Source organism: Ursus americanus, chromosome 8 (assembly GCF_024610735.1).
Source record: "Ursus americanus isolate L20-20 chromosome 8, mUrsAme1.1.p, whole genome shotgun sequence".
Taxonomy (NCBI): domain Eukaryota; kingdom Metazoa; phylum Chordata; class Mammalia; order Carnivora; family Ursidae; genus Ursus; species Ursus americanus.
Window position 1 is genome coordinate 82,666,634 of NC_142134.1, and position 136,820 is coordinate 82,803,453.

The 136,820-nt window shown below is 59.2% G+C and overlaps 4 protein-coding genes across 18 annotated transcripts; 3 read left to right on the plus strand and 1 right to left on the minus strand.

Annotated features, from left to right (window-relative positions):
- Positions 1 to 20,775: 20,775 nt before the first annotated feature.
- On the minus strand, positions 20,776 to 32,549 carry TACC3 (transforming acidic coiled-coil containing protein 3). The gene is made up of 16 exons (XM_045774843.2): positions 32,417 to 32,549; positions 30,418 to 30,580; positions 30,130 to 30,272; positions 28,333 to 29,280; positions 27,518 to 27,593; positions 27,189 to 27,324; positions 25,438 to 25,490; positions 25,009 to 25,112; positions 24,581 to 24,668; positions 24,321 to 24,425; positions 23,528 to 23,604; positions 23,406 to 23,449; positions 22,686 to 22,846; positions 21,522 to 21,628; positions 21,285 to 21,405; positions 20,776 to 20,989 (listed from the first exon to the last, which is right to left on the minus strand). The coding sequence occupies exons 2-16, from the start codon at positions 30,577 to 30,579 to the stop codon at positions 20,924 to 20,926; spliced, it is 2,391 nt and encodes a 796-aa protein (XP_045630799.2). The 5' UTR covers position 30,580; positions 32,417 to 32,549; the 3' UTR covers positions 20,776 to 20,923.
- Positions 32,550 to 32,657: 108 nt separating this feature from the next.
- On the plus strand, positions 32,658 to 38,211 carry TMEM129 (transmembrane protein 129, E3 ubiquitin ligase). The gene is made up of 4 exons (XM_045774850.2): positions 32,658 to 33,296; positions 35,232 to 35,706; positions 36,391 to 36,550; positions 36,665 to 38,211. The coding sequence occupies exons 1-4, from the start codon at positions 33,092 to 33,094 to the stop codon at positions 36,911 to 36,913; spliced, it is 1,089 nt and encodes a 362-aa protein (XP_045630806.1). The 5' UTR covers positions 32,658 to 33,091; the 3' UTR covers positions 36,914 to 38,211.
- Positions 38,212 to 39,122: 911 nt separating this feature from the next.
- Positions 39,123 to 62,497, plus strand: SLBP (stem-loop histone mRNA binding protein). Of its 14 annotated transcripts, none has more exons than XM_087864357.1 (10): positions 39,125 to 39,284; positions 39,399 to 39,515; positions 42,690 to 42,794; positions 45,095 to 45,154; positions 45,390 to 45,584; positions 46,233 to 46,382; positions 47,465 to 47,546; positions 54,879 to 54,902; positions 60,375 to 60,457; positions 62,238 to 62,490. In XM_087864357.1, exons 1-10 carry the CDS (start codon positions 39,220 to 39,222, stop codon positions 62,323 to 62,325), a joined length of 969 nt encoding a protein of 322 aa, XP_087720483.1. In that variant the 5' UTR covers positions 39,125 to 39,219; the 3' UTR covers positions 62,326 to 62,490. The 14 variants fall into 14 exon arrangements, with proteins under 14 accessions (XP_087720487.1, XP_087720483.1, XP_087720489.1 ...); XM_087864363.1 differs by having other exon boundaries at positions 54,860 to 54,902; positions 62,238 to 62,486; XM_087864359.1 differs by having other exon boundaries at positions 45,447 to 45,584; positions 62,238 to 62,482.
- Positions 62,498 to 67,678: 5,181 nt separating this feature from the next.
- On the plus strand, positions 67,679 to 97,945 carry FAM53A (family with sequence similarity 53 member A). Of its 2 annotated transcripts, none has more exons than XM_045774851.2 (5): positions 67,679 to 67,892; positions 78,137 to 78,375; positions 87,524 to 87,578; positions 89,401 to 90,092; positions 97,187 to 97,945. In XM_045774851.2, the coding sequence occupies exons 2-5, from the start codon at positions 78,298 to 78,300 to the stop codon at positions 97,493 to 97,495; spliced, it is 1,134 nt and encodes a 377-aa protein (XP_045630807.2). In that variant the 5' UTR covers positions 67,679 to 67,892; positions 78,137 to 78,297; the 3' UTR covers positions 97,496 to 97,945. The 2 variants fall into 2 exon arrangements, with proteins under 2 accessions (XP_045630807.2, XP_087720482.1); XM_087864356.1 differs by lacking the exon at positions 67,679 to 67,892 and adding an exon at positions 68,144 to 78,036.
- Positions 97,946 to 136,820: the final 38,875 nt, after the last annotated feature.

The following is a 136,820-nucleotide window of genomic DNA, read 5'->3' on the forward strand; positions in this document are numbered from 1 at the left end:
CCTGGGTGGCAGGCTGGGAGCAGGATAATCCCGGGGGGCACAGACACCTCTCAGGCCCTTCACCCTGGCACCATGGGGGAGGGGGGCTGACACCCTAACCCAGCCTGGGTTCTGCCCACCGTGTCAAGGAGGAGCCCCAGGGCAGGCTGAGGGGACAGGAGGCTGAGTCCAAGGGCCTGGAATCTCAGCCCTCCCCCAGGATTGACCCAGACCCCAGCCCTTCCCCGGGGCCTGTGCTGCCCTGCTTGGTGCCCTCCCTCCTGCATCCATGTGCCACTCTGCTTCTGGAGTGGCTCCTGCGGCTTCCGGGTCAAAGTGCAAGTGCCCGCTCTGCCCACGAGACCAGAACCCCGGGTGCCCTGGGGCTCCCGGGTTCCTGCCTCCCCTGTGGCTCCTTCCACTCCAGGCACTGGGCCCCCGGATACCCCGTACTTCAGGGCCACTCAGGCCTGCCTCCTTCTTGTCCTTCAGGTCTCAACCCAAGAGTGCCCTCCTCGCGGTGCCCTCCCTGCCTGATGCCTCTGAACTCACCTCACTACCTAAATCCCAATATTGGTCTGTCTCCAGTCCAGAGGCCAACCCCACCCCCCGGCCGGTCTTGCTCGCAGGACCTCCCACTGGGTTGCTGGGTAGATGTGAGTTATTGGTGCCCCAAGGGGTTGACATCAGTCATTTCTGACCCCTGGGGATCCCATTCTTCAGCCGGGGAGCCTGCATTTCTGAATTCACACGGGGAGTCAGGACTGTGGGCTCTGCTGAAGCAGAAGAGCCCTCTGGCCGGATAAGGACGTGGGGGCAGATGGGCTCTGGGTCCAGAGGGGCTCGCCACCCTGACCGCCAGGCCCCATCTTCATCTGTGGCAACTGCAAAGTTCCCGGGGCACAGGCCAAAGCCAATTGCGCCTACAGCAGAGAAGCCAGATGACCATCTGCCCCAAGCAAGCCCTTGCTTGCCTGATTTGGTACCTGAGGTCTTGCTCCTCGGCACCTACCCTGCCGGGGACTCGGATGGGGGAAAATAAGCGCAGCCACGTCCTAGGGCAGCGGTGCAGAGAGGAAGGAGGCGGGCCTCGGGCTGCAGTGCCCACTGTGGTTCACGGGGTTGGGGTGCTCTGGGGAGGAGGTGGGCACAGAGGTGGTCGGTAGAGTACGTCGCTCAGGGGGAGCCCCTGCAGGGGCAAGCTTGGGGACAGGGCTGGGGGCCACCAGGGGCTTCCTTTGGGGGTCGATATGTGGCAAGAACCCTCACTCGCAGCCCCCTGAATTTCCACCCAGTCACCATGCCAGGGTCTGTGGGACACTAGAGCCTACCTCCTGGCTGTGGGAGGAATTGTGATAAGGCCCCTGGTTTCCATTCACTTCCACTTTGATTGTCTAAATATTATCCTAGGCAGTTCCTAAAGCCCCCCCTCCACCTCCTGTGACACTGAGGCTGGGATAGCCAGGAGTCGATGGAAGCCTTGGCAGGGGGCTGCACCTAAGGGCTGGCCTGGGGCTCCGGCCCCCACGGCAGAGCGGCCCTGACCCCAGGAGGGGCCAGTACAGGGCCTGGGTCTTCATGTCAACTCCTTCTCTGCTCCCCAGTTTGTCCATCACCCAGCCCAGACATGGGAGGGAAGATGCAGCTCTTGGAGATGGAGGTGGCTCACCCAGGAGCCCCGCTCGGGGGTGGACACAGGCTGGCTGGGGGGAGGGGCGGTGTCTGGAGGGGCCCAGGCAATGCGTGGGGGACCCGGGTGGGCCACCCAGAGAGCCTGCAGCACGGCCCGCCAGTGACAGTGGAGGAGCGAGCCCCGGCCCCCCTGGCTGGAGCTGGTCCCTCCCGACGGGGGCTTTTTTCCGAGGCCCCGGGGTGCGGCTGGAGCCCCCCCCCCCCCGCCCGGTGCCCGGCCCTGCTGTTGGCGCCTCCCAGCCGGGCGGCCGCAACCCCGATGTTGCCTTAATAAAACAAAGTTTTTCTTTCGTGCGCGGCCTCCAGTGGTGAAAGGGCCGATTTACGGCCCGCGCCCCGCCCGCGCCCCGCCCGCGCTGCGGTGGCGCTGGCCTCGGCCGGTAATTTATAGCTTCAGCTTCGCGCGCTCGCGCGGCCGCCGCATGACTGGGGCCATTTATCCCGGGCCCCCCTGGCTGGCCGCGGAGGACGGCCTTTCCCCGGCGCTCACAGGCGCCATTCACAGCCCCGCCGCCGCGCTCCCGCCCCGGCCACGTTCCTTATTAAGACTTTTGGAAACGCTGAGGAACCCCGTGGGCGAAAACAAGCCAGGCTGTTTGTGCCCGGGGCCGCCGCCCCTACCTCGGCTGTCCGTCCGCAGGTGAGCAGACGGCGGCCACTGCAGGGGGCGGTGACTTTGGTCCTCTCCGCTCGCTGGGACTTCAGTCACCTCCAGGGAGGGCGGGCTGCTCAGAGGAGCCTGGACACGGGCAAGTCACAGTAACATCGTCCGACCTCGAGGCTCCGGGCGGAGGGCTGCTCGCCCAAGGCCAGGACATGGCTTCATTCGGGGGACGCTGGTGCAGTGGCCTTCCCAGGACCCCTACCCAGGAAGGAAGGCGCCCTAGGGGCGCCTGGGTAGCGCAGTCGTTAAGCGTCTGCCTTCGGCTCAGGGCGTGATCCCGTCGTTCCGGGATCGTTCCGGGATCGAGTCCCACATCGGGCTCCTCGGCTGGGAGCCTGCTTCTTCCTCTCCCACTCCCCCTGCTTGTGTTCCCTCTCGCTGGCTGTCTCTCTGTCACATAAATAAATAAAATCTTTAAAAAAAAAAAAAAAAAAAAGGAAGGAAGGAAGGCGCCCATAAGAGGCCATGGGGGCCTTGAGCCCCTGTGAAGCACCATGTCCCGAGGGCGGGTGCGCCGTGTGGACAGAGCCCTCGGTTCCCAGGGCAGACCTGCGCTCTGACCGCACCAGGGGCTGGGGGGCTGCCGCCGCCAGGTGTGGACACACTGCGCGCCTGAGCGTCAGCACCTACCACGTGCACCCACCTGGTGATGCTTCTGGGCCCAGGCCCAGTTCTGCACTAGTACACATAGGCCCACGGGCACACACGTGTGGCGCGTGCACAGAGGGACACCCATAAACATGTGAACGTGCCGTCTACTCCGTGTCTGCACTTGGACGCAGCCAGTGGGCAAGTTGACCAGGTGGCCTGAACCTGATGGGGTCGCAACTTGCTCCTGACCCCCATTCACTGCCCAGCTTGAGCACTGGCGGCTCTGTGCCTGACCTGCTCTCAGGCCCGATCCCTGAGTCCTCTTTGAGTCTGTCCACCTTCCAACCACCTGGACACCCCACTGGACCTCTGCCTCCCCGCTGGCTGGCCTCACCCACACTCTGTGGGCCATCCCAGGTGGCCCTCGCCAGTCTCCCTGTGTCTACTTGGCCCCACTGTGTGTTCAGAGGAGGGGTCCTGGGGAGACGTGGGTGGTGAGCTGTGTTTCAGAGCTGAGGTCCAGGAGTGGAGCTGACCCTGCCGAGGGGTCCTGGCCTCTGCCTCCCCCCCTGCTCGGTGCCCCATCCTGAGCCCAGCGGGAGAAGCTGACCCTACGGCAGAGGCTGAAACCACGTCCCTCTCCCTGTGCTGGGGTCGGTGACCCGGAGCGTGGCGCTGGTGCAGGATGGAATGCACAGGCTCAGGCCGCTGCAGTGGGTCGCCCTCCACAAGTAGCTAGCTCCTGGGCGGGGCCGTGCCCTGTCTGGTGCTCCCCGAGATGCCTCCTCCCACTGCTGCCGGCCTCCCTGGGGGGTGCTCACTCCCGGCCTCCACCCTTGGTGCTCTCTATGGATTGTCCCCTGTGGCTGAACACTTCAGTCTGTGCCTGCCCTTCTGCTCTGGGTCCCCGGACACGTGGCCCTCCCTCAAAGTGAGTCTCAGGGCTCCCAGGGGCCTGCCAAGGTCACATGGCAAGTCCAAGGCCACAGCTGATGACAGGCCGAGGCCCAGTTCTGCACCGTGCGGCAGGGGTGGGAGGTGGTTTGTGAGGGATGGGGTGGGGGGGTTCAAAAGTCTGAGAACCTCAGGGGCTGGGAGCAGGAGGGGCTGAATGTGAGGGCAGGGCAGCGGGCAGAGTGCTGGGGCACCTTCCCCTTGGGGCCTGAGCGAGGAAGTGAGCAGGTGGCTGTCACCTCCACCGTCTCTGCCACAGCTCGGTGGCCCAAAAGCGGCTCCACGCTCCCCTCTGTGCAAGGAAGAGCTCTGTGAAGGAACTGGGGGCGGGGGGGGGGGGGAGGCAGAGTCCTTGGGTTCCCACGCTGTAGGTGGCACCCTGTGGGGGTTCAGCTCCTGGTCTGAGGTCAGATGCCAGAGCCTTGCAAGTGCAGAGGAGAAGTGGTGACGGACCCACGTTCCCGGCTTGCGTCCCACTGCTGCACAGGCCCAGTCTCGACCAGCGTCTCTGGCACTGGGGACCCCGGCCCCTGGCCCTGTTTCTTCAGAGACAAGATTTTCCGTCTGTTCTCCATCTTAAAGGGTCAGTGATGGGGGCCTGGTTGGGGGTGGGTGGCCCCAGGGCAAGGGCCCGACAGGGTTAATGAGCTGCCTCCACTCCCACCGTTATAGTCCAGTCATTAAAACCCCATCTCCTGCCTGTGTCCCAGCCCTCCCGGGGCCTCCCGGGCCTTTGTCTCACTTTCTAAGGCTCTGACAGGATCGGCTGGGTGGGGGCCCAGGAAGAGAAGGGGGCCTGCCGTGTACAAAGCCCCCGGCCCCCAGCCCTGGCGCCTCCTCTGCCAGGATGCCAGCCCGGAGCCACTCCCAGGATGCCCTCCTCCGGGGGCTGGCACGGGCCAGGCTGGGCAGGCATCCCCCCAGCCCGGCCTGGGATGGATCTGCCCCAGCCGCACCCCACGGCCACCCCTGCGCTGTTCCCAGGCCCTGTGGCAAGGAGCCCCCAGCCCTCCTCGCATTTGCCCTTGCTTGGCTGCAGGTTGCTAGGAGCTGGCGGCGGGCGGGGGGGGGGGGGGGCGTGCAGCCTGCGGCTGGGCTGGGTGGAGGATCTGGGCAGGGAGGCGAGCGCCCAGCGACAAAGCCCGCCTGTGATTAAGTCATCTGCCCGATGGCACCACGCATGCCCCCCCAGCCAACGGAGGGACACTCCTGCCCACACTTCATGGACACCGCAGCCCAGCCAGCCTCCTGTCCTGGGGCCAGGCTCGCTGTCCCCCCTCTGCCGTGGTCAGGGCTGTCCGCCTCCACCCACCTTACCCTTCTGGGCAGCCTCTAGTTCGGCCACTGACCTGCAGGTGACCACAGCCAAGGCCCCTTTGCCTCAGTGTACCTATCTGTTCTCCAGGCTGGCTGAGCATCTGAAGGCCCTAGTGCCAGGGCTGCTGACCCTACAGCCCGAGGAGTCTGAGCCTCTTCCCAGTCCCCCACCCTGATGCCCCGTGGCTGTTCCTGCTGTGGGCGCCCATCGGAGCTGGAGGTGCTGCCATGGGGCCCCAGGAAATGGCCAGAGGGTGGGAAGGTGGGCCACCTTGCTTAAGGAAAGGAAGTAGGGAGGTCCTCATGCCCCAGCTACCTCTCCTGCCATCCCCAGTGTCCCCCCCACAAGTCCCCTAGGGACATCTCTCCTCCTTGGGGCCTCCTGGGTGGGCTGGTTTTTCCGTGTCCCACCTCCAGGGGAAACTGTGTCAGCTCCCTCACTGACCCCTCAGCTAGGGACCTGCTGCTCCACTGGGCATTAATAAGGCCCTGGCCCAGTCGCAGACAAGTCAAATGGGGAAGGCCCTGGGGGCAGGGGCAGCTCCAGGACCCCTCAGTCATCTCACCCCTAAAGTGGGTGGAGAAGGCTGGGGCCTCAGGGAGGGGCAACGGGTGCGTGCCAGTGGTGGTGGCCTCCGGGGCCAGGCCTGCCCCGGATGGGTGGGATCCCTGCCCAGGCTGAGCCAGGCTGCAGATGGGGTTTCAGGATGGGGCGGGGACTTCCTGGGATTTGTTGTTAATCAGGTCCTGGGGCGGGCAAGTTTATCTGTGTCTCAGTCACACACTATCTCGGTGCATGGGGAAGGGGGCATGGTGGCATTCTGGCTGAGGTGGGGGCCCCAGGGTGGAGCACAGCTGATGAATGGGAGTGGGCACCAAGAGTCTCGATGTGGCCTGCCCTTCTTCCTCAGGCTTTACCCTCCCGAGGGGTGAAAGGGCTGGTGTGCTCCGTAGCCAGGAGGGTGGTGGTCAGCTCCCTGGGGAGCCCACCCAGGGTCCCAGGTACCCCTTCTCCCCAGGGAACTGCTCTGTGGCCTGGGGGACATGGTGGGAGCAAATGAGTTGTCCAGAGAGCGTGTGAGTAAGGAGGGGCCTTCCTGCCCCCCTCCCCCATGCTCATGAAGGGCTGGGATTCACCTGGACCCCGGGATCTGCCAGGACCTCACTTCCTGTCCTGGGGGCTCACTGCTCACTCTGCTCTCCTGGGGACAGTAGCCAAGTCTCAGTACGGGCAGAGGACAGTGCTCTGGGTCCATCCTTGGTTTAAACTCCAATTGCTCCAGCTCCGTCTCAGCTGGGCCCAGGACCTGGGGTTCCAAGCAGTGACCCCGCCAGGCGTCCATTATGCAGTCCCCGGGGTGCCCCGGGTCATGAGAATTTACAGCTCCAGCTACCCTCCACCTGATGCAGCTCTGAGTGTGGCTCTGGGGGGCCAGGGCCATTGACCCCCATGGACTGAGAGCCGGTGGGGGCCTGGTCTCCATGTTTTCAGGTGGGAAAGGGGTCAAGACCTTGGGCCAGGGCCATGTCTGCCCAGGGGACATGGCATTGAGGCAGAGCCACCCCCCCCCCCGCCGCTGGCGGTGAGAGGGCCTGTCATGACTCCCGAGCCTGATGGCCACCTCCCGCTGCCCGCAGACCTCAAGTTGAGGGGGAGCATGGGCTGGCCCAGGGGGCGGCATTTCCCGGTCCTCACGGCCTCACGGAGCTGGTTCTACTGGCCTAGTGCCAGAGCCTGGGAGGACCCAGAGCCGCGGGGGCTGACGCCTGAGGGCAGGGAGATTTCCCAAACCAGCAAGCTGGAGGTCCATGTCAGGTTAGAATCTTTCCTTCACTGCCAGGCATGAAAAGCAGCTCTGGGTGGTGGGCTCTAGCTCGGGGCTGGTGGGGACCCTTCAGGCTCCCCCTGTAGCCGGAGTCTGGCCAGGCAGCCATGGCAGAGCCAGAGAAGGCTGAAGCAGGTAGGTCGTGATGAGGATGTCAGCCCGGGCCCGCCAATCTCCTGGGGCGGCTGTAACAGGATGGGAGGGAGGTGTGCCTCCATCATGCCTGCTCAGGCCTGTCCAGGCTTGGCCTTCCCAGAACCCTAGGCTGCAGCCCTGGAGGGGTGAGGGGTGGGGGTGTCTGCGCCACCTCTCCCCCATTCCAGCTCCAGCCTTTGGTGCAGCCCCTACCCTTCCGGGTGGAGGCTGACCCAGGCTACAAGGGCCCTGGATGGAGAGGCAGACCCTTCCCTCACCCGCAGACCCAGCTGTCCCAAGGGCAGACCCAGCTGTCCCAAGGTAGCCCTTGGCTTCTCCCTTCGCGTCCTAGACTCCTGGTATACAGCAGGCACTTATCAGGTCTGTCATGGGGCTATCTTTTTTTTTTTTAAAGATTTTATCTATTTATTTGACAGAGAGAGAGAGACAGCCAGCGAGAGAGGGAATACAAGCAGGGGGAGTGGGAGAGGGAGAAGCAGGCTCCCAGTGGAGCAGGGAGCCCGATGTGGGGCTCAATCTCTGGTCCCTGGGATCAGGCCCTGAGCCGAAGGCAGACGCTTAACTACTGAGCCACCCAGGAGCCCCTGTCATGGGACTATCTTTTGCACCATTTCCCGGTCATGCCTTCGGCCCTGCTCTTGGCCTCCTGCCCCACCTCCCTCAGGACCTGCCTCTTGCCATCTGCCCTGCTAAAAAGCCTCTGTACCCCCACCCACCTCCCAGCACAAGGCACCCACTTACCTCAGCTTGGGTGCCCATCCCAGTCAGCTTCCCTGGCAGGCCCCTCGCTGTCGGTATGGGAGCTCCTGAGAGCGCAGCCTTGCCCCATCAGCGCCTGGGACCACGCGCCTGGTCAGTAAACGTTTGTTGGACGCATGGATGGATCAGCGACTGGTCCAGTGGCCAGGTGGGAGAGGCAGAGTGATGGCATGGCCGCCAGAGGAGCGCACACAGCTAGCTGTCTGGAGAGCCAGTAGGGCCGCGGGCAGTATGCAGCCTGCATGGGCTGCATGTACACTGCAGGGTGAAGAGAGGGGGAGGGCTGCGGGCCATACAGGGCTCTGATCTGTGGGAGAGGGTATATGGAGGGTGGAGGGGTAGTGAAGGGGTGAGTATATGGAGGGTGGGTGGGAGGGTGGTGGTTTGTGTATGTGCAGGGTGGAGGTGGGGGGTTGGTGGAGGGGTTAGTATGTGCAGCATTGGGGGAGGGGTGGTGCAGGGGTATGTGCAGGGGGGTGGGGGTGGTGGAGGGGTGAGTATGTGCAGGGTGGAGGGGGAGGGGTGGTGGAGGAGTGAGTATATGCAGCGTTGGGGGAGGGGTGGTGCAGGGGTATGTGCAGGGGGGTGGGGGTGGTGGAGGGGTGAGTATGTGCAGGGTGGAGGGGGAGGGGTGGTGCAGGGTTGAGTATATGCAAGGGGAGGGGGGAGGGGTGGTGCAGGGTTGAGTATGTGCAGGACAGAGAATGGAAATGGAAGTCAGCGTCAGCCAGAATCCTGGGAGTTGGCGCCCTGAGAGCGTGGATTTTTGAGCTGCTCAGGAATTGGTGACAGTCCCACGGGGAGGCGGCCTCGGTCTGCTCCATGCTGGGCATAGAATAGCATGCCCTGGGGGGGCCGGCTCTGGCCCAGGGGCCTCAGGTTGGGAGGTGGCTGCTGGCTTTAGCCATGTGGGGGCCCCGGGGAAGCGCCAGGAAGCCAGACTCCCACCAGCATTGGCCAGGGTCCGGGGAGGCATGCCTATGCCTCCCCCTGCTCAGGGCAGAGCTGAGGGTTGCTCGTGGGTGGGGAGGGGTGAGTCATCAGCCTTGGGAAGCCCGGGTGAGGGAGCACCCACGATGCCTCAGTGGGCCTTTGGAGCACCTTCACTGTTCCCCGCGGAGGTGAGGCCGCAGGATGACATCACGTCTGCTGCGGGTGCCCCGGGGCCTGGCAGCCGGCACAGAAGGTAGGGGTGCTCTGCCCAGCACTGGGCCAGGTCCTCACCTTGACCCTGCCAGCCCCAGTTCACTCGGGGTCACCCTGGGGTCATCGAGTGGGCGGGGCCCTGGGAGGGAAAGGCCATCTGCCACCATCCTTGGGCGGCCTCACTGGGTCTTGGCTGCGGCAGCACGGCTAGGGGCCAAGCCTATCTCTCCGCTCTCCGCCCCCCAAGGCCCTTGGTGGGGACTTTCGAGGAGTCAGGCCACGCTGGCTGTGACCGAAGGTGGGGTGTCATGGTGGAGCCTCCCTGGAGAACAGGGCCAGGAGACGCAAGGGCAGTCGCCTGGGGTGCTGGGGTCCCGCAGGACACAGCCACCCCTCCACATCTTCCTGGACACACGGGAGGGACCCTCTGCCCAGTGCTCATTTTACAGGCGGGGCACTGAGGCCAGGCGGCAGTGGGCTAGGGACAGCCGGCGGTGCTGACTCAGCTCCTGACCTGGTGCACTGGTGCTCCCAGCCCAGGCCAGCGTCTGCAGAGCCAGCCTGCAGGGTGAGGGCATCCCCACCATGGACCCTGCAGCTGCCCTCCCCAAACCCTCCTAACTGCCGTCATGCCTCCTGGGCCCACCCACCTCCACTACTGGGGTGGGGGGCCTTAGGCCGGCGCATAGGCATGACTGGGATCTCTGCCCCCGCGAGGCCCCTCGCTGTGCTGCCCGTCCTCTGATTACTGTGCAAGGGCCTGGGGCCTGTGGCTGTCCTGCCTACTCAAGCCTGGCTGGTCTGGGGTGAGGGGTGCAGCGGGGCAGCAGAACGGGGTGTGGGGGTTGCTGGGCAGACACCGGCCACCATCTCCACCTGTAGGGCCAGGGAGGTTGAGTGGGAAATCTTGTTAGCTGGCAGCCTTCCGAAGCCTCCTCGCTGACCGCCTAGAGACCTTCCTCGTCCACCTGTGCGTGCCCTGCCCCCTGGGGCTGGGTCTCCTTGAGCAGGTAGGACCAGGGCCTCCAGCTGGCCCCCAGGTCTCTCGCAGCTGAGAAGGATGCTGCTCTCCTGCTTCATCCCTGCCTGGAGGGAGCTGCAGGGGCAGGTGGGAGCTCTAGGTCATCCCAGCCAGCAGCCGGGACACAGAAGCCCTGGGACAGAGCCCTACCCACTGGGAGCCAGGATGGAGTTGCATTCCACCGTCCGCAAGGGCTCGGCCCATCCCTGTGGAGATGGCCTTCCCTGGGCGGTGTGGTCCAGGCCCTCTGCTGACCACTGGTCTTCAGCTGGCCCCTGCTCTGGGGCCTGGGCCTGCCCACTCCAGGGGAGCCCCCTGCCTGGAAGGGGCCCCGGACCAGGGTACCAACTCTGCCTCAGGCTATGCGGCCCAGCAGGCCTGAGCCTCAGTTTCCCCATCTGTGGATGGAAATCATGAGCTCTAAGAGCTGCTCCCCTCTGGGCAGTGAGCTGGGCAGGGAGCCCTGCGCCGCAGCAGCCGCGGTCACCCTGGAGGGCCCGGCCCGTCCTCCCTTCTTCCCCCCACCCCAGGCCTAGTGCAGAGCAGCCATCACTGGGGTCCCCATCTGGAAACGATTGTGCTTGTGGCCCTCAAAGATATAATTAAAATATATTGGGTTTTTATGCTCTTTCCTTGGCTGGGGCGGAATCCGGGCTGGTTATGAAACAGGATCGTGCTGATGCTGGGCACGGGAGCATCTGACCCCAGCCCGGGCTCCAGCAGGGGGGCCTCGGAGGCCTGGGCCCACTGCCCCCTTGTCTCTGAGTGATCTTGTTCTGGGGGCATCTCCGGCCTGCCGTCCTGAGGGAGGCAGTGAGACTGCCCAGCTTCATCCCGCTCCTCCTCCCCGGGAGCTCCTCCCTTCCCTCTCCGGGTTCCTTGCCCTCCAGGCCTTGCCTCCCCCAGGAAGCCTCCCTAGCTGGCAGCCATATTGTGGAATGGGATCCCCCCCCCCCCCACCGCCAAGTCCCCAGATAGCCCCTTCGGAGATTCGAGGGTCATCCCGGCCTGGAGTGCCCAGGATGGGTTTGGGGCTTGAGGGGGCCTTGGGTGGGTGCCTGCCTATTTGAGGCCAGCCCCTCCCCCAGCCCAGGCACCTTCGCCAAACCGCGGGCTCCAGGAGCTGACGAGAACCGCCCGCTGAAGCCTCGGGAACTGGCAGCCCAAGGGGCAGGGCACTGGGCGGGCCACCTCCTCCTTCAGAAAGCCCTCAGGCTGCAGTGCTGGACTGCTCGACCCACCCTGGGCTCAGGTTCCCCCAAGGGACCCGAGGTAGCCACAGGCCCTGTTCCCCTTCTGGCCCCCAGCCGGCCGGCTTCTCCCTGGCCTGGAGCTGGCATTGGCGGCTGGGGGCAGGGGCGGGGGCCACCCTGGGAATGTGGGAAGAGTCCTGCTCAAAGCGGCTGCTGTCCGGTCACTGTGCTGGGCTCTAGCATCCCAGCCCCTCTGGGAGGGGGAGTGGACAGAGAGGGCCCTGTGGAGCCATGCCTCCCACGGAGCGCTCCCCAGCAGCCTGGCTCAGGGACCTTTAGCGCAGGGCCCCAGCCTCCACCCTGCCTATCCAGCCTCAGAATGGGTGACCGGCCTGGCCTGCTGGCCCCGTCAGGACGAAGCCCTGGGGGCTGGGGGTGCGTGCTTCACGCTGCAGGGAGAGCCCCTGGGCATGGCCAGGACACGCCGCCTCCAGCAGTTTCGGGCTGGGGGCAGCCTGCCCAGCCCTGCTGTGGCCACATCGCCCCATGCCCTACCTCAGAGAGCCCCAGTCACTCGGGAGATCCCTCGCCCAGGGCCCTGGTGGCTGCTGACCCTTGGGGCCCCTACCAGGTCTCCTCCAAGTGTCCCCACTGCCTCCCCAGATCTCCCACAGGCCAGTCTCTACAGTTAACTGTCCTGGTCATCCACCCACTGAGAACCCCCTCTCCCCACACGGGGCCCTCCCTGAGGCCTGCTGCTTCTCTGGAGGTGGGTCCCAAGGCCAGGGCACCAGCCTCCCCTCTCCACACTCCCCACCCAGGTCCCCAAGCTGTGGGATCATCCCTGAGACTCCAGGCTGCTGGGGGAGCCCAGGGTCTGTGAGCAGAAGTTCTTGGAAGGGCACATTAGAACCCTGGGAGATTTCTGGGGAGAGGCTCTTCCGAGAAGCACCCCCCCCCCCCGCCGCAGCCCCCGGCAGGTAAGGCCCAGGCCAAGTTTGCCAAGCAGGGCTCCACGACAGAGTGGTCCCAGGTGGACAGGCTGAGGCAGGAGATGACACAGCTGGTGTGACCAGCAGAATGGTGTGGCCTCACTGCTTACTGTCCTGTCTCCTCCTGCAGGTGCAGGCCAGGGGCCCAGGTCTTAGAATCTGGGGCCCCTAGTGTAAAGATGAGGTTCAGAGCCTGGCCATGAGAAAGGTGACTGCTAGAGAGAAAAGCCTCAGCCTGAGGCCCCAGAACCCTGTGCCCTGGTCTCTGCCTCCCTCTACTTCCTCCTTTGCCCAAGCTAAGTCCCTGTCCAGAGTCCTTGCCTACTAGCCTCCCCCTGGGCTGGTGTCCAGCGAGGCCCAGGGCACCTCCTCCAGGAAGCTGGCCTTGCCCAGCTGTCCCTGGCAGGAGGGAGGGGCATGTCAGGCTGGGCCCGGTGGGGCACTGTGGGCCAGACAAGCCTGGGCTCAGGGCTTGGGCACATTCCTGCTTTCTGAGCATGTGGGGAGGGGGTTCCCAGAAGCGTCAAGAAGACCTGGCCAGTGGCCCGCGGGAGAGCCCCAGCACTTCCTGCTTGGAGGGAGGAGCCCAGGAGAAACTGAGAAAGGAAACATGTCAACAACAACCATGCTTGCCCGCCCTCCCCTCCCAGGGATCCTGACCAGACAAGGCCCAGCCCTGGGGGTCCTAAGCCCTGGGGTCTCGAGCCCTGGCCCAGCTGGTGCTCTGTCCCTGCCTTCTCTGGTGCTCCTGTCCACTATGCCTGCCAGCCGCCCGGCTGTTCTTGGCCGTCAGGGCCCCTGCCCTGGGTTGTCACCGTCCATGGGAGGACACGGAGGCTCGGGAACCCCTGGGCTATTCCAGGAAGCCGATGGTCAGGGCAGGGTGGGGAGTGGCCCAGATGGCTGTGGGACCTCGTCAAGTCACGTCGCCTGTGGGGTGGGGTACCGCTGCGGCCCGCCCTGCCGAGGGGGAGAGAAGTGAGATCATGCTCCTGGCAGGCGAGCCGGCACCTGGCGTGTAGGGCGCGCTCCCGGAGGGAAGCGGCAGCACGGTGGGCACGTCAGGGCGGGCACAGATCCGGCCCGTGCCTGCCTGGCCCAGGTGGCCCTGGGGCTGGGTGGGGCCTTCCCAGGGGACACAGTGACCCCCTAGGCAGGTGAGAGGCTGGGCGTGTAGGCACTGACCAGCATTAAGCCTCTTCTTGGAGAGCGGCCCTCTGCTGGCAATGCCCACTCCCTGTCCAGAGCCCAGCTCAGGAGCCCCCTCCTCCAGGAAGCCCCTCAACGGTGGGCTGGCCCAGAGTGCTGTACCCCACGAAGAGAAATGGCGAGCAGCATGGCAGGGTCCCGAGACCTGGGCCTTGTCAGCAGCATGGAGTGACCAGGGCCTGGACGCCAAGCCCACTGCTCTGGAGGCAGGCTGTAGGGTCGGCTCCCTTTGCTGTCCTCCACAGTGACAGGAGCCCCAGAGCCTGCCCGCCGGCAGCGTGCTGCCACCTCCAGGACTGGATGCTCACGGGGACCCTTGGAAGCCCAGAGACCCAGGCTACTGGGGTGGAAGGACCACTCACCTGGGAGCAACCCTGGCCTACAGCTTGGGGGGCCCACCTTCCGTGGACAAGGCCGGGTGTGGAGGCATGAGCCTCAAAGCTGAGGAGGCATGCACACTGAGCTGGGTGACGGAGGGCCTGAGCCCGGAGGGCATGTCTTGGTGCGGACAGGCGGGTGGGGGCAGGGAGGCCTGGTGGATCCCGCCCTGTCTCTGCTCTGTGGGTGAGCTGCCCGAGGCCTGGACGCAGGGACGCGGGGACACTGGGCTGGCCTGGCCATGTGTTTCTGATTGTTCGAGGCCTCCCCAGCGTGGTGCTTGTGCAAGAGGGGCCCCCACCTCGGGCCTGCCCAGTGTCCAGGCGGCTTTGGCAGTTTGGCCTGGTACAGGGTGACACCCACCAGCCCCAGCCCTTCTGAGGGGAATGGGTCTGGACCCTGGTGGGAGGCCACCTTCCAAGTTCAGAGGAGCCTGAGGGTCGCTGGCCCACAACCTCTGTGTAGCCCAGGGAGGGCGAGGGCCCTGCCTGGGTTCCGAAGAGCAGGGGACGGAGCCAGGCCAGCCGAATCTTTGGCCTCCCAGGACAGATGCTGCCCCACCCACCTGCCCACTGGTGAGTGGCCGGGGATGGGGGCTGCCTGCACGTCGTGGGGATGTGAGGTCTTGGCAGTGTTCAGGGGCCAGCCCTCCCTGGTCCCCCCCCCCATGCTCCCTGCTGCTCTGGGTCCCTGGAGTTTCTGGCTGGCACGGGAGGGGAGTGTGTACCCCAGCCCAGGAAGCTTAATGGGAGTGGCTTAACGTCCATGGTGTGTAGGGGGTGGGGCAGGGGAGGCCTTGAAGCCACAGTTGGAACTTACTGGCTGGAGGGGGTGCCTGGGACCCCCCCCCACTCCCAGGTCCACTCTGCCTCTCACTCCCCCGCTCTCTGCCCCCTCGCCCAAAGCACTGCCACCTCCTGGCACGTTCTGAGTCTGCTCGCTTATTCCTGCACTCTCTGTCCCTCACCCCGCCCTCCGCCAGAAGGTGGGCTCCGTCGGGCTGGGAGCGGTGGTTGGAACAGAGAAGCCCCTGCACGTGTTTGTTACGTGTGTGGATGGTGTGTGAGCACAGTATCTTAGGGTCTGAGGCCCCACCTCCTCTTGGGGGCTGATAGGGGTCTGGGTGGGGGTCTACCCACAGCTGCCGGCCCCTGCACCCACACCCCCAGCACCCGCCACCGCCTTCTGGTCAGCCCTGCCATCAGGACTTGCAGCCACGGGCCCCTGAGAGGGCCAGGCGTGGCCTCAGCAGTTGGCTCTGAGCCAGGGTGTGAGGGGCAGGGAGGATGGGCTCTGGGCAGTCCTGAGGTCGGGGGACACCCCAGGCAGAAGCCCTGCGGCCTGTCAGGCTCCCCTGCACATCACAGGGCCCGAGGCACTGCCTGCCGCGGACGCTCATGGTTCAGCCCCAGGCCCTGTCCTTGGCTGCTCCCCAGGCCCCACCCGCTGATCACCCTGCCAGCTGGGCACGCCAGGAAGAGGCTGCCCTCTGGCGGGACCCTTTGGGCCGGCTGTAACCCCAGCTCTCTCCCGCCGTGGGCAGGAACAGCCCCCAACACCATCCCACAGGCCCCCCAGGACGCTGCCCACACAGCAGGCCCCACCAGAACAGCCCCCGAGGCAGGCCCGGTCCCCTCCCACGAGTGCACAGTCAGTGGGTGGACAGCAGGCCTAGGCCAGAGTCGCACAGGCGCCCACCCCTCTGCAGCCCAGCTCAGAGCCCCCTTGGTGGGGAAGCTGAGTGTGTCACAGGTTGCCTGGTCAAGAGAAGCATGAGCGCCCTTGCTCACAGCCCTTCCTGCCCCACCTCTACCTCTGCAGAGCGGACACCTGAGTCCCTAGGACCTCAGCCCAAGGTGGGCCTGGTGTGTGCCTGTGGGGGGTGTGGGGGGACAGGCAGCAAGCGGACCGGGAGGGGGACACAGGCCAGAGCAGTCAGGTCAGATGTCACCGCCTCTGGGAAATCGGCCCCCAACATGCTGGGCACAGCCCCTCCGTCACTCCGTCCCTCCCTCACATGCCCACTCACTCGTTCAGGCATCCTGTCTTCCCACCCACTGTCTGCAGGAGGCATAGTACCCTCAGCTCATGCCCTGTCCTGGAGCAAGGGGGCCTGGGGGAGCTCTTAGTGTCCACATGCTCATCCATTCATGTGGCCAGTCTACGGACACCAGCGACCTGTGCAGCCTGGAGCTCAGGGCCAGGCTGGGGGCAAGGGGTGTTTCTCTGAGTCCGGCCCACTCCTAAAGTATTATTGAGGTGGGGGCCATGAGCCCAGCACACCCTGTGTCCTGGGGCATGGCTGGTGGTGCACGGGGCCAGGGTGCACCCCCTCCTTCCGCCCCCAGGAACACTGCTGGACGGGGACTGGGCCAGGGAGGGAAGGGGCAGGGCCCTGCCATAGGCCTCTGCTGGCAGTGCCATCTCAGGCTTGCCCAGACCCTCAGCGGATGACGGGCTGGCCGCTTACCTGCTCTGGGCCGGGCGTGCCTCACCCCCTTACAGTGGCCGGGCCTGTCCTCCAGAGTTTGTGGGGTAGGTTGGCACATGGGGTCTACAGGGCAGAAGGTAGGTGTGGGGGGAGCAGTGGTGTCCCCGACGGCTGGAGGTGGGCCCCTGATGCCCCAGGGTGGGGGTCCAGGAGATCCATCGTGGAGGCTGGGCCGGACCACTGCACATGGTCACTGCTCAGCTGGAGAAGGCTCAGGCTAGCCCAATGGCACCCCCTGCAGGCCGCCAGGCCCAAAATGGCTTCCTCGTAGCCTTAACAGCCTTGGTCAGAGAGGGTGAGGGCAGCACTGGGCTCCTGGGGTCTGGGGTCCTGGGAAGAGGGGCCTCTAGGAACCAGGGCCAGGGTGCGTGGGGCTGTCCCCACACGTGCAACCCCCTATAGGCATGCTCTACATCTCATGGAGACACCCCACACCCCAGCAGGGCTCCAAAGACAGCCTCTGTGAGTCAGGACCCCCCTCTCAGGCCTCAGGCAGCCCCACTGGCCGTGGTGGCAGCCGTCTGCTCCCCAGCCTGCTCCTGTTCTCAAGTGGTGTGGTGGCTTGCTGGCCTCCACCCCGCCAGGACCTCCCCGCGAGGGTGCAGGTGACAGGAGCCTGAGGGGCCAATGAGGGAGCTGGGTGTGCACGTCCAGGCCACACGCAGCATAAACGCTGTCTGGTCTTCCCAGAGGGCAGAGTGGCACAGATGGGGTGGTCAGCCCCAGAAAGGACCTTTTGGGCACCCGCTTGGCCATGCGGAAATCCTCCTTCCCTTCCGAGGCACCAAGGACAGTTTGGGGTTCAGCCTGGGCTGGGGGAAGCAGTGAGTGGAGGCAGCACATGTCGGGAGCAGGGGGGCATGGCTGGAGAGAACTTCAGTGACCTGTGGGTGGGTGGGTGGGTGGTGGTGGGGCACCTAGGGTGGCCGGTCCCCCTGCACCCCCCTCCTGCTTCTCCCTCACATGACCGGCAGCCCCTGGCCAGGGACCCTCTCAGTGGGGTGTGGATGGCTGCAGCTCCAGGGAGGACAGGTGGGGTGGTGGGTGGGCCTTGGGCTGGGCAGTCCCAGTCACGGTGAGTGTCTCAGTCACTCGGCAGCCATCACAAAACCCACGGACCAGGCCTTCAACGACAGACTGTTATTTCTCACGGTTGGAGGCTGGAAGTCTGAGATCGCGGTGGCGGCCTGCAGACGGCCACCTTCTCGCGGTGTCCTCGCTTGGAGGCCAGCGACCTCTCCCCGCCCCTCCTCTTCTGTGAGGACACAGATCCCATCTCGGGGCCCCGCCCTCGTGACCTCCCTCTCCTAGTCCCTCGTCTGAGGTCCCCCTCCTGATGCCATCCCGCCGGGGTTAGGGCTTCCACGGAGGAGTTTGGGGGACGCAAACAATCCATTTGTAAGAGAGGGAGTCTCTGCAGGCTTGGGGGGGGCCCTCCCCTCCTGTGCCCTAGGAAGGTGGGGGCCGTCCTGTGTGTGGGAAGCAGCCCTGGATGCCCCGTCCGCGAGGCCTGTGTGGCCACGGCTGCTGCCCTGCTGATACCACTTCTCTCCTGCTCAGCAGTGGGGCTTGCAGGCAGTGCCCCAGGACAGCCCCTGTGTCCCCATGCCCCCATCCTGGCAGGAGGCCCCAGGGCGCTGCTGGTATCCCAAGCAGGGAATGCGGGGGTGCGGAAGTTCAGCCCCACTGCTGCGTGCCTGCCTTGGCCATGTTTACCCGGGGAAGCCCAGTGCCAGGCCTGCCCGGCCTTGCAGCCCCGAGTTAACTCAGGCTCCAGTATAAACACCCATTCAGCTGCACAAGGCCCCTTTGTCCTGAAGAGAGGTTCCTGGCCCAGGATGCTGCCCCGCGGCCTGTGTCCTCAGCATGGCCAGCTGCTCCAAGTGGCCTTCTCTGGACAGACTCCTGGCCTGGCTCGGGGAGGCCCCCGCGGGGGACCAGGCCCTGGCGGCGGGCAGACAGCTGAGCTGGGTGAGAAGGTTGCCACTGCAGACCCTTCAGAGCAGCCCAGACTACGAAGAGAAGCGGGAGTCCCGCAGGCTCACGGCACCTGCCCTCGGCCAGATGGGCCTGTGGGCGGGTGAGGCCACGGGTGAGGCCATGGATGAGGCCACGGGTGAGCAGCAGCTCTGAGCCCCAGCAGCTGGAGAGCCTGCTGGCTGCAGGTCTGCCCGGCCCTGTCTGCTCGGGCCCCGGTTCCCCTGCCATCCCCATCCCCTGCGCCCTGCCGGCCTCTTCCCTGCCAGTGACCTTTGGCTCTTGGGTGGGGGTGAGCTGCGGAGCACCTGTCCGAGAGTGCGATGGGGATTTCTGCGCAGGGGAGGGGTGAGGTGGGGGCGGTAGATGGGGTGCCAGTGAAGGAAGGTTTGGGGTAGGGTGGGGGGGGGACTGTATGGCGAGAGTAAGAGCCCGAGTCATTCTGGGGAAGGAGTCAGCATGGCAACAGGGACCCAGAGCCCTGCTTCCAAGGGGCAGGACCTGGGGCTGGGCAGGCGTGGGTGGTGTCGCGCTCCTTGCCCGCACCCTCTGCCGGCAGGTGCCCAGGGCCTGGTGCAGCAGGCGACACTCCAACCCGGGACAGCCAGGCCTGCACTTAGGGAGGTGCCTTCTAGGGGCCAAGTGCCCCTAAACCGGACCCCACGCAGGAGAATGGGCGGGGGGGCGGGGCCAGTGGCACCGAGAGATCACAGGCCTCGGGAGCAGAGCAGGCCGTGGGTCAGTGAGGGCGGTCAGGCCTGCCTGCCAGGGAGCAGCGAGGGATGGCCTCTGCGTGGGAGGGACACTTCTGTGTAGGCCTTGTTTCCAGGGGGCCTGGGCAGGGCTAGTGAGGGTGGTTCCTAAACTCCAGGGCCCCCAGACACACCTGGTTTGGGGGTGTCCAGGAGGCCCCTCGAAGTGGCTTTATAGCAGAGAGCTGATGGCTGGAGGGCAGCATCCCGGAGACCCTGCCCGGGGCTTGGGCTCCACCGCTGGGCCTGGGAGAGGGGCAAGAGCACAGGAACGCCCTGGCGGCCATCTAGAGAAGAGGCCCGATAGGAGGTGCCCCCGGGATGGGAGACACTGTGGGACAGGAGACAGGAGGGTCATGAAGGCAGCAGGGGACAGGCTGGAGGTCTGGAGCCTGGGTGGCCCCTCGGTTCCTGCTCCCAGGCTGGCCCTTGTCCCGGCACCAGTCACATTCCTTCAAATGCTCTGAGAATAGACATGCCCTCCACGTATGGGGTCCTGGATGCCCTGTTGGCTGGTCCCACAGTCACCTCCCACTCTGCCCCCTGTGCCCGTGGCTGGCAGAGCCCTCTGGTGGTAGCTGGTAGGGCACTGCTGCTCACCCCTAGGTCTGTCCTGAAGGACAGTTGCCAGCTTGGGTCCCAGCTGAGTGTGGCAGCATTGGGGTGCTCAGAGGTCTCCTAACTGGGCAGGCCGTGGCTTGGGGTTCCATGCTGGGTCCCCCCGCTCCCTTTTGCTGGCCATTTCTCCTTAGGCCTGGACGCCAGCCTCTCCTTCCCCCTGTCCAGGTGCTTTTTTCCTCGCCCGTGCCCTTTGCCTGCTGCCTGAGGACAGTGAGTTCTGAGCCTGGCAGCGCCACAGGCATCACCTGGGAACGGGCTCCAAGTGTGGGGTCTCAGCCTGGCCGGACCAATTGCGTCAGGCACTGAAAAGTTCCACGTCGCCTGGATGAACCCAGGGGTCACACTGTGAGGACAAGCCTCCAGGGCACTAGGTCCTGTATCAGAGCCTTGGAGACCAGTGTCCAGGGGCCGGAGTCCCCTGGTGTCCCTGTGGGCCTCGCTTCTGCCTAGTTCAGAAAACAGCTGTCCCAGAGGTTCACCTTCGCCCTGCAAGTGCTCCCTCCTGGTCCGCACCCCCAGTACCATGCGGTTAGTGAGCAGATGGAGGGAAGGACCGAGCTCGGCAGGCCCGAGGGTCCAGCAAGTGTGTATGGCAGGCCCCTCCTCCGGCTGTGTTCCCAACAGCCACTGAGGGGTCGCCGACAGAGCACCCGCTGTGAGAGCCCTGACTGCGGAGACGCCCGCTCTGGTCAGGCTGCCGCGGAGAGACACCCAGTGCAGGCATCGGACCGCTTCGAGGAGCTCCATCTCAGAGTCGGCCCGGGCAGCTGTGGGGTCTGGCTGGGGAACCCCGCTGCCAGCGGATCGCGTGAGGCCCACACCATCCTCAAGGACGGTTCGACACCACCGTAGGTGTTCGTTCGCCGCGGCCACGCGGGGACCACAGACCCTCCAAGGGACACAGGCCAACTCCCCCAGCCGGGGACCGCGTGGCCGTGGAAGGCAGGGCTGGCGCCCCCTGGGCGACCACGAGGTGCAAGGGTCACAGCAGCGGTGGCCAGGTCAGCCTCTGGCCGAAGCCAGAAACCCGCACTGCAGTCACAACCAGAGCAACCTGAACACTCGAACCAAAGGAAAACTTTATTTACTCTTCTTTTTAAAGGAGTCTAGTTTAAAAACAAGAGGTCAAGAGAGGAGAAAGAACACGAAACCTTCCACAGACAGACACACAGACAGACACACAGAAGGGGTGGGGGGCCGTTGTGTCAGATCTTCTCCATCTTGGAGATGAGGTCATCACAGATTCGGGTCAGTTCCTCATTTTCCTTAGTCTGAAGGAGAAAAGTCAAATCTCTGTTTTTCTGAATATTTTATTTTTAAGTAATCTCTACATCCCACGTGGGGCTCGAACTCACAACCCCGAGATCAAAGAGTCTCATGCTCTTCCGACTGAGCCGGCCGGGGGCCCCGAATCCCCGGGTATTGCGCAATTCTCAGAAGTGGCAGCCCGGGAGCAGGCCACGGGCCCTCCTACAAGGTACTGTCCGACAGCACCTGCTACAGGGCAGGTCCCTGGCGGGGGGGCTCCTCCCCTCCCCCCAGGCACCGGGGGTCCTGTGTACCCACCTTTTGCTCGACTGTCTTCTCCAGTGAATGGATGCGCATCTGTTCCTTCCTCAGGCTGGCCTGGAAGGCCAAGGCCTCCGCTTGGGCCTTGCTGCGCACCTGGGCGATCTCCTCGCTGGCCCTGGGGACACAGGACGGGGCAGAGAGGTCAGGGACTGGGGCGTCTCCCTCCCCAGGCTTGCTAGACGTTGCTCCCCCCGTTCCCAGGAGCGCTGGGTCCCTCCCACCCACACTCACAGCTGGAGCTTCTCCTCCGCGTGGGCCTTCAGGGCCTGGTACCGCTGGCCTTCCTTCTCAATCCTCGCTATGTACTCCTCCACGCACTTCTTCAGCGATTCTTCATTCTTTGAAGAACGAGCAGACGTGAACTGCTAGCAGTATGCCACTGTCGGAGCCCACCAGGCCTGGCTTTTCCGTCAGGTGTGGATGGGTCTACCACCAGAGGTCTCCGGGATGTTAACAGAACAGCAGCTCCAATGAAGAAGCCACATGGACACAGCTGTAGGCCTCAGCACCATCCCCCCCACCCTGGGTGCCCGAACGGCCCCCTGGCCCCTCACGGCTGCTGCGGCCCCCAGGCTTCTGGCAGGCGTGGTTGACCTCGGGAGAGCACCCGTGGTCACACGACCATGCCATCAACCCGAGGGCTGCGCAGGCACAGCCTTGCAGCAGAGTCCTGCGTCTGGCTTCAGGCCCTGACAAAGCCGACAGCGGAGAGGCAGGGGTGTAGGGAGGGGCGTGGGCAGGGGGAAGGCTGGAGGCTGAGGCCCCTTGAGCCCTTGCCCCTCACAGCAACAGGCCCCACCTTTCAGCTTTGCCCTTTTGCTTCCGTCTTCCACACATCAGGTGGCATCTTCTGGGCCCCCTGCCCCCACCCAAGCTCGTCTCAGCAACTGTGTGTGTGGTCGCTGCGTGCCACGAGTGTGCCTCCCAATGCCCTCTGGGAAGGGACCAACTCTTTCGGGCAACTCCCCTTGCAGAGGAACAAAGGGTCGGCCGCATGGGGAGCCCTGCCTGGCTGCATGCCCAGAATGTACCCACCCACGCCAGGCAGCCCTGAGGTCTGAGTGGCCCAGGCCCTCCTCCAGAAGGCAGCCACTAGCTCCTCGACGCCCACTGCAAGCCTAGGCACCTGCTTGGCCTGCCGTGGCTCCATCTCCTGTCTGGGCCCCACGGCCCCTCTGCTCACGTCCCTGGACAAACAGTAACCTCCCCCGACCACGGGCCCGGCAGCGAGGGGAAGGTGCATCCAGGTGCCACTTGCGTTATCTTCCTGGCGAGCAAGCAGCTTCTGGCCCTCAGCAAGGTGAGGACACGGCGCAGGCTGGCTCCGTGGCTGACCACAACCCCCTGGGGACCCCATGCGGGAGGACAGGCATTGGCCCGCTCAGCACCACCTACCATGCGGTAGCCCTCGATCACCTCCTTCTGTTTCTCAAACCGCTTGAAGAGGTCAGAGAAAGACTTTTCCATGGAGCTCAGGTCTGCAGTCAGTTGGTCTTTTTCCTTCAGAACCTTCTGGATCTCCGCTTTTGCAAGTTCCTTCTGTTTCTGGGCCTCCTCTTGAGAAGAGAAAGCAGCGCTTGGGATCAGAGCATCCTGCATGCTGGCCTCCCAGACGACAGCACCCGGGAGGCAGGAGATGCACAGTGATGGAGAAGAGGAGGCAGCCCCCTGGGTCCCGCTAAGGGCCGGGCGATGGGGCCCCCGTCCAATGTGATCTTCCAGAACAGAGCCTGGGGGGGCCCCAGAGCCAGCCCCGGGTGGGGGGACAGGAACCTAGGGCCCCACAGGGACACGAGGCCCGGTCCGCAGGGCAGGGGCCTCCGGGAGCTTGAGGCTTTGCCCAGGGTGAGGACTGGTACTCACTCCGAGCCCTGCCTGACATGGCCAGCACCAACACCCAGAGGCCACACTGGACGTGTAGACCCCTGGAGGTGCGGGGGCCAGACCCTGGATACAGTGACCAGGGGAGGGTCCCCGGATGCCCACCCAGGGTCTGGCCAATTCTGGGGCCAACAAGCATCAGCCCCACAGCACCAGCAGGCCCCGACTGCCAGATGCTCCCTCACCGGCCTCGGCTGCTCCACCACAGAGAAGCCCGTGGCCGCCAGCACTCACCCATCGCCTGGTACACGATCCCCTCAAACCCGTCCATTATCTTCCTGTGGGGAGAACGGAGGTGCCCGTGACCACCTGCGGCAGGCAAACCCGAGTCGCCCGGAGCACGCCGCAGGCCTTACCCCATTTCCAGGTTCTTGGCGTGGAGCGCCTCACACCTGCTCCTCAGCAACGTGTTCTCCTCACGTACGGCCTCCACCTGCACAAACCACATGGCACGCAGGCGCTGGGTGCCCCTCACGCCTGGGGTCTCTGGGGCAACGTGCGAGTCGGGGGAATGGCCGTGAGGAGCCCCGGTCCGGCCAAGGACCTGTGCCTCCCTGGCGGTGGTGGGGCCAGCGGGGGCCCAGGAAGAGCACATGGGTGCCTGGGGCGTCATCTGTCAGATACTACGGGTTCCCCTGGTGGACAGGCACGCACAGGGGTCCCGCTGGCCCCAGGAACCACGTCTACATGCAGGTGGGTGGGGGAACTGCCATAGGCAAGGTGGGGAGAGCGGCCCGCAGAGGAGGGGGGCCTGACTATGTGAGCTCCTGGGCCAGCTCTGAGCAGGACAGGTGGCCATGGGGCACTGAGACCAAGGCAGGACTTAGCAGCCGGTGGAGGCAGCCCAGGTCCAGCACACAGGCCTCCCAAGAGGGGCTGGGCCAAACACTGCCCGGGGGATGGTGTTCCTGCTTTATGACCCCTGGGGTGGCTGGAGCAGTGCCCGTGGAGGATGCCCGAGCCCCTCGGTGTGTAAGCAGCTTCTCTGTGAGATGCTGGCTGGAAACACTGGGCTAGGAAACCAGTAAGTGGAAGTCTACATTCTCCCTGCAGCCACACGAGGAAAGCTGGTGCTCAGAGCCGGCTACCCCAGCAGCCGTGGGCACTGCACCATGCTGGAAACCCAACCTCTCCGCACCCCGTCCTCACCGCTGTGTCCATGTCCTTCTGGCTATACTGCAGCACGTCCACGATGGACCCCACGGGCAGTGGTGGAGCCCCAGGCCCAAAGACACAGGGACGGGGGTCTAGCACCTGTGGGGTGACAAGCCCTCAGAGACCAGGTACTTCCAGTGCGGCACAGTGAGCCCCCCTGGCCCCCTGTGCCAAGGAGTGGCTCTGCACCCCCCAGAATGAAGTCAGGCCCATAACCAGACGTGTCTTTGCATCACAAGGGAAGGAACACTTACGGGAGGGTCTGGGACTCCTAGGAAGTCAAGTTCCACTAGCTTCGCCTCGGGCAGGCTTCCTGAGGAAGGCTCGGCCACGTCCTGCGCACTGATACCACAAAACAGAAGGTAAATGCACCCATTTCCCCCAAAGGCCAGAGGAGAACAGTCTCTGTTACAACTGCTCAACTCCGCCTTGTGGCTCTGTCACTGTGGCACGAGCCGCCACCCAGCCACGTGTGCCCACAGAGCCTTCCTTAGAAGGACAGGCAAGGGCCGGATCTGACCCACAGTCACTCCTGTACCTGAAAGGCTCTAGAGAGCTCCACCGAAGTCTACTTTTCCAAGGCGGAGTCATGAGTATCCCCGTTTAGTCTAGAAATCTCTGGTCGATGGCCACCGCCAGCCTGCCCGCCTGCACTAAGCTCCACAATCAGAGGGAGACATACCTGCTGGTCTGCAGAGCCACAGGCAGCGGTCTCTGAGGGCTGTCCTTCAGGAGCGGGTCAAACTTGAGGTACAAGGACTGCTTCCTTAGGGCTGACCCCTTAAACTGAAGGGGTGGATGAGTCAGCCGGTTCACCGTCCTCCCCAACGGGCGGTGGCCCTGAGGGCTGGCCCGGGAGACCCCAGCATAGAGCAGTGGCTCTCCAGCTCCCCTCTGCATGGGAGCTCGAGATGGGCACCACGCGGCCACAGGTGCGGCTGGGGAAGGGGCCCTGGGAGCCCCAGATGCCCGTCACAGCACAGACACCACTGGTGCGCGAGTAGGACCATCATGATTTTGGAGGTGGGATGCTGGCTTGGGCTGTTCTAGAATGAGCTCCCTTGGAGAAGCGTACTTTGAAAAAGACTGCCATGATGGCGCAGGTACTCACCGAGGAACTCCCGAATTGCTCCAGATAATCCACCTCGGCTCCTGTGCCTAGAACTGAGAGGGAGAGTGTCCGCGCTGTCGTTGACCCGCATGCGGTGGACGGCAGCCCCTGCTTCTGGCCCCGCGGCACTCAGGCAGGGCCAACCAGGGGCCAACAATTCTGTACCTTAGAGCAGGGGTTTTAGCCTCACACTAATGACACCAGGGGCCAGGTCACCTTGTGGTGCTGTCCTGTGAGCTGCTGGGAGCGGAGCAGCAGCTCTCCAGGCACAACCACCCAAAGTGTCCTAAGGGAACAGATCGCCGGGCTAAGAGTGACTGTTCAAAACGACTCTAGACAGTCCTTGAACTCCAGACAATATCAAGTTTACTTAAGAAGACCTAAGGGTAGCTCACATCATGTACAAAAATTAGCTGAAAATGAATCAAAAACCCAAACATAAGAACTATTAAGGTTTTAGAAAATGTAACGGAAAATCCTTGTGGTATCGCATTTGACAAGAATTTCTTAGACTTCACACCAAAAGCACAAAAAACAAAAGAAAGAACTTTGGGGTTAACACCTGTGCTTCAAAAGACACCACCGGGAGAGAGAAAGCCCGGGACGATTCCTTCCATGTAAGAAATCCTTACCTAAAGGACAGACTGGAAACCCTTACAACTCAGCAATAAAAGGGCAATTAGAATCAAACAGCAGGACAGAGGACCCGAGCAGACATTCTGCAGGTGTGAAAGGTGCATGAAAGGACTCTTGTCACCAGGGAGACGCAGATCAGAATCCACGGAGGGGGCGCCCCCCGCCGCCCCTGCCACGGCTGGAGGCTGGAATCGAAGTCACAGAGGCCCCCAGGGGGCTGCTAGGCCGTGGAGAGAGCGGGAGCCTCAAACACAGCTGTCGTGGGATCGTGGGATCGTGGGATCGTGACGTGGTGCAGCCGCTTTGGAGAGCAAGCTGGCGGTTCCTCAGTGTCACCCAGAGTTACCGCGTGACCCTGAACTCCCCTTCTAGGTTTATGCCCAAGACAAACGGAACACTCACGTCCATACAGACACATGCACACAAATGTTCGTGGCAGTCTTAGCGAGCAAACCCAGACATCCATCAGCTGGTGAACGGAAACACCAGTTGTGGTCCATCTGCACGGTGGCACGCTCGCTACTCGGCCGGGAAAGGAACGAAGCAGCGACACGCACTACAAGGTGGAGGACCCTTGAAAACCTGACGTTCAGTGAGAGAAACCAGACCCGAGACCCCCACGTGACTCCGGGGTCCCTGGGATCATCCCGCCACCAACCCTGTGCTCCGTATCTGGTCTCCTCTCTGCTTGTGGATTAAGTAAGCGAGATCCAGACCCCGTCAAATTGCCTTCTCTCTCTTAAGGCAATCCACCCTAGAGTCTTCCTGAAAGCCCCTCAGAGTCCGGACAACCCCCCACCCCTGTGCTGAGGGTCAGAGCTGCGTGTTCTCCACCTGGACTCGCCATTCCAACAGGATTTCTCCACCAATCAACAAGGTCCCTGCAGCCTGTGTGTTTGCACAGAGCCACTTTCCGGCGTCTGATTTCCGGTCCTAGAAACCCTTTACATCAGGGGTACATCCTGAAAGTGTCCAGAAGCCTGTGTGTGTGCCGCTTCATGTCAGGGAACAAAGCTGCCTGTTGAACAGTCTCCCGAAAAACGCCGCTGAACACGGGGACTCACAGGACATCAACCTGTCGGCGGGGACAGACAAGTGACCCAGGGACAACGTACCCTCAGCTGGGTCTCGGAAGTGCTCCTCCTCTGGCTCTGAGGCAGGCTCTGGGCCCCGTGGAGGAGTGGGGCGCGCTGGCTCTTCGCCCGGGCCACTTGTGGGAGCGGACAGAACTGCACAGTCTGCAGCTTCTTCCTGGAAGAAAGGCAGCTCAGTCTGGGCATCTCGTGAGGTTGAAGGTCCTGTGTGGGACCTGTGCCTCACCTAGTCTTGTCAAGATGGGGTGGGGGGAGCTGGGGTGCCGCGCCGTGTCCCACCCGGTCTCCACTGGCCGCCCTCTGCCCGCGTGCGTGCAGGACGCCAGCATGGGGTGAGCTCGCGCCCATACCTCGCCTGCTGCGCCCGGGGTCCTGGCAGCGGTCTGCCCTACAGGCGTGTCATCCGTGGAGGCTGAAGACACCTGCCTGAAGAGACAGGATCAGCAGGGCCTGCGCCCCAGCACTGAGCATTCTCCTGCCCTGTGAACGCTCACCCGGAAGGTCAGGGGCTGTGCTGGAGTCCCCAGCCCACCCACCTCAACTGCCCAAGAATCACGAGCTTCCCAGGGGGACTCGGCAGGGAGCTCTCAGGCGGTTTCAGCTCAGAGAGCAAACCCCAAGGATTCATTTGTCCTATTTTACCAGGACGCTGGCAAACATGCTGGAGGGAGGGTCACTGGGTGCTGGGCCAGGCCAGTAGCGGGGAGGCGGCCTATGGTACCATCAGTGTGCACATGTGCTGAGGGGCAGCCCCCACACATCCCACCAGAAAGCTGCCCATACAAGTGCCGGGTGTCTGGGCTCTGGCTAAGCGTCTCAAAAGACCCAGCACGCGGTGGCCACGAAGCAGCCATCCCCAGAGAGCGCCACAGCAAGTGCTGAGAGCTGCTCCACTGGCTTTGGAATTGCAGACAAAATTTGCTAGAGATCTTTCTCAATTTCCAGGCTTTTTATAGACTGTGCTCTTAGAAAGCATAAGCACAGCCCCTGCCCCATGGAGGGGCTGGAACAGGGCACTGCTGTGTGCTCCCTCCTCAGTCTTGGGATCCAGGACCGGCAGCTGCCTCCCGCAGCCCGTGTGTGCCCCAAGGGCCCTTCTCTGGCCTGGGGTCCTCCAGCATGCATGTGCTGAGCAGCTACCCCACCGCCACCACCAAGTACTCACGGGCTCGGACACAAGTGCCCTGAGGCCTTGGGACCAGCAGATGGCTCCTTGGCCACAGGCCCGGCTGGCCCGCTCTGGGGCCATTCTGATGACTGGGCCACTCCTCCACCTTCAAATGGGTTAAAGTTTGGGTCATCCAGCTGGTTCCAGTCCAGGTTGTAAGACCCCCGGGGAAGGGGAACGGGTCCCTTATCTGCCTCCTCGGGGGTCTTTTCCTGCCTTGCCTCTGACATCCTAGAGGGAGGTTTAAGGCTGGATCTCTTCCCCATTTCCCCTGGAGGGGGCAATGTCTTGCTGGTGGCCTTGTCAGAGAAATCAAATTCTAGCCCTATGGGCCCGCTGCTCCAAGACGTGGCCCTCTGGCCATCAGCTTCTTCCTTCTGAGGACTTGGGGACATGACCCCTCCAGCCTTCAGAGGGCTGACCAGGATGGTGTTCCCAGGACCAGAGGGGTCTTCAGGGCCAGCCAGGGCCTCGCCAGGCAGGTCTGTGAAGGGCCCTTCTCCATGGGCTCCTGTGAGGTGAGTACCAGGGGGCAAAGTAGCCCTGGCTGAGGAAGCAGGGACCTGGTTTGAGCTTTCTCTGGCGGCTCTGGGAGGGTCTTCCGTTCGGTCTTGGGGAGCCATCTGGGAAGGGTCTTCTAGGATTTCCGAGGTGGAGGTAACACTTTTCTCTAAGAAATAAGGATGAACGCTTTCCTCCAAGGCTTGCTCGGGGCTCACAGATGTTCGTCCTAGAGAAGCCACTTGATTTTCAAGACTTTCTGGCATCTGGGGAGAGCTTGGGGGATCCAGGCTGGCCAGGTAAGCTGAGGTGGGCCCACTGGAATGCTGCCTATCTTCAGAGGCTGGTCTCACAGCTGCTGGAGGGGGGCTGGCATTGGCCACCGTTGGTTTCTGGAGAATTCCATTGGTCATTTTGGTGTCAACTTCCTTGGTGAACTGTTGGCTTTTTAGAAACAAACTTAGTTAACACTAAGGAACTTGTTAGCTTTTTAATTAGAACTTAACCTGTGAGAAAACATTAGCTAAAAACACAAAAAAAAGAACGTTCAGTGAACCCTCTTGTTAGGATCAACTTTCACAAGTACATCCTCGTAAATCGAAGCCGGTGGGCCAACTCGGTCACGCAGGCTTCTGAGAGCAGAAATGTGACAAGTTACCATAGTCGAGGCTTTCTCTTCTTGCCTGTTTTCCTCTCAGTTGGGGACCACCAGCTCCATAGTCAGGGGCACAAGAAGCTCAAGGTCTTCACTGAAGAAAAAGGCAAGATTGACAGACCTTGGGAACACTCAAGGCTGACTTGCAAACAGAGAGGAGACCCCGATGGGTATGAAAAAAGAAATAATCACAGAGTGACCTTCCCCGGAGATGTGCTCAGACATTTCATGAAATTAGAGAAACAAAAGCCAGGCCAATGTGTCAGCAAATGCACAGTAAAGGAGTAGGACATAAAACAAACTTTTTCGGGGCACCTAGGTGGCTCAGTCAGTTGGGTGTCTGACTCTCTCAGGGTCATGAGAGTGAGATTCTCTTTCTCCCTCTGCCCCCCCCCCCCGCACTCTCTTTACAAATAAATAAAGTCTTAAACAGAAAAACACACTTATTCTACACATCTCATTATCTGCTTTTCTACTAACAAGTGGCTTCTGACGTGAGCATGCCGGCAACACACTGCAGGAGCTCAGAGCGGAACCAGGAGGAGCTTGACCAGATCTGACTAACAACAAAACAGAATTTTCCTGCCGTGTCCACTGGAGAGGTCACAAATGGCAGTACATCAAGCAGCAACACTTACTTCTCTTTCTGGGTCTGGTTTTGAGGAGAGTTTTCTAAGCCAACAGTGTCCTCCAGAGCAAAAGGAGCCTCGAGCTTGCTGCTCATGCTAGGACTTACTATTCGGTGCGTCTGGGGGTCTCGCAGAGGAGTCTGAAAAGTCACCTGTTGGAGGAGGAGAACTGTTCAAGAATTCAAGTCTTCAACCACTATGGTGGCAGCGCCCTGCCCACTTCCGCAAGTCCCCGGGAAAGCAAGTCCCAGGGTGACCTAATGCGTGACACACGGTAGGTTTACACGGTGTGCTTACTTTCATAGCTTTGAGTACACTCTTGGGTGGCACATTTTCTTTCTGTGACAGACGAAGAACAGATAGTCTTCCGGTAAGTTCCGGTGGTGAAAACAGGAACTCACAGTTTTCTGCACTTTTGTCACCAGTGACGTTTTCATCATTGTAGATCTGCAGACTCATTCTGGAAAAGACAGTCTGCATCAGTATGAGGACTGTGCAGTCTGGATGAATGGCCAGGGCAAGGGGCTGGCCTCGCAGGGCAGATGTCCCCTTCCTGCACAGGTGGGTCACATCTCAGGCAGCACCTTCTCTGCCAGGCAGTCCTCATCCTGTTTCAGGGGAGCTGCCACCTCCCAGACAAAGAGCCATAAGGGCCTTTAGCCCACAGGACAAGGAAAAAGAATCAGGTTCAGAACAATTTGAACTTAGTGGGTAAAGGTCAGGAGACAAGGGTGCTGGCCTGTTAGAAAGCCCAGGTCTCCCCTCAGGCCTCTGCTGACGGTGCTGAGGTCACAGCACAGCTGGAGGAGGCTGCCAAGTTAGCCAAGAGCAAGAAAAAGAGAAAGGTGCTGTGGCTTGCTCTTCTGTCACAGGCTGGGAGATGGGGAGCATGCAGGGGCACTGTGAGGGCCTAGGCCCAGAGGAAGAGCTGCATGAGGCAGCAACTAGCAAGATGCAAAATTACTTGGTGGGGAGTTGAGCTTCTACACTGAGGTTTCGCGTCTAGAAATAGACACCAGTGACCTCCACTGAGACCCAGCAGGTTCTAGAACAGTCCCCACTCTCCCTTCCCAAGGTCCTCATGATGGTCACCAGCATGCCATTCCCAACCCAGGAGTCACCAGAGGGCCTGTCCATGGGGACATCACAGATATTTGCTGGTGGTGGGGTGCTGGAGGCTGCAGCTTGAAGAGCAAGGCCCGGGGGGGGGGGCGGGGGCAGAGGGAGCAAGGATGCCCTGGAAAGAGGCAAGTCTGGGTAACAAGATGCTCTGGAAGGTATGGGGGTGGGGCCCTGTGTATGGAGGCCGAGGAAGAGCAGGAGGGAAGTGGGGAGTCAGACGGTCCTGCAGCCAGCCAGGGGTGGAGTGAGCAGCCCTGGCTTGGCCAGCGGGCCCACAAGGCATCTGGAAGGGGGAGAGAAACTGAAGGTGACTTCTAGATTTTTGATGTGAACAGCTGGGTAAAACAGGAAGGGGGTGGGATGGCTGTGGGATACATGAGGAGGGGGGCCTGGAGGACACCTTTCTGGCAGTCCCTGGCCTGAGGAAGGTGGAAGAACAGCTGTGGCAGTCTCTGTCAGGTCGGGCTTCCACTGACAATGGGGAGAAGGCTCCCAAGCAGACACTCCCAGGCCAGACAGCCCGGCGAGCGGAGGTCCAGGTCCGGGGGCGAGGGGGACGGGGCGGAGCTGCGCCGAGCAGCTGGGGAGAATCAGCAAGACCGGGAGAGCTGGTGCAGCTGGGTCAGCGACCGCTTGCAGGTGGGGCGTGGAGAAAGCAGCGAGAAGCTGCCCCTCGGGGAGGGAGGCGCGGCGCCGCAGAGCCGGGAGGGGCTGGGGATCGGGCCCAAGGTGGGCGGGGGCGAGCCGGTGGCCTTAAAGGTGGGAGGCGCACCCTTGCAAGGTGCGGATACAGGTGGTGTCTGAGGCTGGACGAGGTCACAAGGGGACGGCGAGGGGAGGCCAGCGGACCGGGCCGCGAGGGACCCTGACACACCAACCTCCTGGAGGCCGACAAAGGAGACCGAGGAAGAAGCGGTAAGGTAGGAGCCCCCCGGGCGTCTCCGCCCACGGGCTGGAAGGGCGGCAGCAAAGGCCGGCGGGGTGGGCCCCAGGGAGCAGGGGCGCTGTGCAGACGGTTCACCCCGGAGCCTCGGGAGAAGCGGTGGAGGGAGGAGGGCCCGTAAGGGCCGGGCGCCGCCCAGCTGCCGCGGGGGTCGGGAGCCGGGGCGCGGGGCCCGGAGAGGAGGTGGGGATGGAGCCCCGAGCCCGGGACCCTGCCGCCGCCACCGCCTACCTGCCGGCTGCCACGCGAAGCCGAGGGAGCGGGAGGCGCCGAGTCCGGGAGACCGTCCGCCCGCTGCCGATTCAAATACCGACGGTTGGCGCGCGCGGCCAATCAGCGCGCGGCCGGGGGCGGGACCCACGGGGCGCCGCGGCCACGCCTCCCGGGCGCCGGCGGCTCCGCTTCCGGGGGGAGGGGCGGGCTGGGCACCGGAAGCCGTCGGAATCCCCGTCCCCCCGAGCCTGCAGAGGGGCGGGCCCTGCGGCGGACGCGACTGGGCTACGCGGAAAGGCCAGGGCCGAAGAGCCATTGGCCCGGGTCTCAGTTTTCCCAGTTGTAAAATGGAACCAGCTGCAGCGCCGCCCCCAATACAGGTCGCGAGATGGAGCCGAACCCTCGCGGGGACTGTGGCGGTTTCACCGCTTCTAGCTGTGTGCGAGGCAAGGCAACTCCGTTTCCCAGGGTGCCCTGCGTCGATGTGACGTCTCCCAGCGCGCCCCACGCCGGCCTGCCGACGGGATCCCATCTCCCAGAAGGCCCCGCGGGCGGAGACACCATCTCCCAGAGCGCCCAGCGCCCGCCTGGCGCCCACCTGCCGTCGCCCACCGGCTCGGAAATCTCGCGTCTGTTTTCCGTCGGGGGCTGCGGGCCTCTCCCGGACGGCTTCCTGGCGGCGGCGGCAGCGCGATGGACAGCCCGGAGGTCACCTTCACGCTGGCCTACCTGGTGTTCGCCGTGTGCTTCGTGTTCACGCCCACCGAGTTCCACTCGGCCGGGCTCACGGTGCAGAACCTGCTGTCGGGCTGGCTGGGCAGCGAGGACGCCGCCTTTGTGCCCTACCACCTGCGCCGCACGTCTGCCACGCTGCTGTGCCACTCGCTGCTGCCGCTCGGTGAGCAGGCCGGACCCTCCCCCAGAGGGTCCTCGGGGCGGGGCACCGGCCTGTGTCCTCCTTGGTGGGCGGAAGTGGCCCCTCGGGCTCGCGGCCGAGTTCCGGGACCCCAGAGGTGGAGAAGAGTCTGGGGAGGGCGCGCGGACCCCCGGTCGCTGCGAGCTCAGGAGAGTCGCTGACCCCGAGAGCCGCGGCTGTGGACCAACAGCCCGTGCGCTCTGAGTCGGGTCTCTCGCGTCCGCGGCTCCCGAGAGCGGAGAGGAAGGTGCTGGCGGCACGTGGCCGCTTTCAGGTGGCAGAAATGAAGGCTTAGAATATTGGGGGGCAGGCAAGGGGGGTGATGCTTCGCCCAGCTGGGGCAGGTCGTGAGTCATTTCGTGCGGGCAGTTCCCAGGAGAGGGGCATGAGTTAACTGATTCTAACAGGAAGGTGGAAGGACCTGGGAGAGCAGGTGGCCTTGTCCCAGGCTTTGGAAGGTGGGTGTGGGAAAGGAGGCAGAGATGGGTAACCCTATGGGGGTGTTGCAGATGCAGAAGTTGGGGGGGCGTGTTTGTGTGGCAGGCGCAGGATACTCACAGGTGGCCCAGGGGTTGGCCTGGGCGGAGACCCAGGTGCTCTCTGGCCTCTGAGAGGCTGATTTGTCGGCTGGTTGGACAGGGGACTGGCTGGAAAGCGGGGTACTAGATGTGTGTATGTGTGGGTTCTCTGGAGGATACAGAGCGGAAGCAGGTCTGGAAGGGCAGGTGGCTGCTGGGGGCCCGGTCTGTGGCTCATGGACTCAGGAGTTTCCAGGAGTTTCCGGCTTTCAGCAGGCGCAGCATTCTGGGCCAGGTGTGGAGGGGCTGGGCTGAGGCCAGGCATGTGCAGGAGGGCTTCCCGCCCATGCTAAGATGGACACAGGGCCTTGGTGGCAGTCTGGTGGTCTCCTTGGTCAAGTGGTCTCTTTGCCTGTGGTTGGGGTAACTATGGGGCTTTCTCAGCCTGAGGCCCCAGCGCTCCTGTGAGGCAGGGACGCCAATTAGCTGATTCCTCAGATGAGGAAAGTGCGGCTCAGAATTTGGGCTCCCAAGAGGGCCATGGGTTGGGTTTCTGCCCTGGGAACTAAGGGTCCCCACAGCTTTCTGAAATCCCTTTAGCCACACCCTTCCTATAAGCCTGCGAGCGGCTGGGCCGTCACCATGCTACAAATGGACAGAGAAACCAGAACTTAGGGAGCTCAGTGACATGGAGGTGAAAGAACTTGGCCTGTGATCAGTTCTGGGGTCTTTCTCTTCCTATTGAACTTGTTTTGAAAAGCTTTGAAACTTTGTATGCATGTTATCTACTGCTGCATGATAAGTTACCTTAAACGTAGTAACTTGATCAACAGCAAATGTTTACTATAATTTTGCAGCCTTAAACGTGCTTATGGAGGTATCAATTATCTACTTCATTATCTACTTGAGTCCTTTGGACGTGTACATTGGCCCTGATCTGGCCAGGAGGGGTCCTGGAGTTGTGGTGTTCTTTGCTTACTGTTTGGCACACAAATCTGAATTCTGGGTTGGGCCACCCTCTGATTTGCCTCCTCAGAGGGGATGGCATTGGGAGGCCAAGACCCCGCCCCTGGGAGGGCCAGCGTGTAGCTCTGCTTTGGGTGACACCAGATCCTTGTATTTGTTTTTGCGTTTTTTAGGTTTTCCTATTTCCGTAATCATGTATTCCTTGTATAAAACTCAAGTAGTAAATTGAAAACGTCTTTTCCTTATTTATTGTATTACTGTCATGGGTAAGGGTTGAGCTGGGCCAGCTGTCAAGGCAGGTAAGGCGCACCTGCCCTGGGGTACCGTGGCCTGGCCCTGAGAGCTGACTGGGGCGACCCTTGTTGGGCACTATGGGGAGAGAACAGTGGCCTGGCAGTCCCGATTTCTGCTGAGGCCCTCCCCATCCTTTTAGGCTACTACGTGGGCATGTGCTTTGCAGCTTCAGAAAAGCAGCTCTACTCCCTCGGCCAGGCCCCGGAGGCCTGGCGGCTCTTCCTCCTGCTGGCAGTGACTCTGCCCACCATCGCCAGCACCGTGATCTACTACTGGTCCTGTGATCAGTGGGCCCACCACCCGCTGGCCCGCACCCTGGCCCTCTACGCCCTCCCGCAGTCAGGCTGGTGGGCTGTGGCCTCCTCAGTCAACACTGAGTTCCGGCGGATCGATAAGTTTGCCACGGGGGCCCCAGGGGCTCGTGTGATCGTGACAGACACATGGGTGATGAAGGTGACCACGTACCGTGTGCATGTGGCTCAGCAGCAGGATGTGCACCTGACTGTGACAGAATCACAGCAGCACGAGCTGTCACCAGACTCCAACCTGCCTGTGCAGCTCCTTACCATCCACGTGGCCAGTGCCAGCCCTGGCGTGCAGGCCTTCGACATCCGGTAGGTGCGCTTGTGGCCAGGGTGAGAGTGAGGCTGGGGCATGCTGGAGGCAGCCAGCAGCCAGGTGCTAGTCTTGGGCCCCTCTGGGAGGTGATGATGAGTGGAGCAGGCTCTTCTAGCCACCCTTCCAGCGGAACCCTCCCTCAAAGCCTCTTGTCCCCTCCCACCCCCGTAGGTACCCTCTGCTTCTGCTTTCTCCATGTTCTCCTCTGAGCCGCATTTTGCAGCTCTTTTCGGGGAGCACGTTAGGGATGTTTGGGGGGGTGGTACAGGACCAAGGCTTAGTGGCTGCCTTGGCTTTGGTGACCAAGCCAAGGTCTTCCCATTCCATTCAGACTGCTGACAGTCCGTTGTTCCTCTCCTGTGACCCCCCTTTGTGCCTGAACTTGTTGAAAACCAGGCATTCTGTGTCTCAGCTGCAATCCCCCTACTCTCTTTGCCCTTCCCTGCATCCCTTGGGGGCAGGTGGCTGATGCTGGTTCTGTGGCCTCTGGCCTCAGGGCTATCTTTGCTGGCTGGTGTTCATCAGGTGACTGGGCTAAGCCTGGGTTCCCATGTTCTGTGTGGTTGTGGGTGCCCTGTCACCCTAGAGGCACCTTGGCATCCCTACCAGGAATGATGGCCCTGCCCTGCAGAGGGGCCTTGGTTCAGTGGCCCCAGCCCAGCAGCCCCCACCTTGTGCAGGCTGAACTCCACGGAGTATGGTGAGCTGTGTGAGAAACTCCGAGCGCCCATCCGCAGTGCAGCCAACGTGGTCATCCATCAGAGCCTGGGCGACCTGTTCCTGGAGACATTTGCTTCTCTGGTGGAGGTCAACCCAACCTACTCGGTCCCCAGCAGCCAGGTGAGGGCTGGGTGGGAGCAGGTGGGTTCCCACAGGTCAGGCCCCCTGGGTGCAGGGGGGAGGGCACAGGGCTGTCTGGCCAGGCTCCCTATGATCCTCTTGGCCTGCCCACAGGAGCTGGAGGCATGCATTGGTTGCATGCAGACACGTGCCAGTGTGAAGCTGGTGAAGACCTGCCAAGAGGCAGCTGAGGGCGAGTGCCAGCAGTGCTACTGTCGCCCCATGTGGTGTCTCACCTGCATGGGCAAGTGGTTCGCCAGCCGCCAGGACCCGCAGCGCCCTGACACCTGGCTCGCCAGCCGCGTGCCCTGCCCCACCTGCCGTGCACGTTTCTGCATCCTGGATGTGTGTGCCGTGCGCTGAGCCTGCTGGCTGGAGCAAGGGAGTGGCCTTGGGGGTCCCAGCGAGCCCTACGAGGGACCCCACAGCCACCGTGAGGAGCAGCCAGGGCTCCAGGCCCTCATTTGTGTTGTCAGCCAGGGGCTCTTTCCCCAGCATGACGAAGGATGAGGGTTTTGTTTAAAAAGGAAGTTTTCTTCGGCAGTGGAATGGGATTTCAGTGTCTCTGCTTGCTTTGCTTCTTGCTTTTCCAGGTGGGGGCAGGTGCTGGACTTGGAACATGGTGTGGTGTGGGGCCATTTCCAGAGCATTCTGAGGCTGCCTGAGCTGTCCTCTGGAGACCAGGGGTCTGCCCCCGTGGCCCTACCCTGAACCACTTGCCTTAATTTTATGTAGCACACCTGCCTTTCAGTTACACGCCAGACCCAGGTTTATCTAAACTGGTTGCAGTCAGTCCTCCAGGCTCCTGTCTCCAAGCTGGCTGCTGGCCCTCTGCTTTTGTGTCCTGTTTGTACCCCACCAGGCTGCTCTGAGGGCCTGGGGGAAAGTCTGGTGGTGCAGAGAGAGACTGGGGTGCCACTCCAGGGTGAGAGCACTGCCTGGGGCTTCCTGGGTGGGTTGGCGCCTACCTGCCACCTGCCCCTGGGAGATCCTGGACTTCCTGTTAGGGGCTGGCTTCTCTCAACTCCTGTTCTTTAGCTGCATGCTCGTGGAGGTTGTCTATCTCCTGGAAGGCATGCACCTCCGTGCCTACTGCTGCTCCGTCAGTCCCGAGAAAGGCCAAGCCTGACTCCCAGCCAGAGGGGCTATTGAGCTGAAGACACAGCGACATCCTACATGCAGGCAGGCTTGTTGGGACACGGCACAGGGCTGGCCACAGCTCTATAGGGTCTACCTGGATCAGAAAGTGATGTGCCTCTTCCCAATTCCTGGTGGCACATCTAGGAGGGAAGTAGCAGCCAGGCCATCCGGCCCAGCTCTGACTGATGTGGTTGCTGGAGGGGGCCCTCGTATTTGTAGCCCTAATCCCCCTAAACCTGCTGTTTGAAGTGATGGACCCAGTCGGTTTGACCTGCCCAAGGCCACACTGAAGCCCAGGAATTTGGGACCGGAGGTGGCTCAGCTTCGTGGGCTAACAGGGTACCCCGCAAATGAAGGCCATCAGAGGGGAGGGCAAGCCCAGCCTCAGCCCAGGGTTTCAGGTGCTTTCGAAGGACTGGGTTGGGTTATTTTTACTACAAAAGAAAGTTAGTTTTATAAAGATAAATTTATTGTAGCTGAGCGATATGGTATTTAATAAAATGATAGTCTGAAGTACATAATGGAATATTGTTTTTCCTGATCTTCGAACTGGTAAAGGGGGGAGAAGTCGCCTGGGAAGTAGCAGCACTGTGCCCATTTCTGTCTAAAAGGAGGGAGGCAGGCGCTGCAGGAGCCGTAGCCTCTGTTTTCGCAGCTGCACGACAGAGGTCTCAAGACGCCCATTCCCGGGGCTCCAGTGGGAGTGGGGCTGGGTTCTGGAGAAGGGGTGGCGGCCTAAGGCCGTGGGTTCCGGTCGGGGCCTCCACGCCCGTCCTCACGGCGCACAGGTCGGAAGGGCGTGGAGGGTCCGCGGAGTGCGGGCAGGGATCAGGAGCTGGAGGCGGCGGAACTGAGTTCTGCGGGGCGCGGGGAACCGACTGAGGCTGGCAGCACACCGCAGGCCCGAACGCTGTCGGCTCAGCCGGCGACGCAGCCCGACGCAGCGCGGCGGCTTTCCCTTCCGGGTTCCCGTTTCCCGCCTGCGCAAAGGCCGCCCCCGCGGGGCCGACCAGTCAGAGACCGTCTCTCCGGGCCGGCCAATCAGGCGCGTCCACTCTCGGGTCTTGGCCCCTCCGAGCGCCTGCGTCGCGCGCGCGTCCGAATCTCCCGCCAAAGCCCCCCCCCCCCGCGCCCCCGCCCCGGCCCTGCCCGGGGAGGCGCGGCAGCACCGGTCGTCCCCATGCTGCGCGGGGGGGGGGGGCAACCTTTCCTCGGGCTGCTCCTCGTTCGGCCACACGGCGTCGATCCGCCGCCTGCCAGAAGGCAGCGTCGGGGCTGCGGCCTCACGTCTCCCCGCCCAGGCACGGGCCGCCTGGGGAGCGCGCGCAGCCGCCTGGGCTCCCCCGCCGGCGTGGACCCGATGGTCTCGCCCGCCGCGGCGCGCGCGGGAGCTCCTGGGGGCGGGACCGGCGGCGCATAAATGCGGTTGGGGGCGGGGCGTCCGCGCAGATCCTGTCAGCGCCGGTGCGGGAGAGGACGCCGCCGCCGCCAGTCCCGGACCCCCGCCCGAGGACCCCGCCGCGCTCGCCATGGCCTGCCGGCCGCGAAGCCCCTCCGGCTACGGGAGCCGCCGCGACGGCGACGGCGACGCCAGGTGAGGCGGGCACGCTCCCCGGGGCGTTCCGGGCTGGCCGGGGCGGGGGTCCGTGGGCGGGCGCTCGGGGGCCTCGCGGCGCGCCTCACCCCTGACGCGGCCTCTCGCCGGCAGTCCGCCGCCCCCCGCGCGATGGAGTCTCGGACGGAAGCGCAGAGCCGACGGGAGGCACAGGAAGCCCGAGGACGCCGAGGGCCCCGAGAAGTCGGCGGGCGACGGCCGACCCGACAGGTGGGCCCGGGGCGCTGCGTGAGCTTGGGGTCTGCAGGGCGCCGCCCGGCCTGTGCGGCCCGCGGGGCACCGCGGGTCCGGGGCCTCACGTTCAGCCCGTTATGTCGCCTGGGGGGGCGGTCTTGCTTCTGGCTGGTTGGGGCGCCTGGGGTCCCCTGTCTGACTAGTTCAGGGGCCTGGAGCCTCAGCGGGCTGGTGAGAGCACCTGTCCCCACCCGACCGTTCACGGTACCTGTGGGTTGTCCCCTGACGGTTGGTGGTGTCGGTGCTGCTCGCCGGTTGGTGGAGGAAGGTGCTGTGGGTCGCAACGCTTGGTTAGTCATGGCGCCTGAAGGTCGCTGCGCCTGACTGTTAAGGCTCTTGTGCCTCAAGCGCTTGAGTTCAGGTGCTTGGATCTTTGGACACTTGACTGTTAGGGCACCAGTGTGTCCCGGCGTGACTGAGGTAGAGGGAGATGCCGCGAGAGTCTCCAGTGACCGGCGTCCACAGAAACTGGCTTCAGTCTCTGAGTGAGCCTTATGGTGTTCTAGGGACGGTGTGGGAGGCCGCCATGAACTTTCTAGGACATTTCAGCACAGCTAGTTAGGTCGGGCCTCAGAAGGATCCATTTAGAGACATGTCGTACCACAGTCAAGAAAGGCGTCCATACTCCAGAGCGCAAACCAGCGTTTCCGTTCCAGATGCCTCTGTTGGTCATGGTGCTCCCGGGTACTTGTCTGTGAGGAGCCGTTTCTAGGTGGGGTCGTGTGCTCCTCCTGCCTGTCCTCTGACATGGGTGGCTCAGCTAGTCAGGGTGTTTCAGAGGACGGGGAGGGGCTGAAGAAAACCAGGGGGCAGTGGGGAAGGCCAGTGTGCTCTTCAGAGGCCGCGGTCAGGGAAGGCCTCTGTTGGCGCCCTTTGTGTGGAGACTGGGTGACTGGGATGTGGTCGCTGTAATGGTCTGTGTGCCAAGGCCCTCAGCTGGGGAGGAGTGTGTCCCGTCTGAAGCCTGACTAGCAGAGGACAAGGGGGGTGAGCAGCTAAGTTCAGGTGGAAGGGGAGGTGGGGAGGAATGTGAGGTGCATGTTAGACCTTTTAAGGCAGTTCTTACCCTTGTTGAGGGGGATTCGGAGAGGAGTCTGCGATGACTCAAGTGTTCCCTCTGAAGGCCTTTGTTCCTTGTGGACCCATTTGCTAAGATGGAGAGGGTGGGGGTAGAGCAGACCTGGCATGGGGGAGGAGTCAGTAATTAACGAGACCTGAGTGTGGACACAATGGCCACCCACACTCTGCATGAATGGGATCTCTGAGTATAGTTCTGGGGCTAGAAGAGATACTTGGGAAGAGACGCCGAGTGAGTGCCTGGAACGTGCTAGAGCTGGATGTGATGTGAAGGAAGCGATGAAACACCATCGAGATCAAGATCTCGGTGGTCTCCCGTTTAGCTGAGGAGAAAATGTTAAATCCTTACATTGCCTTGAAAGTCTTGTATCCTCATGGGTACTCCTCTAGCTCAGTAGTTAGCCACCTGGGCCTCCTTACTTATCGAACATGGCAGAAGTGCCCTTGGCTCCTGCTCTTGGCTCTGTGGGTGCTGCTTGTCTCCCCAGTCTGCTGTGGTGATGCGTGGGGGCTGCATACAGGGGCCTGCAGTAGAGCCAGGTGCATTTCCATCACGGGATGTGGGAGGTAGTTCCTGTGGAGGCAGTTAGCTCATTGTACAAAGTAGGCTTTGTTTTCCGTTTGAGCACTTTCCCTAAAAGTACTCTTGTCCTAAGATAGGAAAGGTTGGTGACTACGGCTTGCTTAATCTAAAAAGTTGGCTTTAGTTCTACAAAAATGATTTTCTATTATGCTACCAAAATATGCGACGTACTGGAAGGTCGTTTATAAGCTCCTTTTAAGAGTTCAGCAGTCTGTCATGGCCCAGACCTCAGCCTCTTGGTCCATGAGTGAGGACACTGAGGTCCAGCTCAGAACAGCCTTCCATTTGGTTCCTGTCTGTATCTGGGATACAGGTACTGAGTTACATTAACTTTTCATTTATTAAGTTGACTTCAGACCTTGCTAAGCTTTTTTAGATTCTGGAAATTTAGTTTTAGAAATCTAATTTTAGTTCTTCTGGGTGAGGTAGCTATGAGAGAAGAAATGGTAATTGCGCATAGGGATCGTTCGTCTGTTCCTGCAGTTGCGTTTTCAAAGCGTGCTGTGTGGTTTGCAGCTAGGGTGCATCCGGTCGCTTAGAGTGGCAACTAAAGTTGTGTCTAGCTTTGATGCATCAGTGGTGGCCAGTAGAAAATTGAGGAAAAATAGTAATGTCCATGTACATCTAATTTACAAATAATAGACATACCAATAATTTTGACTGCCAGAATTCTTGGCAATAAGCCTTTTTCAAATTGCTTGCTCTTTTTTTTTTTTTCTTAAGATTTTATTTATTTATTCGAGAGAGAAAGAGAACATGAGCAGAGGGGAGAGGCAGAGACAGATGGAGAAGCAGGCTCCCCGAGGAGCCGGGAGCCCAATGTGGGACTTGATTCCAGGACTCTGGGATCATGACCTGAGCTGAAGGCAGGTGCTCAACTGAATGAGCCACTGAGGCATCCCTTGACGAAAGGTTTCCTTGATCTCTGGATTGAGCTGAGCTCCTAGTTTACACTTAACCCAACTCTAGGGGGTTTACCAGTACACTAAGTCCTAATGTAGCAGGGACTCCTATGTATATTCTCCCCCTATTTTAATTAAGTGATATATTCTGAATAATTAGGTGCATTTAAAAGTAGACGGTAGCTACTGTTTATTAAGTACTTAATATGTGCTGGTCAGTTTGCTTCGTATGAAGTATTATCTGATTCCTTTTTAAAATACTGAAAAATAGCTTCTCGTTTTTGTAAGTAGAAGAACAGATTGTATTAGGCACCATTGTCTGTGCTGAAGATGGCTTATTGACTTCGCCTTCCCCCCAGTGGACTGTTCCTCATGATCCACTGACACTGGCACATGAGGGGGTGCCTACAAGTTCAACAGACGAAGGCCAGTGAGGCTTGAAGTGAATTGCCCAAACTCAGTGAGCTAGTAAGCGATGGAGCCCATTCCCTTGGCACTCTCCAAACAACATCTGAACATCTCCTGGTGTGCTGTTTGACACTGAACACAGGTGCCGTGGTTCAAATGCACGTTTTCATTGTATTACAGTTTTACCACTCCTGAAGGCCCGAAGCCCCGTTCTAGATGTTCAGACTGGGCAAGTGCAGTTGAAGAGGATGAAATGAGGACCAGAGTTAACAAAGAGATTGCAAGGTATACATCCCAGACTGTTGTGAAGTGTTATCTGTGGTGTTTCTGATTATATGTTGGCTTTGCGGTATGTGTTAGAAGGATGATTCCTCAGTCTGGTCCCCATCCCAGCAGCATTAGCAGTGCCTGAGCACTCGTTAGAAATGCCCATTGTCGGGCCTTACCCCAGGCCTGCTGAATGGGAAACTCAGGGTGGGGTCCAGCCATGTCTTAAGCTGTCCAGATGAGTCTGCTCCCTGAAGTTTCAGGACTACTGTCTTAGTGGCCATCCTTCCACCATGGAGGTAGGTGGGAGATGGTACTAGATGTGCTCTAACCTTCCACACTGGGTTCTGCCACCCCAGCAAACGGTGAGGCTCTCTCTTTAGATAGGGAGCGCACTCTTGTCTCATGTCTGGTTCAGGTACCAGCTCAGAAATGGGAGAGCACAGGGAGGGGTTCCTAACTTGGAGCCTATGAACCCCTTGCAGTTGTACCCAAAATTGGTATGTATATCCAAGTTCTCACAAACTCCAAGCTACGGCCTCAACTCGTTGAGGTTCAGATGTTGCATCTTTAAACACTGCTTATCTCTCTTGATTACATTCTCTCTGGTGTTTTTGGGTTTTTCCTTCCCTTTGAAATATGCCATCCAACCCAGCTGATTGAGCTTTGAGTTAAAATGCTGTGGCTTGTAATCAGTTGGAGTACGTTGAACTGAGTCTGTTCTTAATTCTTATGAGGAAGTGAGTCCTCTCAGCAGGGAAGCAGGGCCGCATTGCCTGTTGCACCTCTGCAGTGGTTGGTGGTGTTTACAGCTGTCTCCTTAGGAAAGGCACAGGCGCACGTGGGGGTGAGTTAGGACCACTCAAACGGCTGCTTTAATTTCTTTTAGGCATCAAAATGTATGTGCGTGGGTGGGCGGTATGCCTGATTAGAAAAGTGAACTGGAAGTTCACAGACGTGGGCTCCTGCAGTGTTTTGAATTAGTTCTTTTATTTATATAAATCTCAATTTTCCCAACTGTAGAACTAGGATGTTTGATTTGGTCTGTGTAGCTTGTGTTCCGCTCCCAAGGCTTATAACAGCTCTCCTCACATACCCTCACATACCTAGATGTCCTGATCCTTGCCAGGGACTATCTGCAGATTTTATGCTGTGTATGGATACCCCTGTCTGTCTTGACCCTCCTTTGGTGGACCCTGCTGTGTTCCTCAGTTGTCTCATAGGCCTGTCTCTGAAAATTGTTCTGCCTTGCGAAACAGGCCTGCTCTATTTTGGGCCACCCTGCCGATCGCACCCTTCCTGATGGAAAGCTGCTGCTTTAGTTAGACCCAGGTGGTTTGACCTGCTGCTGATGGTATCTGCCTTTTTACCAGAATTTAGTTCACTGTACTTCAAGGAGGATAATACACACTCCATACCAGCTGTCTGAAAATTGGAAAATGGGGTTTAGTCATACTTGAAGCCAGTCTTTTTCAACTAGAGTCCCTGAGAGAATGGAGCCCTACAGAAAGTAATATTGAGGGCCTGCTTTCTCAGTTCTCACAGGCTGGTACAGAATTGCTGCTTTTCTAGGTACACAGGAAGTAAACTCATTCATTACTTCCTGGTGTCCAAACTGTACTTGGTGCCTCAGCAAACTTGGGGGCTGGCACTTTTGGAAGGAGACACAGTAATATATGACATATTTTAGACACATGAACTTCTAGCTTGAGGTGGTTCATGGTTTCAGTGTTAGATCAAGCTACACTCCTTTGGCTGACATACCTTGGCAAAGCAGGGTTTTGGTAGTTGCTCTCATAGAAATCAAATGCCTCCTGAAATCCATGAGGAACAGGACTGGGGTGGTGGTGGTGTGGTGTTCAGTCTCTTTCCAAGATTGGAGAAGGTGAGCAGAACTCAGTAGGCACCCTGTAAGTAATTGTGCTATTAGAAATAAAAACTGTTTATCTTAACTTCACATTATCTCAGCTTTAAAAAGTAGATCTCACTACTTAACCTGAAGATGTTAGGGGCTTTTTTTGGCTTAGAGAATCTCCATTACATACAGTGGTGCCCAGGGTCATTGAGGTAGTTGTTCGCTCACAGAGCCTGGCTGCTCTAAGCACTTTGTACGAGCTTGGCCTATAACTGACCTTCTTATGAGAAAAGATGACCGAGGGAGATTGAAGATAAACGGAACCACTGTGTCGTTACCCTGATTCACTCACTCGACCACACGGCTCAGGGAGAAGGCCTGACCTCTGGGGGCTGTCTTAAAAGCATTATGTTCAGTTGATTTGTATACCTTGCTAAAACAGCAATGTTTATTTTGCTCTCAGGTATAAAAGGAAACTTCTCATAAATGACTTTGGGAGAGAGAGAAAATCCTCATCGGGAAGGTAAGTGTCCTGTAAATGTTTCTTCTCTACTTCGTTAGGCTTGTCACCCGTTAATGGGAAGAACTGTGCATAGGATGCTGGTTTCTCAGCGGCTTGCGCTGCTTAGTCCTTTTTCCCTGCTTTGGAATTTGTACCTCTTATGTGCTGCATTCCCATGGAGACAGTTCTGAACTGTTCTGGGATTAACATGGTTTGGAATCCAGAGGACAAATGTTCTTTCATTGTTGTGTTTCAGCGTTTTCGTACGTAACAGTCTTAATCTTGAGGCTCGTTCTGTCTATCTCATCATCAGTTCTGACTCCAAGGAGGCAGGGTCCACGGTGCCAGCTGACTTAGAGACAGATGAGAGCGTCCTGATGAGGAGGCAGAAGCAGATCAACTATGGGAAGAACACCATCGCCTATGACCGCTATATCAAAGAAGTGCCGAGGTAGTCTTGTCTCACTGGCGCGTCCTGATGGGGTTGTGGGGCACTGCAATCTAGACTCTAGTCCGCTTCCGTGGAGAATCTTACTCTGGGTGTACTTCATGCTCCCTGAGGACCATTGAACCACTTTGATGCACTTTCGTGAATGAAGAGGAAGAGACGGGTGACTGAAAACCCAGGGACCTGAAGATAAGAAACTAATGTGTTATAGTTCAGGGTGTTAGATAACGTTTCAGGTCCCAGGACCCCTGTGGTCTCAGAAATGTAAAGCTGTTAACATGCGTGATGGGGAAAGAGCAAAGCTCAGGTTGCAGGTTGTAAAGATGGTTTTGGAGAACAACGTGAGCCTTGCCCCTTCTTGCTCCAGTGGTGTACTCTCCCTACCCTGCTCCTTACACACAGGGTTGCAGTGAAAGCTTTGAGAGGGCATCCATTTCTTGGTAGGACTGGGGTTCAGATGTGCTTTTCTGGAGCACAGATAGCAAAGGGATAGTAGAGTCAAAGGGGTAGTGCTCTTTCATACATTACTTTTGCTCATAGAGTCTCAGTTGATCTATAATTTTTTGGTAACTGTAATCTCAGAGTTTGGTTAATCTTTGAGCTGATGTACAGATGCGGATGTTACGTACTAGGACAACCTCTTTCCTGTAGACACCTTCGACAACCCGGCATCCATCCCAAGACCCCCAACAAATTCAAGAAGTATAGTCGACGATCCTGGGACCAGCAGATCAAGCTCTGGAAGGTGGCTCTGCATTTTTGGGATCCTCCAGCTGAAGAAGGATGTGATTTGCAAGAAATGTATGTCTTCATTGCATTCTCGTCCTCTGTTTCTGCGATTTGTGCAGTGACTGAAATCGCTTGATCGCTTTTGTGCTGGTTATCATGGTATTAAGTCCCCCGGAAGTTCCGAGAGAGCAGAGTAGCCAGCGGCCGTGGCTTCGTGTCTGTTTTTCCTGTGCACATGCACGTAAAGTCGGACGGGTGGACTCAGGAGGTTGGCAGAGGGAGGAATCTGCTTCCTGGGTTTAATTCACTTTTTGTAGGTAGAGGAAATGAAGCTCAGTAAACCTAGTAATATGCGGGCTGTTTATTTGTTCTTAAATTTTAAAATAAACCTGCTAAAAGGTATTTGTGTAACATGTTGAACTATGAAAAGAAAAGGTTTTTCTTAATTAAGGAAGCCTTTTATCTTTCCCCCCCCTTTTTTTTTTAAGGATTTTATTTATTTGGGGGGGGGAGAGAGCGAGCAAGCATGAGCAGGGGGGGAGGGACAGAGGGAGAGGGAGAAACAGACTCCCCTAAGCATCAGGACCTCAACCGAAGGCGGCCGCTTTACCGACTGAGCCACCCAGGCATCCCTCCCTGTGGCTTTTAAACTCAAGCCTATTTGGAAAGGCCTCAGGGCTGGGTTTTTGCCCTAGGGTTAGGATGGCTGTTGAACAGGGAGGTGGAAAGGACGATTTTTTTCCTACTGTGATACTATTGTCCATTCTTTAGGAGTAGAAAATTGGAAAATTAGTGATTGCAGTGTTCATCCCCCCCCCCCCCATTGGGCCTATAATGACGCTTCTACTTAGAAGGATGCTTGTGGGTGTGTAAACGGTTGCACCACTGTTGAGAATGGGCAGGTGGTGGTGTGCTCTGAGCCAGGTGGACGTTTCCCCTTGCCGTTACTGCCGCCATCTCTACCTGTGCAGGGTGGGGAGGTAGGGGGTTCGCTGGAAACTGTTCTGAATGCTTCGGGTGCAGAGGTGATACTTGTCAGTCAGTGTTTGCACAGGGCAGCATTCTACTGATTGTGCTTGTATTCACTGAACTGGCTCGGAGGGCCTCCCTGCTGTAAGTGCCGGCTGATGTACCTGTTTGCTTGCACTTGGCAGACATCCTGTGGACCTCAGCGAGATGGAGACTGAATCTGCAGAAAGCAGCTCCGAGTCCCAGACAAGCTCTCAGGATAACTTTGTAAGTGCCTTTTCTTGGTTTCGTTCTCTCACCATGGGTGTTTCAGGTTGGTTGTTGACTGCGTTTGCCACCTGAGCTGACTTGGAAGCTGAAGTTTGGATCTGGTGCTTATGAAGAAGGGGCTCCTTTATCCCTTCTCTGACATCATTGAGATGTCGACTTGATGGCGTTCCTAGGTGGTGGCCTTAATTGAGGTTTTTGGTTCAGTCCACCTAATCAGTCCTACCATTTTCATTTTAAAAGTGAAAGGCCTTTTTCCCTCTGATTCTAGCGTCTGTAGGCCTGTCCTCGGCATTAATTTTAGGCTGTCTATAGTTTGTGGTGATTTGCTAGTACAAGATCATTTGCTAATTACTACTAAATAGAGGTATGCTTTTGGCCGAAGGGTTTCCTCCACATTTGCCAGTTTTTAAAAATTACTTGTTTTTTTGGGGGGGGGAACTGTAAAAATTAAAAACAATATACAAAATTCCCTCATGTAATTCTGTAGTGGTTGGTTGGGTGCATGTTCCTTCAGACTTTTCGCATGTGTACGAGCAAGTATATATGAGCAGTTTATAATAAAAGCCCTTTATTACTTTTATAATGGAGACCACCCTGATATTTGCATATGGAAATACTCAGCATATTAAATGAAAAAAGTAGATTGAAACTAGAAAAAAGCAAATATTGGTTGTGAAGTACTTATGCTTTATATGGGATCATCCTGTACTGTATTTGGACAGTTGAGAAGCCGATAAAATAAAGATGCATAGTTGCCTTTTTCTTTCTCTCTCTCTCCCCCTCGCTCTCTTGGCAAACCTGGCATGTGTCTTTCCAGTCTTGTGGCCCATCTGCATACCTCACGCTCTTTGTGACTGACATATGTGACTGCTCGGTTAGGAATAATACGAATGTCCAACGGTAGAGGAATAGCAAAGTTATGTCAGAAGGAATAGAGCCATTACAGGTGGTTTTTGAAGACTGATGACGTGAGAAAATTGTGGAGATAAATAAAAGGATACTTAATGATGGAATGATCCCAGTTTTGTGGATATTTAAATGTGTATGTAGGCCTAAAAGGAACCCATGAAAATCTCAACTGGTGGCATCCTTAGTTTGGATCAGGAGTAACCCTTGTCCCAGCTCAAGAAACGGTTTCTGAATATATCACCTGCAGAATCAGAAGTTAGAGGGAGATGCTCAGGCCCAGGGGGCAAGGGGAGGGGAGCCAGACCATGAAGATTAGAGGCAGGGGTCCTGGTGGGAGTCCTGGGGGTGCAGAGGAGGTGGTTCAGAGATGGCTGGATGTGCTGAAGGGAAGAGAAGCCCGGGCCTAAGCCCTTTATTTAGTACTACGAACAGCCAGGTAACTGGGCGTCCCTCAACCACCCCACTAGACGCTGGACAGAGCCATGATGTCATTGTGTTCCAGAAATGTCATGCAGACAGAATGTTCCTGTCTAATTAGCTGTCCGTGTTCAGGCCTCCTGGCTGCCCTAAGAGTATTGTTTTTACAAGTCTTTTTTTTTTTTTTATCCACAGTTTAATTAAGCATTACATGTCTAAATTGCCATTTCTTTTTTTTTTTTAAAGAAGGTTTTTTTTGTTTTGTTTTGTTTTGTTTTTAAAGATTTTATTTATTTATTCGACAGAGATAGAGACAGCCAGCGAGAGAGGGAACACAAGCAGGGGGAGTGGGAGAGGAAGAAGCAGGCTCATGGCAGAAGAGCCTGATGTGGGGCTCGATCCCGTAACGCCGGAATCACGCCCTGAGCCGAAGGCAGACGCTTAACCGCTGTGCCACCCAGGCGCCCCTAAATTGCCATTTCTTACATTTTCTTTAACTTCGAATAGTGTTCTAGCCATTTTCCTCCCACGACATTGACTTTTTGGGAAGACTTCAGACTAGTTTTTGTAATGCAGAGTTCCTCATTTGGGAGTTCTCCTACTGTTTCTTTAAGAGCTAGATTCAGATTGAACACTTCAGGCAAGAATGTGACCATGGTGGGGGGTATATGTCCCTTTGTTCCATTATTGGGGATGTTAAATTTATATGATTCAAGTGGTATCAACTAGATTTTTCCATTGTAAAAACTTTTTTTTTTTTTTGAAGATTTTATTTATTTACTTGAGAGACAGCAAGAGAGCACGCAAGCAGGGGGAGCTACAGAGGGAGAGGGAGAAGCAGGCTCCCTGCTGAGCAGGGTGATCCCAGTATCCTGGGATCATGACCTGAGCCGAAGGCAGACGCTTAACCAGCCGAGCCACCCAGGTGCCCCTAAAAATAACTGTTTTTTAAATGTTCACTTAAAACTTTGGTTTTAGTTGGTATAAACATTGAGCTTCACTGGGTTTAAATGCCCGAAATCGTAAACTTTTAACATTTGATTCTATGACCTTGTAATTAAGGTTTTTTAATGAAAACGCAAAACCTGTTCAGTAAGGCGATTCAGAAATACGCTAACTTGAACACTGCTGTCTCTTGCCCTGAGAACCACTGTTGAGTTTGGCCCGGTCTTTGAGCGGGTGTTTGTGCTTATGGAAGACGTGTGTGAGCGCACACATTGGAGCTTTTCGTTTCGTACAGTGCCTTGCACGTAGCACCTGCAGTCCCTCTGGGAACGTGGTTCCTGGGAATTATAAGTGAGTGCATAGACATACGCTCTGTCACTGGATTCCCAAAAGTTGTGTGGTGCAGGATGGGCTCGGGAGTGGGCTGTCCTCTGCCCTGGGGCTAGAGCAGCTAAGCTTGATCCTCCTCGGCTGGTGAGCGCATGCTCAGTGGTTTGGTGGGATTCTGCTTCAAAAGTTACGGGGGAGCGGGTGGTGGTGCACCCGGTCCATGATGTAGCCCCCTTAGGGTCAAAGTGCTGGGGCTCAGACACCGTAAAGGGTCAGTTAGTTTCTAATGGGTTGGTTGGTGGGTAGGCATTTGACATATCCACATAGAAGAAGGAAAGATTAATGTTATCCATATGTTTTAATTAGGTAATGGGTTTGGATTCTCTCACTAGCATTCCAGCATGCGTAGACCTTGGCTGGTAGTGCTTCATCTTAGTCCTGTAGCCCTGTGGGCACCAGGGGAGGTGGTTGCCCTGGTAGGGGTGTGGTGCACAGCCTTGCACTTTGTGCCGCCAGCAGCAAGTCCCACGATCTCAGGAGCTAGCCCTGACTGTGCCCCTGTCTTCCAGGACATGTACTCTGGCACGCCCACCAAAGTCAGGCACGTTGACCGCCAAGTGGAGGACGAGTTTGATCTGGAAGCTTGTTTAACTGAGCCTTTGAAAGATTTCCCAGCCATGAGCTAACTGATGCCACCCGGAGGCCACTGGGAGTGAGAGTTGCCTCCACCTGGCAGGGTGGGGGCAAGCCAAGCACGGGTCCTGCGTTGGTAACCGGGTCCTGCGTTGGTAACCGGATGGTTTCTGTTCCTAGTTCATAATCGCGTTATCTCATGGTGAACTGTTACTCTTGCCTTATTTTCTTAAGAAATGTTCATTTTATGTATAGTGAGTGTATTCTGCATGTTTTAAATTGTAAATGGAACTAAACCCAAGGAAAATTGAACTTGAAGCAGTCTTGAGAACTTAATTGCTTAATCCCTCCCATTCTCCAACTTAACTTGACAAGCATATTTTAACTGGTTTTCCATGAGTGTGTTAGACATTAAGTTGTTACTTGTCAGATGGCTGGTTTGAGGTTAGCCGCACATTCATGGGGCCAGTCATACATCAACTTTCTTTACTGGTATCTGAGTATCCTCATAATTGAATAACTTTAATGTCTTTACGAAAGCTTAATTTTGGGCCTTTTGTCAGTACATCAAGGTGTGTTTTTTTTTCTCATACAGAGCACTGAATAGTCAAAGGTAGTAAATCGAGCTGTTAAGGGATTTTATGTAATTTATACGGTCTTAATTTGGTACTTGTAAATAGCCCTAGGTAGGCCTTCTACCTGTGATACTCCAAGAGTTAAGGCAGCAGAGGGGTTTAGAAAGAACATTTTTTTACAGTCAGTTAATTTACCATGTAAAATTGCTGTAAATGATGTGTACAGATTTTCTGTTCAAATATTCAATTGTAAACTTCTTGTTAAGACTGTTATGTTTCTATTGCTTTTGTATGGAATGATATTGCAAAAATAAAAAGAAAAGAACCTTTTTTAGCTGATTTATTATGTTGCCAAATAGGCTAACTGCTGAGATAGTTCCTGTGTTTGGAGGACCTGAGTATCTGTCCATACTGTGTGGCCCCGGGGAGGACAACGCACGGTGCTGAAGGAAGCGTGGCCCGGGCTCATTGAACTCTACCCAGTCAGGAGGACCTTATTTCATAGGTTTGCAGCTCTGGTGGCGGATCTTGGTCAGGCCAGAGTCACATCCAGATCTCCTGTCACTGCGGAGCCTGGCCACATTCGGCGTGTCCCAGTGGACTTATGGAGGAAGCCAGGGGACCTAGGTTTGATGCTCATTCAGCACCTGGGGTGGGTGGCAGGACCTTTCCCTGTTTCCTGAGACAGGCCAGGACTGCGCAGTCTGCCTTGGAGCAGAGTGAGCATCGGACCTGGATTTCGAGAGGCAGCCCTGACCACTGCATGTCTTCTGTAGTTATGCACTTGAACCCTGGAAACTTGGCCTACAGACATGGCTGTGGCCACGTGCCCTAAGGGTGGTCCCTCTGACATGATGCTGATGTTGCCTCAAGCAAAAGATGGGTTTTGTCAGCTTTGTAAGAGGTCTTTCAAAAGGGCAGGAGCCCTTCCTTGTTCACTTTGTTGAGCCCATACTGCATGTGACCTGCTGGAGACAGGGCGCTCCACAGTCTGCACTCACACTCTGCTGGGGACAGAAGACTGTAAGCACAGTGTCAGGTTAAGGGGTAAAAGCAGACGGGCAGGGGGCTTGGGGAGGACTGGGAGGTGGGAAGTCATCATTTTTTATAGCCTGGTTGAGAGATGCCTGATGAGGTGGCATTTGGACAGACATGCTCTCAGGATCACCCATCTCAGAAGGCAGCAAGTGCAGAGGCCCTGGGGTAGAAGTTTTGTGTATAGACTGCTGGCAGAATCCTCACATGTGGGAGAGACTTTGTCGCTGGGCAGGACTTGGCAGGACTTTGGGGAGGAAAGTGCTAGCGGGTGCCTCTGGGGCTTTGAGGACACCCGGGGGTGGGGTTGGTGGGAAGGTGTGCAGATATTAGGAACTGGAGCAGAATGGGTCCTGGCCATGTAGTGACGGAGTTTAGCAGCACTGTTGCGTGTGGGGTGGAGAACGACAGACTGGATGGTCTGGGCAGGAGTTCCAGCCAGCACTTCCTGCAGAAGCTTCGGCTGAAAGCCTGGAGGACAGCGGGGCCCGAAGGAAGGGCTTGCATGCAAAGGAGCGGCTCTCACTGGTCTCCATTGCCCTCAGCCTTCCTGGGGACATGCAAGGCTCACATTTAGATGCGGTGTCCTAGCAAAGGTCAGCCCCGCGGGACGGGCAGGAAGGTGTGCTCTGTGATGACGCTGTGGCTGTGAAATGCTTAAGACCTTAGAAAGTCGGGAGCGGTGTCCAGGTTTCCAAGAAACTCCGGAGCCGTCCGCCAGCAGAAGCTCAAGACGGAGCGGGGCTTTTGAGGATACCTGTGCTGGTGGCTTCTGTGGAAGGAATTGAAGTCCAAGAAGTTTCGCAGAGCCTCGGAAAGCTTTTGTTGTTTTTTTTTTTTTTTTTTTTTTAAATGATTTTTTATTATATTATGTTAGTCACCATACAGTACATCCCCGGTTTCCGATGTAAGGCTCAATGATTCATTAGTTGTGTATAACACCCAGTGCACCATGCAATACGTGCCCTCCTTACTACCCATCACCGGTCTATCCCATTCCCCCCCCCCCCGAAGTCCTCAGTTTGTTTCTCATAGTCCATAGTCTCTCATGTTTCATTCCCCCTTCTGATTACCCCCCCTTTCTTTATCCCTTTCTTCCCCTACCGATCATCCTAGTTCTTATGTTCCATAGATGAGAGAAATCATATGATAGTTGTCTTTCTCTGCTTGACTTATTTCACTTAGCATTATCTCCTCCAGTGCTGTCCATGTTGTAGCTCGGAAAGCTTTTGAGAGGATTACATTGTCAGAAACACTGCTGGTTCGCACTGAAAGGGACAGGCAGGAGGAAGTGAAAAGGGGCCCTGGACTTTTCTGATGCGACTGGCAGGACCCACGGGCAGGAAGCTGTACGGCGGCAAACACGGCCTGCCTTTTTTTTCCCCCTTTGGAGGGGGGTGGCAGAGGGAGGGAGAATCTCACGCAGGCTCCATGCTCACGCGGAACCCAACCTGGGGCTCAACGTGGGGCTCAATCGCACAACCCAGAGATCACGAGTCAGCCGCTTCACCGACTGAACCACCTAGGTGCCCCAAACCCAGGCTGCCTTTTGGGGAAAAAGAATAATTCAGAGGGTGGACCCAGGAGCCCAGAGGCAGAGCTGGGAAGCATGGAGCCCCCTGATGGATCAGGACAGGCATGGTGGCTCCTGTGTGCCTCCGCCAACTCTGAACAGCAGTGTTGGGAGCAGTTGGCCAGGCCAGGCCCGTTGCTGTGCATGCGTGCGTGTGTGTGTGCACGTGTGTGCACATGCGTGTGGGGTCAGTAGGGCTGGGGATGGAGGGCAGATAAGATGTCTCTCTACCTCCGAGGTCTTCAGACTGAGAGGAGCTCCACACCAGGAGAGCCCCTCTTGGGAGTGAGATTCTGGCCTTCAGGCTGGTGTTGGAGGAGGAGACCTGGGGGCGTTGAGGGGCTTGTCCCTAACTCGTGGCCAGAGGGTGGGCTGGGGTGTTCTTAAACAAGGGTGATGAGGCTGGGTTGGCTGGAACAGGGGTGTTGCACATGTAGACTTGGGCTGAGTGAGGTGGGCAGCAGGGAACATGACATCTGATTTAGGTTCTAGAAGGATCATTCTGGCTACTGGCTTTTGCTTCACACTTAAATTCTTGGAATGCCCTTAAGCAACAAGGAAATCAATCTTCAGACTTTAGTTCTTGCCTTTTAATGCTGTTAACATAATCTAGTATTTTCTATATGAGTGTTACAAATAACCAATAGGCTAGGAATGAGTCGTCTTTATTCTTGACTCTTGTACATCGAACCAAGAAGTGTCAGAACTAAATTAAGTTTGTCCAGCATAATTAATTCTTAACAATTCCAGGCTGATTGTTATCTCGTTCCTATTGGTGATTCATTTTCCTGTCTCACCGTGCGTAGATGTGGTCAGCTTATCAGGCTATCATCCTATGTCCCCCAACTTTTTTTTGTGCGTTGGAAAGCCATTCTTTCTTGTTGGTCTATCAGGATCCTTTCCCTTTGGTAGGAAGACATCGGTGGAGCCTCTCAGGTGAGTCCCCAGTCTCTGCCTGAACCAAAAGTCTGCACTGTTGGCTTTCTGGACCTGTGTGGGTGGCTCTTGTGATTAACAGAGGTCTTTTTATTCCATGTAGCAAAGTCCCGTCACAGTACTTGGCAGACTGAAAGTATCTTGCATGTTAACAGTTGAGCTGTCGTCTTTGAACCTGGGTTGGCTGGGTGGGAGGAAGTGTGCCTTTTTGATCATCGGGTCTGCATATTTTATTTAAGGGTGGTTTTAGTGATTTCTCTGTGTTTGTGTGCGTGCATGGGCGTGCATGTGTACGTGTGCGTGTCCACACACGTGTGCACGTGCGTTTTTTTGCTCTATTGTTGCTGTTTTGGTTGCTTTCCAGTGTGCAGGCTTTACTTGGACCTTATGCCACCTTGTAAAACACACATTTCAAAGATGCTTATTCAGTTTTCCAGAAAAATAGTTCCCTCAGTGCAGTATAAGAAGCCAAGTCTCCAAATGTGGGCACTAAGGGCTTTGATGCCTGGCGGTCCAATAAAGGCACCAACCGTGCACGTGTCCTCAGCTCTCCACCTGGCCTGGTGCATCAGGGGTAGTGTGTGTGGAGTGTGGGATGCAGACCTGCCACTCAGTCCCAGCTCGTCTTTTCCCGCTGTGGGATGGGGCCTTCACGTCCCCATCTATAAGAGCGGGGTAATAGCGTCTACTCCGTAGGATGTCTGTGGGGATTCAAGGAGACGGTGAATGCCACATGAGCAGCCGGGGCTGCCAAGAGACCCATTTAATGTGTCACCACAGCCCAGCAGTCGGTTCTTTCCTTCACTGCCACTCAGGGCTGGGATGGTCTTCGGGCAGAATAACAGGTGCTTAGGAAGTTGGAAGCCGATGACAGAGGCGTCCTAGCCATTTCATGGAGGCCGAGATGTGGGTGGCTGTGCCCAGGGAGCGGTCCCAGAGCTCAGTCCAGTGCATGCTGCTCCCTCAGGTCAGTGCCATGCCACGTGCAGGGCATGTGACCTGTTCCCCAGTGTCCCTGAAGGTGATTTGGAGAGTGCTTTCCAGTGTGACAGCTATTCGTGCCCTTGGTGTGCATTCTGGGGAAAAGGCAGAATTTGAGTTTCTAGAGGAACGTCCTTCCTCTCCTTGGGCAGAATTGGGCCTTTCCCTGGGCCTGTGGTTGATGCAGGCAGGCAGTGCGAGGCTGTACAAGTTCTCTCTCGATGCATAACAGGTTTCCCCAAAACTTCGTGGCTCACAAGAATGACAGTATCTCCGTTTCTGTGGCCTACTTGGGTCCTCTCATTCGGGCGTTGGCAGGACTGCAATCAGAAGTTGACCGGGGAAGGATCCGTGTCCAACTTCACGTGGCTGTTGGCCGGAGACTGCCCTCCGTTCCACAACAGCTGGCTTCTCCGTATGGCGGCTCGCTTAGAGCATGCAAGCAGGCAGAGTGAGCCAGGGCCAGCCAGGGGGAAGTCACAGGCTTGTGCAGCTTGAGTTCGGAAGTGACACCCTGTCACTTCTGTTGGCTAGCAGCAAGCCGCCGGCTGGCCGATACTCAAGGAGAGGGGATTACGCAGGAGTGTGAAACCGGGAGGGGATTGCCGGAGCCGTTTTAGAAGTCAGCCTACGGCACAGGCACTTGTGGGCAGTTGGGCATCTGTGGCCGTGAGCCACAGCCTAAATCTCTCCTGTTGTACAAAACTTAAACTGGGCCGCAGACTTCAATGTAAAGTGTAAAACTTGTACTAGAGCTGGGCAGAGTTCTTAGTCTTGACCCCAAAAGCATGATCCACGAAAGGAAGCATTACTAGAACGGGCCTCATCACAGTTTAAAGCTCTTGTTCTGTGAAGGGGCCTGTTAGGAGGATGGAAAGACAAACTGCAGATGAGGAGAAAAACTTTTGTAAACCATACACCTGACAGGACCTGTATCCAGAATATATAAAAAGTCTCAAAATTCAAAATAACTCCACTTAGAAAGTGAGTGAAAGGGGGGCACCTGGGTGGCTTGGTGGGTGAAGCGGCTGCCTTCGGTCGTGATCTCAGGATCCTGGGGTTGGGCCCTGTGTCGTCCTCTCCCCCTGCCCCTCTCTCTGCTCGCTCGCTCTCTCAAATAAATAAAACCTTTAAAAAAATGAAAGAAAGGGAGCGAGGGGCGTAGAGGGAGGTCTCCCAGAGGGGCACAGAGATGGCAGAGGAGCCTGTGGGGAGACGCTCCACACTACTGTTGTCAGGGACGTGCGTCTGAGAACCACCTGCTGGAGTGGCTGGCGTTCTGGTGGGAGGTTGAATGGTCAGCCACTCTGGAAGTGGGTTTGACCATTTCTTAAAAGCTGAACCTGCAGCCCCCATAAAGCCCAGTACTTGTGTTCCTGGGCATTAATCCCAGAGGGAGAACACACGGTCACACAAAAACCCATACGTGAATGTTCATTGCACTTGGGATCATAGCTTCCCCAAGCTGGAGACAAGCCAGATGCCCTTGAACAGGCGAACGGTGGAACCACGATCCCCGCGGGGACCAACTGTGTCGCCAGTACCCCGGTTGGTGTGAGAGTGTACTCTCCTTTTGCAAGACCTTATCCTTTGGGGAAATGACCATTCATGGAGACTTTTATGAAGTACAAAAGATTGGAAACCACACATTGAAAGCATACACATATTGGCCCAGACCAACACCAAGACCTGTTGTAGCGAAATTCCTGGACTTTAAAGAAAAAAACACCTTTGGACAGCTTAGAAAAAAAGGACATTATTTATAAGGGAAAGCATTCGGTTATCAGCCTTCTTGACAGAGGTATTTTATGCTAGGAGATGATAGAGTAGTAGCATGTTTAAGAGATTGGAAGAAAGAAAATGTTCTCCAAGGGTTTCATACCCAGAAAACTCAATTTTCAAGTATAAAGGGCACAGAGCACTGGTATCCATGTGGGAGAACTCTGAATTCTGAGAACCTGGTCCTGGGCGCCCTTCCTGAGGAATCTACTGGAAAATGAGCTCTGACGGCTGACTAGATCAGGACACCGTTGTCATAGCAAGCATGTGCTGCACGCGCGTTGGCTGACACGCACCATCAGGTGGAGAGCGCGGGCGGAGCACGCGGGAGGTGTTGGCTTTGGCGGCTGCTGAAAAGGAGAGGGGAGTCCCTCTGCCTGCCGCTCCCCCAGCTTGTGTGCGCACATATTCTCTTTCTGACAAATAGATAAAGTCTTAAATAAAAGGCTGGGGGAGGATGGGCAGACAGGAGGATCATGTTGGTAGAGATCCCATTGTGGGTATCAGGCTCGCCGTTCTGACACTGTTGGGAAATCCCAGTGAGTAGTTACGGGATCTTGCAGTGGCCTCTGTGTGGAAGAAAGGAAACACACACCCAGTGGAGAGGAGCTTCCAGAAGAGCTGTGTGGTCTTGGATCTGCCAAACTGGAAACGCCACAGATGTCCTCATGGCGGGTGAGCGGTTAGACGTGGAGTGCCCGGCAGACCACGGAGTCTGACCCAGCAGCGGAACGGGGTGAGCTGTCCACACAAACAACACCAGTGAGCCTGCAGAGAATCACACTGTGCAAAAAAAGCCGGTCTAAGAGGCTGCATATTGCATGATTCCTTTTATATGACATGGTTGGAAAAACAAGATTACGAAAGGGGAGGACAGATCAGTGGCCCCCAGCGGGTCTGTGTATGTTGTGCATGTAGGTCTCATCTGTACATAACTGTGTATCTAGTCTGTGTTCCACCATAACGACATCAGATCTAAGTCTTATCTACAATCTGTAGCTAATTTATACTTAACCCGTATGCATATCTAATCTGTGTCATCTTTACCTCCTCTCTCGCTCTTGCTGCTGAAAAGCTCTAGAAACAGTGACCGGTCCAGGGCAGTGACCATCCTTTGGCCACATACTGTGGTCTTGAAATATCATTAGTCACCATGAGGGCCTCTTGGAAGAATGGCCGATCCCAGGTATGGGAATGTCCCTGATGAGCCTGGGCAGGGAAAGTCCAGGAGGGTCACACCCAGAGGACTCAGCAGTGACCCAAAGAGATTCCCGCACTGGCCAAAGCTGGGACAGTTTGATTTTCACTGGGGACAAGAAGTGCAATGAATTAAATCCCATCAAAATGTTTTACATTCACAAGTTCATAATGATATTTTGGAAAAAGCAAGAGGTGGGTCACTTTGGAAGATGACGAGAGCCAGTTCTCTCTTGAAAGCTGGTCTGACGTGAGTGCGCTGTGCCACGGGGTCCCTGGCCTTCCGTCTTGTTCACTGGATTAGCTCTCTCAGAGCGATGCGCTCTGGGCCTTTTGGAGATTGATGATGTTCTTAGATGTGCCCGCCAAGGCCAGGATGCTGGGAGGCTTGCTTCTGCCTCCTGTGAATCTGCTAGAGAGAACAGCCTCCCCCTCCTGCTGCACAGGTGGTGCCGCGAGGTCTCGTTCAAGGTCAGCTGTTGGGCGCGTGCAAGCACTAGGATCTCACTGCGGTGCCCTTCTGTGTGTCCCCTTGCTCTACGAAACCTGGGACTGAGGTCTGGATTTTCAGAGATGAACCACAGCTGCTACGCCTCATTTTCCGCCCGGTGTCCTGCAGTTACCTTGCATGAAGCTGGAGATGGTCTGGACTGGCCTGCTTCATCTCCTGGTCTGAAAGTGCCTTCTCAGTGTGGGGGACGCTTTACCGTCCCTCACGCACCTCCTCGCAGGGTCCATGCCAGGATTCTAGCTGATAAATGCAGAAGGAGGCACTGGAGTATGAGCTCGTCCACACGTGCAGCCTCACGGGCACCAGGCATCGGTGGCTGCTCAGACCTCGTGGTGAGTGGCACTGCCTGGCATCTGAGCCACCTCTGGCCTCGCCTCCCAGCACCGGTGGTGTGACCAGTGCGGTCAGAGCGGAGTCCGACCCAGACCCTGGATCTAGCCACCACGGGCAGGAAATCAAGAGGAGGGAGACTGCTGGGCTTTGCCCAGAGGACACAGCAGCCACATCCAGGCCGTGGGCAAGAGAAAGGACAGATGGCACCTCTGCGGGTCCGAGATGCTGAAGGGACACGAGTACAGACACGGGCGGTGTCCGGGTGGTCAGTCGCCTCAGGGCCATCCAACGAATTTTAAAGGCAAGGAAGTGAGGATTGTAGTCAGGTCGATGGTGGGCTAGTGAGCCAGGGGGCATGTCTGGGCACGTGAGCACTTCCTGGGAGCCTTGGTTTAAACAGCTTTGAGCCATAATCTACATACTATACAGTTTGCTTGCTTAAGGTGCACAGTTCCGTGGCTCTCAGTGCACTTACAGGACTGGGCGCTCGTCTGCACTGTTTGGCCCCCGCCTTGGCCTGTGTCACCTGTGTCCTCTGTCCCTGCTGCTCAGGATGCTACAGGCCCCTGGCCTCCCCGCCGCTTGCTGTCCGCTGAATGCCGAGTCTGGTCCCCTGTCAGGCCTGGGCACTGGCTAACCCCTCTGACCATCCCGCTCTGCTGCTTCACCAGGCACAGGGCGACCAGGAAGAGCTGTTGGGTGCAAATAAAGAGAACGGAGATGATGGTGGTGCCTGCCCACACGACGTGTCCAGGTGCGGAGTGGTGCATGGGCAGGGCTGGCTCACCCACTTCCAGGGGGATGGCTAGCCCTAGGAAGCATCAGATGTGTTAATGGATTTAAATGTAAACAAGATCTTAGAAGGTGATTTTTGAAGAAGTTCATAGAACCTTTGGGATGGGGAAAGGAGACCGTCCAAAGCTAGGAAAATGAACTTAAGTAAAAGGAGTTTTTGTTTTTTTTTTTAAAGATTTTTTATTTATTTATTTGACAGAGATAGAGACAGCCAACGAGAGAGGGAACACAAGCAGGGGAAGTGGGAGAGGAAGAAGCAGGCTCATAGCGGAGGAGCCTGATGTGGGGCTTGATCCCAGAACGCTGGGATCACGCCCTGAGCCGAAGGCAGATGCCCAACCGCTGTGCCACCCAGGCGCCCCAAGTAAAAGGAGTTTTGAGGAAGACGGCCTTGGGCCAGGCTGGAGGGGCCATCACCCCTTTCCTTCCTCTGCCTTGGCGCTGCTGACTCTACCAAACTGGCCCAGGGGAAGGCGAGCAGTGGCAGTGGGGAGATTGGAGGGCTCTGGAACCCTGAACCCCGATGCAGACCAACAGGAGCAGGTGGGAATCGAGCTGTCAGATCTGGAACCTAACTGCAGCTACACGGCACTGGGTCTAAACCAGCCCTTCTTCCCAGGGGTCTGATTCACATCTGTCCCTGAGGCCAATGCCCTGTACTTCCTGTTTATAATTCAGTAAACATAAAGCAAACAGGATAGAAGCCAGGAAAAAAAAAAAGAGCCGCATCATTTCTTTACTACGTAAATCTCAAAAATGAGTTGAGTGTCCAGCAGTGAGACGTTCCGGAAAAGGCAGAACCGCCAGACAGTGACAAGATCAGTGGTTGTCAGGGGTTGCGGGGGGGGGGGGGGAGGATGAACAGGTGGAGCACGGGGGCCGGGGGCCAGGGGTGGGCATCTGTCCTGATGCCCTCGTCCAGACCCACAGAATGTACGCCACCAGGCGTGGCCCTGACGTCGTCTGTGGACTCTGGGTGATGATGGCGTGTCCGTGGAGGCTCGTCCACCGTAACAGACGTCCCACTCCGGTGTGGATGTGGCTGGTGGAGGGACGGGGGCTCATGAGAGATCTCTCTCTGAACCTCCCTCTCAGCGCTGCTCTCACCCCCAAACTGCTCTAAAAATAAAGTCTTAAAAAAGTGAACGAATGAGAAGAGACACCATAGAAAAGCCAGTCAGATGATAGGTTAGAAAGAATACTGACCACATGTAACCTGTCCTGTCCCTTATCCTCATTCTCCAAGGGCTTCTACAGGCTGCTTTAGACAAAGCCTGGCCAACGAGGTTGGAGGAGGGGGGACCCCAAGGGCATGGGGAGGCCCACGGGGGTCTCAGAAGTGAACATTACACACCAGCAAGATTCTCCGACCCAACAAGGTGGCGAGCATGGCCAGACCCCTGAACTGGCCCCTCTGGGCATCGCAGTGGTGTGCCCGCCCCAGAGTTGCTGTCTTCCTCCTGGTGACGGCGGGTCTCTTGAGGGCAGTACTTTGGAATGGTCAATATCCTGTTAATCCGTTATGTTTCGCATCTGTAGTAGGGTTCTTGAGAGAGAAGCAACAGGATACGGAGAGGTGTATAGATACATTGCGATATTACAGTATTCGTCCTTTCTCATACGGTAGGGTAGGTGCACATATCACACGGGTCCTTCCTGTCTGGCTGATTTCACTGAGCACAATGTCCCCAAGGTTCATCCCTGTTGTAAAAGACGTCAAATTGTCCTTCCTTTTGTAGGCTGCGTGATATTCCACTGGACGGATGGGCGACATTTCGTTTATCCGTCATGGGCATTTGGGCTACTTCCTCCTTCTGGCTGTTGTGAATAATTCTGCTGTGAACAGTTTACAGATATCTCTTCAAGACCCAATTTTCAGTTCTTTGTGTTTTTATACACCCAGAGGTGCAATTGCTGGGTCATACGGTAATTCTCTTTTTAGTGTTTTGAAGAACCTTCATACTGTTCGTCTTCGCTGCCTTTTCATTTTTAAAGCAGCGTATTTTGAAAAGCAAATATTTTCAATGTTGATAAAGTTTATCGATTTTTTCAAACTTTCTGGTTTGTGCCTTTCATGTATTTTTAAATATATTTCTGTTACTGGCTTCTTGTCTAATTCTGTTATAGTCAGAGGGTGGGCTCCGTAGGATTGCTGTCCTTTAAGGTGTGTTAAATAGATGGTGATCCGGCCGCGCTCTGTCCTGAAGACTGTTCCAGGCACGCTGCGTTCCACTGTGCGCGGGCGGGTGAAGTGCTCTGCTCATGCGCGAGACTGGTGGGCAGTGGTGTTCACGTGCACGGCATCCTTCCTGAGTTTTCAGCTCTGCTTGCTCTGCAAGCTGCTCTCTGTGGGCCGAGAGGAGTGTGCAAACCTCCACACAGAACTGTGGGTCTGCCTGTTTCTCCCCGTGGCTCTGTCCGCTTTCTACTTCATGTATTTCTGAGCCCTGTTGGGATCCTTGCATCTTTCTGAAGAAATGCCTGTTTTCTCCTTGGACAATGTCTTTCCTGCTGCCTGGTAACCCTCCCTAACATACCCACTCCAGCCTTCTCCCCCCGTGGTAAACAATTTATTCTTCTACCTTTGTTGCTTTCGGGGGGAGAAGCACAGACGTACTGTTTACAGAGATGAAGAAAATTCACAATGGCTAATACGTTTGTGAGGCAAGCTCACCGAAGCAAAGCAGCTGATAGCAGAACAAAATAAAGTAGGGCGGTGGGGGGGAGCCTTCCTTCTGAAAAAGCCTGGGGAAAAATGAGCCAGTTACCTCGAGCATCTTCAGTGAGATGAGCAAAACCACCCAGGTTGGGTCTCGAGGACACGGACATTCAGACAGACAGATCAGCTCACACCCCTGGTGAGGTCTGTCAGCCAGTCCGCCGAAACGCGTTTCACCGGGGTCGTGCCCGGAGTCCTTGCTGCTGCCTGAGGTTCCTTGGCTCCTGTGTGCCTCTGTGTCTGAGCCCCAGCCCCCCAGACCCCAGCCCCACAGTGATCTGAGCGGAGCCACAGCCGCCTCTGCCCGGCTGCTCCCTGCGGAGCGAGGGCCGTGGCTCCAGCTGTGTTTGGACTGGAGTTAACACAGGGTCTCTTTTTCCAGCCTTTTACTAGTGCCGATGCGTTTGTGTGTGTTTGGGGACGGTTCCCATGCATGGGCGTGCCAACGGTGAGCCCTCTGTGGCGGTGTAAGGTGGGGTTGCTGCTGCCCCCCCGCCCCCAGTGTATCACAGCACTGCCACGGGGCGTTGGGCTTTTCCAAGTTCACCGGGGACCCTGCAGTTGTGGGTGTCACATGGAGATTCTCGCCCTGTGGGGAGGGTGCGCTGCTTGTGAACGGCAGGTGTCTGTGTGTGTCTCTGGGCTTTTATTGCATGGAGTAAAAACCTTCACAAAAAGGTGGACCCACCCCTGCTGCCCCACCTTCACCTGCCTGAGGGCCTTTGCCTGGCTCTTGTCCCGAGGGCTCCCTGCTGGGCATCGAGACCAAATCATGACTGCTGCTGGTCCCTGGGTGTCCCTCCTTCCATTGCCTGTCCAGGGCGATGGTCCTCCTCAGCCCAGCCTGTGCACCCCTGCTCTGGAGGAGGGCCTTTCCTCAGAGGATCACCCTATAGTCTCGGCATCCCAGCCCCTCAGTTCCTGTGCCCACTCCCTGCCAGAACATGGGTCACATATTATGAGAACCAAGGTCACAAAAATGGCCCACTGCCCAAAGCTCTGGGAGGGAGGCCCCAGGGTCTGTAAATGGCATGGGTGCTGAGCCCTCACTCAGTCCGGACAACAGCCGCTTCCGGGCCCCCAGCCTTGCATCAGCACCGCAGCACCGCACGCTGCTCCTGTGAATGCTGGGGACAGCAATGGAGTGAGGGCAGGCCAGGGCATCCCAGGTTAGTCTCTCTGTCCTGGAGCTCAGCTCCTGAGTCAGATGAGCTCTTCTGTCAGAAAACTGGTTAGGACACGCCTCCTTCCACCCCCCATGGCATTTCTAAAAAGCTTCCCTCAAAGTCAGGCCTGGGAGATGCTCTGGGATCAGAAGTTCACTTAACTCTGGCAAAGCTGCATTCCACGTCTCCTTAGAGCTGTCCGGTGACATCAGCACACTGAAGGCTCTGATACGTCCTGCAGCAAGGAAACTGGTATAACGTGGGTTGCCAAGTGAACATCTGTGGACAGCACACTGAACGAATGGCTGAAACTACTGTATTATGGCCCCTTCTGGGATAAGATGGGGCAAGTCACTCAAAAGGCTACTCTGCCTCACATCCCCATTTGCACCTCCCTCTCCGAGTCCCTCCCAGACTTGCCAGTTAGAAGTGAGGTGCAGCAAAGCTAAGTGACTTGACTTTTGCTGCCTGCTGAGTCATGGCCTTGGCAGTTTTGGCCGGTGGTGGAGTCAGATGATGGCCATTGGCAGGCTGGGACATCTCTCCCTTTGCCTAGCGAGGCCTCAGTGGGTCTGCTTGTGTCTCCCGGTGAGGGCTGGTGAGCAGTGGGGGGAGCATTTTCCTGGGGGGAGCTGGCAGCTGAATCCCTGGAAGCACCAAGGGCTGAGTGGAGGGAGCAAGGGGGATTGTAGGAGCCATCCTAGCAGCAGCAGCGAGGGGTGCAGGGTGTGTGGGGGCAGCTGCACACAGGGGCCATGGCCCCACACTGCCCCTCTTGGGGTTATGACCCCAGCCTGCCGGGCCCTGGCTTCCCTCTTTTCAGATGGGGCTTTTAATGCCTATGTTAAAGGTCAAGTGAGTTGACTCCCTTAAGCACGGAGAACTACGAAACCATGTAAAATAAAAATACGAGAACATGTATCTCCCTGGAGAATGTCGACAGCCTCCCCTCGGTGGGGTCTATCAGTGACAGCTCAGCTTCTCCCTGATTGGGGCAGAGGCAGGCAGTAAGGAGCTGGGTTAACGGCCCGCTGCCATGTGCGGAGTGCTGAGTGCGGTTTCATTCCCGGGAGCCTCGCCCACAGAGAGCCTGTGGTCCAGATTCTGCCCACTCTGCAAAACTATGAGCACTCTGGTTTCTAGGCCGGGTGATGGCTGTGGCCATGGACCATGGCAGAAGCGTGTCCCAGGAAGCCCCCAGCCTCCCCCAGCTGTCCAGTCCCACAGGGGTGAGGGGAGCTGCAGCACCTCTGGTCTCACCCCTTCGGGGCCACGTTATTTAAGGGCCCTTCCTCCAAAAAACAAAACAAAACATAAAAATTGTATTTTATGGTAGCATCGGTTTAAAGACAAATAGATTAATACTATGTATTAAAACATTTTCTTTGACCTGAAGTTTCACTTTTTCTTCTGACTTCCCTTTGCTCTAAGCTCCACTTACTCGTCTATAACATGGGGACAATTTGAATCCCTCCCCCTGGCTAATGCACAGCACGGGCCTGACAGATGGCACTGTGATGACTGGGCACCTGGCCAGTGCGGGCCGAGCCCCGTGACACAATGCCATGGCAGTCTGGAACACACATTCCGTCGTGCTGGACAAGAAACCTGGCCCTGGTCTGACCCTCCCACACACGAGTACTGAGACCCAGTGATGACCTCTGGCCTGCTACTGTGTCCCCACAACTTCATTCCTGGCTGCAGGAGGCTTTGAAATGATCTCACATCTCACATCAAGCCCGATGAAAGACGTTACTTTAATGTGGCACAGACAGGATCTCGTCTTCCACTGGAAGCCTTCAGTAATTATCCCAATAAAGGCTTGGAGGGACAGGTGGCTAGAATGTGATCAGTCACAAGCCTTTTGATAAACACAAACGTGCCCTCGGTGACTTGAGGCTCAGTCAATGGTGCAGGTAGGCTAGGAAAGAAAACCCAGCTCCCCTTTTCCTGACACAGGTGCTCCCAGGTATCCGAGTCCTGCTCTGGCCTGGGTTACAGAGCCACTCGTCTCTGGCGTACCTGGCTAGTACTGATGGACTCTTGGAGGCCCTAGAAGGACAGCAGTGATGACCTCTGTGGCTCTGTGGGCCTGCCTGTGGAAATGGCCTGAGCACCTGCCCCCATGGCCCTCCTGTGTCGCTGGCTATGCCCAGCCCAGCAAGGACTCCTGCTCTTCCAGGCGGCCACAGGCTGCGTCTTTCCTGCCACTCCTGGCTACAGCTGGCTTGGCTCCAGTCCTTCTAGGACTGTGGGGGCCCCTGCCTAGTGCCTGGGAGCTGCATCCTGACACCTCCCCTTACCCAACCCCAGGATGCTGGGTGCTTCATGCTCTCACCTCCTTCGGGTGTCTTCCCAAGTGCCACTCCCTTTTCTACCTAAAAATAGCCCCCCTCCCCGCTTCATGCTCTACCACCAGGTGTCCCGTGCATTGGGCCAGTGTGGAGCCCCCTCGTCAATCCCGATCCCTGGCCCCAGGCCAAGGTGAGCACCTGGGGCAGGCAGGGAGCTGTCTCCTTTCTGACCCCTCTCACTACCCCCATGCAGAGCTCAGGGCCTCCAGTGGGGTAGCCCGGGGCCACATGGTCCCTAATGACCTCTCCCAGCCCCAGCCCAGGAGTGTTATGCTGCCAGCCAGGAACGCGCGTGCGCGGCCTCAGTGCCGCCCCAGTGAGCTTGAAGCGGCAAAGACGGCGTCTGCGGCGGTGACGGGGCCTACCCGGCCCCAAGAGGTCCGGTCACAGCGGGCCACGGTGCTCAGGAGGGCCAGGAGCCCCGCTCTTCCTGCCCGGGAGGAGTCCTAGACCACCACGGCCCTCGGGCACCGGCGCGCGCGGCCGGCTCCCACCGCCCTGCCGGTCACAACCAGGCAAACCTGGAGGGAGACCCTTGAGGGCGAGCGCCTTGCCCAAGGTCACACAGCAGGTCGCAGGCAGGCCGCGGCCGCCCCCTGCCAAGGTCACCGCCTCCGCGCCCGGCCATCCCGGCCTACGGCCCGGGAGTGGGGACACTAAACGACCCTTCACGCCGGCAGTGACCGAGCACCCCCGCCGCCGCCGCCAGCTTTCGCGGTCGGGTACCACGACGTCACTTCCCCCGGAAGCCGGCGCGCGCGGCGGGCGGAGCTCCGGTCCGGGGGGCGGGGCCAGGCGGTGCACGCGCCATCCGGAAGCCCGCCGCGGATGCGCGCTCCCGACAGGGCGGGATGGTGGGCGGAGTTCCGGGCGGGACGCCGAGAGGCCGCGCCCACGCACTGGTGCAGGCTCCGCCCCCCGTGCGCGCGGCGCCGCTGAGGGACAGGCTCGGCGCGGGCCGGCTGACGAGCGCGCGGCGGCGGCGGCGGCGGCGGCGGCCAACGAGCGAGGCCGGAGGGGGCGGGGCGCGGCCGCCGTTGTGTTCCGCCACTCCCGAGGCGCTTGGCTCCTCGCTGGAGGGACGCGGCCTGCGGGGCCGGCGCCTCCCGCGCTCCGCCCGTCCGGCCGTGGCCGCCGGCGCTTGGCCGCCCTCAGGTACGCGGCCCTGCGTTGGCCCGCGGGGCCCCCACCGGGTGCGCGCGCCTGCCTGTGCGTGCGCGCCCGCGTTCGTGCGCGCGCAGAGCGCGCGCGGGGCCGCGCATGAACTCGGGCCGGCGGTCCCCGCTGCTGTCAGCGCTGAGAGCCCGGCCCGCGCGGCCCGGTGCTTTCCCACATCCGCGTCGGCGCCGAGCGCTTTCGCGGCTGAACTCGGAGAGCGGGGCGGGCGGGGCGCTGGGGGCGCGGGGACTCCGGGGCTCGCGACCCGGCGTTGGGTCTCCTGGCCCCGCCGGAGGCAGGGGCCGCGTCCGCGGGGACCCCGGTGCCGGGGCGCGGGGCTGTCGTTCCGTAGCGAGAGCGGGCGAGAAGCCGGACGGGCCAGCCGGCGAAGCCCGGGGAGGCCGGCCTTTGGTGCCCGCCGGCAGCTGTGCGCCCTTCCGCTGCGACCGAGGGGGCGCCCGGGTGGGCGCGGCGCTTCTGCCTGCAGGGCCGGGGCTCTGGGCTAGACGGGGTGCATGTGTCCCGGGGCGTCCCCCACCTGACGGACGGTCCCCTTCCGACACGGAGAGCTGAGTGTAGAGCGGTCTCCGAGCGCCGGGAGCTGCGGACGATGGGTTAGTCGGGCCTCCCAGCAATGGGCTTCTTTCACGACGTCGAAGAAGTTGTAGCCGCTGCGTCCGACAGCCCTCGGGGGGCGCGCACGGTGTCGACGGTGCCCCGAGGACAGCAGGTCCGAGAAGGGAAGCGACAGCTCCCTGGAATAGCGGGAAAGCCAGGAGCCGTTAGACACACGGGCTCCACGGAGCTGGGTTCGTGTGTGCGGGAGTCGACCGCGGTGCTTTGAGACAGCCCTGCCTGCAGCCCTGCTGTTACTGTCCCTCCTCGGGCATCTCCCCCGTCTGCGGCCTTGTCCCCTCCGCAGGCCCCTCTGTGCTGTGGGCAGCGGCCGCGCAGCGTGGAGCGTGGTTCTGCAGCTCAGGCCGTCTGCTGCGCTCTGCGGCTGCACCGGGAGGTCACACATACTGCGGTGGCCGTCTGCAGTGTCAGTGGGAGCTCTCCTAACGGTTCTGCCTTGACTTAGGTTGGATTTGGGCGCCATAGGAAAGAGAGCAGTTCTGATTGCCACTGCAGGTATAGAGTGGAGAAAACACCGAAGTTATTGTCACTTAAATTTTAAGCGGATGTATGGGGACCTTGCCTAGTTACACACGTTGCTCACTCGCACTTACGTGTGCAGTGACAGGCATTTTTTTACTGGTACACAGAAGATCCAAGAGAACACAGATGTTTTTCACAGGTGCCTTGGAAACATTCGAAACGAGCTTTTAAAAAATTATTTTTGTAAAAGATTTTATTTATTTGAGAGCGAGCTTGGGAGAGAGCAAGCACGAGCTGGGGGGAGCAGCAGAGGCAGAGGGAGAAGCAGACTCCCCGCTGAGCACTGAACCCCACACGGAGCTCCATCCCACCACCCCAGGATCCCGACCCCAGCCAAAGGCAGATGCCCAACCGAATGAGCCAACCAGGCACCCACAAACCTTTTTTTTTAAAAAGCAGATTGAGGGTACTTGGGTGGCTCAGTCATTGGGCGTCTGCCTTCGGCTCGGGTTGTGGTCCCAGCATCTTGGGATCAAGCCCCGCATTGGGCTCCCTGCTCGGTGGGAAGCCTGCTTCTCCCTCTCCCTCTCCCCCTGCTTGTGTTCCCTCTCTCACTGCCTTTCCGTCTATCAAATAAATAGATAAAATCTTAAAAAATAAAAGAAAATATTTTTAGTTAATAGATAATTAAAAAAATAAAAACCAAATTGAAATTTTTATAGAAACCCCTTTGGCTTTTTCTGTAGTAATATTTCTCGAAGGAAAGTTGACTCTCACAATCTTTTGAGCATCTGTTATGAGTGGCCATCATTTTAAATGTGTCCCAGGACCTGGCATTTTCACTTGTGTTACATCATTTGATTCCTTGTGGTTTCGTGAAGTGTGTGGTTCTTTACTGTTTTCAGTGCGGGAAGGTAGGCCCAGGGAGGTGCGGTCCCCTGCTTGGGAGAGCCCAGTGGGGCTGAACCCGGGCTTCCTTCCAGCCCACCAGAGCCCGCCTCACGTCCTTCCTCTCAGAATGAAGTTACTTCCTGCAGGCTTTCTTCGATAGCAGTCGAAGGAACAACGATAATCTATTTTAAGATGTGAGTTTCTTTTTTGTTGGCTTGCAGGGGTATCCCCTCAGACGTGGTTTCTGTGCACCTTTAGATGTAATTATTTATTTGAGGGAGGGGAGCGCAAGGGGGGAGGGGCAGAGGGAGAGAATCCCAAGCTGACTCCGTGCTGAGCGCGGAGCCCACTGCTGGACTGGATCTCATGACCCTGAGATCATGACCCGAGCCGAAACCAGGAGAGTGACGCTCAACCGACTGAGCCCCCCAGGCGCCCCTTCTGTGCACTTTTAAATTCCACGTGTGGCTGTCCAAACCCTCCAGTCGCAGGTGTTAATATTAGCATGATGTTGGTTCATTAGGACGGATGACGTTTGTCTTTTTGTTTTGAAGTCTTTTCAGAAAGATGGCGTGTGGGTCCGTAGCACCAGCTTTGTGGCGCCAATATAGGGCTTTGCCTTAGGCTTTTCCAGGAACTGCCGAATAGGGCACGAAGCGTGCCCTGTTGAAGAAGGTACTGGACCCCTCAGTTGGAGCTGTACCCCAGGCGCCACCAAATGAAAACAGTTGAGCGATTTTGGCGGTCTGCAGTAGCTTCCCCTGTGTGGCTTACCCTGGCGTGTACCCCGGCGTGTGAGCGCGAGGACGTGGCCCCTTCCCCTTTGTCCCCAGCCTCTGTGTGATGCGGGAGTGATACCGAGGCCTGGCTGCATCAGCGCGAGAGGGACGTTTGGCTCTGTTTGGCTTTGTTAAGTGTTGCTGCTTTAGTTGTTTGGCACAATTACCAAAGCCTCCAAAATTAGTGGCTTTGAACAGCAGTAACCACTTATTATTGTTCATGGTTTCAGGGTTTCCAGAATTCCCAAGCAGCTGGTCTGGCAGTCTTTGCTGGGGAGGAGGTGGGTCTTGGGCCGGTTGGTCTGATGGGGGTTAGGGGCTGGAGCGTCTCCTCCCAGGCATCCTCACTCTGCCTCTGGTACCTGGGCTGGGAAGGCTTGAGCAGCAGGGGCCCCTGGGCTCTCGGTTTCCCCGAGCGCAGCGGTTTTGGGGTGTGTCTTGCAAGAGAGCCAGGCAGTTGTAGGGCCTCTCCCACTTGAGTCTTGGAAGTCACCATTCAAGGGGCAGTTGAAGCCGGCCTTGTTACGGGAGCTGTGCCAAGGAATCTGCAGTCATGTGCTCAGACCAGCACGTTACTGAGGGCTGGTTAATAACTCATGTCTAGCCAGACCATGTTGTTGCCCACGTGCTCTTTGAAAGACAGCCCTGAGACCTGGCCTCGGTTCTCCCGTGTAAGTAGTGTGCTCGTGCATCTGGAATGCACTCGGTCTAACGGTGTTGCTGGGCTGGCTTGCTGGTGTTTTCCATGAAAACCACCCTAGGCACCTGGTGGTTCTGAGCTGTGAAATGGGCCCGGCTCTGGCCTTCCATTCCTGGGGACCCTTTCTGTGACTGGGGACACTTGTTGACCACGTGCTCTGGGGTACAGCAGACTGAAGGCTACTTGGAGCTGTTCTCCCATTTCGTGCTCCGGAAACCAGCATGGAGGAGCCGGGATAGCTCGCCCAGGACCCAGATTTGAGCTCAGGGGTCTGACTTGCTGCCAGTGAAAGGGATCCGGTGGATACCAGCCAGGCTTCCACCTGGGACTCAGGAGGCAGAGAGGCCGCGTGCAGAGCGGACTTGATCCCTCACCAGGCTCCTGCCACTGTGGCGCCTGCTTGTCTCCGCAGGTCCCTCGGCTTAGTTAATCTATAAATGTTTTTAAAGATTTTATTTATTTATTTGAAGGAGAGGGAGAGAGTGTGAGCATGAGCGGGGGAGGGGTGGAGGGAGAGAATCTCAGGCTGACTCCCCACGGAGCATAGAGCCTGACTTAGGGTTGGATCCCATGGTCCTGAGGTCATAACCTGAGCCGAAACCAGGAACTGGACGCTCATCGGACTGAGCCCCCAGGCGCCTCGCAGGTTCCTTTATCCTGCAAGTCTGTGTGTGGGACAGTGTGCTGCTCACGGCCACCCGTTAGTCCCTCTGCTGGGAGGCAGTGTGCAAGTAGGGCCCCTCGAAGCGTGGGCGGAGGGCCAAAATGACAGACACAGAGGAAGTCCCCAGCCTGAGAGCAGAGACCAGAACAGGCGGAGAGGGCCACTGGAGCAGAGATGGTCCAGTGCAGGGGCCAGGCCTGCACGGGCAGCACGCAGGGGCAGCTCGCACAGGTGCTGCGGGCCCTCCGTGGGCAGACACTGAGGGGTTCTGAGATAAAGCATGTCACTGGAAGGCTTGGAGCTTGAGGTCGGGGGCCACCTGTGGGAGCAGATCAGCAGCAGCAGAGTGGCAGAGACTGAAGGTGGGCGTGGGGCCAGCCCAGGCATCCCGCGTCAGACCACCAGCCACTCCAGAAACAGACCAGGGGACGTGGGCGGCAGGACTCCATAGTGGTGCCCGCAAATCCCGGTAGGAAGACCCCACCCCAAGTTCCCCTGCGATCTTTCTGACCCCGAGAGCCCCACAGGCATCCAGGGAGGAGGGATGGGGTGTGGGAGCCAGACCAGTGCAGTCCTGGGCCCGGCCGGGCCTGCCCCCCACACCTGAGTGGAGGCTCGGGGTCCAGAAGGGCCGATGGGTGTCCCCAGCTCTCGTACCAAATGGAGCTTGTTTGTGGAGTTTTATCCTTCTTTGAGGAGGAGTTCGTATCAGGCAGAGACTTTGCAAGAGAGGAAAGGCAGGTCGTGAACTTTGGGACCAGACTCCTCTGTGTGTCTCAACTGGGTTTCTATTTATGGGACATGATGATGGCGGTGGCCTGATGGAGCGTTCATACAGCCATTTTGGGGGGATTGGAGGTGGAAGGTGGGGAGTCTCTGGCCCTCACTGTGTTGGTTAGGGGCGGAGGGCATGCTGGGCCAGGGGTGGGGCGTCACAGAGGACTGCTTCGTGTGCCCAGAGCGCCCATGAGCCCGGACACATGTCCTCTGTCAGTCCTCGTGGTGGCTCGTGTGGGGTGGAGCCCCTATCCCTGATCCTTCCCCTCTCTGTCCCTGGGGCCGGACACTTCTCTCACCTGGCCCTGGCTTCTGGCCTGCCCGTGTCTGGTCTTGGTGCCCAGAGTCCTGGCTTTGCCCCCCGTTTCCTGGCACGTGCTGCTCAGCCTCAGTCTTGGCTCCTTCTCTGCACCCCCTGTGCGGGCCGTCCTGCTGCTGTTCCTCACTCCTGCCGCCAGCTGGCTTTGTTTTGTCTGTCTCTTGGCTTTCCCAGGGGCAGCGCACATTCCCTCAGGGCTGAGCGGCTCCGTCCCGGGCTCTTCCAGCTCTGTGACTGTGCATTATGCTTTGTGACCATGACGTTCCATCCCAATGGTTCGGTTTCTTACACAGGGAGCTGGTGCGGCATTGTGGATTGAATTGTCCCCCAAAAGATAAACCTTATTTAGAAATAGGTCTTTGCAGATGTAATTAAGATGCAAATTAAGATGAGGCTATACTGGATTAGGGTGGACCCCAGTCCAATCACCGGTGTCCTTAAAGGAGAGATGCAGAGATACAGGACACACAGAGACGGCCTCAAGAGCCTGTGGCACAGCTGCAAGCCCAGGGTACCAGGGATCACTGGCCACCCTCAGGAGTTGGGAGAGAAGCAGGGGCCCCATCTCCTGTGGGGCCCCTCAGAGGAGCCAGCCCTGCCAGCATCTTGACTGCCCACCTCTGGCCTCCAGTTCACGGCAGCCCCAGGAAGCTACTACACTTAGATTTCAGTGCACATCCAGTGGTCCCCCAAGCCGCGGCTTTGCCTCTGTGGTTTCAGTCACTCAGGGTCAGCGAGGTCCAGAAGCCGGTGATCTTCCTCCTGACTGAGGTCAGAAGGTCAGCGGTAACCTGACACTAGGTCACAATGCCCATGTCACTCTCCTCCATCATCTCACACGGGCGACTTTATTAGTTCTTATTTATTTTTCTAGAGAGTGGGGGGAGGGGCAGAGAGAGACACTCGAGCAGATCGAGCAGATTCCCCGCTGAGCACGGAGCCCCACGCGGCTGGATCTCACGACCCTGAGATCATGATCTGAGCCGAAACCAAGAGTCAGCTGCTCAACCGACTGAGCCACCCGGACACCCCTCATGATAAAATGGGCACTTTATCTCCCATCATCACAAGAAAGAGGGTGAATGCAGACGTTCTGAGAGAGAGAGAGACCACATTCACACAGTTTTTATCACAATGTAATGTTACAGTCGTTCTAGTTTATTACTATTCTTGTTAATCTCTTGTTGTGCCAACTTGTAAGTTAAACCTCGTCACACGTACGTATGCACAGGAGAAAACGTAGTATGTTTGGCCCTTGAACCACACAGGGGTTAGTGGTGCCGACCCCTGCAAGAGTCGAAAATCCATGTAGAGTTAGGACCCCCCAAAATTTACCTGCTTATAGCCTCCTGTCGACCGAAGTCTTACTGATGACATGAACAGTTTATTAATACCCACTTTGTGTGTTCTACGTATCATATGCTGTATTCTTGCGATCAAGGAAGCTAGGGGAAAGGAAATGCTGTTGAAGTCGTAAGGAAGAGACATTTGCAGTGCTATCCTGTGTTTATGTGGGCCCGCACAGTTCAAACCGTGGTGTTCGGGGGTTGATAGTATCTGTAGGTTTCAGTACCGTCTGTGGTTTCAGGCGTTTCGGGGGGCCTTGGTGTCCCCTGTGGGTGCAGGGCACTGCCGTGTGAATACCCGGTGTTGTGCGTTTCTTCTCGGAGGAGGTGGAAGCGTTGCCTGCCCGGCACCCCTGCCCCATCTCCGTGGCTTCTGGAAAGTGCCGCCAGCTGCCCGGTGTAGTCTTTTCCACATGCTGGTTTTCCTGCTGCTTTCGCACCACAGGTGTGCTCTGCTCCAGGCCGTGGCCCTCCACTCACCAAGGCCATGCCGGCCGGCCCTCGCATCTGGACACAGCACACTTTGTTTTATTTTGCTCTCTCGAATCTCTGTTGTGAGTTGTGACGGAGTGTGGCATGCCACGTTTGATGGTGTTGTGTCCTGTGTGGGCCGCGGCCCGTGCTCCCGTCTGACAGATGCGCAGCCCGAACAGGAACGTCTGGGGACCGTGTGCCGGGCGATGCTGGCGTCCGGTCTGTGGAGCTCGTTCCGTTTTTCATGCGCGTGCCCTGGAGCCCACTCTCTGACTGGGTCAGGAGTTGGGGGAGGTCATCATGTCTTCTCTGTCCCCTCCGGGCTGGCCCACACCCCACTATTGTGTTTCGTTCCCCCGCACTGGGAGAACACTGACCAGTTCCTTCAAGCACTTCACCTCACCTGGCTCTGTTGGACATTCCTCAGTCTAGGCGGAGCCCCTGGGTGCAGGCCACACGCTGTCAGTTGTCCTGGGGCTGCCCGCTCCGCTGCTCAGCTGCCGTCTGCCCGTCTCGCCGGAGACGTGACCAGTTCCTGCTGTGTCATTAGCAAGTTTCTCGTAGGGAGATGCTTGGACACGGTGTGAGGGTCACCCACCAGTGTGGTGTTCACGGATGACTCTTGCCTGAGCCAGCATGGGGTGTTTGTCACACGCTGACTTAGGGACAGAATCTGTCATTCCGTCTGTACTCCTTGGTCTGCACTCTGCCTGAAGGACGAGCTTCCCTCCCCTGCTTACTGATCTTTTCCAGCTGTTTACATCAGTACAGACTCGTGGGTTCTTTATTCTGTGGAGCAAAACAGTCACCTCATGGGAGCCCTGACCCCATTCGCTGCACACGTCCTCTGGTGCCTTGAGATGCTCCCGCTGCATCTTGTCTGTGCCCCAGCCCTGGAAACCAGCTGTCTCTCCAAGGGACGTGTGGCCTGGTTTTCCAGTGAAATGCTAGTCACGTTATAGCTTCTTAAAGTTTTGCTGTGGCTGCTGTAATCTTTCCAGGGTCGTGCATGCCATGTGCCAGTAGGAGGATTTAACAGGAGGATGGGAGAGCCCCTGAGTGGTGGGCGTGGCGGGCGCAGGAGGCAGAGAGCAGGGCCTTGGCCGTCGTGGGTGGTTGTAATTGCAGCAGAGTTGGTTGGGCCTGAGGGGCCCTGGTAATGCCTGTGTCCTGTGAGGGAGGCTCTAAGTTGGAGCTCAGGGTGAATTTGTGGGGAGAGGCAGTGAGAGCCAGGCTAGGTTGCAGGCTTGGTGGGACCTGCCCAGGTGACCGTGGGTGAGTGGTGCAGGCGTAGGGGTGTGTCTGGCTCTGATTTGGCTCCCTGGTTCTACACGCACTTAAGTAGAGCCGCTCCCAGAGCAGAGAGATGCTCCCCTGGGAACCAGAGGGCCCTGGCCTGGGCTTCGGGGTCCCTGGCTGTGCTGGAGCAGGCGGCTCTCCCTGGCCAGGACGGTGGGAGCCCAGGAGAGCTGTTGGTGGACAGCGCTGACCGTGAGTGTGTCTCTTGGCCTGGAATAAGCCCGAGTGTGCACGGTGCGTTTGGTTGGGATGAGCTCACGGATTCCGGGGCCCTTGGTGAGCCTGTCCACACGCTCCGCTGAAGGGAGAGCCCCGTGCCGTCCCTCGGCTGCCTCGTCAGGTGCCCAAGTGCAGAGTGGTGGTGCCTCTGTCCTGCTCCCCACGCTTGCTGGGGACGCCTCCTCTTCCCTACTCTGTGAGAGGCTGGCTTTGTCTCTGCTCACACCCTGGAGAGTGCACGTGTGCGTGTGCAGGGGCTCAGGAGGGGGTGGGTCTCTCTGGCCCCTGGAAGCGTCTGTGGAAAGCCTTTCTCCTGGGGTCCACTCGTGCATTCTGCCGGCACTTCCTGTAAAGCCGAGTGCTGCTTGCACGCAGGGCTGGGATGGGGGCTGCCTGCATGGTGTGGGTGGTGTTGCTCGGGCAGACATCCTAAGGGACGCGGCCCCGGGGCGTGACTCAGTGGGGTTGAGGTGGGGCCTGTGCCTTGTGCATGGTCTGCTAGGCCCAAGGAGGCCTCTGGAAAGGGGGGGGGGGCTCAAGGCTGCTGCTGCTTAGGAGCCTGAACTCGACATTTTGGAGGTCCTGTCACTGCTCTCATTTTTTTTTTTTAAAGATTTTATTTATTTATTCGACAGAGATAGAGACAGCCAGCGAGAGAGGGAACACAAGCAGGGGGAGTGGGAGAGGAAGAAGCAGGCTCATAGTGGAGGAGCCTGATGTGGGGCTCGATCCCAGAACGCCGCGATCACGCCCTGAGCCGAAGGCAGACACTTAACCACTGTGCCACCCAGGCGCCCCTCTGCTCTCATTTTTTAATTTCTGAGAGCTCTTATTTTTCTTTAAATATTTCCTTTTAAGAGTATTCTGATCTTATTTCGTGGACCAGGTGTCTTCTCCCTCTGAGGGCGGGACCGATGCTCTTTCCTCTGGGTGTCTGGGGCCCTCCTGTCTGGCCGGCTCTCTCCGTGGCTTCCGAGGCAGGCGGGCCTGCTCCCGCTCAGCAGCGGACCGCTAAGAAGGGTGGAAGCCACGGATAGCGGGTCGGTGGCGGGCTGCCCCGGGGCTCAGGGCCCTCCCCCGCCAGTGTCTGTGGGCAGCCAGGTCCCAGGTACAGCATGAGCGCCCACTCCTGGGCATGGAGGGCTCCGTGCCCCCTCCAGGCTGCCCCTGCAACCCCCCAGCAGAGGGGCCTGGGGCCGGGATCTGCACCCCCTGTGCCCTCCCATGTCGGGCCAGCTGGATGGACTGGGGGAGGGGTGTGTAACCGCTGCAGACGGCGGGGGGCAGTGGCGCGTGGGGGTTCAGTAGTTCACACCCAGCTGTTTCTTGGGTGTAGGATGTGGCTTCGTGCCCCTCTCCAGCTTCCCCATTGCAGCCGTCTCCTGCTGTCTGCTCTGCCCGCTGCGGGGTGGTGGGTGGGGTGGCCTTCTCTGCTGCTTCAGTCGGGGCTCCGGGAGGACTGGATCTCAGGTGTGCGCTTCACCTGCCGTCCTTCAGCCGGAGCGCTGCTTCTAGCACGGTTTCCCGGAGGCCCCTGCTGTAGTCGTAAAGTAGGCGGCTCTTCATCAGGCGGAGGTAACAGATACATTCTGCATACAAAGTCCTCCGCATGTGACAGAACACTGACCCGGTGGTTCTGCATGTACTCACTTCTTTCTCTTTACCACAAACACAGACACAGAGTTCTGAAGAGTCCTCAGAAATGGATCGCTCCTCTGTAAAGCGGAAGTCCCCCTTGAGGGTCCGCTCAGACCCAGCAGCGGCCCAGGCCTCCTGAAGCCTGCTGTTCTGCACCCCGGTGCCCATCGGTACAGACGGAGGACACGGGTCCCAACCATGGTCACACTGATCACTGAGAAGCTGCAGAGCCAGAGCCTGGATGACCTTGCCCGCAAGAGCTGTGACGCCGGCCCGGTGAGCTGGCCGCGGCGGCAACAGGCAGGACCCCGTCCCCACCAAGGGTCTGGGGGAGACTGCCCGGGTGGACCGAGGACTTGCGGCCAAGGTCTGCGGGGATGTGGCGGGAGGAGGGCTGGAGGGGGCTGTGTCCCAGGGCCATGCCGTGCACACGCAGCCCCCATGTCTCCTCAGCGCCCTGATGAAGGGCTTCTAGCATCATTAAAACCCAGTTTTAACGACTGTCCAGCCGACTCCTAGAAGTGCGCCAATCCCGAGTGTGCAGCGTGTGGATTTGCACGCCCGCTCAACGTCTCTCTGAGCGAGCAGCGCCCTCCCGATGCCCCACGTGCTGGTGCCATCCCTCCTGACGGAGCCTCTGTCTTGAGTGGTCTCCACAGCTTGGTCATCTGGCTTTGAAGTTTCTCCAGGGTTATGTTAACGTGACTGTCCCGGTTTGACTGTGGGTCTGGATGGGGGTGGCTGAGTGTGCAGCCCCCGTGCGGTGCTTGGAGGCCTCCTGAGTGGCCTCACCTACACCAGGCACCCCGAGAGGTGTCGGTGCAGCACCGCCGCGAGTCAGGGTCCCCAGAGGCGGCGGGAGCTGTGATTCCGGGCCTTTGTTCTGGGCTCGCGGCCCACTGTCTCAGCGGTAGTTTTGAGGTTCTGAGGCTACAGATAGTAGTGCAGCGGACAAGAGGTGGGCCTGTGTCTGCAGCCCAGGGGCTTTTGTGGAGCGCTGCTGTCCGGCCTTAAGCTGGGAGCCCTGATGGGATTCCAGCAGCAGGCACACTGTGTGCCCGTTCCCATCTTCACTTGTGCTCGGGCAGCGGAAACCGCTTTCTGGAGACTAACTGAGACCGAGGCCATAGCACAGCACGCATGGGATCAGATGGCCACATGCCCTTTCCAAGGTGTGGCCGGGAGCTGGCAGCCAGGTGCTGTGTGGCTTTGCTGGGGAGACGGGCTAAGGATCGGGCCTGCAGGGCCCCCGTGGAGGAGCGGACACAGCCGGCCCTAACATGTTTAGGGAACACGCTGCCCCTCTGACAGAGAGAAAGACCCCTGTGAGCACCCTGCACAGGAAGAGTGACCACACGGTTAGCCCGCCCTCCCTCCCGCCTCTGCTGGCCATGCCTGCAGCACCGTGTTCCGTTCTGTTGCCGTTGGGGTGATTTGTTTCTTTTGTCGAGACTTAGGGTTTTGAAAAGATAGCCTGTTAACATGGTAGGTTTTTCTTCCTGAAATGGGAGAACAGAACTTTCCTGTCCCCAGTCTTCATCTTGAATTTTAAGAGGTGGCATTTTGCTGTTGGAAGCAGGGTTCTGGTGCTCATGGTGGAGCGAACTGTGCCACGGGGAGGCCGCTGTGGGGTCGGGGCGGTGCGCTCTGGGTCAGCGGGGCCCACACCTGTCTATGACGGCAAGACAAATCCTGCCTATGATTCCTCCTGCTGTGATGCGAATAGATTTCCTTTGTGTGAATTCTCAACATGTTTGGAAGAGAATTCCCTCATTACCAGTAGGCATTTCGCCGACTTCCTGAGGGGCTTGTCCCTGCACGGTGTCTGCGGTTTGACTGCGGACGCTTTGTTTATAGAAACCTGCTGTTTCTAACTGTTGGCTTTTTAAAAATGAGGTGTAATTTACATGCAGCGAAAGGCACAGATGTCCTGTCTTTTCGAGCAAGAAGTCTGTCGTCTGTCACCCATTTGATGTTGGGCTTTTAGTTGACGTGGGTCTCTGATGTCACTTTGTAGTAAGGATGGTGCGGTCAGCTCTGCGGAAGAACTTGGAATCTGCGTCCCTGGGGGTCAGCGGGTGACCTGCGAGCCAGCTCTCCCGCTCTACCTGCACGTGTCTCAGCGCACGCTGCTTTTAACATTCGCGGAAAGAAGTCAGCAGTTTAAAAAGCAATTTGTTGTATAAGAATAGATATGGAGGGGCGCCTGGGTGGTACAGTGGTTAAGCGTCTGCCTTCGGCTCAGGGTGTGATCCCGGCGTTATGGGATCGAGCCCCACATCAGGCTCTTCCGCTGTGGGCCTGCTTCTTCCTCTCCCACTCCCCCTGCTTGTGTTCCCTCTCTTGCTGGCTGTCTATCTCTGTTGAATAAATAAATAAAATCTTTAAAAAAAAAAAAGAATAGATATGGAAGTTTTCAAAGGTAACTGACGTTAGTATTTCTATGGCAAAATCTGGATGTGTGTCAGAGTAGAGCATTAAAGACTTGAGGTCGGCGCCGTCAGCCCCTGGTCCCTTGTTCTGTCTGTGCCTTCACCCACGCCCCTCCTGCGGCTGTCTTACAGCAAGTTCTAGACGGTTTTCCTCGGGATATTTCCACGTATGTCTCTACAGATGTCTCTTCAGGTGTCCCCTCTCTCCGGCGTGCTGTGTAGACTGTTGGTCAGAGCCGGGCTGCCCTGTGTGGCAGCCTCTAGTCCCATGTGGCTTTTAAAATTGAAATTCAAGTTAATTAAAATTAAACACAATTAGAGTGCTATTTTTCATTTGCACTAGACGCACGTCAGGTGCCCCCGTGTCTTGGTGTGGCCAGTGGCTGCCATAGTGGGCGGTGCAGATGGCTGGCCCTCATCCCGGGAGGTTTTCCGGGACGGCACTGCCAGGCGTGGTCAGACTCCCGTTGGTCAGACAGACTGCGTTCTGTCTGTCCGTTTGTCTGTTGGTGAACATTGGGTTGTTTGTACTTGTCAGCTGTTATCAGTAACGGTGCCGTAAATGTTTGTGTACAGGTTTTGATGGGACAGACGTCTCATTTCTCTTGGGTGTACATGCAGGAGCGGAGCTTCTGGGTTGTGTTGTAACTCTGTTTAACCTTCTGAGAAACCGAGCCGTTTTCCACAGCGGCTACACCACTGTACAACCTGCCAGCGGGCGGGAGGGTCCTGATTTCTCCTCATCCTCCTTAACACCTGCAATCATCCGTCTTTTTGATCGGAGCCGCCCTAAGAGGTGCTGTCGCCTCCTTGTGGGTTTGATCTGTGCTTCCCTCCTGACTCATGATGTTGAGCAGTTTTCTCGTGCCCCCTGGCCATCGGTGTATCTTCTTTGAAGAAATACGTTTTCAAGTCCTTTGCCCATTGAAAAGTTGGGTTGCCTGTCTTTTTATTTTTGAGTTTTTAGAATTCTTTATATATTCTGATCCCTAATCAGATAAGTGATTTGAAAAAACGTTTTTCTGTTCTGTGGGTATCTTTCTTAATAGTGTCCTCTGAAACACAAAAGCTTTTATTTCATCAAAGTCCAGCTGATCTCTTTTTCCTCTTGTTGCCTGTGCTTTTAGTGTCATATCTAAGAATCCAAGGTCATGAAGATTTACTCTTACATTTCCCCCTAAAGTTTTATAGTTTTAGCTCTTACCTTTAGGTCTTTGATCCCTTTTGAGCTACTTTTAGTGTGTGGTGTGAGGTAGGGGTCCGACTTCTTTCTTTTGTGTGTGGACCCCAGTTGTCCCAGTGCTGTATGTTGCAAAGACTCTTCTTTGCCCTTGAGTGGTCTTTGGTACCCTTGTCAAAAGTTCACATTTTTTAAAACAAAGTCTTTGAAACCTAGTGTGTACTTGATATCTACAACAGATCTCAATTTGGACACTAGTTTTACATTATAGAAATACTTGATCTGTATTTAGATTTTGTGACATTTATAGTTGAAAAAATAGGTTTCACATACTCCCGTTGTTCTGAGCAAACTGAAAGGTTTTCCAAAAATTGAATCATTAGTTTTAAAACTAAAATTCAAGATTGTTAAATGTAAATAAAATTGGAAATCGCTAAACATCTGATGCCTTTGTCTCTGTAGCCGTGTGCCACTCTGGTCACTCACGCATCTCTCCCGGAGCACCACCACGTGCCGTGTGGTGAGTGAGGAGGTGGTTGGATCAGGAGCAGGTGGTGGGAGTGGGAGGCCCAGCGGGGGCTCCTCATCCAGTCCTGAGGGGTTGATCCATTTCGAGGGTCTGTGTCCCCTGTGTGCCTTTGCTCAGTCAGCACACATGTGGGGAGCGCTCCGTGTGCCTCACCTGGCCATGCTGCACTTAGTGCCTCCTCGCGGATGTTCTGGTCGACCCCGTGTCCTCTCTGCCTCCCCCCATTCAGTGTGGCTGCCTCCTTCATGTTATGTTCCTTTCTCTCTGGCCTCAAGTGTATTCCCACTTGCTGCGAAGGCCCCTGGTCTCTTACAAAAGCCTTCTGATCACCGGGGTGAGGTCAGCACTTCCTGCTTTGCCTCTGTGAGGCTTGGGGGACATAGGCTAGTCTAACTGTGACCAAAAAGGCCTAGAGCATGTGAGTTTGTGTCCAGTTCCCACTGCCCCTTCCCCTGCCCAGACAGGACAGTGAGCGCCTTGAGAAATCAGGACTGTGTCTTCAGGCTTCTGGTACTTTCCATAGCTGGTGCACTGGGTCATGTCAGCAAATGCTGACTGTCCCAGTAAGTGTGAATGGGGGACCTGGGGCATCTCCGTCCAGGGGCACGTTCTGTGGTGATGGGAATGCTCCCCACTGTCCAAGCATGTGGCCACTTAAGGCATGTGGTTACTGAGCCCTGAGATGTGGCTGGGGTGACGGGGAGCTGAATTTGTATTTTATGTCATTGAAGTTTAAATATCAGTAGCAGCCTGTGGCTGCCGGCTGTCGTGTGGGGCCGTGCAGATGGAGAGCGAATTCAGTAACGTGAGTGCCAGCCGCTCCCTCGTGTGGACTCTGTGGCCACACCGCATTTCCTCTTCCATCTCCGTGATTTGTCATTTCAAGGATGACCTGTGCGAAGGCCGTGACCTTTGGGGAGGGGCTGTTTTCGCTCCTCATGGTGCCCTGGAGGTGCGTGCGGATGGTGTCCTGGTTCAGTGGAGGAGGAACACCCACTTAAGGGCACACCATTCGCCTGCTGAAGGATTGTGGCAGTTCTGATAAAAATCCCACTATGATACTTGTGGAACTTGGCAAGCTGACCCTACAGTTCTCACGTGAGCTGAAGCTTCTCTGGTTCATTCGTTTACAACCCGAGGCTGTGGCGGCACCATGCACTGCCCTCCCCCAGGGGCTGGTGTTCTCCTGGGAAGAGAGACACAGACGCCCTGGGACCGCAGGGGGGCCGTGTGGAGCTGCAGGGGCAGCAGAGAGGATGGAGGTGTGGTGGGGGCTGTGCACTGCAGAGGAGGGGGGGTCTTGGTGTCGGTAGGCAGTTGAAGGCCTTGGGGCCTCGGGGGGAGGATGCACAGGTAGGTGGGTGGGCAGGAGTCACTGCACGCAGCCAAGCCCATGGCCCAGCCCGCATCCCAGCCCTGCAGCCCAGCCCCGCAGCCTGCAGCCCAGCCCGCAGCCCGCAGCCCAGCCCCGCAGCCCGCAGCCCAGCCCCGCAGCCCGCAGCCCAGCCCGCAACCCAGCCCCGCAGCCCGCAGCCCAGCCCCGCAGCCCGCAGCCCAGCCTCGCAGCCCGCAGCCCAGCCCGCATCCCAGCCCCGCAGCCCACAGCCCAGCCCGCAGCCCAGCCCGCAACCCAGCCCCGCAGCCCGCAGCCCAGCCCCACAGCCCGCAGCCCAGCCTGCATCCCAGACCTGCAGCCCGCAGCCCAGCCCGCAACCCAGCCCCGCAGCCCGCAGCCCGCAGCCCAGCCCCGCAGCCCAGCCCCGCAGCCCTCAGCCCGCAGCCCAGCCCCACAGCCCAGCCCGCAACCCAGCCCTGCAGCCCGCAGCCCAGCCCGCATCCCAGCCCTGCAGCCTAGTCCCGCAGCCCGCAGCCCAGCCCGCTGAAATGCCAGCAGGATCCCATAGAACTTGTCAGGGTTCAGTGAATGTGGGAGCAGCTGCAGATGTCAGGTGAAGAGTGTGGTTTCTCAGCAAGCGGGGAGCCTAGGGAGCCCCTAGCCTGTGCTAGCGGATGGTAGAACAAGAAGGCCGTGTGGGGTGTTGAGAGTTGAGGTAGGGCGGCCAGGGCTGGACCCTTGGTGGGTGGAGAGCCGCGTGCACCTGGGGTGTCAGGCCCGTGGGGGCAGGCACCTGGGCCTCTGTTCTTGTGAGGGCGGGGCCGGAGCGGGTCAGGGTAGCAGGCCCCCTGCCCTGCACTGCAGTGGGTGGGGGCTGAGAGGGAGGGTCGCCAGCTGGGGGTGTGGGGTGGGGTGGTGGCCGGTCAGGAGGTTCAGCACCGGCGGCTGTGGTGTGGGCTGTCGCGTGCATGTGTCCAGGCTTGGATGGTGGGGAGTTTGGCTTTTCAAAGCCTTTTGTCGAAAATACATTTTTTAGGGGCACCTGGGTGGCACAGCGGTTAAGCGCCTGCCTTCGGCTCAGGGCGTGATCCTGGCGTTCTGGGATCGAGCCCCACATCAGGCTCCTCCGCTATGAGCCTGCTTCTTCCTCTCCCACTCCCCCTGCTTGTGTTCCCTCTCTCGCTGGCTGTCTGTATCTCTGTCGAATAAATAAATAAAATCTTTAAAAAAAAAAAAAAAGAAAATACATTTTTTAGTGAGGCAGCGTTTGCAGATTGGGTTTGATGTTCGGTCCGGTGCCTTTTGCCGGTTGTGCACACTGGTAGCGCTGTCACCACCACCCAGACAGGTTCTGACCTTCTCATGGCCCCACGTGGCCTTACCTGTCCCAGGTCGTCACAGAAGTGTGGCTGCACGGCTGGTACTTCTGGAGTCTGGCTTCTTTCACTGGCGGGCTCTCTCGAGGGACACCCCAGGTCAGTGGCGCTGGTGCGTCCGTCCTTTCCTCTGCGGTGCGGTCTCTGTTTTCCTGCCGGTGGACACTTGGGCTCTTCCCAGGCTGTGGCTGCTGTGACTAACACCACTGGGTGCGCGCGGTCTCCTGTGGCCAGCTCTGCCGGCGGCGCCCGGGCCTGCACCCTGGCCCGGCCACTGGTCACGCCGGTGCCGTGTCCCCCAGGCTCTGACCTCTCCCTCTCTCCCCGGATGACGAGGGACACCGCGCCTCCTGCTCTGCTCAGCGGCCAACTGTGAGCGGCTTCAGGTCTTTTGCCATTTTTCTGTTGGGTCGTGTGCCTTTTTTTTTTACTGATCTGTGGGAAATTGTTGATACATCTTCCTATGAGTCTTTGCTCGGATACGTGTTTTGCAATATTTTCTCCTGTCTTGTGGTTTGCCTCGTCATGGGTGACTTTCAATGAACAGAAATTCTAATTTCAACATAGATGGAAGCATCCTTGTGAGTGTGTTTTATACCTCACTGAAGAAATCCTTGCTGCCCTGAGTCTCGAAGATATTCTCCTGTCTTCTTCTAGAAGCATCTGTCTTACTTTAGCTTGAAGACTGCACTCTCTGTGGAGCTGAGTCTTGTGTGTGGGATGAGACCAGGCCAAGAGTGAATTTTCCTTTCTTTTTTTTTTTTTCACGTCTGAGTGGTCGACCCAGCGCCCCTTCTGGAAATGGCTGTCCTTTCTCCACCATCAGTTGGTGGGTTTCATTGCTCTCAGGTAACCCGGGAGCTGCCCCGCGTGTGCGTCCCACTCTCACTCCGGCCCCAGGTGGGGAGACCGAGGCTTACACAGAGGAGCCGGCCTGCCCCGTCAGGGATGCTCAGGGGAGCGGACTGCAGGCCGCGTGCTGCACAGGCTGTCCCTGGGCTCTGGTGGACGGCGTCATGGTGGGTGCGGTGGGGCCGGGCCTGCCTGGGTGTCAGCCTGTGGTCTCAGCGCCCCCTGGCGTCCCCAGGGCATGTTCAGAGGCAGCCTCGTCTGGTCAGGGCTCCTCAGCACGAGGCCGGCTGTACAGGACCGTCTTGGATGTGGAGGCCCATGACGCTGCCGCTGTCCTCCCACAGAGAGGCCTCGGGGCCAGCCCTTCTCTGCTCTCCAGCACAGGCGCTGTCCGCAAAACCCACGTGCTCCGGCTGCCCCACGCGTGCGCCTTCACGCTGAGCTGGAGCCTGGGTCTCCTGTGTGGGAGCCGCTGGAGCCTTTCCTTGGTGGACGGTGCCTCTGTTCAGGTTTCCTGCTGTGTGTGGGGACGGCAGCCCTGGGAGGGTGCTTGTGCCTGGTGCTCACCCGGGGGGACAGTGGCTGGCCAACCTGGCCTGGGGGGAGGGGCATGGGGGATGGGGGTGCTGGAGGGCCTTGGGGGGCACGGTGGTGGCACTCGGGGCTCTGAGAGGGGTATGGAGGGTGCTGGGGGGGGGTGCAGGTCCCTGGGGAGGGTTTGCAGCGACAGAGAGAGAGAGGTGATTCCCTGATGGTGTAAATGACCGGCTGTGTGTACTGACAGTTTCTCGGAGTTACAGAGCTGCTTCCTTGTTATGCCGCTTGACCTGGGTCTTGGGCTTGGAGAACTGCTGGTCGCCTGGTCCTCCTCTGTGCGGCCAGCCTCTCCAGCTCTGTGTGGCCGTGTTGGGTGACGTAGGCCTGGAGGGCCCAGGCAGCCATCTGTCTTTGCCCAGCCTGACTATTGATGAGTGTCTTTTTTCTGGGTCACGAAAGAACTCTGTCCCTTTATGAGAAGCAACAAGGATCTCCTAACTCTATCACCAGTTTAGGAATCACAGCACCCGACCCCTTAGGAAGCTAGGCGTCACTGAGAAGTTACGTGCTGGTGGAGGGGGAGAGGCAGAAACAGTTGGGCGGCCACTGCTCTCGGACCCCACAAGATGGTTTTGTGTCCCCACAGCATCAGGCGCTTGCCCCGGGGACCCAGCCGGACCACGATGGTGCCCCCGGGGCTGGGCTGGGAGAGCCCGCAAAAGCAGACAGACACAGGCAGCAGTACAGGCTTGCCAGGCGGCCCCTCAGGCGTCTTGGGGGTAGATTGCTGCTGACACATGGAGCCTTGTGGGCTCAAGCCGCTGCCCTCAGGGGACCTGGCCTGGAGGCCAGTACGTGTGAGAGAGGGCCTGAGTGGGGAGGCCATGAGGACGGCCCTGGCTGCGGGGAGGGTGGCCCGGGCCGCAGGAGCACATGGGGTCATGCACGCGGCTTTCGATTCCCTTCACTTGGGTGAGTGTTGTTTGGCTTTTGAGAATCTTGATTGAGAAAAAAATGCGTTCTGGGGTCCATGCTTTCTTTTTCATTGCGAAACAAGGCAGCGTTGGGGAAAAATAGAACTGATTGCAGGACGAGACTATAGCGTTACCCTTGACTTCGTGCTGTTGTGAGTTCTGCGTCCGTGCCCACGGTGCTCATACTGGTTTTTCTTGTCACTTTCAGCGTTCTGCTGGGACACTGAGCAACAGTGGCCATTTGTCCCCTTTTGAGAGCAATGGTAAGTGTTCCAAAGCCCTGACCCGTCTTCCTGGGCTGCTGTGGCTGAGGGCCGGGCACGGTGCACGGAGGGTGCGGGACGCGGAGCTGGAATGTGATGCTGACTTCTGGAGCTAAAGCCCGTGCACGGGTTGTCTTAGGCTGCAGAGTGGAAGGTCGCCCGCAGCAGGCCTCCCCTGCCAGGCTGTTGGTCAGGGCACGGCTGGCCTCTCCCTCCGACTGCAGGCGCTGGGCCCTCCCCTGCTGGGCCCTTCTGGACAGGCGCCTGGCAATGCGGAGGTCGAGGCTCGCCCTGTGGAGCCCTGTGGCCACTGAAGGGAGAGCAGAGCGGGGTCGGGCACAGCACACGGTGGGGCACACGCTGGGCCGTCGGCGTGCGTTGCAACTCAGCCCCCTGCCCATGCGTGTGTCCCCCATGATCTGAATGGCTGCCCCAAGTGACTGTGTGAGCGAGTGTGCGTGTGCAGAGCCTGCTGCCCTCCGCTCTTGGTGTCCTCGGTTCCGCTGTGGTGAGGCACGTTGGGTGTGGTCTGACTCGAGGGCGGGCCCTTCCCCTGCCGGCCCTGCGCACCACGGCTGTAGGGCTCAGAAGCCATTGGCAGGGGCGCTGTGTTAGGTTGCTCTTCAGACTACCGAAGTGAACGTTTCTTACCAAACTTTTCTGTGGACGGATGGAGGTAGAGAGTGTGAGCCCAGTCCCGGGCCCTTGGCACTGTGTCCTCAGTGGGAGTCCATCTTGCAAACGAGACCAGTCCTCAACAGGGATGCCCAGGGGGTCTGACCCTGCTTCCTTGCTGCCCAGGGTCACCCCAGAGCCTTTGCTTGTGCCTTTCCCCACAGGGTCCTGGCCTCCTCCCTTGGGTCCCACTGCCCGCATGCCCAGTTTCCCAACTGGTAGAGACCGTGGTGGCCAGAGTGGTGGGGGCTGCTAAACTGACTGTGGGTCAGGTCAGTGGGAGTCAGGATTTCGTGGTCCACCTTGCTTCCGCACGAGGAGTCCCAGGAGACCTACTCACCTGGCTCTGCCCCCGATGGGGGTCACGAAGCAGCAAAGCTCGTGATGGCAGCCCTGATGGGTGCATTTGGGGTCTGGGCAACCAAGGGGTGTGTGGAGGAGAGTCTGGGGAAGGTCTGGGGTGGGCTCTTCCTGGGGCATTGGGGGCAGGCCGGCAGAGGGAACCCCTTGTGCTTGCATGGTGTGCCCTCACATGTGGGTCTGCCGGGTGTGGACTGCTGACCCCAGGCACTCAGTGTCTCTTGTGAGCCTCCCAGTAGCCGCAGTGCGAAGTGAGGAAGTGGAGGCGGTGGTGGGGGTCTCTGGCCCCGTGCACGGTCCCTGCCTGCCGTGTGCTGTGGGCTGTGCCTCAAGTTTTGGGAAGCTGAGAGCCGCCTGCCGGAGAGGGGGTGGGGGGCACCGTGGCTGCTGCTCTGCCCGAGTGTTTCCAGTGGCCCCAGAGGGCCTCGCAGGTGAGGTCGCACACCTAGAGGGTGACTTGGCCGCAGACAGAGAAGCGGGCGGCGTGGGCAAGTCTTTCCACAAAACTGAAAGGAGAACAGTGTGCTATGGTCATTTCCAGGGAATGGCTAGCTGGCCTCGTTGGGATGTGTCTTCCTTGGAAAAGTGAGGCTGCCCCCGGGTCGAGCTGACCAGGGAACGCAGGTGGGGCCGGCGCTGACTGGGTCTGTGGCCGACGCGCCGCGTCCCCCCGGCGCCCACAAGGCGTGAGGCTCTGTGTCCGGCCATGTTTCTAGCTGGGAGGGGCCTCAGGGCCTGGCAAAGACTGTGCCTGCTCACCCGTCTCTTCTTTTTTGTGTTTCCTCAGAAGACAGGCGCCCCTGGAAGGTCTTAAGTGGAGGATGGCCCGTCGGGAGTCAGACGGCCACGGGCACATGTGGCCCAGACACGGGCCTGGGTGCCATGAGCGCCACAGACCTCAGGGAGAGCGCAGGGCCCCCCTCGGCACCACCTACCAAGCGACACTGCCGCTCCCTGTCAGAGCCGGATGGGCTGGCACGCTGCCGCTCCCCCTGGTGCCCCGGCGGCTCCAAGGTCTGGACGCCGGTGTCCAAGAGGCGGTGCCACAGCGGCGGGAGCGCCACGCTGCAGGAGAGCCCGGGTGCCAGCCTGCCCAGGAGCGCCACACTGCTGGGCTGCGCCCTCCCGGTGGCCGGCCCCACCTCGCCCCCCGCCCCCTGGGTGCCTTCAGCCAGCGGCAGCTGCGGGGACGGCAGGGAGGGAGGCTCGGGCCCACCCTGGCGACCCGCCGGGCCCCGCACTCTGTCCTGGAGGCGCCGCTTGTCCCTGTCACAGGAGCACCTGGCGGAAGTGGGCACGCCCCTGCCCTCCGCCAGCAGCAGCCCCTGGTCCACACCCGAGCTGGGCCGGCGACTGGGCCTGCTGCGGTGCCGCTCGCAGCCGTGTGTGCTCGTTGGGAGGAAGTGCCCGCGCAAGCGCAGGCGTGAGGAGAGCGCTCGCTGGCCACGCCCATCCTTGGACTTTCTGAAAATGACTCGGGTGAGGCTTGTCTTGTTTCTGGTGTGCGCACCTCGCTGGCGCCTCCCCGTGGCACAGGGCGGCTCTGCGGCGAGTTCGGCCTGCCCCCGGCCCTGGTGGTCTCCTGGGAGTGTGTTCTGGGCCTGGCTGGTCCCCAGCACCAGCACCCATGGCTGTGCTTCCTGCCCACCTGGGTGGGGTGTGAGCCGTCCTCAGCCCTGTGTGCGTGCGTGTGTGCATGTGTGTGCAGACATGTCAGGATCCTGGCCCCGCGTGTCCCCGGTTCTCGGGTCCCCCGCCCTCCCTGGGGTGGAACGGCCATGACCACCTTCTGTATGGGAGGCCGCGGAGCAGAGTTGGCAAGCCAGGGTGCAGGACGGGGCAGACCTGAACGGGGTTCAGAGGTCACGTGGGCAGACCAGCTAGAAGCAGAAGGACAGCGTGCAGCGTCGGGCGGGGCACTGACACAGGCAGCCCCAAGGAGACAAAGCCCGGGAGATGTGAAGCCTGCTCGTCTGTCTCTTTGTACAGAGTGAGTGAGAAAGAGAAAGTGCGAGCATGTGAGCGGCGTGGGGGTGCGTTGGGGAGGGGCAGAGGGAGAGAGAATCTCAAGCAGACCCCCTGCCAAGCACAGAGCCCGACCCGGGTCTCGATCTCACACCCCGAGATCCTGACCTGAGCCAAAACCAGAGTTGGACGCTCAACCAGCTGAGCCGTGCAGTCACCCTGCTTGTCCTTCTCAAACGTTTCCCTTATTGTTGGCATATTGTTGGGCACCCCTACCCCCGAATCTTCGAGCTCCCCCAGCCTGCCCCAGGATCTATCAGCCTCTTTGCCCGAGTCCTTGGCATTACCGGCCTGCTGCCTTGCTTAGCCTGGCACCCTGCCACGGTTGCTGTGTAACAGCCCACACTTAGCCCACGCGGCTTCCACGGCTCAGGCATCCAGCTGCAGCTCAGCTGGGCGGCTCTGCTCGGGGTCCCCTGTACGCTCATGCTCCACAGGGCTGTGTCACCAACAGGCTCAACGGGCCAGATGAGCCATTTCCAAGCTGTCATGAGTGAGGTTTGCTGGGGGCTCGCTGGGACACCATTTGGGCCTGGAGTGTGTGTGGAGGTGAGCACACCTGCACACTCAGTGTCTCTGGAACAATCTAGGGCTTCCCGAAGTTACTTGCACCTGGGAAATGGCATTGCATTTAAGGTGTCAGGTTGGGGCACAGAGCTACTCATTGTATCTCTAGGACTTTTAAAATCTCTAATCTGGTGCGTTCACAGCTGTCTCTTTTATTCCTGATGTTGTGAATAATCAAACATATGCAGATAGAGATGTTGTGAGCAGTTGTGATAGCTGACGGACACCTCTGATTGTGGCCTGGGAGACGGAGGCCGGCACCAGCCCAGCCCCCAGTCGGGCTGCAGCCCCGACCCTCACCAGCTCCCCTGCCGCCTCTGGAAACAGAGGGTGTCTCCGCATGCCGCTCACGGCCAGCACGCCCCATCAGCACTTGTCTGTGCTCACACCGCCTCTGGCGCCTGGCGTGCGGGTCTTCTGCCCACAGGTCTCCGGCTCTGCAGACGCCGGCCGGGCTCTGACAGTTGGCGCCGTTCTGACACTAGCTGCCGTGAGTGCAAACCCTGCAGGCTCAGCCTCACAAGACTACCCCGGCTTCAGATCCCTCACGTACCTCCCACCCACCAGCTCGATTACAAATTGGGGTTCCCCCGGCACCCTTCTCAGGTTCCATAAGTGGCTAGAACGGCTCACAGAACTCCGGAAAGCACCTTATACTAACTAATTACCCATTTATCATGAAGGACACAACTCAGGATCATCCAGACGCAAGAGACAGGCAGGGCAAGGTATGGGGCAGGGGGTGCAGAGCTCCCACCTGCTCAGCCCCCAGACGTGCTCCCCACCCCCTGTGCAGGGGTTTTATGGAGGTTCCACTGCCCACATGTGACAGATGAGATCACTGGCCACTGAGATTGACCACCCTCCATCCCAGGCTCTGTCCCTGGAGGGGGTGTGGGGTGGGGGACTTAAAGTCCAACCCACTAAGCCTGGTGTGGTCATTCTGTCCACTGCCCCATCCCGAAGCTGGCTAGGGGCCCCCAGGGGTCACAGTATCATAACCGCAGGTATGGTTGAACAGGGCTCGTTACAAATCACAAAAGACGCCCCTCACGCCATCACTCAGGAGGTTCTGAGGATTTTAGGTGGTGGGAGCCAGGAATGGGCAAAGGCTAGATGCATACCTCCTGCGTCAGCACGTGTCTGGGAGACTTGGTTGTCTTCAACCTACCAACGGGTAGAAGCAGCAGTCGAGCTGTTAATGGCTCGGTGGCCGGGTTTGGTGACTCAGATGTCTCGGGTGAGGCCCGTGGGTTTTTCTGGGGCCCAGTGCGTTCAGCTAGATGTCGCCTACAAGCGGGATGGACACCGATGGGGGTTTGCGGGTCGCGGGAAGAGAAGGGAGCAGGAAGCTTAAAAATACCTCTGGAAGTGCAGGTGTGACCCTCGAGCGCTGGAGGACCGGCTGTGTGCAGGCGGCTGTCGTGCGTGTGGAAGGAGGGCGCAGGCCGTTGGGCTCTGCGGGCGGCTGGCGGTGCACGTGTGTGCCCAGACCTCCCGTGCACCCTGATGTGCTGTGCTGCCCAGGGGCGGGGGCCCCTCTGGGGAGCACGTTGCTGGTTGTGGGAACTGGGCACGTCCTGTCACGTTCGTAGTTGGAGACCCTGAATGCGCTCTTCTCTCGAGGTGGTTTCACGGTTGCACAAGACTTCCCAGACAGGGCAAAGCATAGTGGGGGAGACTCAGGGCAGGACGTGGCAGGGTTTAGATGGCTGTCCCAGGGCCCGCCTTTGGGTGTGTCTGTTGTCCACCTGACGGTGTGGCTGTGAGCAGGGCAGGAGCTCCTCGGTGGCTCCTTGGTGGCTCTCGGTGTAAGCGCAGGTGGGACTGCATCCTTCCCCCGTGCGTGTGCCCTGGCCTGGTGCTCCCGACGTCCGCATGCCGGGTTTGTGCCTTGACTTGAAGCCGGGGGAGCGCAGGGTCCTTGACTGCAGGCCTGGACGTGGTGTGCTGGATGGCTGAGCAGCCCACTGCCCTGCCCGGTACGGTGGGCACGTGGTGGGGACGGCCCATCAGCCCGAGTCTTGGCTCGAGGGCCACTTTGCTCTGGCCCAATTAGGGCCTGAGGGTTGGCTTTGGTCAACAAGGAGGGGACACTGCTGCCTCTTAAATCCCCATTCTGGGTAAGCAATTGTTTCCGTGGGAAAACATATAGAATTTTTTATTTTTATTGCCAAAGCTAGGTTTCAAAGTTGAAATTAAAATATCATTACAGAAAATGTGCAAATCAGTCATGGTTTCAGCAGAATGTGGGGACAGGTACTGTTTTTTTTTATGAAATTGTGTGTTTTCGGGGCTTTCAGAAGCTTTTATGACGTGCGGGAGATATTCAGCCATCTGCGGTGGGCTTGAAAAGCCCCTCCAGCCTGTGGTTTGGACACGTAGCTCCCTGCCTCTGGGTCAGCATGGCCTCCGTACCAGACTCAGCATCTGAGGAGGGTGGCTGCAGTTGGAGGGCGGACGGGGGGCACACTCACGCACTTCCCGCCGGCTGGAGCCACCTGCCTGTCCCGCGTGGCCTGGCAGGCCTGGTGACCCACAGCTTGTTGCTCAACTATGGGTTTCTGTCACTTTGTCCCATAAACATGTTGGTTCTTGTCTTTATTTTTGTCACCCACGTGGTGCTTTAGGGGTTTTGGCAGGGACCCAGCTGTGGCTCTTCTCTGGGGGAGGGTCCCCTACGAGGACAAGGGCACCAGCTCGCGGTCCAAGTGGACGGCTGGGTGGTGACTCCTGGGATCTCGTCCCAAAGTCCCTGTGTAGGTGGTTGAATGAGATAGTTGTGAAAGAGGATGCAGCTGGCGAGCAGGTGGGTCGGCTGGGGTTGGACAGATTGGGGTGTTCACAACCTTTTCACAACCGCCTGGAGCAGGGTGGGCAGAGGCCTGAGGCTCTGGGGGATGGAGGAGGGAGACCCACGTCCTGCTGCAGCCATTCTCCGGGTCAGGCAGTGTAGGCGTGGCCAGTGGGGGGCCAGGGACACGCGGGTGAGCCGGTCTCTGCAGGTGGAGGGCCCCTTCTCCTTCCGGCCGTCGTGCTTGTTGGAGACCTGGGTGGTATTGAACACACTGTGACGTCTGTGGCTCTGGAGTCGAGGTCTTGGCTTGCCGTCCTGTGGCCGCGGCCCCGTCTTGTCCGGCTCCAGCACGCTTGCCGCAGCTCTCCTTGGGGGCTCGGGGGTCTGCAGCCGTCAGCACTTCCTAGGAGGCCAGCAAGGCGGGTATGCGCTCCATCGGCAGCACAGCCGCGATGGTGCCCGGTGGCCCAGGTGCTCTGTACGTGGTGGGGTGTGGGCGTGGCTGGGAGGCACCTGGGCTTCACATGCAGTCTGTGGCGTCCGGGCGTGTGGGTGTCCGGCTCCTCACCTGCCCTCTCGACACGTGGCTGGTGGCTCTCCTTGCCATGGTCTCATTTGGTGGAGCAGCTTCTTAGGAAGGCATGCCAGCGGGGCGTGGTTTGGGAGACCTTGTGAATCTGAAAGTGTCCATATTCTGCTCTCGCCCGGAAGTGGGAGAGGGGGTCTAGGGATCCAGTTGCTTCTCAGCCAGCTTCCTTACTACAGCTCCCTCACCCATCACACTCAGACACGCTCAGCCCCCCTGCACACGTGCACCTGCTTGCGTACCCCCCACTGTGGTGTGGACGTTCCAAGCCCTGCAGGCCTCAGTGGCTTGGCCAGGCCACCCTTCTCCCTTTGCCAGCTGAGGGTGGCACTAGGGTTTGCCACGTGGGCCCCGTGGTTCTTTTCGTTGCTGGTGCGTCTGTGTTTCTCACCACAGCCAGAGCCCTGGTTGGACAAGTGCTCGTGGGTGCTGGGCTCCAGGAGCCTGCAGGCAGCTGGGGCGCCCCCAGGGCTCTTGCTCAGCCCTGGCGTTTGGGAGGGCTGGGCTGCCATGGGCCCCCGTGGGCAGGGTCTGGTCTGGTTGAGCAGAGACACTATGAGCTCCCACACGTGGCTGGAGCCGTGCTCTCCAGGAGCGCAGATCTGCGTGCTGTGGTTTGGAGATGGCCTGGCGCCTCAGCCAGCGCACATGTGGCTGCCCAGACCCCAGATGTTCTTTGAAGGGAATTTGGGGTGGCTCACAGGCATGTTTCTGTTTTCCTTGGAGAGTCTCATCAGCATAGTGGAGCTGGTATGTCAGCTTGGGATGGTGGAGGCGCTGGGCGCGTGCTCTTACCCTGCAGGATGTCTGGGCCTGGCTCTGGGGCTGCAGCGTCCCCCCAGATGGCACACACGTTGAAGGAACCTCTAAATTCTGGAGCCCCTCATCTGCTTCGATGCGGGTAATCTGAAACCAGAGTGATCGCAGCGGCATCATGGAGCTGATCACGTGTCGGCGTGGCCCCCGGCCATCTGAGTGGGCCTCACAGCCTGGCTTCCCGTCCTCCCCAGCGTTGTGTGGGGGCTCACCCCGAGCGAGGTGGCGGCCGACGCCCCGTTTGGAGAGTGTAGGTTCACAGCTCTGTGTGCAGTTCTGTCGAGCGGTCACCACAGCTCCCAGGTGGCCCGAGTGGGCCTGTGTCGAGCCTGCCGTTTTCCAGCTGCGGCTCGTACATGGGCTCGTGGCCCAGAGACAGAGGACTCTCCACAGCCGTCCTCCCACCACCGTCCGGCCACTGCCAGCTCGCGTGTGTGCCGTGGGCTCGGAGCCCCACATGTGGAGCAGGACAGGGGCAGAGCGAGAGCCGGCAGGGGGCCAGGCGAGGGGCCATGTCCAGCCGGCCTGCAGAAACGGGCCGTGTCCTCAAGAAGTGACCGTCACTGTCAAATCCATCTCCATTTGTGTAAAGAAGATGTTATTTCACGAGTCCTAGTTCTGTGACCAAACTATGTGACCGGTTGTATCTTTAAAGATTGAATCGTTAGAATTTTACTTCTCAGTGGCTTAATTATTATAGAACAACAGGAAAGGTCAGGCCGTTTGTTTTATACAGCCAAATAGTTTCCTTTAAAGTGCCGATTTCGAAGAGGAACTCCGCTCTCCTAAGGGGGAAGCGTTCACCGGAGTTCTCTGGGGGACTGTTACTAGAAAATTTTCTAGCCAGAGATGGTCTGTTAGGAGGCGCGTCCTGGCTCGGGAAGGTTTGGGTTTCGATGGTGTAGCGTTGCTCAGCTTGTGTTCTGGGCCCACAGATGAGGGGCCAGAGCCCAGGTGAGAGCGTGGCAGCGGCTGCGCCCCCATGCCCCCGCGGCTCGCACATTGCCCATGCTGTGTGCCGCAGATGCCCTTTAGAAGCCCCGGACCGCGTGCTGATACCTGTGTGGGGGCAGCGTGCATGTGGCCCCGGAGAGGAGCCTGACCCCAGAGTCACTGAGGTCACACCTGGGCCGGTGGAGCTATGGGGGGCCAGGGTGGGAGGCCGCTCCAGGAGAGGTGTGGCTGTGCAGTGGACCACACACACAGGTGCTGCCCTTAGATGCAGGGCCGGAAGTTCAGGGTGAGGGCCAGGGGTGGTGTCGGGGGGACGGGGCCCTGGCCGTGCCCAGGGGCTGCTGTCGTGTGTGGTCTGGAGGGGGCTGTGGCCAGAGGGAGGGGAGGAGGCCCTCACACGCTCCCAGTTCCTGGGTTGGGAACCGTAAGCAGGGCTGGGGTGGGCTGCTGAGTCTCCGGCCCTTGTGGAATAGCCAGGGAGCGGTGCCGCCTGAGTGGACAGTTGGGGGAGAACTCTGGTCTCGGGCGGGACGGCCCTGGCAGCCGCCATCTTTAACAGCACGGGGAAGAATTGGCTGGCGGGGTGGGGGTGTCAGAAAGAGGCAGCATTGGCCCGTCCAGGGAGTCGGGTCTCTGCGGGGCAGCACCCTGGGTCAGCCGCGGAGGCCTGGCACACAGGGCAGGCTTGAGTGTGGTGTGCGGCTGATGCACAGGGAACCCAAGATGCTTTATGTGAATTTGGGGACCCATTCCTGGGTCGGTGGGATGCTGCCTCCTGTGTGTGTAACCCTGTGGAAATGCTTTCAGCCCGTATCTTTTCTGTTGCAGACTTTAAAAAATTCAAAAAGCCTTTGCTCCCTTGATGATGAAGATGAAGAGGAGGATGGTGCCCAAGCGGAGCTGGCCCCGTATGACCCACGTGGCATGCGCATCCTCACGCCTGTCTCCAGCCCACTGAGCGTGCACCCCAGGCCCTGCTGCACTGTCCCCGGCCCCTGGGCCTCTTGGGAGCCCTTGGCCGCTGAGAGTGAGGGCGGGAGTGGCGAGGACCCCAGTGACGGGGACAGCGCTGGGGAGGAAGGCGCCTTCCCTCCCGGCCGTGGCGAGCTGGACCTGGGGCAGATCGAGAGCAACTGACCCCAGGCAGGAGGGTCGGGGGTCCGGGGCCGCTGCCCCAGTCTCTTCTCAGCACACGGACAGAATCTGGGCTATGCAGAACTTTGAACATTGGTTTAATTTCGATGCAGTCTTTCCTAAAGAAGTATTTTGGATTTTTATGGCTTTTACAGTTCTGGAGAAATCTGCTCTATTTTGAATGAATTTTCGGAAGGGCATTCTATGAAATGGGAGCCTGTGGGCCGATCCCAGCATGGGTATGTGTTCCTTTTCTGAAACTCCTGCCATGCAGGGTGTGGGGTCCGGCCCCTCCACTGGGCGCTGTCGTCCGTGAGTGCCGGGCAGCCAGCCCGCCGCTGCCCATCTCCTGCCTGCTCCCCGGAGCACCGTGCGGCGGTGTCTGTATTCGGGAGCACTGGAACAGTGGTCCTGGCGGCACCTGGTCTGACTTCAGTAAAAGGCGTTGGCTTCCCTGTGTTTCTTTCTGGCTGAATGCAGTCGGGCCTCGGGCCCATGGGTCTCATGAAGCACAGGATTTTCATTTAAGGAAATGGGTTTCTACCCGAGACCCTGACCTCAGGAGCTTTGGGTAGGAGTTGCAGTTTGTGGTAGTGAAAGAAAACAGTGATAACCTTTGGAGAAATTTTCTTGATTTTTTTTCCCCCTGAGAACATTTTCCCAGGTCACAGCCATTCATGGCGACCACCATCCCTGGTGCGGATGTAGACGGGGGGTGGGCAGAGACGGGAGGTGCCAGTTTGCAGGATGCCGGCCTTTCTCAGCCCGGTCCTCTGGCCCCTTCCCTGCAGGATGGGGGGTCCTACAGCTCACCGCCGATCCCTCCAGCCCGCCCTGCACTAACCTCCTGCCGCGTGGATACATCCAACAGCACTGGGCTGACAGTGCGTTCGTGGAAGGCAGAAGTGGCCAGCATGGCTTCTCCGATGACCGTTGGAGAACTTTTTTCCTCCTAAACTCTAGGCTGTAGTCCGAGGGTCCCTGAGACTCCGGAGATGGCTGGTTCGTCTTGTTTGCTCGTTGGTGGGCCTCCCGAGAGAGCAGGCACCCCGCGTCTCAGCAGAAGTGCTGTGGCCAGAGTCAGACGAGTGCAGAAAGCAGCCTGTGTTGTCCTAGAACAGTCCGCCTGTCCGGTTAGTGGCTTTCAACCATGGGGGAGTTTACAAAGGTACTGGCATCTGGGCCCCTCTGGGGTGTTGCCTGGATGGGATGGGGTGGGGGGCTGTTTGGAGCTGTTTGGGTTTAGCCTGAAGAGAGAGAAATGATCCCGGTGTGGCCGAGCCGTTTCCCCTGGGACACTAAGCCACGTTCGGTCCTCAGCGGCCTCCTGGGGCTGGCAGACCTTTGGCCACGGGTGGGTCCGGAGTGGGACCAGAGCCAGCGGACACCTGCAAGGCAAAGGAGCCTTTGGCACTTTCTAAGAGGGGCCTTTGGGGTCATGCTGGTGCCCATGGGTGTCCCCAGCGTCCCCAGAGCCACCACCTGGCCAGGCAGGAGGTGGAGGGGCCCAGAGAGCCTCTGGGACCTGCAGGCAGGCCCTTGGTGGGCACATGACTTGGGTCCCGGGATCCCTGCATTGGATTTCTAGCACACCTGCCAGATTCTGTCTTGGGACGTTGTGTTTTGGGTTGAGTTGATGGACGTAGGCTCTGTGTACTTACCTGCATAGAACCGGTGGTCCCCATTCAGAACTTTGCTCTGGAGTTGACCCATGGATCTGGTGGGGTGGCGGGGGTGGCGGGGGCAAGGTCCCTGTGCCGACAGAGCCTGGCCACGGGGCTGTGGGGCAGCAGCGGGTGGGGGGGGGGAGATGGGACGGGGCCTTGGGACATGATGGAGGCCGTGTCAGGCTGCTGGAGAGCCCTCCCGGGGTGACTCCTTGGCTGCAGCTGGATGGGGATCCTGGGCAGACTGCTTGCTGCAGACCTGGGCTGGGAAAGAACGGGGGAGGGTCAGAGACGGAGGGCGTGTGCTGTGGGGGGAGCAAGCCCAGGTGGCTGCCCAGGTGGCTCCCCAGACCTGGGGACTCTTTGGGCAGGTGGTGGGTTGGGGGGTGGAGGGCTCCTCACGTCCAGTGGGCTGGGAGGTGCCTACAGCAGGTCAGTGGCTGGCTCCGCAGCAGGGGCAGTCGGGGGCTGGGGGGCGGGGGGCGGGCCGGGTGAGGTCTGGCTGTGTGGTGGCAAGAGTGGGGACACTGCAGGGCGGTGAGAGCCAAGGGGCCCTTTGAGGGCCGCTCACCGCCTACACCATGGAGGACCCTTGCTGTCCCTTGTGGTGACCCTCCAGGGGTACAACTCTGGGTTGGCCCAGTGTCCCTTCCTGCCGGGCAGTGAGCAGGCTTGGGGAGGCACCCCCCAGCTCAGTCCCCCTGGAAGCAGCCCCTCATCTGGGGCTGTCCCCCACCCCTCAGGGCTCCTGCTCTTCCCCTGGACTCTGTCCCCTCTCCTGGGCCATCCCCAACTCCAGGCCTCCCAGGGCAGGGGGCACCGGCAGGCTCCTGACAGGGAGAGGGGGCTGAAGCTGGAGATGGAGGTGGGGCCTGTTGGCCGAGAAGCTGGACGGCAGCCCCCCTCCACTTGCCCTCACAGCCCAGGCTCCCTGTACCCCTGGTCCAAGGTCTCATCCATCACCCCCCCATCTTCCCCCAGAGATACCCCCCACCCACCTTGAGGGTTGGCCTCACTCTTGGGCTGATTCTGCAGTGCCCGCCCCTTCCCTGCTTTGGCCCCACTATGTCCCTGCTGAGGGACCTCCAGAAACCAGTCCCGGAGAAGGCAGCCTGTTGGGGGTGGGCTGGCCCTGAGCACCCTGCCCACAGCCCCAGCCACCTCTCTGCTGGCCTGTGCACTGGGCCCTTCATTGCCGTGGTCCCGGCCAGTTGTGACCTGCCCTCCACCAGGCGGCTTGGGGCCTTGGCCACTGTGGGCGATGCTGGAGCCAACGGGGGCAGCCCACCTTGTGCTCAGGCCCTGCCCTTCCCGCCTCTTGTCCCTCGTCCTGGGTTTTCTCCGGGCAGCTCTGCCCGAGTGCCAGTGCCCCGACCCTGCAGGCCCCTCCCTCCGGGCTGGGGGGCAGGTGTCTGCAGCCCGTGCCCTCCCAGCTCGCGGGCCACACGGAGTTCACCTTCTGTGAAGGCACGAGTTGTGTGACCCCTGCTTGTCTGTTCTCTGGGTGGGTGGGGGCTCCCCAGAGGACCCTGAACCCCGTGCCGGTCCCGGTGGCCTCCTGACACCTGGCCAGGGATGCAAATGCAGACCCCTCTGTAGAAACACCAGAGAGCCGGGTCTCAGGAGGCCTGTACTTGCTCATTCGGCAGATGTTGCTGAGTGACCGCTGGGCGCTGCCGCGGGCTGGGGGAGGCGGGTGGGGGGCGCTGTGGGGAAGTCCGGTCCACGGCGCACACAGCCCCGGGCGGGAGCAGCCTGGTGCTGCAGGGCGGCCCAGGGCCTGGGTGGAGCGAGGGTTCCGGTGCCCTGGTCAACACACGATCTGTAGATGGACGGACATGTCCCATGGGCCAAAGGGAAACCTATAAACTATTTCCGGAGGTTTTATGCTGCAGCAAAACCTGACAAAATTACAAGCAGAAATTCACAAATCCGACATTCTGGTTGGAGAGTTTTATTATCCCCTTGTGGTAGGTAAGGAGACCCAGGAGGAAACAGTAGACTTAACAGGATTTGATCGCCCTGGGGGGTGGACTCCAGCTGGTCGGCGGAGCTCCTAACGGGGCGGGGGTGGGGGTGGGGAAACGGCGTGCTGCAGAAAATTGACCAAGAATAGGCCAGGAAGAAAATGTTGATAAAGTTTGAGGAATTGGTATCACCCAGACCATATTTTCTTGCCACACCCCAATAACAAAAAGATAGCAAACAAAACCTCCTGTTTGGGAAATTTAAAAATGCACTTTACATAACTCATTGGCTAAAGAAGAAATCATCCTACGAGTCAGACAATACTTAGAACTGAATGATCCTGAAAATGGTACATTTCGAAACTTGTCAACTGTATCTTAGGCTGTAGAAAGGACATCTGTAACCGTTTGTGATTATATTAGAAAAAATAAAATTGGGAAAGCAGCCCTCCTAGCTTCCAATTTAAGAATGAGGCAGAGGTCAGCAAACGTCCTTGAGAGGGCCAGACAGTAAATATTTTGGATTTTGAGGAGCGCAGGTGGTGTCTGTCCCCCCGCCCCCCCGCCCCCGACTTCATCCCTGCACTGTCATTTGCTGACCCCTGAGGGTGGGGGGTGAAAGAGGAAAGCTGAAGGGGGAAAAGAGGGAGCGTGACCCTAAGAGCAAGCGCGAGTGGGGCGGACGAGAACGCAGAGCGAGGAGACCGCTTTGCCAGAAGGGACGGGTTGGGAGCTGCTCCGAGAAGGGCCAGGGGGCGAATAGGTTGTCTTGGGAACGCGGAGGGGCCATACCTGTGGTGCTGCACAGGCTGTGACAGAATGGGGCTGTTATGAGCGACTTGGAAGAAATGCACATGTCCCTGGAAAAATACCACCGACAACTGGAAAAATACCACGGACAACCAAGTGGAGAAGAGAGCGGCGCCAGGGCTGGTCCCGGGAAGCGCTGTGTGAAGTGCGGTAAGGAAAGCACCAGCACCAGCACCAGCACCAGCCGACTCTTGAGACAAGTCCTGCAAAATATACAAGTGTGATCCTGACATGAAATCCGGACATGGGCAGGGATGGAGGGCGCTGCTGATGGCCGCCCGCTGACTGCTGTGGCCACGGTGGCAGAGAAGCCCCTGGGGGCAGGCCCCTGAGAGCCTCCTCTCCCTTCTAGGGCGTGGAGGGGCCTAGGGGGCTGGGGACGGAACCCCCAGGGCCATTGGGAGCCTCAGCCGGGCCCTTCCCACCTGCTGCCCTGCTACCCACATAGGGGTCCCGTGTGCATGAGGCAGCTCAGGGTGCTCCCACTGCACCCCAAGGTCAAGGTCATGGGCCAGCTGGGTCTGGCTCCCACAGCCCTCGTCCCTGCCTGCCAGACAGCCAGGGAGGTGGCCCTGGTCCCCTCACTCCCTTTCCCTCGGCCCCCCAGCTGCGCTGGCCGTCCCGCCTTCGGCCCTGGTGTTGCGTCGGACGGGAAGCCTGTCCCTGTCCCCCGACGTCCCACCACCTGCTTTTTCTGTTTTTCTGCAGTTGTGGATGTAGCTTTTTGAAGCCGCGTTAAGTAACTTTTGTTAATTTATATTGTCCTAGAAAATGGCCCATTTCATCAAGAATATCCGACGTGTTAGTGCGTCACTCCTCGCCTCTGCTGCTCCCACTCCCCGTGCGCGGCCCTCGCGGCCCCACTTCTCTCGCTCTCTGGCCAGAGGTTGCTTTATTTTGTTTATTTATTTTGAGGACCGGCTCTTGGATTTACTGATGAGTGCTTCCATTTTTCTTGTTTCCAATCCATTAATTCGCCTTTATCTTTACCCCTCCTGCTCCCGTGGATTTACTTTATTGTTCTGTTTTCCCTCCTTGTGTCGAATGTTTAGTGCATTTATTATCAGGCTCTCTTGCTCAGTAATAAAAGCATTTAAGGTTGTGAATTCCCCACCAGCTCTTCCCAAAGCTGGCTCCGCGGACATGCGGTCTCTCTTCCGGACGGTTGTGAATCTGCTGTCCCGGCGATCTATTTACTCTCTGACCTAGGAGTTCCCTAGGCGAGCACTTTTGAATTTCCAAATCATCTGGCTCCTCTTTTGAATCTTTCGGTTAATTTTTTGGTTGTTCGCATTGGTTTAAATAACGAGGCCTGTGGATGTTTGTTTGGGATGCATGAGGCACAGGTACACGTGTGCATCTGTGTGCATGCTGTGTGCAAGCACACGCGTGTGCATGCTCCGTGCGTGGGCCCACGGGCACGTGTGCATGCAGCTCTGCCCACGTGGCCGCACACATATGCATATGCTTGAGAGTGTAGCGTGTAGCGTGTTCTGTGGTTTCTGAGCAGGCGACTGCCACCAGGTCAAGGACGTTCACGAGAGGACTGCAGGCCCTTGTCTTCACCCCAGTTTTGTCCCCCTGGTCCTGGGTCCCTGGGCGAGGGCTAGGCCGCGCTCGGTGGTCTGACAGGCCGACCTCCTCGCGGTGGAGCCGGGGTCCCCGTTGTGCCCACAACAGATGTTCCTGACCCCACACACCTCGCTTAGGGCCAGACGGCCAGGTCAGCTGTTGAAGGCACAGAGGTGTCTGAAGGGCCCCCGGGTGACCTGGGGGACGCTGGGTCCGGCACAGGCTGCAGCGGAGGGCAGGCTTGTCCTGTGGCTCATGTCGTCCCTCTGACCTGGAGGGGCAGCCAGAGCGGGAGCGTGGAGTGCTGGAGAGGGCCTGGGCGATTTTCAAGCAGGAAGTTCAATTTAATTCCTAGTTTGCTAATTATACAAAATTATGAGTAGGTGTTAACTTTATTATTTTTATTCGTCTATTGACATGATCATGTGATATTTATTCTTTAATCTGTATATGAATTTTCTAGGGCTGCTGTGACAACGACCACGGCCCAGGGGCTCCAACAACAGACATTGATTCTCTCAGAGTCCTGGAGGCTGAGGGTCTGAGGTCCAGGTGTGGGTGGGGGGTTCCCTCTAAGGCCTCTCCCCGTGTCCTTATGTGGCCATCCCTCTGTGTGTGTCTGTGTCCTGATCTTTTCTTGTAAGGACAGTAGTCGGATTGGATTAGTGCCTACCCCCAGTGACCTCGCTTTGCCCTAACAACTACTTTAAAGACCCTATCTCCAATTATTTTTATTGTGTTAAAATGCACATAAAATATGTGCGTCGTAACCATTTTTAAGTGGGCAGTTCCGTGGCATCAGGCACATTCACAGTGTTGTGAACAGCCCCCCGTCCACCTCTAGAACTTTCTCATCTTCCCAAACTGCCCCCAAGAAACACTAGCTCCCCATCTCTCCCCTGTCCCCCAGCCCCCGACACCCACCACCCACTTTCTGTCTCTATGATCTGATCCCTCTAGGGACTCTCAGAGGTGGGCTCATACAGTGTTGTCCCTTTGTGGCTGGCTCATGTCACTGAGCACAAGGTCCTCAGGGTTCATCCGGGTGGTGGCAGGTGTCAGAATGTCCTTCCTGGTTAAGGCTGAATAACATTCCATCGTGTGGAATGTGTCCGTTTTGTTTATCCGTCCGACCGTCCATCCATCCGTCCATCTTTCTGTCCATCCATCCATCCTTCTATCTGTCCGACTGTCCATCCATCCGTCCATCCTTCTATCGGTCCGTCTGTCCACCCATCCACGGACACTCGGGTGCTTCCCTGTCTTAGCGGCCGTGCGTAACGCGGCCGTGAACACGGGGGTGCCGGCGTCTCCTCGAGACCCTGCTCTCTGTTCTTCGGGGAACCTACCCAGATGTGGAACTGCGGGCCGTGGGCTCATTCAGTGCTTCGTTTTTGGAGGACCCTCCACACTGTTTTCCACGCGGCTGCGCCATCTTACGCGCCCCCCCCGCCCCACGGCGCACGGAGTTCCAGTTTCCCCACGTCCTCGCCAAGGCTCGTCGGTCTCTGCTCCTGTGAGAGCAGCCGTCCTGCGGGCCGTGAGGTGGGCTCTGTGGAGTTTTTTGCTGCGGATTCCTAACACCTGCCTTATAGTAAGAAATGTATTGAAACTTTACAGCCTAACATGGCCAATTTTTATAGACCTTCCACCTGTGCTTGGAAAGAAGCTATACTCTGAAAACGTCTGCAGGCCTGTGTGTGTGTGTTAGGTCCAGATTTATGGTGCAGATCTTCTCCGTCCTTACCGAATTCTTTGTCTCCCTCATACGGCAGGTGCTGATGACTGTTAGACTCCCGCGGCTGATTTGTCTGCTTCTCTTGGTGGTTTGGGCATACGCTCGTATTGAGCACTATTATTTATTCCGGTTGCATTGAACCTTTTATAATCGCAAGCAGATGCTGTGTCGCCAGCGATACTTCTGCTCCCATTCTGTTTGGCCGCGTGTGGGTATAGACGCGCTTGCTTTCTTTTGGTCGCCGTTTGCCAGCCCTTCATTCCTTCCAGTGGATCTGAGTTTCCTTCAGCATCATTTGTCTTCAGCCTGAAAATTTTTCTGTTTTTCTTATTTTTAAGATTTTGTTTTTAAGTCATCTCTATGCTCTACGTGGGGCTTGAACTCACAACCCCGAGATCAAGAGTCGCACGCTCCACCCGCTGAGCCGGCCGGGAGCCCCTGAAAATTTTTCTTTAACATTTGTTGTACTCAGGGATTCTGTGTCAGCCTTCATTTATCTGAAAATACATTCTTTTTGCCTTAATTTTTGAAGGATGGTTTTGCCAGGTCAGGAATCCTGGCTTGTCTTTCTCTTCCTGTACTTTAAAGAAACCGCTCCATTGCCTCCTGGCCTGTACAGCTTTCGACGAGAAGTCGGACTGCTTCCGCTGCTTTCCCTGCACGTAACATGTCCTGTTTTGTTTCGTTTTTCCTGGAGGCTTTGACGAGTTTCTCTTCATTTTTGGTTTCCAGCAAGTTGGCCGTGACTTATCTAGCAATGACCTTTCTTGTATTAGCTCGGGGTAGCTTTCTGCCGCACTCCGTCTCCTTCCTTCTGGGCTCCGCTTCACACCCGTCCGACCGCGGTGAAGTTCATGCTGTGGCCCAGGCAGGGCCGACTGCCCCCCGGTCCTGCAGGCGGACCCGCAGTGCCAACCCGGTGCTCCCCTGGTGTGGAGGCTGCTGGCGAGGCTCTGCCCGCCGGGAGAGGCTGCTCTCTCTGGAACTCGGCCCCTCGCCGGCCCCGTGACAGAGCAGGGCTTGAATTTGGCCGTGTCACTCTTGCTGCCCCAGGACCAGCGGCTTTGCCGTGCCTCTAAGCAGAAGTGGAGCTCGGTGCACGTATGTGTTACGCCCTTTAGTGCTGAGTCCCTGGAGCCTTACACACTAGGTCTTCGGCAGACTAGAGTGGCTTCCTTAACCTGACCTTCGCTTTTGTATTTGGTGGGTTTTCATTTCTTACTTCTGTCACCCCAGCCGCTGCATTGCGTCCCTTAGTCTGATCCATGAGTGGGGACCTGGCGAGTCTCAGAGGCCACCTGAAATGCCCTGGGTGCAGAGCCTTCCCTCTTCGTGGTGAACATGCCCTTAGTTCAGAGGACCTTCTCGCTGGCCACCATGTGCTGCGTCCCGGGCCCCTCCCTCCCCGAGGAGCTCCCTGTCTGTCTGGACGTGCGCTCAGGGAACAGGAAGCCATGGTGCCAAGTGACAGGTGAGACCCCATGGCCCTGTCCACGACCTGCAGAGGGTGAGGGCACGTCGCAGGCGCCTGAGCTGAACAGGAACGCCTGGGAGTCAGGTATGCACCTGTTTGGTGGGGGCGAGAGCGATGCTCGCTGCGGACCGCAGGGCACCGGAGGGCGCTGGGCCGGGGCGAACGCAGCAGCCTCGGGCACAAGCCGTCCTCTGTCCATTATATTATCGTGATCTTAAAGTGTTACCATTTATTGGAAACATCCTTTGTATTGTTAGTATGTCAGGGATTTATTGATTTGGGTTTTAAGTTTACGTGTTACTATACATCCAAACTCACTGTCTTTTTTAAAACTTTTTCTGAGGGCGGCTCGCAGCATAGAATCAGCTGTGGCGGTTTTGAGGCGGTATGACGTGTGCTCGCCTGGCGTGCGGCCACCGCCGCCGCCTGGTTCTGAGATACCGTGTCCCCCTGCCCCCGGTGGTCACTCCCCATCCCTCCCTCGGCCGTGCCCTGTCTGCCCTGTCCGTGTGGATTTGTGTGTTCTGGACACTTCACAGGAATGGACTCTCAAGCAGGGCCCTCTGGGTCTGCAGAGTCGGCGGAGACGCAGGAGCCTTGGAGTGGCGGCCTCGTGCGGGTGACGGTTCTGGGCGGACCGTGGCCCAGGTGTGTGTTTCCGAAGCTTGTTCCTGCGGGGTGTCCGCACACGCTCCAAGCTGAGCAGCGTGTGGACCCGGGGCCAAACCCAGCCCACTGGCGTTGAAGCACGGAGGCTTTGTCGGGACGCCCGTGAGTCTGGAGATCCTCTGTGGCTCGCGGCAGACTGTCTCACCCGTGAAATGGAAATATTGACTCTGCTCTTTACGGGTTTGCCAACCCTGCAGTCCACGCTGTGCCCCTTGGGCGCCCAGCCTCCGCCGCCAACAGGCCCGGGGGCCTCCCCAGGCACGTCCCTGAGGCTGTGTATTCAGGACGGAGGGTGGAGTCACTGTGGTGTCACAGGCTGGCGTGCGGGGGCCTCCGGCTCAGAGAGCCTGCTGCTGTGTCAGAGGCTCCGCGGTTCCCAGCGCCAAGGGCACATCCGCCACGGCGGTGCCTACGTGATGCTGGAGGTGCTCTGGGGGCTCTGGTAGAGTCCTGCACTCCAGGGCGGCCACACACACCTGCAGGAGCTGGACGGTGGACGCCTGGGGCGGCGGGAGGCTCTCCTTCTCTTCCCGGAACTGTGGAGCCAGCACAGCCCCAGGCAGTCTGGGGGGGTGGGTGGGTGTGTGTGTGTGTCATGCTCTGCCCAGAACTGGCCTGACACCCCCTTGTATCCCCTCCCACCCCCAGTCACCCTTGGGCATGGCCTCTAAGGTACACGGTCCAGCCGGAGGGGGAGTCTCGAGGCCCAGTCCTCTGCTTCCGCTGGCTGGTCCCTGGAGGCCCCTGCTGTCACCTACCCTGCGGCTGGGTGGTCCTGCGGTGGCCGGCCAGCAGCCCCAGCCGTGCTGCCCTGGCCAGCCGCTGGGTGGCAGCAAAGATCACCCCTGGCGGTGCCTTCTCCCTCAGCCTTCCCCCGGGGTGGCCTGGAGCCAAGGGGCTGGGGGTGCAGACCCTCTGGGGCCCGAGGTAAGGTGGCAGTGGGGACTTTTGTCAGTCCCGCCAGTCCCAGTACCTCAGGCCCTCTGGTGGCTCTTTCTACGTCTTAGCCAGGGCTGGTCCGAGGAGGGGATTACGGTACTGTCCCCAGAGGAGTGTTTGGCATCCTGGGGGACATGGGTGGGGAAGAGACAGCGCCCAGACGTCCAAAGGGATTGTTGAGTGCCCCAGCTCTGGGTGCGGTGGGACAGGCTGAGCTGTGGCTGTGGAGGTGGCCCCAGGTGAGCTGTGGGTGTGGCCCCAGGTGGGCTGTGTGGTCCCAGGTGGCTGTAGGTGTGGTCCTAGGGGGGTTGTATGTAATTTATGGAGGGGACCCTGAGCCTAGAGAGTTGGGTAACTTGCCTGAGGCCATATAGCTCACAGTGGAGCTGGAATCTTCCAGGGATCACTGCGTGGTTGGTGGAGAGCCACGTGGGTTCTGAGGAAATTGAGTTTCAAGCCCTAGGCCCCCACTGACTTGCCATATGACCTTGGGAGGAGCCACCTCACTGAGGGGAGACCCTGGGAGGGGCTGCTGTTGGGACCACAGGGGAGGCATGAGGGGCTTAGGACCCCTGCAGGGGGAGCTCCAGAGGGAGGATGTCAGTGAGGGCCTGAGAGCCCCCTCGCCTGGGCTCCCTCCTCACTCCAAGCTGGCCCTGGCTGCAGCCCCTGGCCGCTCTGCCTGGCGTGCACACTGGCTCCTGTCACAGGCTGGGGAGTCCAAGTAGGATCAGACCCAGGCCGTATGGGGCTGGGCTCAGAGGGTGGTGGGCTGGGCACCCCTCAGACTCCCAGATCCTGAGGCTGTTGGAGAAGTGGCCATGACACATAGGGTCCCGGGAAGTGTGCCCTCCACGACTGACCCCAGCTGTCACTCGAGGGACAGAGCCACCAGCTGATCAGCCGTCTGTGGCTTGGCAGGGTCAGGTCTAGCCAGACCAGACGCAGCACTTTGGGGTGGAGTCCCCTCTACCTGCTGGACCAGGTGGGGTCCTGCATCCCCCATGCAGGGAAGCTGTGTGGGGGACTCAAGGCCAGGCCAGGGCAGGCGTGGGTGGACACTGGGCAAGGAAGCTGCAGCCTCTGCAGGCCTGGTGGGGGCCAGAGGCAGTGCCCAGTTCATGGGCACATGTGACCCCCCACGCCCTCCTGGCCCAGCACCAGACACCAAGCCCTCCTTGTGTCCTTCGATGACCCTCTCTGGAACTGGTGGGGTCTCCCTCAGGCACTGGGTCCCACAGAAGCAGTGCCTTTCCTTTGGGAGATGGGCTGTGTGTGTGTGTTGGGGGGATCTGCCCGGGGTCCATCTGGGACCCCAGCCCCAACCAAAACAGCAGCCCCTGTGCTGACCCCAAACCCCACCTGAGGCTGAACCCCACCCATCCCAAGTCCCAAGGCCACCCCAACGTTTCACCCTGATGCCACCCCACCCTCTAGTTAACTCACTGGGACTTGCCATTGCTGGGGTTAGGTGCCCAGGACCCTCATGCCCTCCCCACAGCCTCCCAAGTGGGGGCAGCCCGCATCCTGACTATGGCTGCAGCCCATGGAGTTGGAGCAAGACAGGTTGGGTGGGCTGGGGGGCTGGGGTGGGGACTGGGCAGGTGCTGCCCCAACCCCATGTCCTGTTACCTGTCCCCCTGGCTCGTCTCTCAGCAGGGGCCTTGCTCTGCTCTCTGGGGGCCGCTCCATGTCAAGCTGCGGGTACCCATCCTGTCCCATAGCCCTGCCCCGGGGCAGCCTGCCCACCTGGAGGCCTGGCGGGAGGCTGGTCCCTCCCCCTTGGACAGGTGCACAGAAACCCTGTCCCAGCCCCTGTACCCAGGACATCAGGACATTGTCATTGGGTCCCTGGGGGACCCCCCCTGGATCCTGTGGCAGGGTTTTCCTGCTGAGCCCGTGAGCCCAGGAGGCCTCTCTGCATTGGACCGGTCAGGTTTCTGTCGTGCTGCTGCCGTGGGGCTGATGGCAACAGCATGCGTTAATCTCCCACGGCAGCGCAGGCCAGGCCCAGCCCGCGTGGCTCCTCCCGGGCCAGAGTGCGAGGCAGGCCTAGCATGCAGCACGTCACCCGCCCTTGTGTCTTGTTGGTCAAGTCAGGTCTTATGGCCCAACCCGGGGTCGGTGGGTGGGGACACTCTGGCCAGCCTCCAAGAAGGCTCTGCTGTGCACCTGCAAGGATGTGGCTGTGGGTTCCTATACTGGGGGACAGGGTGGAGAGCGCGGATCCCCGGATTGCCCCTGGCCGCCTGGCCTCGCCTCTCCACCTGGGGCCCCTCTACCCAGGCGCACTGCCATTGACCACACTGATCCAGACCCCGGGCTGTGCTGCCTCTCCTGCCGTGGCTGATGTCCTTGAGTGACCCCTCAGGACAGCGCCATGTGAGAACGCATTCTGCTGTCATCTGACCCGAGGGGCAGCGCTACTGGGACAGAATTCTCGGCCGGCTTTCTTGGAAAGATCCAGCAGCCTGTGCCCTGCAGGGGTGCGGGGGGCCGGGGCCGGCTGGCTGCTGCCATCTCTCCCCTTTGGTTCACGTGTACGATCGTGCTATTGCTTCTGAGGGCCGAAAACGTCTTCTGGAGGGCCCGGGGTGGGAATCTGCCGGTGGGCTTTGCTAGGCTCCCCCTCGGCCCCTCTCTGGCAGCCCCTGGGGCGCCATATCTGGGACTCAGAGTGGGTGGTCTCGCTGCCTCACAAGCTCCGTTCCCTTCTTGGACAGTGGGGGGTGCACCTGCCTGGCACCCTGCCCTCCCGTCACCCGGGGCCCATGGAGCGTTTCCCCTATGCCGCACGGCTACGAGGGACACAGGTTACCTTGGGCTCCAGCCGCACTGCCATACTCGCTGCGCTCGGGGGCCTGCCCTCCCTCTTTGCGCGTTGAAGACAATCTACCGACCCCCCCACGGGCCCGGGGGTGCCCGACCTCCGAAGTCACTGCGTGAGCCCTGCCGGGCCTTCCGCCTCCACCCTGCAGTGCCCTGGTGCTGGATCCCAGCATCCCCTTCGTGGACAAGGAGATGCGGCCTGCTGGGGTGGGCAGGCCTCCTGGAGGGGACTGAGGTCAGTTCATCCAGTGTCCTGCCAGCCCCTCCCGGTCCTGTGGGCAAAGTGGCTTTTCCACTGAATGCACTGGGAGGGGACTTGGCAGGAGGCAGCCGGCTCGCCCCGCGGACACCGAAGCTGGACAGTGGGACAGGCCACGGGAAGCTGGCTGGGAGCTGCCCAGGAGGGAAGGCCAGTGCTCGTACCCTTCCCAGGGGCGTGTCGGCCCTGGGCCCTCGCACTTCCTGGGGTCTCTGGGGAGGCGATGCCCTGTCTCCCGGCTCGGGGGCTGTGCCCAGCCAGGCACCGAGCTTCTCACCGCCCGCCAGAGACGGAGCCCGTCAACACTGCCCCCTCGACTTTTTTCTCCTCCCCAATTAATTAATTTAAATTGACCATTAAGTCAGCCGAGGTTTTGATTGATATTTTCATTAGCAGCCCTGTCCGACGCCCCAGGAATGTATGGTAATGTCCAATCTGCGGGCGGGCCGCGCTCCTCCTGCCGCGCTCTGAGTTATGGCTGGCACCGTCGCGCGTCTCCCAGGGTAATTTGAATTCAGATGAGCTGCCGCAGTGTTCCGGAGCCTGGCGGCCGGCCGCTGACGGATGGCACTCGGGTTATCACAAGGTCACTGGCGCAGCCGCCACCCGCTGCAGGAGGGGCTGGCCAGCCTCTGACGCTGGGGAAGGTGGGCGGCCAAGTGGACTCCGGAAATTGCCCGGCCAGCGGTGGACAGACAGCTGTCCCCAGTAAAACACAGGCGAGTAAACCTCGGCGCCTGAGGCCATGGCTGAGCCTCACGAGGAGTTAGGACCCTGGCCGGTTTATGCTGATGGCAGCCCCTCCGTAGAAGGAGCCTTGTCCCCGGGAAAGCCCTGACCAGCTCGGGGCAGCTGCCTCATGTTCGGGAGAGCTTTGGCCGGTACCCAGGGGCCCAGCTGTGAGGAAGGCAGGGATCTGGCTCTAGCCAAGTGTTCCTGCCCTGGGAGGGGAGCTCCTGGGGCCTGGGCACAGCCAGGGGGCCAGTTCTCAGCTTGGGAACAGGCTGATGGCCACCACGGGCGGCTGTCCAGCTGAGTGACCGTGCAAGTAACGTTCGTGCTCTGTGCCTCGGTTTCCCCACCTGTATGATGGAAGAATATAGGACCTCCCCTTGTAGGAAGCCAGCACGGGCAGGGCATGAGGTTGTGTCTGACACTGTCCTCGGCTCATGCTGCCCAGGTGCTCTCCTGCTGCTGATCTGCAGGCGGGGGTAGCAGCTCCCGTCCTGCCCCGGGACGCTCGAGGGGCCCAGGCCCGTTGGGGAGTGCCCGCAGATCCTGTGCAACCCTGAGGGCTGGCCCCTGCGCTGGGCCCGAGGGAGACAGAACGGCTGTGGACGACAGCTGCGTGGGGGCCCCGTGGGCCCAGTGTGGGGGGGGGAGCAGGGTTCTGAGGTGGGGGAGGCCCAGGGGAAGACGTAGTGGGGCGCCACCCCTCGAGGGCCCAGCTGGGGGCCCCAGGGCCGAGGAGTCCCCGCAGACGGGTTGTCAGTCCAGGTGTCCAGGCCTGAGCTTTGACTGTCACACGGGCTGAGCCGTGTGACCTGAGGGTGGGCCTGTATCCTGAGCTGACTGCAGGGGTGCCAAACTGTGGAGCTGGGGGGACACCAGCCCTCGGTGCCGCGATGGGGACCGTGCAAGCCCTGACGTTTGCCCCAATCTGTGGGCCCTGTTGGGGACCCGGAGCTGGAGTGGGTGGGGCCGTGGGTCAGCGAGGGACAGGCCATGGGGGTCGGCCCAAGTCCCACAGGGAGGGGCTGGTGCTGGCTCCGTGTCCTTGGCTGGGACCCTGTCCTTGCTCCTTGCAGCTGGGGGACAGACTTGTGCCTCAGGGTCCCCCATCCCAAACTGCTGGGACCCTTGCTTGTCAGGATCAAGCTAGATACCCTCCCAGGACCGCATTCCCAAGTCTTCCTCGCAGCTGGGTGGTGTTCTCTGACTCTTCCAGCCCATGTGAGTACAAGTGTTGGGCAGAACTTTGGGGAAAGCTTCTTACAAGTGGCTGACCCACCTGGGAAAAGCATTTCCTCTTTCCTGCTTCCTGAACAGAGGTGTGATGGCTGGGGCTCTGGCAGCTGTTTGCACCAGGAGGCAACCTCGAGGCAGGAAGTCATATCCAAGGAGATGAAGCAGAAAGACTGAGGCGCCTGGCTCTCTGATGACTATGGGACCCAGGCCAGCCCTGGTTTGGCCACCCCCAGCTCTTGTCTCCTCCATGAGAAATGAACTTGTAACTTACTAAAGCCACTTTTGTGGGTGGTGTTTCTGGTGTTGGTGTTTTGATGGGGGATCAGCCCACACAATTCCTGACTGAGGCAGGAACCGAGGAGAATCTGCCTAATGTCCACACAGCTCCCTGGAAAGGCCTCCCTTGTTGGGCACAGAGTGAAAGCAACATGCTCGGGGTGGGTCCTGTGGGAGCTTCTGCAAAGGGAGGGGTCCTTTCATTCAGTGGCAGTGGCCAAACACACTTGGGCCGCTCTCCCACGGGAAAATGAAAGCACGTTCTATGAGGCATCGCTGGGTTTTCAACGAATCATCAGGAAACGTGGAGACACAAGACAAAACGTGGAGATAAGGTGGCTGTGCGAGACATTGGAGGGGAGCCAGCTTGGGTCCCAGGGACTCCATGCGCTGTGGGACACATGGGACCACTGAGGCTGTCCCTCCTCTCCCCCTCCACACCCCCTCCCCAGCTTGCCTGTCTGCACTCCCCGGCTCAGGGCCCTCTGCTCCCTCCTGGTCCCCAGTGGAAGGCGGCTTCCCTGGCCTGTGGGAGGTCCCAGGCCCCTCTTGCCTGGGCCCCGGCTGGTTACCGGTGGTGTGGGTGGGTGGTCGCTGCTGCAGCTTTAGGAGGGGCTCCAGGAGGCCTGGAGGAGAGCCGGGATCCAGGGGGTGGGCAGGGCTGATGGCCCAGGTGATGGAAAGAGCAGAGCGGCAAGCAGGGGCCCAGGAGGGGACCGTATCCCGGAGGAGACAGCCCCTGTGTGCACAGGCCAGAGGGCGCATGAAGGCCAGGAATGCGTGAGAAGGATCGGACAGCCTTGGCATGTGCCTTCCCCTGCCAGCCCTCGGCTCCGGGCCCCTGGGTCCTGCCGGCACCGCACGCCCTTCGTGGTTACAGGGACTTTGGCCCTGCCAGTGTCCGGGCGGGCAGTGGCCACCACACAGTGGTCTCAGCCTCAGCCCCAGGCCCGATGGCCCGGTGCTCTGCCCCCACCTCATTCCATGAGCTTAGGGTGGGGGGCAAGGGTGGGGCCTCTGTGGGACAGCACCCTGGCTAGTCCCTCACTGCTTCTCATCCGTGAGGCAGGGGGGTAACAGCCCGTCCCCACTGTGCTGGGACTGGAGAGCTGCTCCGTGTAGAAGGTGCCAGAGCCCAGGAGGGTGGCCGAGGGCCCGGGGGGCCTTGCGGGAGGATGAGGGGCACAGGCCCCCCCGCTGCCCCGTGCAGCTGCTCGGATTTTCTGTGTCCATCTGCAGGCTGGGCGTAGCCCAGGGTCCCCAGCAGCCTGGCCCTCTCCCCGCAGCCCTACGCTCCGGCTTCCTTCCAGCCTCCCATGTGTCCCCGCCGCTCAGGTCTGGGTGTCCTGAGTATGAATGCAGGAATTTGTTGCTGCAATTCAGGGTACACTTCACAGCTGCTGCAGACAATCCCTGAGCCCTTGGGGTCCCCACAAGTCTGGGGTCGTCTCTCCTCTCTGCATGGCCCAGGGTCGGGGTTCCTTCCGTTGCCAACAGGAGACTCCCAAGGTCATGCCAGGGTCCTGCCAGAGGGGACACAGGGAGGTGTGCACAGCCAGTTCTGGGGCTGGGTCAGTGGCTCTGGGATGTTCCCCTGTCCACACCTGACTGCAAGGGTCGCTCTGCTGGGTGCAGGGGAGGGATTGGGTGACCGCTTAGCAGCGGGCCCGTCTACCCTGAAGCCACCAAACAGCCTTTCCTCCGTCTTCGCACACACCAAGCTCCTCTCCCCGCCAGCACTGGGTGGGTCCCCAGCCAGCACGGCCCCTCTCCGGTTCACCTGTCCGGGTCCACCTGAAGTGGGCATCAGGGGGTGGGCCGTGTTCCTGTGGGCAACCAGGGTGCAGAGCTGGAGCTCACACGGCCCGCGTGTTTGCACCCTGGGGCCCAGCCTCGGCCGGGGTGCTTCCTTGCCACCAACCCTGTCTCCACAGCCGAGGCAGCCACCTCGAGGCCCCAGTCAGGCGGGAGGTGCACCCTGGCGCGTGCTTGCTTGGGGGGCCGGGTGGCTGCAAGCCTGCAGGGCTCGCTCCGGGCCTCCGTTTCCCTTGCCCCCGCTGCCGAGAGGAGCTGTCTGCATTCCTTCCCATGGCTGCAGCTGAACCACAATACAGGTTGTGTGATTCTCAGTGAGGACCCTGGCCCAGTGTAGACGTAAGCAAACCGATGAGGCATCTCTAAATGAGGACCTCAAAAGCTCCATAAAGGGATCCTCTCAAAATCACTATAGATAAACCCATAAATGATCCCCAAAGTCATGAAGATATTCTCCTGTGGCTTTTTTCCAGAAGATTAATAGTTTTGGCTCCTAGGTTTGGATCTGCGATCTGTCTTGATTTGGGGTGTGTTGTGAGGGAGGTGACACAGTCACTTGCTGTCCCAACACCATTTTTGGAAAAGACTTGCTTTGCACCATTAACAAACATTGGTGTCTCTTCAGAATAAATTGGCCTTACATTGGAAACTGGGGATGTACTGTATGGTGACTAACATAATATAATAAAAAATCATTAAAAAAAAAAAGAATAAACTGGCCGTGTGCGTACCTGGGCCTGTTTCTGTTGCCTTGATCTATTGGCCTGGTTACCCTGTCACGTTGCCTGGATTCCTGCGGCTTTAGACTAGGACTTGGAATCACACAGTGGAGTCCTCCGGTCTTTTCCTTTCTTTCAAAAATTTTAGGCCATTCTAGTCTTTCTGCATTTCCATATGACTCAGCAAGTTTTACCAAAAAAGGCTATTAGTATTTTGATTGGGATTGTGTTAATTCTACCTACCAGTTTAGGGGAGGACTTCTGTCCTAAATGATTGAGTTTTCCAGCATATGGACAGTTCGTGTCTGCCTTATTTGTCTTCTGTGATCTCTCAGTTATCCGCCTGAGGTCCCACGCATGCGATCTCTCAGTTATCCGCGTGAGGGCCCACGCATGCGATCTCTCAGTTATCCACGTGAGGCCCGACGCATGTTTTGTTGGATTTATTCCCGCACATTTCATTTTTGGTGCTGATTTAAATAGATTTTTTAAAAAAGGTTATTTATTTTAGAAAGAGAGCACGAGGGGGAGGGGCAGAGAGAGTGAGAGAGGATCTCTAACAGACCTCACGCTGAGCAGGGAGCCTGCCGTGGGCCTTGATCCCCGGACCCTGAGGTCATGACCTGAGCTGAAACCAAGAGGCAGACGCTTCACCGACTGAGCCACTCAGGTGCCCCTAAATAGATTTTTAAAAATTCATTTTCCAACTGTTACCTACCAACTTACAGAAATTAAACTGAATTTTGTGTATTGACCTTGTGGCTTGTGATTTCGCTGGAGCCGCTTGTCAGTTCTGGCGGTTGATTCGTGGATTTCGGTACTTACTGCTGCTTGACAAATCATTCCCAGAAGTTATTTGCTTAAAACAATGGCTATTAGCGGCTGTGGCTTAACTGGGGGCCTTGGGCTCAAGGTCTCCCAAGTCATGCTGTTGGTTGGGGCCTTGGTCTCATCTGATGGCTTCCCTGGGGTGGGCGGGGTGGGTGGGGATCCACTTGAAACTCACCCACCTGAGGCCCTCCCCGGGCTAGCCCTTGACGTGGCTGCTGTCCCCTCAGGTGAGTGGCCCAAGAAAGAGGGGAGGGAGGGAGGATGCCCAGGAAGGAAGCCACAGTCTTTCAAGGCTGAATCCCAGAAGCGAGGTCCATCACCTGCGTGATGCCCTGCATTAGACGTGGATCGCTAGGTCCAGTGCACACTGAGGGAGGGCAGGTACGGCGCGAGACCGCGGCGTCTTACCGTCTGCCTGCCAGGCCAGGGTTTCCCGCACGAACAGTGATTTCATCGGGGAATAAGCGATAAGATTTTGAAACAAGATTACATCTAATCATTTCCATAATATGTAAAGATACTGACATATGCTCTCAAATATGAATGGACTCAGAATATCCCACCATGTAACCTTCCTTTAAAAATTACTTAAAAATGTTCTCCTGAAAGATGAATCAAAGTAAGGCTAACTGATAAACAGAGAAACAGAGTTCAAGGTCATGTTTTTAATGTAAATATAACCATACATAAATTTTAAAACACAGGACACAGGATGCATATTTACTTTTAAAATCAGTAATGAGAAAAAAGCAAGGAAGACGTAACTCTTCAGCCAATGGTAGAAATGGAAAGAGCGGGAAGCATGAAAAAGCAGGCTTGCGAGAATCCTGCAAAGTGGGACGAGTGTGGTGAGTTGGACGCCCTGTGACAACATGACGGCTGTGTTTGTGTCCAGGTAGCGGGCGTCTGCCGTTCAGCAGGACGCAGCGTGCTGGCGTTCACGTGTCTGCCCGCCCCAACCCCCCCCCGCCTTGACAGCAGCCCCCGCGCTCGCACACACGCCCCTCCAGCACCCTCCTCGTTAGGGCAGGGTTGTCTCTGCCTCCTGCCGGGATCGCGTCGTCTGCACCGAGACAGAATTACATCCCAGTGGGCTGTAGAGGGAAGGGAGGTTCGAACGTCACCAAGCAGGATTAGTTATCCTTTGCTGTGCAGGAAATTAACCCCAGAACTTAGCAGCTCAAACAGTAAACACTGATCCTCTCACAGTTTCTTCAGGGTGGGAATTTGGGAGCAGCATAGCTGGGGGGTTCTGGCTGGGGGTCTCTCCCTGGGTGACGGGTAAGCTGTCGGCTGCGTCATCTGAAGGCTCAGCTGGGGCCGGGGTCTGCTCCCACGATGCCTGGCTCGTGTGGCCATGGCTTCGCACGTGGCCTTGCTGGAGGGGAAACCACGGTGCCCACGTGACCGCTGAAGTCGCACACGATCACTTGTCCTTCGCTGTGTGAGGAGCGGGTCGCCGTGTCCCGCCCACCCTCGGGGGACAGGAATTTGATGCCTCCTTCTGAGCGGAAGAGCAGACCAAGTGTACTTAAAGGTAGGAAGTGCTACAATGGAGAAAAAGTCAGTTTATATTGACAAGAGGTAAAATCCACATGACGACATGGGAGGTATAAACTTTTCTCTGATGAACAATATGGCGTCAGAGTATTTTAAACAACTCTTCTAACAGCACAGAGAACTCCAGTAGGGCCACGGCGGCAGGGAACCGCTCCGGCCAGAAAACAATGTGTATGTGTGGATGCCTCAGACCTCGAACTGTACTCTCAGATTACCATTGTTTTAAGCATTTAAGGAACATTAATTAAAAAGAGGTATCTGGGGGCGCCTGGGTGGCTCGGTCTGTTCAGCGTCCGACTCTTGGTTTCGGCTCAGGTCCTGATCTCCTGGGTGGTGAGATCGAGCCCCGCGTCAGGTTCCTCGCCTGGGGGGGGGGTCTGCTAGGGATTCTCTGTCTCTGCCCCTCCCCGCCCCGCACGTGCTCTCTCTCTAATAAATAAATAAAATATTTTAAAAAATAAAGAAATAAAAGGAGGGTATCTAATGGTCCGCAAAGAAAAGCTGAGTGAATTCCTCAAACAGAAGTGGCAACATTTATATTCTCTGCTACAATATAAGAATGCTAAGAATCAATAACAAAAGCCGAACCAGCTAAACATCCTGACAGCCAGCTAAAAATTTAATCTCTTTCTTTATTCCTTAAATAACCATTGATTCAAAGAGGAAACAAAGGCCCAGCCATTAGGGCAATTTAGAAACTAGTGATACCGGGAACATGACACATGAAGCTCACGCGCTGGGGTTAAATTTGGATATTAAATGAAACAAGCAAGGACAATAACGAACAGCCTCTGAACCACTCCCCCCGGCAGGTGTCCTCCTCGCCCCGTGACCCGGGCACACACACCCGTCGGGGCGCCTGCCCGGCTCCGGCTCCCCCACCCGGCGGCGTTCCTCGGCTCTGAGGTGAGAGCAGAGCGAGGCACGCTCGCGGTTCTTTCCCTCGCCAGCCGGCGCGAGGCCTGTCTCCTGGTTCTTGTTCCATGTTGTTTTGTTTCGCGGTGGCTCGCCGTCCTCTGGTATCCACCCTCTCCGTGCTTTTCAACACAGAACCCCCCAAGTTGGCCTGTGACCCGTTTCATGGCCACGCGACCGAGTTTGGGCGGGAGGTGTGTGGTGAGGTCCTCCCTCCTGGGGAGGGTGGATGGCCGGTGCACCGAAGGCCAGCTGGCCTCTGTCGAAACGACCAACCAGTGTCCCCGAAGCACGTGCACCTGCACCCCCCTCCTGCTGCCCCCCGACTGCAGACGCAGAGCCTCCACTATGCGCGTGGCTTTCTGAGAGAGGGCGTGGTGCTGTTTCTGTCGCCGGTATTTGGGATTCACGGATCCTGAGATCGCCAACTCACGGGCTCACGAAAGGTGTCCGTAAGCCCACACGCAGCACTCCGGCACGCCCGCGGCCGATCCAAGACGGAGCGTGGCCCGACGTTCCCGGAGACGAGGCGGCACCCTGCCTTCTCGGTTCAGCTCGTGCTGGAAACAAGCGTCCTGTCCGTTGTCTGTCTAGTGCCACATGTCCCGCATTTTCGTGCCTTTGGTTGGTGACTCCGTTGCTTAAGATGACCCCCCTGCGTGGTGCTGACGTTCTCCCAGGGTTCCAAGGGCCAGAGGCTGTGACGGGCCCCAGAGAAAACCGCGTGCTGGGAGGGTTCTGTTCAGGCGTGAGGCACGGTGATGTCGGCCTCATGGTTCCTTGATGAGTCAACAGTGTATTCGATAAGGTGCCTTTAGCAGAAGCCACACGGCACAGGGTTCTGTGTCGAGCCATTGATAAAAACACTGTGACCGAGGCTCCCAGGAAGCTGACCCTGCATCGCCCCAGCAGCCCGGGTTGCGCGTTCGCGGACTCCGTTATCCCACGTGAGCGTGGCAGCCGCGGGTGGCCGGAGTGGACTGCACCTTCTGAGCTTATGTGTGGCGGCGGGCCACCCTTTACTCCCTTCCACATAACCTCAGAGTTAAGATCCACGGCGTGGGTGTGTCTTCCGTCCCCTCTCTTCCCTCCCTTGATGGCTGATTCCGGGCGGCCGGCGACCCCACAGGCAATGGGCCCGTCCGTGGCAGGGCCCCTGGGAGCCTGGCCATGTGGGCTGGCGTGGGGTCTGTGCAACCCGTTCCCCAGGCCTCGGGGCTCTGCCACTTCTGTCGTCCGAGCACCGCGTGTGTCTGATGCTGCGTGACCCTGATTCCCGCCGGGGCGACCTCTTCACCAACGGGTTCTCCTCCCTCGGAGAGTTCCCCGCTCACTTACGCTGTTCCAGTGTCCAACGTTTTCCTGTTGGTTTCCAGAACTGATGTGGCCTCAGCCCTCCATCTCTGCGTATGGCCAGAGCTCGAAGACAGCTGTTCCCCATGTAATGACCCAGCCACCCTCCGTTCCTAGCATTGCAGACATTAGAGAAACCAGAAAGAGACGTTTACCGAGCACCCACTTTGCATTTTTGGGGCCGATCGTGCGGTTTTCTTGCCTTGGGTTCCTGGTGGAGCCGAGTCGCGCGGATGAATTTTCTGAGGCACCTCCTGCTTGGCCACTTAGAACACACTGCTGGTTAGAAGTTAGAAGCATTTCACGTAAAATGTGTGCATCTGTACCTGTGAGCACACGCGTGTGTACGCACACATGGGTGTAGCTGTGCACGCATCTTCAGCACACGCGTGGACACACACGTGTCCGTCCTTATCCTCCAGGTTCTGATGTCTGTTCCGCGCTGTCCGCGAGTGTTCTTTTCTGGCCTCGGGATCGGCCCCACCTTGTGAGCGAGGTGGGGGCTTCCCTCTTCTGTTTTCTGGGGCGCTTGTGGGGGGCAGGGAAGCCGGAGCTGCTAGAGAAGCCTGGGGGCTGGCTGGCTCCGGTGCCTTGCGGGGGTGGGGGTGGACTTTGCAAAACACCTGCTTTGATGCATTTTCTGGGCGGCCTTTTGCGCACGTGCTCCAGGTGCCGTGGGGTAGACATGGAAGGCCGGCGGGGGCGAGAGGCCGAGGTGAGCGGTGAGAAGCACGAGCATAGCTCCGGGTATGAGGACACCAGGGCTGGGGTCTTGGGGAGGGCCGGGCTCGGCCCAGGGGCTTGGGGCACGCAGCTGAGCTCTGCGGCGCCAATGGCAGGGTCCCAGGAGTGGGAGGCCCGGGCGCCGGGGGGACACTGAGTCTGCACGGTGACTGGCTGGACAGGCTCAGGAGAGAGGAGGACAGACGTGCCTGCAGGACTGGAGCCCATTTGTGCCCCCAAACCAAGGGAGGGAGACCACTCATCCTCTGGGCTCAGTGCTGGCATCGTCTCCCCCAGGAAGCTTTCCTGGGTGCCCAGCTGGCATCTCTAATGACTGGGAGGTTCCTGGTGCCCGGCCTTGCTCTTCCCAGAGGACTCATTGGCGTGTGGGAGGGTGGGGCCCACAGACAGCTGGAGGGCACCTGTGCGTAGATCCCGCCTGGCATGGGCAGTGGGGTAGCTCAGTACTGCGACGGGGGGGCTCCCTTCAGCCCCCAGAAACCCGGACCAGGTGGGGGTGGAGCCCGCGGCACTGAGAAGGGGCCGTGCGCGAGGGGAGGCTGGCTCAGCAGAGAAAGGGCCCGCGTGGCCCTGTTGGTTCCTGCCGCCGCGCGGTTCCTGCAGGGAGCTGCAAGGGTGTGTGTGCGTGCGTGGGCATTCCCGGGGTAGTGAATTTGTGCAGTTGTGCACGTGTGTGTGTCTGGCCGTCTGCCCTGTGCGTGTGTCAGCGAGTGTACGCAGGCGGGCATGTGTGAGTGACCTGCGTGGGTACACAAGTTTGTACAGAACGGGGCACCGTGTGCATGTGTGTGTTTGTGAATCTGCGTGTGGTCCCCGTGGGCACGTGTGTGCCTGTGTGCTTGCACAAGGGCTGTGAGAGCGTGTGTGTGTGTGTCTGTTCACACGTGTCGGGGGGCTCTGGCTGTGGGCACTGGGGGATGCCCGGGCTTGGCCTCACCCGGCCCCTCATGGGCTTCTCTGGAGGGTCCTGGGGGGGGGGCCCACGGGCGTGGCCGCTGTCTCCTTCCCCGGCAGCGCCCTCAGAGGCCCCCACGGGACCTGGTGTAAATACAGCAACCCCAACTTCAGATAAATACAAGATGCATCAAAAGATTTAAGGCACCTGTTGTGTATTAAAAGAATTATATCTTGTTTATGGTTCGGTATAAAACGCACAGCTGATTTATACAGTGGCTGGCCCATCACAGAGGAAATCTCATTTCAATCATAAATGGCAGGGTTTGATTTAAGAATTCATTCTTTAATGGGTCTGCAATGTTCAAATTTAAACCCATTCAATTCATCAGCCAAATATTCAATATGGGGCACAGGGAACTCATTTAGGCAAACAGAGACTTTTAATATAAATTTTCCGGGAGATTTCTCCATTGATTCCGCAGTTTAGTGCAAAATGATTTGTGCGATACATTCTCGGGGATCAATGCTGCCGGTCAATGGCTCCTATAAAACCACCTCCCCCGCCCAGCGCGGGTCGAGGAACTTTGGCTCTTGGGGAGCTGCTGGCGGACGGGTCCCGTGCATGGCTGGGTCGTAGGCCTCTGCGTGCGCTGCAGCCCGCCCGGCGGCAGGGGGCCCGCTGCCCCGGCCCGAGGACAGTCTCGGGCTGACCTAGGGGCCTGCTCTAGTCTGGCCTGTTGTCTGCTGAGTGGACAAGACCCCAGGGCTCAGGAGCCAAGCTTCCGCGGAGGCCCCACTCGGCCGCTGACACCGAACAGCCTGGCACAGTGCCCGTCTGTGTCTCGGGGCCCAGTGAGGGGACACTCCAGACTGTTTAGCCTGGAAGCTGCCTGTCCTCTCTTGAGCCTGAGGTGCCCCAGGAGAGGCCCCTGTGGTGGCCCGGCCCGCAGGTCACCACCTGGGGAGCTGGTGAAACGGCGTTTGGGGCCAGGCCAGAGCTGCCCTCCATGGTCGGGGCCTGATTCTGAGGGCTGGTCTCCGAGAGAGGTGGGGAGTAGACTGACGGCAGACATCGAGGCATCAGACTGGGGCCGGTCGGCAGGAGGGTCTCCAGGGGCCCAGGGGCTGGACCCCACAGCCCTCTCTACCCTGGCCCAGGCTGAGCGAGCGACATGGCGGGGGAGCCGCTGCCTGAGTGAGGACAGAACTGTCTGCCCCTGTCGTGTGCTTCCTGCCCCTGGCCTGGGCTGAGGGTGACACCCAACACCAGGGCGGCCCGGGGCCTCTGTCCTGAGCTCTGTTTCCCCAGCAGGTGGCTGGGGCGTCGGGCACCTGCCCGAGGTCACTGGGCAGGGTCAGAGCCATGAGGTCTAGACCTACACAGAGCAGCTGGCATGCGTGGGTGAGGCCGGGCCATTCTCGGCAGCATCATGGGGGCCCTGGAGGCAGTCCCAGCACCTGGAGTCCCAGCAGCCCTGGTGGAGGCCCCTGCCCCCCCCCACATCGCCCTGGAGAGGGGCGTGCTAGACACTCGCTGCTGCAGGGGGGATGGCCCCAGGGGTGCTGGGCTTACCTGCCCGGGCAGCTGGGGAGGACATGGCCAGGAAGGACTTTGGGGGGGTTGGGAGGGGCATATGGTGCGGTGGCCTCGGGAACCGTGAACTCCAAGCAGCCCCCTCTCTGGAGCAGGTGCAATGCCCCTCCCCCACGTTCCAACCCCTGGGTGGGGGGTGGGGGTGGCTCTCAGGCTGGTTCTCTCCCTGGTTAATCCCAGGACCTGTCCCACTTCCTCAAGCCCCCCTCCTTCCTCCCCTGCACTCCCTGTGGCCCTTCACACCCCTCCCTCAGCCTCGTGTTGTGTTTTGCTCATTAGTCCATTCATTCATTCATTCATTCATTCATGCATTCGTTCATTCATTTGCTGTTTCACCCACCCCTCCTCTGTTCACTCCCTCTGTGCCCTGAGATGGACCTGCAGGTTCCCCCTCGCGCAGCCCTGGGTCTGGGGGCTGGATCGGCAGGACCAGCCCTGACCCCGCTGGGCTCGGACCAGGAGTCGAGTGCTGGCAGGTGGATCGAGGCGTGGGGTCTCCAGGCTCAGTGCACGCTAGTGGGGTGAGTGCAGTGGGTGGGGTGCGGTAGCCCTGCCGGAGGGTCCTGGGGCAGGGGAGGAGCTAGTGAGAATGCAGTGCAGCCCCTGAGGGCCACAGCGAGGAGGGCAGGGGGCTCAGCAGCGACCCTCTGGGTCACAGGTGGGGCTGAGCCACCCGTCTCAATGCCGTCAGTGGAAGCCTGGGCTTGGAGAGATGCCCGCGTGTGCACCGTTGGGGACTCCTCGTGAGTTGAGGGGCGTGGGGGGAGGGGACAGAGTCCCTGCAAGGACTCAGGTGGAAGCTCGCGGTCACCAAGGCTGGACACTGGAGTCCGAGGCCAGGCGCCAGGGCTCTGCAGTGGGGTCGAGGCGAGTGGGGGTCTGGCTGGCAGACCCAGTCAGGGCCAGCCGCCCCAGCCCCGCCTGGTGGCCCTTGTCTGAGCAAGCCAGCTGCCTCAGCGGCGTCCCTGTGCATGGGGATACTCCAGGAATGAAAAGCAGAGCCCATATTGATTTCATTTCCAAATTATTAATCAACTTCACAGCTCAACAGAAATATTGTATTGTTCAGCTTGGGCAGATCCAAATGGCTCTCCCTCAGGCGAGAAGCAGGGGCCGGTGAAGGACAGCGAGTGATAAACGTCCCAGCCTCCATAGAGGCCAATGGGCGCCCACGGGGAGCTCGGAGTGCCAGGCCCTGGCCACCCTCAGCCCTCCTACCTGGCCAGGTGAGTGCCGGGAGGGGCCTGGGATCCAGATGCCTTGTGCGTGGGTGGCCCTGCTGACCGGGCAGGGACCAGGGGTGTGGGGCCCCGGCCAGGGACTTCTGCTGGCCCCTCGAGCCGCATCAGACGCGGGGCCCGGGCCTGCGGTGCTCCCGGCGGGCCAGGCCTGCCTACAGCGCCTCCTCTCCCTCCCGCCCCCCGCCCCTGTTCAAGGGCCTCTCTGTTTACCTGTCCACCTGTCCGGGGGGTTGTCCCCCCCACCCCGGCAGACTGGCTGCATCCAAGCCTGGTGCTCAGAGGTTTGGAGCCTTTCAAGGCACTGAGGGCCTTTATCAAGCACCTACTGTGTGCTCTGAGGCCAGAGCCCCGCTGGGGTTTTGGTGGGTTCTGACCTCGTGGTATCCGGCCATCCCCTGACCCTGCCCTCTGGGTTGTCCCCGGGGAGGGGGCAGGGAACATGGTTGCAGCAGCACATGGTTCAGGGTGGGGGGGCCGGGGGTTCTGGGATTTTGTTCTCAGGTGCAGGGAGGGTATGAGGTGGGGGCTTGGCATGGAGGCTGGTGCAGGCGAGCCAGGCATCGGGACACACCGAGGAGGCACTGACCACGCCGCGGATTGAGCGGCTTAGCGGACGGCGTTGTGGTTGTGGTGAAAGTCTCCTTGGTTCTTAGAAACAGGCCCTGAAAAACATGTGGATGAAAGGGAGTGTGGGGTGGGGGCGTCCCGGCGGGGCACACACGTCTCAGGATTTCCGTAGCAACGCAGGTCTAAGCCCCGGGCAGAGCCCACCTCACGGCACACAGGACGGCTGCTCTCACAGGAGCAGAGACCGACGAGCCTTGGCAAGGACGTGGGGAAACTGGAACCCCGTGCGCCGTGGGGCGGGGGGGGGGGGGGCGCGTAAGATGGCGCAGCCGCATGGAAAACAGTGTGGAGGGTCCTCCAAAAACGAAGCACTGAATGAGCCCACGGCCCGCAGTTCCACATCTGGGTAGGTTCCCCGAAGAACGGAGAGCAGGGTCTCGAGGAGACGCCGGCACCCCCGTGTTCACGGCCGCGTTACGCACGGCCGCTAAGATAGGGAAGCACCCGAGTGTCCACGGACGGGTGGACAGATGGACAGATAGAAGGATGGACGGATGGATGGACAGTCGGACAGATAGAAGGACGGATGGATGGACAGAAAGATGGACGGATGGATGGACGGTCGGACGGATAAACAAAACGGACACATTCCACACGATGGAATGTTATTCAGCCTTAACCAGGAACGACATTCCGACACCTGCCACCACCCGGATGAACCCTGAGGACCTTGTGCTCAGTGACATGAGCCAGCCACAAAGGGACAACACTGTATGAGCCCACCTCTGAGAGTCCCTAGAGGGGTCAGATCATAGAGACAGAAAGTGGGTGGTGGGTGTCGGGGGCTGGGGGACGGGGGAGAGATGGGGAGCTAGTATTTCTTGGGGGAAGTTTGGGAAGATGAGAAAGTTCTGGAGGTGGACGGGGGGCTGTTCACAACACTGTGAATGTGCCTGATGCCACGGAACTGCCCACTTAAAAATGGTTACATTTTATTTATTTGAAATATATTTATTTTATTTTTATGATAAAATATTATATATATTTTACCACAATTAAAAAATAATGTAATATACCAAAACCCAACAGATTACTTACTTGAAGCGGGTGAGTGGTGTGTGACTCCCATCCCGTACGTGTGTGCGTGCTCGTTAACACGTGGACCCGGCTTCCGTGCTGGTGGCCTGTGGGGCGGTGCAGGCGTCCCCCCACCCCTGGGAACTCGGGAGGGGACAGGGTGCTGGGGCTTCTGGCTGAGGAGGCTGGTGAGGGGGTTGGGAGCAGCGGTCTGGGTCACGGGGACCAGCAGCCCGAGGGTCTGCCAAAGCTGCTTAAACACGAGAACGTTCTTGCAGTTTGGACTGAAAGGGGCAGAGATGGCACAAAATGGAGACTGTTTGTGGCCCCCGAACCCTTTAGTAGCCAACGTGGGCTGTGTTTTAGGGGACAGGAGGGCCACTCTTAGGTTGACCAAGAGCCCAAGAGCTGAGGAGACTGAGGAAGGAGCGGGTCCGGGAAGCCGTGTGCCCGCCGTCAGGAAGGACTCGGGAGCTGCCCGGAGAGGCCCCTCCAAGGAGCCCAGCCCCTCCCTGGACCCCCTGAGTTGAGGTGCTGTGGGCCGGAGCCTGGCCTGTGGGGGTAGTGGGGCGAGCCGTTGGGGGGAGCCGTGACCGAGGGCAAGCCTGTCGGTCACATGTGCAGACGGCTGCAAGGCTGTCTTCCACCCCCCACGTTACCTTTCGGTGGGCCTGACCCCGCCGCCCCGGAGGTGGGGCCCTGGAAGCGGGTGACTTCTAAGGTCAGGGAAAGCAAGGACAAGGCTCCTGGGACGCGGCCGTGCGGGAGACGCCCTGGCACCCTGAGGTGGCATTGGGAGTTGTGGCCAGGCGTGCCCCGAGGCCCCAGCTGCAGCTGTGGGGGAAGGTGTGGTTTGGGCGGGTCCAAATGCTGAGCTTTTCTGGGTGAGACTCAGACACAGTGGGGCCGGGGGGAGGCCAGTCCCACCGGGTCTTGTCCAAGCTCCTGACCGTGTGCCTGCGAGCTTAATAAATGGGCGGCATTTGCTGCTAGGGGTCCGAGTGGTTGGTTTTGCTCCAGTAGATAATGGAACGCCAGGAGCCGGTGTAGGCAGAGAAGAGAAGGGGCGGGGATGGAGCCTGGGGCGTAGGTGTCTACACCTGCGGGGAGCGGGACGGGCAGAACCGGGCGCCCCCGCAGCGGAGGGGAGCAGGCCTAGCTGCAGGGAGGCTGTGGGCGGGGGTGGAGGGGGCTGGACAGGAGGGCCGGGAGCGGAGTGTGGGCCATGTAGACAGGGTGGGGTGGGGGTGAGGTGTCGGGGGCAGGGCTGTAGGCTGGAGACGCTGGGGCAGGTCTAAGCCAGCTCTGTCTGGAGGGGAGGGGGCTCCGGGAGGGGCAGCCCCAGCGGGGAGGGTCCCCAGAGGAGGGTGGGCCCTCGTGAAGGGGGTGAGCTGCCAGGGTGTGCGGCTCTGGGGGTGTTGGGAGGAGGGGCTCCAAGGCGAGGGCTCCGAGTGGGGGACACTGTCTGGCGTCTGGGGGGAGGTGCTGACCTGGGTGCTGCCTCTTGCCCTGCAGGCTGTGGCCCCTGCCCCACACCCAAGCTCACTCCCTCCACACTCTTCCCTAGGCCCTGCAGTGACCTCCATGTCCTCGTCTGTGGCTGCGGGGCCTCCCGCCCCCAGAAAGCTCATGATGATGTGGGGCCCCCGTCCCCTGCTGGAAACCTCAGTCCAGGGCAGCCCTACAGACGCCTTTCCCATTGGAAGGAGGCCAGCCAGGTGCCCTCTGCCTGCGGCCTGGGGCTGTGACAGAGTCAAGCACCGTCCTGGGTCCCCACTGGGCCTTTCCGGGGACTCCCACCCCCAGCCCAATGTCTGGATAGGAGGGGTGGGCAGACCCCGCTGTCCACCCTCTGGCCACTCCATGGGCTCTGCTGGGCCCTGGGCATGGAGGGGCCTCAGCGGCGGTCCCTGACGGCAGCCAGAGTGGGGCATTCGTGGCAGCGCTGGCTGCTCTCGGGGGACCTCAGTGCCCATGTTCCACAGCCGGGGGCCTCTCTCCCCTGGGGGGCCCAGCTTCGTGACATCTCTTCTTTCTGTCTCAGTGTGCTGGAACCCTTCCTTCTGATGGTCTTCTTGGTCACATCTCGAAGCGGCCGGAAGTGTCTGCCAAGCCCACAGGACGCCAGCCAGGTGACACCTGCGCAGGGGACCGGGGAGCGGCCCGCCGAGCCGCGAGCAGCGTGTAAGCTGGTCCTGGCGTGCTGGGCCAGGCCCCAGGGCTGCTGCCGTGGGGGGGACCTTGGGGGGGCGGCGGCTGCTCACCCAGGTCCAGGTTCTCGGGGTCTCGGGGAGTTAGCTAGCAGCGGTCTCAGGTTTATACAGTCCCCAGGCTGTAGCCATTGCCCACAGGAGGCCTTCCTTTGGGCAGGGAAGGTCCGACAAGCCGCCACATGCCGAGTGGCCCCACGGTGGAGACCCATCCCCGGAGAGGACCCCGAGGGCCGCTGGTGGGATCAGGCCCTGCTGGACAGGGTGGGCGGGCAGAGGTCTCATGGGCAGAGGTCACTTGGGCTGGCGTGTCTCTGTGTCTAGCAGGGGGGATGGAGGGCCCGGGGGCTGCCACTTCTGCAGACCCTGCGGGAGGGGTGTGGGATAACCTCAGGGCATCCAAAGGCTCTGGGAGAGTGGTTCTCCCCACTGAGCCCCATGGGTCCTCCCCCCACATTGAGGCCCAGGTGAGAGCGGAGGCATGTCAGAACCAGTTCGCCAAGGGCAGGGGTGGGGGTGGGGGTGGGGAAGGTGCTGCCAGGGGCAGGGGGAGGCTTCAGGGGCCATGTCAGCAGTCACAGGCAGGTGACATGGGCTGTCAAAGGTAGCGGAGCTGTACCACCAGGATCAGAGACCCTGGGAGGCGGTGGGGGCTGCCTGCATCAGGGGAGCCAGACAGGACCCCTCTGGGGCCAGATCTGGGGCTGATGAAGGGAACCAGGGCCTCTCCGGGAGGGTGTGGGGCAGGGGGAGCCCCAAGGGCACCTGAGGCAGAAGGATGCTGCGCTGTGGTCTGGCCTGGGTCCCTCTTAGTGGCCGGGGGGCCTTAGGCTCTGTCTCCTGCCCCCGTGCCTAGGGCACCCGACCTCGTGGAGGCCTTTGCTCACCTGTGGAGGGGGCGTCCTCACCCCCCGTTGCCGTTGCTGGCCTGCAGGGTGCCGGTAGGTGCGGCAGGCCTGCGTTCTAGCTGGTTCCGCCTCCCAGCGTGTGACCTTCGGCTGAGCTCACTGCTCCGAGCAGCCCCACGCACCCACACCCTGTCTTAGTCATGGACCGGGCAGCACGCAGGGGCTCCTTGCGTCCTCGGCTCCCCCACTAGGACCCCGGGAGCTGGGCTGTGACCTGGGCAGGAGTCCCCGCCTGTAACTGGGAGCCTGTCCCGGAAGCTGTGTCCTGGGCACTCAGGGCTGCCCGTCGGCCCTGCCCTCTGACCCCTCCTTCCCATGCTGGGTGGGCCAATGGCCTGGGGCCCAGGGGCCGAGGCCCTGGTGGGGTCTCCCAGCAGGCCTGCCTGGCTGCTGCCTTGGGGGGGCAGAGCTGAGGGCTCTGAGCGGCGGCCGAAATAATTCATCCCCCCCCCCCCGCCCCCCGTGTTGAAGTGAGTCAATTCTTTCAAACCACATTTGCTGTCTTATTGTTTATTTTCGGGCAGCAGTGGCAATTTTCGATACCCACCTCAGATATGGCTCGGGTCACCTGTCATTCCAGAAAGGTCAGCGATTCATTTAAAGTCTCATCGCTGCACATAAGCAGGCGAACACCGTTTCATTTGCTGCCTTTGTGTGAGCCAGAGGCCGGCCTGTCGTCTCCTTCCCGGCCAGGGAGACGACAGCGAGGCCGTCACCCCTGCGGGTGGGTCGCAGCCCCCCACGCACCCTGGGCTCCCCGCACCACCCGCCTAAACAGACTTTCATTTAAAGGCAGTTCGGGGGGCTGGAGCCGCAGCCGGGCCCTTCCTGTGCCTGGTCTCTTCAGATGGGATTATCCAATTAGGCACCCAGCCCCAGGCCTTGGCCGGCCCCCGGCCCCCACTCCCAGGCAGGCGGCTCTGGGGCAGTGCTGTAGAATGGCCGTGGCCCCGGACGTGATGGGAGGCTGGAGGTGGGACTGCAGCCCTGGGGCTCCGAGGTCACGGGGGAGCTCCTGCCACCATGTTGAGTTGGGGCCGTGTCTCTGTGGTGGCTGGGGCAGGGCTGGGCTGCCAGCCCCACAGTGAAGCCTAGAGCGGGGAGATGTCTCAGGTCCCAGAGGACAGCCAGCCCCAAGACCAGGTGACCCTTGTTTTGCTGCCCCCGACTGTGGCACTGGGGGGTCTCTGGGGCTTTTGGGGTTTCCACTTGCTGGTGTGGGAGCCTCACACCCCCTTTCTACCTCCTTCCAGACCATGGGCCCCCAAGGGCAGGGCTGGGTCCCGGGGTCCCCGATGTCCAATGCCCTGCATGGCCTGAGCCTGATGGATCTGTCTGTGTTTACAGCCCTCCTGCTCTGCAAAGGACTTACAGCAACATGTGCAGGTGCTCATAAGACAGGAAGATGTCACAAGAGTGGTGGTCCCGGCAAGGGCAGCGGGGTCAAGGGCACGGGCACAGGGCACCATGGTCCGCAGCTTGAAGAGGAAGACAGCAGGCTGCTCACCTGCGCGGCCCGGGAGACTGGTCCCTGAGGGCTGCCCGGGGACTGGAGGGACAGTGGATGAGGGCGCATGGGGGTGGGAGCTCCCTGGGACTAGGGTTGGGGTCAGGCTGTGGGGGAGAATGGAGCCATTGAGGTTGTTCCTCTCTTGGCCCCTCTGCCTGCAGACACGTGTTCCTGGCTCCCTCTGGCCTTGCAGGCCGCTGTGCCCACCTGTGCACACAAGGGTCTGCTTTTGTGGGCTCCTGGGAGCACACGCGGCCCCTGACTGCTTCACCCAGGCCGCAGCCCTCCCCTGCAGAGACCGCCCTTCTCCAACTCCTGCTCCTGGGGTGACATGCCCGGCCCATGCCCTCCCTAGGCTGTCCTACCCCTCTTCTGCCCTGACACCCCAGCAGTGCACGGCTCCCCCAGCACAGAGGCTTTCCGCATCAAGGAACCAGCCCGCCCCCTCGCCCTGTGGGGTCACCCATGCTGGGCCATCCCTTTGCCTCGAGTGAGCAGGTGATCACCACAGCCTCAGCCACCACGCAGGCCCGTTGATGTCGGCCCATGGTAGTGACTGGCCCTGGTCCCCCGGGGCAAGGGGGAGTCACTCTCGGCCACCTGGGCTGCCTGCTGCCTGGTAGTCTGCGATCTGTCCCTGGGGAGTCAGCAGTGGGGAGAGCCAGCCCTGAGATGTGGGTTCTACCTACAGTTCCTGGTGACCCTGGCTGGTGACCATGCCTCCAAGCCGTGGCCTCATCCTTGCACGGCCTCCCTGACCTGGGCCCCCACCTGCCAGGTGCACACGGGACCAGCCCGGCCAGAGCCTCGTGCTCCTTTAAACCTGGTGGGACCCTGCCCACCTGCCCTGTGGGCCCCTTAGTGGCGAGAGGCAGCCGAGCAGGTGCTGGCCTGTCTCAGCCTTGTGAGCACACGCTCCGGCAGCGGAGGGTGTGATGTGTCTCCAAAGCTGGAGGGCTGGGCTGGGGGGTCTGGGTGGAATGTGTGGCCTCGCGCGCCCACCGGCCTGAGTTAAATGTATGCCCACCCCACTCGGCTCCTGCTGCTCCAGGGGCCCCATGAAGCTTCTCCTTCTGGGGGAAACTGTTGGAGGCCACGGGGATCCACAGAAGTTGGCTGAAGAAGAGGGTGTGAGGCGTCCCAGCTGGGTGAGTGTTTGGGTGGGAGGCGGGGCCCGGGGCGCTGGGGGGCTGCGTGTGGGGGTGGGGAGCCCTGGGTGAGAGCAGCTGGGTGTGCGTGGTGGGGTAGAACCAGGGCAGGCTTCGAGGGGGCAGTGTGTGTGTGTGCGTGTGTCTCTCTGTCTGTGGGGGGTGTGTGCCAGGGAAGGAGCATGGCCCCCTGGCCAGGCCAAGCTGCGTGCCACGCTCTGGTTCTTACAGGGGGCGGTGGGGTCAGTGGGCCCCAGGTCACCCGGGCCGAGGCCAGAGTTGTCCTTTTTAAACACGTCCTGCCATTTGCAGGAGTAGTTTTTATTCAGAACATTCGGGTGCCGGGTAAGCCTGGCTTCTCCACGGGCCTGCCCTGCCCGGCCCTCACCACATCGTTCACTCACTTGGCCTCGCCTCCTTGTCCGTGAAATGGGCCAAACAACGTGCGCGTCATGTGTTCTCATCTGTGGCCCAGGGGACAGTCCAGGCAGTGGGCTCCCATCCCTCAGGGGTGAAGCTTCCAGAACATTCCAAATGCCTTCATGGGGCCGGGGTCGAGCTGAGACCGCTGGGGTCTGGCTCTGCTAACCACTCCCAGCCCCCTCATCTCTGCCATGGGAGCCGTGGTCCTTCCTCTCTGCCGGCTCCACTAGCCGGGGGCTCCTTCCCCACCATGCTGGCTCTGAGCCTCTGGTCCCCTTGGGTGCCTGAGTTGTTCCTTGCCAGTCTCTACGCCATCTTGGAGCTCCCATGTCTGCTTCCTCAGGGACTGGGGGACAGGGCATCAGCTGGGAGCAACACCAGAGCGGGAACAAGGAGGGAGTGAGCTATGAGTGTTGGCTGCAGGGGTTGGGCTGCTGGGGGCAGGGGGAGAGCCCCTTCTGGTCTGAATCAAGGCCCCCCGAACGCCTCCACAAAGAGGCTCCCAACCTCACCCTCGGCTCCAGGTTGACCCTAGGTGCCTCATAGCACTGCAAGATAGGCATCCATCGTCCTTCCCTCCACCACCACCACCCACCTACCCACCTACCCACCCAAATATCTGTCTACCCACCCCCACCATTCCTTCTTTCCTCTTTCCATCATCTATCCGTCCGTCCACCTGTCCATCTATCAGTCTATCCACCCATCTATCCATCCATCCTTCCATCCACCCAACTGTCCATCCTTCCATCCATCCATCTGTCCATCCATCCATCTGATCAGGGAGTCCACAAACGTGCATAGGACACTGCTGGGGCCAGGCCATGGTGTGGGCATTGGGAATCCAGAGGGCGAGTTTTAGGGTCTCAGCTACTGTGGAGAACACAGTGCTGTCTCATGAGTCCACCTGTGCCTGTAGGAACAGGTGACAAGGGCGGTGGAAGGGCTGTGCTGCACCTGGTGGTCCCATGACAGGGCCACTGGGGTCCATCCTGGGGTCCCATCTGAGCCCCTCAATTCAGCTTCGGTGTATCTCCCTTAACCCCTGCTCTGGGGCAGAGCCCAGTCCTCCCAGGCACATGGCCTGGGCTGCCCCTCAGAGCAGAGAGGAAAGGCCCCTTGCTCGCAGCCCCACCTGCCCCTCCCGCCTCCCCAGCACCTTGGCGATCTCTGCCCGGACCCGCCTCTGCCTGGCCCCAGAGTCAGGGTTGGGTGAAGGAGGCCCTCTCCTGAGACCCCACAGCCCACGAGCAGGGCCACTCCGCCTCCAGGGAGCGAGACACTTACGCACGCCTCGGGGTCACGGGGAGAGCGCCCCGTTCTCCCACCTGAGGACTCCCGGCCCACGTGTCCCACCGAGTGCCCGGCGTGGCTTGGGGCGCGCCTCTGCCCTGCCGCGTCCCCAGATGATCTCGTCACAACATTGGAGGGTGTGCCAGGCAGGGGAGGGGTGGAGGGAAGCAGGAGGGAAACAGGACAGGGGTGGGACGGAGAGGCAGCGCCTCGCCCACACGCACCCCTGCGCACGCCACAGAGAGGAGAAAGAAAGGTAACTGATGGGTGGTATTTTAAGGCGTATTAACTCAATTACAAGTATATTTTTACAATCGTGGCTCCAACATTTATCACGCGGCGTTTATTAGCCCCCGGAGCTGGGCTGTGTCAAATGAAGACCGCGAAGCAGGAGCATTTCATTACGCTCTGCCCGCGCCGGGCGCTCCTTCCCGAGTCTCTTAAACCGCACGATTTTATCAAAATCTTCGGAAATTGAAGCAATCACTAAAAGGTGTCGGGGAATTAAAATGTTCTGTCTCGGTGAAAGAGATACACTTCTTGTAACATATATCAGTAGTTCTTGCTTTTTTAGAGACACATTACTATGCAGAGAAAAGTCCCCCGCGCAGGAAGGGGTCTTCCAGAAGGATCCGGCAGCGGTAATTCTTCACGCTTAAAAATTGTCTCCTGGAAACGTGCTGCCCGCGAGGGCGCCTTCCACGCCTGCCCCCCCTCCCCTCTCTCTGTGCATTTTTCCAGTTTTGTTCTCACGCTCGTGGTTTGGGGTCGCCTCGCTCCAGAGCAGCCTCGGATCTGAGGACAGGAGATTGGTGCAGCCGGGCGTGAGAGGGAGTCCCGCCCACGGCTACGCCCCTGCGCTGGCGAAGCCTGCGGGGAGGGCTGTGTTTGGAGTCTGCCCCCAGATTTCTCGAACGTGGCTGCCTCTGGGTGTCCCCTTCCTGCCGCCGTCTGTGGGCGCAGAGTGACGGTCTCCGTGCGGTTTGTCCCAGAGCCCACGTGGAGCCCTTCGCTCCCCCTCCTCACCCCATGGCCTGAGCTCCGAGGGTCCAGGCTGTGTGGCTGGCGGTGGTTTCCCCTTTCACCAAGGCCCTCACTGTTTTGGAGGACGACCAGCGCACACGGCCCCCCGTCACCTCTGAAGCCTTGAGGGGGTGCGTGGGGGTCTCACCTGACAGGGCAGCGAGAGCAGAGGTCCTGGAGGGCTGATGGCTCCCAAGGAGGCTCGGCCGTTTCTGCCACGTCCCCTGACCTGTCCCGCGGTGGAAGGCACGGCGAGGTCTGTGTGCGGTCAGGTCTGAGGGAGGGGTGGGGTCAGGGCAGGCCGGCCGGGCGGGCAGGTGTTTCATGGGGCCTGGCGGTCAGCACCAGGTGGTCCCCACCACAGGAGGGCCGGACCCCGGGGAGGGAGCCCGTCCTGTGTGCCGGTGCTGGTGGTGGTGTAGCATGGGGGGTGCTGGCCAAGGACACTGGCCGGGTCTGCGGGGTTGGCCTCACTGCCGCCAGCCTGGTTCAGCCGAGGCTGGATTGGGGTCTGGAAGGCCCTCTGCCCCTGGGGCAGTGGCGGACCCCTGCGGAGGGCAGAGGGCTGGCCAGGCGTGGCTCCCAGCACCGGCCTGTAGGGTCTCTGAGAGCCGTGTCTGTCAGGAAGGAGCGTTATTTTGGAAGCCCTGCGGCTGCAAAGCCGGGAGCAGCTTGACGTCCTTCAGTGAGCGACAGCAAAGTGCACGGTGGGCGTGCGCCCCCCTGTCGCCACCCAGCCAGAGGGGGTGAGCCTGGCCTGCGCCTGGCCTATCTCCCGAGGATCGGATCGGGCAGCAAAAGCCAGTCCCGAAGGTGTGTCTGCGGGATTCCACCCGCGCGCTGCCTGCGGACAGCCCAGCAGCTGCAGGCCGAGGGGCGGGCCCCTGTGACCCCGAGGGACCCTGCGGGGCCCTCCGCGTCTCCGTCCTGTCCATGTCAGCGTCTGCCTTGTGATCGGTAGTTTCAGGGATCAGTGGGCAAAGGGTACATTCGATCCCTTTGTATGGTTTCTTACAACGTCATGCAAATCTACAATTTTCTCAAAATGGAAAGTTAATTGAAAGCTAGTTGTAGGAAGCAAGAAGCAAGTTGTCCTACCCCAGCAGTAGTGAGAACGGAACATGGAGTGATGCAGATGGAGAGCGCCGGCCTGCCCGGGGCGCCCCACCGGCCGGCTCGCAGGCCCCTGAGCCGGGGGTGCGCACCCCAGGGAGGGGGAGCTCCTGCTCGGCCGCTGTGTCACACTCCACGGTGGTGGATAGACTCACGGGCTCTGGGGGAGACCACCGTGGTCCACAGGGAAGGGACTTTGGGGCGCCGCACCTGCCCCCA

Bases quoted from the DNA above. Each gene is read 5' to 3' on its own strand.
- TACC3 (XM_045774843.2), bottom strand. From the start codon at position 30,579: ATGAGTCTGCAGATCTACAATGATGAAAACGTCACTGGTGACAAAAGT. The intron at 30,273-30,417 runs GTAAGCACACCG...CTCCTCCAACAG, and splicing joins GTGTACTCAAAGCTATGAAA to GTGACTTTTCAGACTCCTCT. The intron at 22,847-23,405 runs GTGAGTGCTGGC...TCTCTTCTCAAG, and splicing joins GATCGTGTACCAGGCGATGG to AGGAGGCCCAGAAACAGAAG.
- TMEM129 (XM_045774850.2), top strand. From the start codon at position 33,092: ATGGACAGCCCGGAGGTCACCTTCACGCTGGCCTACCTGGTGTTCGCC. The intron at 33,297-35,231 runs GTGAGCAGGCCG...CCATCCTTTTAG, and splicing joins CCACTCGCTGCTGCCGCTCG to GCTACTACGTGGGCATGTGC. The intron at 35,707-36,390 runs GTAGGTGCGCTT...CACCTTGTGCAG, and splicing joins GTGCAGGCCTTCGACATCCG to GCTGAACTCCACGGAGTATG.
- SLBP (XM_087864357.1), top strand. From the start codon at position 39,220: ATGGCCTGCCGGCCGCGAAGCCCCTCCGGCTACGGGAGCCGCCGCGAC. The intron at 39,285-39,398 runs GTGAGGCGGGCA...TCTCGCCGGCAG, and splicing joins GACGGCGACGGCGACGCCAG to TCCGCCGCCCCCCGCGCGAT. The intron at 47,547-54,878 runs GTAAGTGCCTTT...TCCCTTTGGTAG, and splicing joins CAAGCTCTCAGGATAACTTT to GAAGACATCGGTGGAGCCTC.
- FAM53A (XM_045774851.2), top strand. From the start codon at position 78,298: ATGGTCACACTGATCACTGAGAAGCTGCAGAGCCAGAGCCTGGATGAC. The intron at 78,376-87,523 runs GTGAGCTGGCCG...TGTCACTTTCAG, and splicing joins AGAGCTGTGACGCCGGCCCG to CGTTCTGCTGGGACACTGAG. The intron at 87,579-89,400 runs GTAAGTGTTCCA...GTGTTTCCTCAG, and splicing joins GTCCCCTTTTGAGAGCAATG to AAGACAGGCGCCCCTGGAAG.